Source organism: Tetrao urogallus (assembly GCF_951394365.1).
Source record: "Tetrao urogallus genome assembly, chromosome: 3".
NCBI classification, from domain to species: Eukaryota; Metazoa; Chordata; class Aves; order Galliformes; family Phasianidae; genus Tetrao; species Tetrao urogallus.
In genome coordinates this window covers 78,756,119-78,900,297 of record NC_136815.1, presented here as the reverse complement: position 1 = coordinate 78,900,297, position 144,179 = coordinate 78,756,119, and the positions used below count along the sequence as shown (strand labels likewise).

The window sequence follows — 144,179 nt, the reverse complement described above, 5'->3', positions numbered from 1 at the left end:
GTTATTAAGAGCTGGTTCTGTGAATAAAAGCATCCAGTGCTTGGATTATGCAAAAGACAGTGCTGCTGAAAGCAAGCAAATGGTGTGAGACAGCAGAGATGTAAGAAAAAAATGTCTTTGTGTCCCAAACGTGAGGCACGAGGAAAAAACTGAGATTTATTCAAAACCCTGTAAACGACCACTTAACATGTTACAGAAATGATCACGCAGTCGCAGGGACTGGAAGGGACACCTGGAGAGCATTCAACCCAGCCCACCGCTACTGCAGGCTCTCCACAGCAGGAAAACATCAGACCTCAACGCGGCTCAGCCCTGTCCCCTACGTCACTGCTGGGCCGGACACCACCTCCACACCCTCAGACCCACTGCAGCCCGCCAGCCCACCAACTTCCGCTTCCGGCGCCCCGCCCACATGCGCACACCCCTCGGATAGGGCGGGGCGGGGCGCGGCGTGCTGACGTCAGATGACGCGCGCGGGGCGCTGCCCGGAAGCGGAAGCTGTCCGGCCGGTGCTGAGGTGCGGAAGCGGCTGACGGAGGCCGGCGTTTCGGTTCGGTGGGCGGCGGTGGCGGGAAGGGCAGTTCCGGCCAGCCGCGGTCAGTCTCGTCTCGTGTCCTTCCCCTTCCCGGCGCCCCGCCATGTCGGGCAACCTGCAGGTACAGCGGGTCCTGTTGAACCCGAGAGGGCGGGCTCGGCGGGGTGGGGCGCCGGGCTGGGCCTGGGGGCAGAAGCGCCGACGCCGACGGTGGCGGGGCGTCAAGGAGGCCCGAGAGGGGGCTCGGAAACGCCGGAGGACCCCGGGTAGTCCCCTGCACGGCTGGGGCCAGAAGGTCCGGTGGCCTCTGGGGCAAGACTGCGGCCTGCTATGAGTTGGAGACATACTTTGGACTGGGGTTCTGCTGAGAGCACTGCTCTCAGAAATGCTTGTCTGCTCTCTATTCCTTTTTTTTAATTTATTTTAGCCTTCGGTTGTGGGAGTGTAACTGCTTTGTTGTCGGTTCAAAATAAATCGAGGAATGATCTGTGCAAAAAGTAGTTTTAAACCTGTTTGAACTGTGTTTAAGGCTGTGTAGTGCTTATACTGACCAAGCTGTGAGAGATCTCACTGTGGCCTTCCAGTAGTTGATGGGAATTATAAACAGGAGGGGAACTGACTTCTTGCATGGTCTGATAGAGATAAGGCAAAGGGTTTTAAACCAGAAGAGGGGAAATTTAAGTTAGATGTTAGGAATAACTCCTTACTCAGAGGGTTGCTAGGCTCTGGCACAAGCTGTCCAGAGAAGCTGAGGTGCCCCATCCCTGGAGGTACTCGAGGCCGGGTTGAATGGGGCCCTGGGCAGCCTGAGCTGGTGGGGAGCAGCTCTGCCCATGAAAGGGGGATTGGAACTGGGTGGACTTTATGGTCCCTTCCAACCTGAGCTCTTCTGTGAAATTGCAGGGCTCAGAGTAAGCAGGAGAGCAAAGCCAATGTTCATCCTGAGGGTGGTGTTCATCCAGCTATCAAACTATAGCCCCGTAGGTATAGCTTGTGCCTCATTTATGGTTACAGCTATGCCTTATTTCATACAACTTTTATATAAATTATTTCCTGTTTGATACTCGTGTTTTTCATCGCAGTAGCAGGCTAAGAGCCTTCCTGATGTAATCAAGTACCAGAGCTGAGAGTCTAATACCCAAGTGAGAGTCTAATACCCAAGTGATGGTTTTCTAGGTTTTTGTTTAAAAAAAGAAACACCACAAACAGCCAGTACGTGATGTAGGCCTTTGTTTTTGTATTTCAGAGGAGCAAGACTCTAAGATGCCCTGTTAGGAGACTTACCATTGAACAGAGGCAGTCTTTACCATTTAGAGCACGGAACCATAGCATCATAAAATATCCTGGGTTAGAAGTGTTACACAAGAATTAGCAAGTCCAACTCTTATTTGTTGTTTGGATATAGTGTCGCTTGTATCATAGCTCTGCTTTTGTTGTACTGCATCCAGGAATCATTGGACTGTTCTTGTGGTAATTAAATCACCAAAGTAACAGAAATTATTGTTTGGAATTTATTTTTGTTGTGCTGAATTTGAATGGTTTGTAGAGGGCAGCACGAGGTCAGCAGTGAGGAAAGACTAAGTTCTGTTTCAAAGAAACAGATGTTTGTTCTGTTTTCAACACTTGTCACAAAGGATCCATAGTCTTGCTTGTCAGGTGATTGTTTTGAAATAAATTATTCTTAATTTCAGATGGATCCAGTGAGATGATCTTTACTTCCAAAAAGGCAAGACAAAACAATAGAAGGAGAAGTTTTGCTCCTCTTTCTCTGGTGGCTTCAGTTTATCAGCTTGGTTTTGACTGAGACACATCAGTGTCAGGTTGCTGTTGAGAGCACGTGCACAGCAGTGTCTAGTGAAAACCCTGTGATGAGGTTGAACATCTTCACCTTGCTGCCTGATGTTAGCACAGTCGTCATGAGCATGCTGTCTGTGCCTTGGGAAATGAACTGGCAGAGGTAGAAAAATGCATATGGGGCCGTAGAAGTTCTAGGAAGCATTAGTCAACTCTGGCTTTTCTAAGCATAGGTGCCTTGGTCATTTGAATTGTCAGTTTTAATTGTCCTGCAGAAGTACGGATGTTCCAAGGAATGAAATGTAATAATAAGCACTCAAAAGCAAAGGAATAACAGTAATATCAATAAATCCACAGGCCAGTGTGGTGTCTTAGATTACAACCAGATGTATTTGAAATTAGCTCAGCAAACAAATAAAAATCCACCTCTAAATTGTCCTTAAGTTCTGTGATAATTTAGGTACATTTCCTGTCCATTGGGCTCCCTCCATAAGCACACTGGAGAGATGGTTAGAATTTCTCACTTGGATATCAAGTACCTAAAGCCTTCAAGAGAAGCTTACCAAATAATGAGTCTTTGAAACTAACTCCTGGCGTTGGGTCAGAAGGGAAAGGGTGCTGGTTTCATTGCTTTGTAATCATTTTCTTCCAGTAGCGACTTTGAAGCCAATAGGATTTGATGAAGACAGCTGACAACAAGTCTTCAATAACATCAACTGTTTTGGGTAAACATTAAAGAGCAGAAAAGCTGGCCACCGAAAGGGGGTCAGAGCAGCAGCTTAAAATCTCTTTGATCACACGAAACACTCACACAGCACTCATTTGAATTATTTACCTGTGTTACAGAAAGCGATAGACCTTGCTAGTAAGGCAGCACAAGAAGATAAAGCAGGAAACTATGAGGAAGCCTTCCGTTTGTACCAGCATGCTGTGCAGTATTTTATCCACGTCGTTAAATGTAAGTGTGATGCACTGGGTAATGAAGCCAGGTTTTGTATTGCCTGCAGTAGTCTCCTCTATCGACATCTGTGTTTGACTTCTGACTGTCAGTTGACACTTGCTCTCTGTAGCTTGGCTGAGGTGGTATATTATGCAACTTTTGTCCTCACTATATAGCATGCCTGCTCCCTTCTTGTAAGAACTCTTAGTAGCATCCACAGGTTGTTTTTTGCTCATTAACTCATGCCTTTTGCTTTCATATGCTTTTTCTACTGGTGTTTTTTACTAATTTATGTCACTCACACTAATCTTGGCCAGCACAGTGTATCAGGTGGACTTGTATTCTCTTGTCTTTCTTCAGTTTTCGTTCCCTCGTAATTATTTTATGCCTTTGTTTTCACATTTCTCTGTGCCTTTTGCCTCGTGTCCAGTGTTTGTATGCAAATAATGCATTTCCTTAATGTAGGTAACAGGCCTAATTTGAGTGGGTTAGGGTTGCTAGCCTGACATGAGCACTCACAGAACTCCTATGACTTGGAAAATAAGACAAAAGCCACTTTTTCCTTTACAGTTACTTTGGATTGATAAACACAAGTTATATTGTCCATTTATTTCTTTTGGATTTTGTCAGAGTACAAATTCCTGTGCTTTTAACAGTACTGAGGTACTTTTGGGAACTTAGCACATGAGCTTCATATTTTTGAGCTTGGTTGCTGATTTGAAATACTGCAGTAGTGACTAACAGAACTGTGGCTGTCAAACCACTCCTCATTTTTTCAGATGTTTAAGACACTGTATAGCAATTTGAGAGACTGAGAGAAAAAGCTGCCAGTGCCATTATCCTTACTCCTGTTCAGTCAAGTTTTTAAGGCAAAGCAATGTTCAGGTGTATATTTGATTTGTAAGTGATTATTTACCATTGATTTGTAGGCGTTAACTTCTTTCCTGTCACTTCTTTCTGTGGCATAGAGGAAAAAATAAGTAAATGAAACATTAGGTTATGTGGTAAGCCCTGAGAGAAGTATCTTGATAAGACATAAAGATGTTTTCTGAATGACGCACGTGTATTTTGCTGTTAACAAAACATTGTTTCTCTTCAAACTCTTAGATGAAGCACAGGGTGATAAAGCAAAACAGAGCATTAGAGTGAAGTGTGCAGAGTACTTGGACAGAGCAGAAAAACTGAAAGAATATCTGAAAAAGAAAGAGAAAACTGCACCAAAGCCAGTTAAAGAGTCTGGTCCTTCTGATGGAAAAGGGTATGTTTTGGGAGAAGGTAAAGCAAAATACTTCCTGAACTCAGCTTATTCTAAGATTCAGCTTTTCAGAGATCTCTTCAAATAGTGTTTTTCAAGTGCTTTGCTTCAGGTAACTGCTAATGCTGAAGTACAGTGGGCTTAAAAAGGAAAAATAATGTAAGTTAACATCATAGGCTTTTTTGTGCTTGTTTGGTATGTCTTTGAATGCTCCCATAGGAAAATTCACTGAAGAATGAAAGCTGTTTCACACTAATACTTGCTTTTTGGGTTCAATGGCACTGAGCCTAGTGACACAATTCTTCTGCATGTGAATACTTAATAACCAGAAAATAAATTCAGATTTGGTGATGCTTACTGTGGTCTAAGTTTTATTTGGCTCACATTTGGTAAGAGGTAACAAGGTTCTGTCATAGGCTGATGTTCTGATGGTCTGAATCGCTCCTGCCTATCCACTGCCTTCCTTTTATTAGATCTGTTTTTCATTTTGCACATCTGAGAGCTGAATCAGCCCACCTGAACAAGCAGATCCTCTTTTGTATTTGCTAAGGTAAAAGAAGTGTTTCACAGTGGTGTCTCTGAGTGAGACTGCCCTTTTTGGTAGTCCTGAACAGCTAGAACTGCTCAGTTGTCTCTTGAAACTTCACCCGATTTGCAGTGTCTTTCATTGGCTGCTCATTTCATGAACTGTTTTTTGAGCTGTTCTGCTGGTTTGTAGTAGAAGGAAGCATGAGGCTACGTGTCTCCATTCTATTTCTTCCTTACCTCATATACTTTTTTCTACTCTTAACTTCCTTTACTTTGACAAGACCAGAGAGTTTCATAGTACTAAATGCAATTGGCCAAGTCCAGTTGCAATTCTGGACAAGGAGTAAGTGCCAGCATCCACAGTGAAACCATTTTGCTGCTTCCATCTTGCTTTTGTTTCCTAGAAGCTGTGTCAACACACGTAGAAGTGAGTTGAGAGGAAGGGCTCAGGTCTGCAAGGAAGTTGAAATGGTTGGGGAGGGGGAATTAGTGTAGAAAAACAAGACTACAGTGATGTAAACTTGTAGAGAGCTGAAAGAATCTAAAATGGTAAAGTTTTTCATTCCTTAGAGCAATGTCTTTTCTACTTGCTTTCTGATTTGTAACCTAGGACAGCGTCTCTCTGTGTATTTCAACGTTTTATTTCTTGTTTCCATATCAGGAATGACAGTGATGGGGAAGGAGAGTCAGAGGATCCTGAGAAAAAGAAACTACAGAATCAACTTCAAGGTAACTTCGAAGCCTCTATTTATTTAAATGGAGGTGACTTTGGTCAAGTGAATTTCTAGTTGTTTGGTTTTGTTGTTGGTTTGGGGTTTTTTGCCAGTTAACTTCTTAACTTTAAGTGGTTCAACTAGTATATAATCTTCACATCCAGAAGTACAGTCTTAATGACAATATGGGTTTGCATGCCATGAAATTCCGTGGTGAATATGTTGAAATTGTATTATTTATCAAGAAAACATTTTCCAAAGGGAATAGTGGCAGGATCCCAGATAGCTATTTTGTTAGACTGTGCCAGTTTTACTCTTAGGTGCATTGCCATATTATTGCCCAGAGGCCAGAGTGACAGATGCCATCCAAGTATGCGGAATAGACAGGACCATTTTCACAGAAAGGCTCGAACTCAAGTTGATAAGGTGGGAAGATGGATTCTTGTTTGTTCACAGCAACAGGCAGGGTTTCCTCATGTTGCTGTGATGAGGGGTGTTACTCAGTTGAGTAACATAGTTGTTTCTGTTTTTGAAATAATGTGCTGTACCCATTCAGTGATGCAATATATAGCAGCTAGCAGTAGTTTTTTACCCAGTAAAGAAGTGGCTTAGCTTGGTATTCATTACTCCTTAATGGTAAGGAATTGGTGAAAGCTTCCCTGCCAGGTGATGCGTATTGATATGAAGAAACTTCATTCTCCTTCTTATTTGCAGTATAACAGAGATCAAATGCATTTGTTTGATCTCTCAGTTTCTGTCATTACAGGAGCTGCTGTACACATTTGTAAACTGTGCCATACTTCTGCTTCTCTACACATTTACTCAATTCTGTGTTTGGTCCTATGGGACAATTTCCTATATTGTAAAATCATTAAGCATTGGACTCTTAGCCTGTGCTTCACTATAACCATTTTGTTTCTTCCAAAATTAATCTGACCTTCAGTTCATCAACAGTGTATTGCACCCGGCGCTTCTTGAAGTGTTTCCTATGAACTATAAGGTTCTTGCTTATTCATTCTCTTGCTTTCAGCATCTGAGATGTGAGATCTTTGGTGTTTTTAAACTTAACATAGGAGTCTCCTATTCAGTGTACGTTCTGGGCAGCCTTCACTCAATTTTACTTCCTGGGACAGCTATAGATATGCCCTGTATTCAGTTTTACTGCCTTGTTACTCTTAGCTGACTTGGTCTTAAGGAACCTTCCACACCTATGGTTATTTATCAGCATTTTGATTATAACAGCAACTTGACTCACTGTGGGAGTAGTGGCCACTAAAATTCAAACTGTAACATAGTTGTGGGTTTATTGTCATGCACTCTCAGATCTTTAAAGGCCTTTTGCACTCTGTTGCTTAGTCTTCCAGCTGATGGGAGGTGCTGGTGATGGCGCTGGCTGTAGGGCTGTCCTCCCGTCCTCCAGCAGCGTGGCTGTCCCGGTGGTCCAGCTCGTGGCGGATCGTGGGGCCGTACAGGGCTGCTGCGGTGCCGATGAGCCTTCTTACGAAGGGCACCACATCGCCATTCGTGATTGGCTGCAGCTCCCGCAGCAAGGCCTCCTCGTCCAGTCCATGCTCGCACAGGAAGTTCATGGTGGACCAAATCCCCAGTTCCACTTCCCACCAGTCATCACTGGACTGCTGCTGGATCTCCTCCTGCAGCCATTGGAGCAGGGGTTCGAGGTCTTCCTAATGTTCTCTGAAAAATGCAGCCCAGACCTCGGCTGGAAAGTTGTGCTCAGGTGGGATGAGCACCAGCTCTGCAGGCCCCTGCTCCTCCTGCAGGCCTTGATCTTGACCTGAGTGCGCTGCGGGCTGCGGGACAGCACACTCGAGGAAGTCATCATCCGACCTCACCGAGTATCGGATGGTTGTTACTTCGTGCCCGCATACGGCACAACTCGGCTTCTTGTAGGCCCACCAGATGGCACAGCCGTAGCACAGCTGGTGTTGGCAGGGGGTCACGTAGGTGACATCCTCCCGAATTTGCCCGCAGATGGGGCAGACCCATTCGGATGCCACGTCCATGGCCCCGGGCTGTGCGGTGGGCTGGGGAGAGCTGAGGTCGGGAAGCTGCTCCCCTCGCTGGTGCTGCAGCAAGCAGAAGGTGTTACGAACTGCAAAAGAGAGAGAGAGCCCGCGGTCACTCGCTGCCCCGGTCCCTCAGCAGTAAACCCTCCTGGTCCCTGTTCCCCACCAGCTGCTGCAGGGGCCGTGATGTCCTGCACCACTCACCTCTGCCGCTACAAGCGCACCCTGTGCGGCCCCAGCTGCCCGAGGCAGGCAGGGCTGGGGGAAACGCTGCTGATACTGTGGGACGAGCACCAAGAACTGGTGCCAGCAGCCCCACAGCTCAACACAACCAACTCGCTCAGTGCTCCAAGTCTCGCAGCTATGCTCAACTGGAGTCCAGGCACGAGTGCACGCTGGCCTCTGCCAGAGCCCAAATCTATACAGGGAGGGCTAGCGAGGTCATAGTCATCTCCATTGCTGACACCACCACCCCTTGGTTGGTGACCTCACCAGCCATTGCTGTGTGTGTTGGGGCCCCAGCCAGAGCCTCCATCATTCTGTGTTTTTGTTGTTTTTTTTTGTAATGGCGATAAATTTGGGGAAATAAAAATTGCATGTATTTACTCTCTCTGCAATAATCCATCTTTTGTGAACTGTTCACATTTTCTGCAACTTAGATCCTTCTTTGCCTCTTCTGGTTTTGATGCAAAACAAATTGATGTTGGTCTCTACTCCAGGCTTCCTTTTAATTCTGAGTGATCGCAGCAGGTTTCTTTTGTGCTTTCCTGTGCTATGTACTCTAGGGAGTGTGCTTCGTCATGGTGTACATCTTGTTGATCTCCTTTTAGGAGGTGTGCTCTTCCGTAACTGCTGTTGGTATGTTTGCTGATCAGTTACAGAGTAGCTTTGCACATTGCAAAACTTCTAACAACTCTCTGCTTATTGATGGTTTATTGGAGTAAAAGAAAAAAAAGTGCCGAATCTCTGTAGAAATGCCATCTGTTTGCCTAGCGTTGTTTGATGTTTAAATCTGTGTGGAAATGGCTTGTTTTTATTTTATGCAAACATATGTGTAGGTTTCTTTTTTCAGATGTATGGTCTCAAGCAGTGGAAGAACATGCCTCACTGATTTATACAATCTTTTCTTATAGGTGCCATTGTTATGGAGCGACCAAATGTAAAGTGGAGTGATGTTGCTGGCCTTGAAGGTGCCAAAGAAGCACTTAAAGAGGCAGTGATCTTGCCCATTAAATTTCCACACTTGTTCACAGGTCAGTATTACAGCATTTATTTCCTATTCTAAATACCATGTTGAAGAGAGTAGTGTGAGCAGGGTCTGAGAAGAGCATTATGCTGATACATCAGTGGCTCAAGCTGAGCTGTTAATCATCTGTCTGACAGATGTTTCTCAGGTACACACAGGAAACTTAGTAAAATAGGGAGGCTTCATGAGGAAGATAGACTTACTCTTGATACAGTGTTTTGATGATTGCTGATTCCTTTCTTGCAGGAAAGAGAACACCCTGGAGAGGGATTCTTCTATTTGGACCACCGGGAACAGGGAAGTCTTATCTAGCAAAAGCTGTTGCAACAGAAGCAAACAATTCCACTTTCTTTTCAGTATCCTCTTCTGACCTGGTCTCAAAGTGGTTAGGAGAGAGTGAAAAGTAAGTTGGAGTTTCCAGAATTCCAGGAAAATATCATCAAGAGGAAATTAAATTTTCAGATCTAGATAGGATACTCTAAAGAAATTAAATTTGAAGTAAAGTTATGTGTCTTGTTAAAGTAAACCTTAGATTTTTCTGTGCTTCAGAGCAGTGTTAGATGAAGGTACCATTATGCACTGTACGTTGTGCTGCAGCAGCTGGACTGCTCTTCAGTACTCAAGACTGTTTTTTATAACTAGTTCAGACAAAAGTATCGGGAGCACGATGGTGATCAATGCCCTTCTGAACCCAGCTGTGATTGTACAATGAAGTGGTCTGAAGTGTTGGGATACTTTGATTCTTGTCCCTTTCTGGTTCTGTTGCAGTAGCCCTGTATATAACACATGATGTTTCCTTCTCTGTGTGAAGGGCTTTTTTTTTTTTTCTACTTTCTGTTTTCAGACAAAATCTTGAAGACAGAAAAGATAGGCATATGTGGGTTGGAAATGGTGACCACTCACTCATTCATTCTGCATGTTTGTTACAATGCAACATGTTAATAAGACCAGGAAGCCTAAAGTTACCTTATTCTGTGGTATCTCACTCAGCTCTCAGCATAATGCAGAGTTATTGGAGCTGAAAGGGTGCTGTATCTTTGAGTAGCTTTGTTAATGTCTTATGTGGGATTCATTTTATTTTTTAGTTTTAGTTTTTTCTTAACAAAATCACTGCATCGTAATCCAAAGTTCCGTGTTCTTGCTGGTTTGCACACTAAGATAACTGCAGCTGTTTCCTTTTTTAAGATTAGTGAAAAACCTGTTCCAGCTTGCCAGAGAAAACAAGCCCTCTATTATCTTCATTGATGAGATAGATTCACTGTGTGGGTCAAGAAGTGAAAATGAAAGTGAGGCTGCTAGACGGATTAAAACAGAATTTTTAGTCCAGATGCAAGGTAAGTTGAATAGTTTTCAGAATCAAAGGAGTTCAGCTATGCATGAAATACATAGCTTACATGTGAAAAAATCTGCAGCTTTACTCCATTACATTTTGTAAATGTTCTAAAATATCAGGCAGTCTCTGTTTATTTTCTAAATGGTGAAATTATTTCTTGGTATAGGGGTTGGTGTTGATAATGAGGGAATATTGGTCTTGGGAGCAACAAACATACCCTGGGTTTTGGATTCTGCTATCAGGAGAAGGTATGTTGGCCTATGATTGATGTATTTGTGCTTATGGTCAGAAATTTACAACTGTTGTGAGGGTTCATTGTGAGGCTGTTGGAGCAAGTGATTTACTTGATCCTTGCAGACATGGCTCATGAGGTGGACTGAGTCAAATCTCCCCTTCATTTAAGAAGTGGATTGTTCACTCTTACGTTTGTCCTGTAATTAATGTGATTTCTTAGTCAGCTAATTCCATTTGACTGAGCAAAGAATTTCTGCTTCTTTGCTGACTGGTTTCCTGGTGAGTATGGGGGGCCAGGTACAACATAAGCAGGTCAGAAGGGTAAGAGAGGGCAGAGCCACCATTTTCAACTGTAGCAAACTGTTGAATAGCTTGAGTAATTTCACAGAATTTTATGTAACACAGAAGCATCATTTTTGCTGTACTGGTCACACAATGTGTGATCTTTCAGTGTGTGTTTCAGCTGCATTTCTGTAATGGGATGATGTTTATATCCTTATCTGATGAGCTGGATCTTCCAGCTGCAGAGCAGCAAAGGGCAAATGCAGTCATGTGCCAGATGTGATTACGTTGTGGTGAAAATACAACCTTTAGAATGGTAATTTTTGTAGGTTAAAGAAACCTTGCTTTTTGGTGGCAATGTCATTTTATCTATATACTTAATTCAACTTGACCATGCTTTGACTGGTGAGTTTAAACCATGTGGCCTCCAGAGGTCGCTTCCATCCTGTGCGAATGTAGTTTCATAGAAAGAATAAGAAGTGAACGTGGTACTCATTCTTTGCAGTGTGAATGAGTATCTCTCGTCCATAAAACTTAAAGGAGCTGGTAGAGCATGGCAATAACAGAATTAAGTTGTCATGGTTTTGGCTCACTTTGTTACATATATGAAGTTAGTGGTGTTCTACAGAACTTGGAGTCGGTCTTACTTCCCTGGTGGGAGGTTGTCCTCTCTTTGAGAACAGGTGCTTCAAAGGAAGCACTGCAATTATTAACCATTCCTACCAACAGCTTTATTGAGAGTAAGACTCCAAATCTGTTTCCAACTACAGCGTTCTCTGTAGAAACTGGTTGCATGAACGTGTTATCAGGCAGCTCTTTGAGTGTGAAAACTGTTCAGATATACTTAAACATTAAAAAACTCCTTTTCCTTCAGTTATTTTCTTTTAAAGCACAAACTTTGCTGGAGTGAACCTACAGTCTGAAGAGACTTTTTGTCATAAAAAGGAAGTAGTTGTTCAATTGTAGCTTATGATAGCTATAGTAGTACTAATGAGAACAGGCTGCAGAATATCGGAGATACATTTTTAAAACATTTATAATACAACCTTAGAAAGAAGCAGTTTCATTTAGGACCGAAGTATGTGCTGATTTGCATAAACTTCTTTCCATTGTGCACCTGCGTGAGCCAGTGTCTGTGGAGCGTTCTGCTTTGATCTTTCTGAAACCAGGTTCGAGAAGCGCATTTATATTCCTTTACCTGAAGACCACGCCAGGGCTGCGATGTTCAAACTGCACCTCGGGTCAACTCCAAATGTCCTAACAGAAGCAGATTATCGGGAGCTTGGGAAGAGAACCGATGGCTATTCTGGTGCAGATATAAGCATCATTGTACGCGACGCGCTGATGCAGCCTGTTAGAAAAGTGCAGTCAGCTACTCACTTTAAAAAAGTAAGTAAAAATCAAACGTTTTTCATATTGCTTCGACTCTGAGAATTAACTTGATCTGAAAACTTCTTGTAAGTAAGCCAAGTTTGGTTTGGGGTAATACCATGTGCTTACAGATGTGTGTACGCTGTTCTTCTTACCTACCAAAGGAGTACTTCTAAGTCCTGCCATAAGTTTCTGGGTATTCGTGCTGTGTAATCCAAGCTCTAATGAATCTTCATCTTTGTTAAAAGCATTCGGTTTGAAGTTCAACTTAAATCAGAGTGTTAGAGTTGTGCTCTTCTTCTATACTAAGTTATGCAGTTGTTTTTCGTGTGTGTGTGTGTGTAAATGTATTCCTTATCTACATGGGAACAGATGAATTACAAGTGCACAGCTGCTTGCTTGGGATGTCCTTCACACTGTAAAATTCTGATTCTTGTAAGATTCCAGTAAAAACATCAAGTCCCCTAATGTTACTTGTGACAGTAGTAAAGATGCAAGATGGCTGAGCAAGGTCTGTCATTGCTGGGGCAGCAAGGAGCATCTTATGGATGCTGCTGTGAAGAGAAAACTGCTTTACGCTTAGTTGCTGTCTAAAAAGGGTGTTGAAACTATATTTAAAAAAAAAAAAGACTTTTTTTTTGCTTATCTAGCAGTTACACCTACATTGTATAAATAGCATGATACTATTTTTCTTGTCTAGTCTTTTCTTGCTATTGTTTTGGTTTTTAGAGATGCAAACTAAAATAATCTCTGCTTACATTTTTACTGCAGACTTTGTTTTTTACAGAAATTCATGTATTTCAGGTGAAAGTGGATTCTTGTTATCTGTAGAGACTTTTGACTCTGTAAAGGGAAGCTTCTAAAGCTTTAATTTTGTTGCTCTTTGTGTCATGCATGCAATTTGTATTGGCAGCATTTCTTGCTCATCAATTATGATGGCTGTTTTTCGTGTTTTCTTTTTTTTTTTTTTTTACTAGTAACTCATCCAGGGCCCTAAACTGAACAGCTAGAGTTAGTGTGAACTGAAGGTGGGCACTTTTCTCCACATAGTTGTAAGGAACACATAAGACACCAAGGGAAAAGAATGCTTAAATACAATATGGTTCAGAATGTAAGAGATCTACTGAAATTCCAGTGCTTGCAGTGAGGAAACATTATCAACTTGTTAAAATATGCCAGCAGTCTGTAACTTTGGTGGTGGGGAGGAATATTTGATAGGTTTTTTGAGGAACTTTTTCCAGTTTAAAATCAGAGAATATTTTGAAACAGTATTTTGAAGCCGTGATGCTGTTGTAAACTGCATTTGCTTAAAAAACAAGCAGCTGTTCTGATATATCAGGGAATTTCTGGATTATTCCTTCCCTTAAGCAGTGATGCCTGAAGTATTTATCCATTGTTGTCTTTAAACGATGATGACATTTCTGGCCAATGGGTTGTCACAGTTCAGCCTTTCATGGACATTTGCAGACATCTGAGGCGTGTCTCAGACTACCACAGAACAATGAAATAATCTCAGTTACCACAGTTTGCAGAGTAGCCAAAGGCAATTCTTACCTCTTTTGCCAAACAAGAAAAAAAAAACCAACAAAAACTACAGTGCTTTGAGTGTTCTGATGCAAGTCTATTCCACGTGTTGTTTGTACTTTAATTGGATGCAGACTTTTATTTTTACAAGGAAAATCTTTGCTTTATTAACTATTTCCATAATAGCAATTTGTCCCAGTTAAATGGAATCATGGGATGGTTTGGGTTGGAAGGGACCTCAAGGCCCAACCAGCTCCAACCCCGTGCCATGGGCAGGGCTGCCAGCACCAGCTCAGCTGCACAAGGCCCCGTCCAACCTGGCCTTGAGCACCTGCAGGACTGGGGCACCACAGCTTCTCTGGACAGCTGTGCCACTGCCTTGCTGCCCTCTGAGTAAGAAGTTTCCTCGTAACATCTCACGTAAATATGTTCTCTTTTAGTTTAAAACTATTACTTGTCCTAATCGTTATCTGCCCCTGTAAAAAAAGTCACTCTGCTTCCTTTTCTAGCACTTCGCTCTGTTTTTTGTAACTCATTGTAAACCATTGCTTGTTGCAGCTGATTGATATTGGGTTGTCCAAGTGAGTTTCTAATGTTATAATCCATGCTTTTCCTTGCCGTGCTTTAAAAGCAGACTGGAACAGCAAATCCAATTCTCTGCTGTTAAAAACAGTTGTTTTTGATATTTGTGTATGTTCTGTGTTCATGGAGATGTGTGATACTTCACTGTCTGATGAAGGATGGTAGAACTACAGCTCCTAGATATGCACTGTGAAAGGATAAGAGGCAGCTGGTGCAGCTATTGAGTTTCTGTCCATCTATCTGGAAAAAAAGGATAGTTTCTGTTCTCCACTAGATGGCCCCATTTTCTATTAAGTGCTGTTTGAGATTGTGTCCAAAAAGGATGCCCGCAACTTTGCAGTACAGTAAGTAAAAGCTTAAAAGGGTGTCCATGGCTGCCTAACTTGAGTGACGCTCAGCAATAACTGCTGAGAATTTTTTAGAAATGCTCACCAGTGGTGAATGGACTCCCAAAGTGAGCTGGGACTAAGAAGAGAGTGGTCTTCTCCAAAGGGTAGTCCTGACACGTTAGCTTTCTACTAACATTCCTACCTTAAAGGCTCATTGGTTCTGATGTGATATGAGGTCAAGTATCTGACTACTGCTGTGTGTTTTCGAGTGAATGATGCCAGCACCTTTACACAATTCCACTTCACTGGGTAAGACTTCTGTATGGGTGAGGCATCTACAGGAAATGCAGGGAATGCTTTTGCTCTAAAGATGTTCAGCTTCAGTTTGTTAATTTATTTATGTTTTTATTTATTAGGTAAAAGGACCATCAGTGTCGAATCCAAATACCATGGTAGATTTGTTCACCCCTTGCTCTCCAGGTGATCCCGAAGCTGAAGAAATGACATGGATGGATGTTCCAGGGGATAAATTACTGGAGCCTAAAGTTTCCATGGTAGGTTGGTTTGTTTTTTTGTGTGTGTGGCATTTCTTGCTTTGCAGGATCCTGAAAATACTGAAGATATTTTGGAGCCAGCATGCAAGGCAGTTGGCTCAGCCCTTTGTTTTCAGACACGCTTGGACATACCAGATGATATTTCAATCCCAACACACAGCACGACAATACAATACGTTTATCAGCTAGCCAGCTCTACATTCCTGATAAGCATTTATTATTTTCTAGTGGCGTGCAGTATAGACAGCGCCTGACCCTTCCTCCCTTCTTTAATTTTTCTTTTATTCATTTAAAACCTTCAGAATTCCTGCCCCATGATATGTTACTTTCTATTGCTCTGTAGCATTATTATTGACACTGAGAAGTGGGAAATTACGTTCAGTGTAAATTAAGAATAATGTGCTGTAGGTAAATGTTGCCCACAAAAGAAATGCAAGCGTAACCAATACAATGTAAAATGCTGGTGGATGTAATGGTAGTTTGGATTATACTTCATCACAGATGATGTAGCCAGCTCTCACTAGCTTTCAGCTGGATTTTTTTTTGTGTTAAAATACTTGCTTTTGTTTAAAGAATGAAACATCATATTTGAGACAAATTGAAATTTATTGCTTAAAAAATGACAAATTGCTGAGCACTTGTTCTGTGTTTTATCCCCAAGCAGCAAAAGATTCTGAATATAAGTGCATAGTTTGAAGGAAACACTTGATGTCAAATCTGTGCTGATGTCCGTTCCTGTGAGCAAACGATTCTGTAATGAATGAAAGGAAGGTGCTGCATAAGGATCACAAACCTCTAAATAGAATGCACTGCTTTGTACCTGTAACCGTCATTTGTTTGAGGAGAGAAATATCCGTGCATATTTGCACACAGAAGGAAGCACAAAAAGATGTGAACAAGTGCAGGCCTGCCTTAAAACTTCTGCCTGTGTAAACGAGGTGGATTTTTCATCAGTCTTTCCTGGAATTAAATACAATTCCTTCAATGCTCTTAATGGAATGTGGGCTCTGATGTACTACGTTGCACAGGGGCTTGTTTCAGAGTCCCAACTCAGTCCTTGTTGTTAAAAAGATTGGACTTCAATTCTTTCTAAGCAGGGTATCTGTTGTGTGATGAGATGAGAAAGTCTAGAAAATCACAGTGTTGACTTTTAACTTAACCTGTGCTTTTATGGTAACATGAGATGTTGAGCATCTCCTCATTTAATTTGCCTTTGGCCAGGACTTATCTTATAACTTTTTTTTAACAAGGTTTCTTAACTGCTGACTTTTAGTTCACACCTCTGTGATTTTTTTTTTCTGAACTCCTCCATTTTCTAGTAGTCAAACGTAAACATAAGAAACTGGCTGAGCTGAAGAAACAGAAGTTACCACTCATGAGCAGTAAATCTTTGCTGGAGATAAGTGATGAAATATTCTGTGTCGGAGAACAATGAAGAATATGTGGGAACACGTGATTGTTTTCCACTTTAAACTGATATCCTTAAAAGTGTATTGAAATGTGTATCTGAAAGATGGGAAGCTCAGTTTGTTACAGTAGGCAGTGGTGAATAACACCTGTTGAATGGATGAATTGTTTTAAAGCTAAACCTCGGATTGTGGCTTAATTCCTGAAAAACTCATTGATTGTCTGTCTTCAGGAAGTTAAAAAGTGGCCTGTGTACAGAAATGTTCAGGCTTAATTGAAGTTTTGTTTAAATAAGAGTTCCTATAGTCAACTTGTTTTAAAAGGCTTTTTAAAGCTTACTTTTCTTCACAGCAGTATTGTTAGCAGTGGTATGTTTTCTGAATGCATGTTTTCTTGCTTTCTCTCCCACAGGCCGATATGCTCAGCTCACTAGCTAGTACAAAGCCAACAGTTAATGAGCAGGACCTGGAGAAGCTAAAGAAATTTACAGAAGACTTTGGTCAGGAAGGCTAAGCCAAAGATGTCTGTGGGTCATTAGAACTTTTACTTCCTTAGTATTCTCATCTTTATCGATGGCACTCCAAATAAATGCCAATAAACTCTCCTTTCTTACTTTGCAGAAGGAATAGAAGATCTGTTTGCAAAGACCCTTATGCTTTTTATATTGTTTCTTCAGATGTCTATTAAATGTCTTCTATTGAAAAACAATACCGAAAATACAATTTTAGCAAAGTGATGTGGCAACTCATTAAGTATTTGTAATTTTTAAATGATCAGTTCAGTTTTAGCTATCAGACCTGGGCACAAGTGAGTTTTGAACTTCTGGTAGGCTCAAGAAGAAACCCTTTTTTGAGGGTGCAAGAGTTCTGATTGGTCAGGTGTTTTTTCAGCAGCAGTCAGCCTATGTGTTAATTACTTCTGTCATTTAGAAAAATGCAACAAGATTGGCTAATTGAGCATACTGTGTGTGTTTGCAGTTGAAGTAAGAAAGAAAACACTGTGAGGAGAAGACTGTACGAGCCAGTGCTTTGTTTAAATACTGATGAACCCGGTATTTGGCTTTTTCTGCTGTGCTGCGTTAAAAATTTTGCCTTAAGCAGCAGGCTTTTGTTTTTAACTCCTTACTAGCTGATACACATCCCACTATGCAACTGAACAAAGGTTCGTTAAATGCAAGTATGTGAAAGATCTCCTGATGGCTGGGTTTTTAAATCTGGTTTTATCAGAGGTTTGGCTACAGTTAGAAAAAAGCATTGAGTGGTACTTGCAAGATTCCGTATGTCAAGGCTAGCGAGGTATGGGTAGTCATTGAAGAGCGTAAGGGAGGCATTTTGGGAAGCAGCATAGTGTCAGAGGTGAGGAGCACATAGCATGATATAGCCACAGACTTTGCAGTGATAGGTTAGGTTAATTCAGAATCCCGCTGATCATTATTGATACAGGTTACATCAACTTCATGCTTAATCTTTGGGAAGAGGCTGGCACTTTAGTACCGAAGTAGCACTTCTGCTGATTATTATTCTGAAGAACTACAAATCGAAATGTGCCTGAACTTACAACACTACAGTGTCAGCATTGAGTTTGTGCCTTGTAAGTTTGCACTGGCTGTGGATGCGAAACATCATGAGGATACCCAGAACGCTCTGTTCTGTAATGGCTGTGCAACTCTGTTGTGCATACGCTTTGTTTAACTTGCATTAAAAGAAAATTGCACATTTCACGTGCATATGTCATATGTACATAGGCACGTGGATGATTGTCTTTTTATGGGTTTGGGTTTCCTCTGTGTACATATTTTGTGTACTTGATAAATCATAGGATGGGTGAAATTTGCTGTGCTTAAATGAAGTAAAATGTACAACATCAGTTATGTTCTGTGATTATTCCTTCCATGTTACTTTCAAGGATTTATCACTTTTGTTTAGATTTTTGTTTCTACGTTTGACAGCTAAGCAAAATACTCAGACAGATTCTTTCATCTGCAAGGTGCTGAGCTTTTGTTTACTAACATAATGAAATGTTCTTTCCAAAGGCATTCAGTTTCACACAGCTTTACTTTGGTCTCGCACTGGAAAATGTGAATGTGATTCAGTGGGCTGCAGACCTTTTTGTGGGCAAGCGGGGAAATTCCAGTGTAGATGCAAGCTACTGTGATTTGTAAACTTAATCTTAGTTGCAGCAGGTTTGTTCTCAGTTGCCTCTGCTTGAGAAGTGAGCTACGCGCTGGCAGGGTTCTCACCTGGAGGTTTGAAGCTACTGTCTGAATTACTTGTTAATTGACCTTTATAAATGACAGTCCTAATGGCAATCTTAAAATTCTCAGGAAACGTGTTTCTTTGTTGTTGTCGTAGGTCTGTTTGTCTGATGGGTTTCCCTAGACCTAACTGTGTAATCCCTTATCTTTAACGTAGAAAAGTATACTGTATGTTTTAAACCTGCATCTTGCTGCTTGCTCGGTTGTGGGGCGACATCTGTAATGGAAACATTGTTTGGTGTTTCAAGTTGTTTTTAGAAATATTCCAAATAAACAGTGCTGGTTAGAACTGAAGCTCCAAGGGTAACTTTTTGGTTTGCTGTTTTTGTACAACGAGAATAAGTTGATATATTATCACAGATTCCCAGCTAAGTTATCCCAGAAGATGTAGCTGAACGGCTGCAGGAGGCAGGGGGGAGATGTCATTTACTTCAGTTTTCAGGGTTAATCTAAGCTACGAGTTCTACTCCAAAGGTAATGCCTCCTATTTTAGTATATCAGCCCATGGTGTCAGAGGCAGATGTTGGTGGTATGGCAGTAGTGGTCAACTTCCTACCAGTATTCCATGATGTGCTCTTGCCATGCGACAGATGGCAGCAGAGGGGCAGTCTGACAGAATGGCATTTGGCACAGGAGTGCAAATGAAGCAGAGGTGTGTCATGGAATTCCTCCACACATAAAAAATTATACCTGTTGACATTCATCGATGCTTGCTGAATATTTATGGAGGCCAAGCAATGGATGTGAGCAGTGAGGCAGTGGGTGGTGCGTTTCAGCAGCAGTGGCAGTGGGGCACCTCCACTGGTGCAGATTTCTGTGAGCACAGCATGCGGGCTCTTGTTCATTGCTGGTGAAAATGCAGAGCTAATTGTGATGACTAAGTTGAAAAGTAGTGTTCTGTAGCTGAGAATATGCTCTATCAAACAGTGTCACTGTGCTCTTTGTATCAGTTGTAGTTTCTGTGGAAATAAATAGGAGGCGTTACTTTCAGAGCAACCTCTGTACTCTGAACAGTGCTGCTCGGTTTATAGATGATTAAAGGTTATATTTGCTTTACATAACCAGAACCTCTAAGCAGTGGATAAACGACTTGTATATCTTTCATGCTGTCAGCTGTGACTAGTCTTTGACTACTTGGCCTACATTTTTTTCCTAACTTCTAGTGCAATTGCTACCTCTGACTGTAATATGAAAAAATATTTCCAATGGGTAAAACAGTTTTTAAATCAGTTGTATCTATGCTTGCTTTGTTCTCCACAGATGTTTCTTCCCATTGACTAACACTGGATTTTCTGTCACTCGTTACGTATCTCAACACATATATTCATTGAGTTAGAAAAACTCATTAAATTCTCTGGTTGTATTTTTTCCCATGGCCCATGATTAACCTCTGAATCCAGAGTTCTGCTCCTTCCCTGACTTAAGCGTTGGTTTTGTCTGTCTTAGAAACTGGTAAGGTTTGTTTGGTTTTGATTTTATTATTATTCAACTACTATTCTTCAGAGGTGAGTTGATTGCTTTTGATGCAAGGAGTGGAGCAGAACACGTTGTTTGGGCAGATACCCTTGAATCAGCTTTTGCTTGTGCTCCTATCAGTAAGATATGCCTGATCATAATTTGCTCTTTGGCAGCTGAAGTAAAGAAACTGCTTAAATACTCTGGTTAGCCACTGTTTGATCTACTTTTTGTGTTTATTTAGTCTTCTTCCTAATGAAAATCTGCTCCACTATGTATTTTTTCACATTATTTCTGAAGATTATCATGACAGGAAGCTTTTTAACGGCTCTGAATTGTTGAAATACGCAGGAGCACCTTGATTTTGCTGCATACTCCTTTCTTCCTCCAGAATGATAGCTGTGGTTTCATGGTTGGCTTCCAGACGTGTTTGTCTTAACCAGATTCTTCCTAGTAATCACGGCTGACTTAGAGCCATTCACACAACTTCCATAAACTATTGCAAGCACTTGATGGGCAGTTTGCTTCCAGTTGTGCTGCTTTTCCAACAGATACTTTATTATTATCTGAACATTGCTCCTTTTATTCTTGGGCAGGTAGTCTATGTTCACCTTAATTTTTCTTTAAAAATACCTTTTTATTAATAATATTTCCATTATTATTTCACAAACCCTCTGTTGTCATAATTACCTGTGTAAAAATTCTTAATTGTTCCTGTTCATCCTCTGTCCTGGCATTTGTGTACTGACAGCCCAGGTATCAGATAAGCTTGTGCTGTTATTTTTCTTTGACCTAATTACAGTTTTGCCTGCCTACCTCTACCCACACGCCCTTCTGATAGTCAATTTTTGACTAGGTCACTGTTTTGTACATTTTCTGTTTACTCGTATCACAGAAGCCTTGAGGTTGGAAGGGACCTCTGACGGTCATCTAGTCCAACTGCCCTGCAGTGCACAGGGACACCACAGCTAGATCAGGTTGCCCATGGCCTGATCCAGCTCCGCCTTGAATTCTCAGGATGGGGGCTTCAAACCACAGTACTGGGTTCCAGTGCCTCATCACCCTCACTGTAAAAAAATTTATCCTTATATCTAACCCAAATCTTCCTTCTTTGAGCTTGAAACCATTTCCCTTCTCCTTTCACACCAGACCCTGCGAAAAAGTCTGTCCCCTTCTTTCCTGTAGCTCCTCTTTAGATACTGCAAGGTTGCTATCAGGTCACCTCAGAGCCTTCTCCTCTCCAGGCTGAACAGCCCCAGCTCTCTCAACCTGTCCTCCTAGGAGAGCTGTTCCATTCCATGGATCGTTTCTGTGGCCCTCCTCTGGACACACTCCAGCAGATCCACGTCTCTCCTGCACTGAGGACTCTGCATCTGGATGCAGTACTGCACGTGAGGCCTCACCATCACAGAGCAGAGGGGCAGGAGCACCTCCCTCAACCTGCTGGCCACACTTCTTTTGATGCAGCCCAGGACACGGTTGGCTTTCTGGGCTGTGAGGGCACGTTGCTGGCTCATGTCCAGCTTCCCATCCACCAGTATCTCCGGGTCTTTTTCAGCAAGGGCTGCACTCAGTCCTTCCGTGCCCCAGCTTGTAGTGGTAGTGGGAGCTGCCTCAACCCAGGTGCCAGATCTTGCATTTGGGTCTGCTGGACTTCATGAAGTTCACCTGCTCAGGCCTGCCTAGGTCACTTGAACACTCCCACCTTTGCATTTGTTACCCTGCATAGGTGACTCCAGCTCCATGAATGAATGCTCACAAATGATTCTCCCCTTCATGAGAGCAACTCCACAGCAGCTCAATGTGAGGAAGCCAGCATCCATGTGCTGGTGCTGTCTGTGCAGAGTACCTGCCACGTGCAGAATCTGCTACGTTCTTTTGCAGGGATACTAGACATTTTACAGCTAATTTATTTGGATGTCTCAGGCACTAGTCATGAAAATAAATATCAATATCCTACCTGCATCATAGCAAGCACTAAGCTCTTTCATATTAGTCCAAACAGGTGTTGGTCATGTTTTGAGATTTCTCCAGGAAATAAGTCATGGGCACCTGAGCATAGGCCTGATGTTGATAATGAAGCCGGGGTTGGGTTTTCTTTCCTGCTTGGTGACCTATCACCAGGCACCATGCCATGGATTGGCAAGACCTGCTTTTGCTTGCCCTCCCTCATCCTCTGCTGCCTCAGCTAATTTACATCTCAGCTATTCAAGGCAGGGACTTTGCTTTCAAACATGCTCAATGTCACATGTGGTCTGTAAACTATAAACAGTAATTTCCACTGACTCATACTACCGTAGGCAGATGAGTGTCTACAGGTAATGGGTTACAAAAACCGGTGCTGGAGCAGTTGTCTATTGCTGCTGTTCTGGTAATGAGATTGCAAGAACCCTAGCAATCACGAGTCAACCAAGTAAGGGACTGAGAAAGTTGCTATAAATACCACCATCTCACAGAGGAAATAAAAATGGCAAATGGAAGCTTACAGCAGTGATTTAAGCTCTGGAAGAGACAAGTGAATTATCTGCCTACTTGATAGCTAGGGGAAAAAAATGAAAATTCCAACTAGAAATGATCATTTCCCTCTACCACCTGAAGGCTGGAGCATGGGCTGCAGCCAGGAAGTTCCTGCCTGTCAAAGATTTTTTAAATATTTTTTCATTATTATGTTGTGGTAAGATGTTAGAGAGTCTGACATCTTGAAACAGGTTGCCCAAGGAGGCTGTGAATGCCCCATCCCTGGGGGCATTCAAGGCCTGGCTGGATGAGGCTCTGGGCAGCCTGGTCTGTCTGGCTGGTGACCCTGCACATAGCAGGGGAGTTGAAATCAGATGATTGTTGTGGTTCTTTTCAACCCAGGCCCTTCTATTATTCTATTCTGTAAATCTGGAAACCTACCTGGCTGATTTTCAAGCGTGCTATTCATAATGCCAGTTGCAGTGGCTTGGAGTTCTGATGTGTAATGAATTAATCACAGCCTTGATTTGCTCTGAACATAAACTGCAAAGCTGTGATTTTTTTTTTTCCCCCTCTTTACACGTGTGCATGTTTTGGTATGGTTTTGTTTGTTCATATCCAGCCTTGCTCTGCCTCTGTAATTAAGAAATGTTTTTGTTTGGTTTTTTTAACCCGCCTGGAGGCCTCCTGCCCACGGTGCGTGTGGCCGCTGCTGATACGGAAACAAACAGGTGGCCTGCCAGCCAGGCTCATGTAGTTGCAGAAGTGCAGGAGCTGCCACAGGAACCACAGGGCTGGTGTCACAACCTAGCCAGTGTTCAGGGAGGAGCTGCTGCACAGCTCTCTTCATCCAGCATTAGCAGCACAGAGAAGTGCCTGCTTGTTCCAGGTGTAGCTGGGCTATGTCCAGCAGGCAGCTAACTTCTGAGAGATTCCATGCTCTTTCTAGGCATAGCAGTTTTGTTTTTTTTTCCTGGGCAATCTGAGGGTCTGTGTGATGCAAATCTGTTCATGAAGAAGTGCACAGGTTGGGAGATGCTGGTCTGTGTTGTAGCACTCCTATAGCTGGCGCAGAGGAAGAGTGACTGCTGGAATGACTGCCACGGCGCTGATGTTCTGCACCACTATTCATTTATTTATTTATTTTGCCTGGGGTGTCAGCTGTGGAAACAACAAAAAAAAAGATTTCTGCAGGCTTTACTGGTATTGGGATTATTCTCTTGAGTCTTAGTCTAAGGCACGCTCACTTGATTGCAGTATATAGTAAAAAGGGGTGATGTTTCTTAAAGGAGGAAAAAGGTTTTGATCGGGCTTTTCCTTTGATCGAAGCGCTAATTGGCAATCTGTGCCTCCCTCTTTCCTGCTGCTTTTGGGTATTTTCCACCTCCTTCTTTCTGCCCAACCAGTTCTCTCATGTCAGTTTCTTTTTTTGTCTGATTTATTCTGTCCTTCACACTATTTTTTCCCAAAGGGAAGATAAAAAGCTGATTCCTTTAAAATCCCATTTCAAAGCATGTTCCTATTTCTTCAACTTTTCTACCAAAGCCAGCTTACAAGCAGTAGAACAAAAGCTGGTTGTTTCTCTGATTTTTCCCTTTTTCCATTCAAACCTACAGGGCAAATCTGTACACGCTGGCCTTTTTGCAGGCTGACAACAGGAGGGCAATGGTTCATGCCATTAGAGGATGGTTTCAGACTTAAGAAGTGCAAGCAAATCTGATGTATTTGGTAGTAACACAGTGGGGAGAAAAGTTTGCAGGTGCAGGTTTCCTTGCATTCAGCAGGCTATATTGTACTCATTTCTTGGGTTCGAGGAGAAGTAAGCTAAGCAAAAGAGATCTAAATTTCCATTGCATAACAGCGGCTTCTTTGCAGTAAATGCCCAAGACAATGAATCAGGGACTGATAACAAGGGCACATGCTGTGGAATTGCATCCAAGAAATAAACAGCAGTCTCTTGCCAGTGCTGTATATGATAAATGTGTTACCTGCAACTGGAAACAGATTTAACTCTGGTGAAAAGATTGAGCAAAGTTCTTAGAATTGCTTTGAAAAACAAAGTGGCATGACCTGGAAGTAGTTTCAGTTCCTCTAGTATTTTTACAAGTGCAGGTACAGGGCAATGGGAGAGTACAGATCTCCCTGTGCTGTAGGGTTGGCCAAGCAGGTCGACAACTCTGACAGCCAGAAGCACAAAGAAAATCTCCAGAGCACTGCAGTAGCTTCACAAGCACTGAAACTACCTGAGAATATTGCTTACAAAAAGCAAGTTCAAAGAAACCAGAGGCTTGCCGAAGACTGCAAATCATTAACTTGATCTTTGTGATAAGAATCAGTCATACGCACATAATAGAAATGGCTTGACTGGATGATGTGTGGTGGTTTAACAGGTAGCTTAATCCCAGAGCAGATCAAACTTGTGAACTCTAGAACCTATCAGTCTTCAAAGATTACCTCAAGGTGTACATTTCCTAAAGCAAGAAATTTTGCCTGCTCTGGAGAAACGAAAACTGCAACCACATTGCTGGACAGGAATCAGAAGGAGAAACAGTAATTGGCCTAAGTTGCTGGAAGTGTAATTACAAAAAATGCTCCCTATCTGGCTAAAAAGTGAAAATATTCCTGAAAACGCATATTCAGTAAGGTAGTAATGCTACTTACAGGTGAAGGACTGCCTCTGAATAAAGGCAAAATATAACAGTGCTGGAGCAGTGTGGTGATTCCTGAGCAACCCTTCTCTGCTTTCTCAGAACAGCAGATCTTTGCCTTGTGCACTCAGCAGTTCTGCTCCTCCATAGAGGGCCTGGGAAAGAGGGCAGCTGCCGTGAGGAGGGAGGTGTGGGATAGGGCTGCGGTATCGGGTTTTCTGGCAGAGGAGGAAAGGCTGTACTGCAGTGCTGGGAGGTGGAAGGTTGCAGGAGGAAGGTATGTGGAATGCCAGAGTAAGTTCAGAAAAGTCTTAAAATACTGTCATTTTCAGAATGGCTCTGCATCCCAGTTTCAGGATAAGACCTTCAAAATTCAAGGAGTAAGCTTTCTGGAATAAGGACTGGAGCGTGCCTACTATTAGAAGAAAAAATAGTTTCATTAGAAATCAAAATGTACTCTTAATTATCATTCAAAGTGCAGTAAGTAGCAGAGAAAAAATACATTCATTGCATCGGAGGAGGTTTTGGTGGAACTACATTTTCCAACTCACAAGCACAACATTCTTGTATGAAGCATTTTCCCTTAAGAGTTCCATTCCCTGGCCCTGGAGCAGATCTCCTGGGGCTGGGTGCAATGGTGCAACATGGTTGGACAGGCAGCCAGGCAAAGGATCAGACAAGTGCATGCTTTGTGATTGTAGCTTCACTTCATCAAAGAGGAGGACTTGTTATCCCTAGTATCAAAGGTTATCTTGTAACATGAACTTCCATGGTAAACATCAGCTTCAATACAACTTTTCAGGAGATGAAAATTTAGAATGGGTGTTCTTGCATCACAAGACGAAATGGACATCCCTGTTTGTTTCTAACAGATATTTACAAGTTTTAGCACTGATCGTTCCAGTGCAAAGGAAATGGCAGCCCATTCCCTCATCCTGCCTGCTTTCAGTCATGCTCACTTGAGAGTGTTTTCCATGGCACTTGATGAGAGGGAGGCCTCAGCCTTCCAACCTACAGCACCCTCAAGGCTATTGTAAATCTATAGCAGTTCTGACATCTGAGAGCGAAGAGCAAGCTGCTCCAGAGTGATAGTGTAAGCACATGTACAACATAAAAAGAACTGTGGGTACTAAATGAAATCCAAGATCCTCTTGGTCCCAAGTTTAACTTATATCTATTTAAATTAGACAGCAAAGACTTCCTTTTACCACTTGTTTGAGTAAAATATTTTTATTTCAAAAAATATGTTGTTTGATTTGTGAACAGTTATTTATTCAGGGCAAAATCAGTTGTGACACATAATGGGCCACCAGTTATGAATAGTTCATTTTGGATGTGGTTTTACTTTTTTTTTTTTTTTTTCCAAATAACTACAGCAATTACATTAAACAGTTAAATCAGCTTGACCTGTGTGAAGACAAAAATCTGATTTCAGCAGTGTTTTCAGTGATCTTCTTGTTTCCTGCGTGCTCACTGCAAAACTACTGCAGCAGCCTTGGGACTCTTGGCTGGTAGCTGGGCTACGTATGCATATACTACCTGCTTTTGCACCACAGTCAGCCTTCTCTGCCCCAGCAAGCAGCCTTGGTTTGATCTGAACTGAGCTGCTACAATCACCCCTGCCTGTGTGCTGGCAGCCTCCAGCACCTGGGCCATCAGCCCAGCCTGAGTTCATCGCGATAAGGGCATGCGGCATAGCTGGAAGCTGCAGAGATCGCCAGAACCCGTCCCTGCTGCAGGCGAGTGTTTCTGGAGGATATGCTGAGCTCGGGAGTGCAGGAAATCTCCTTCTAGGAATACCCAGAAGATCACTGCGATAGCACTCCAGCAGACAGAGTACATGTGGTATTTTGACCTGCATAGTGCTCTGGGAGCTGTTTCACCCTGCTATACATGGGGTAGCTGATGATCTCTCCAGCACAAGGGACCAGTAAAGAAGCTATTGTTCAGCTACAGGGGGTTTGCTTGTTTGTTTGGGGAAGAACAGCAAGGCAGGCAGCTGGGTGTGATAAGTATTTCAGTCACGCTGCTTTAGTCACTACCATGTGCAGATCATTATTTCTTTCCCAATTCTCCTCTACTGCCAGCATGTTATGTAAATCCCTTCCTGATTTCAGTTCTTATGTCCCTACTAGCTCTTCTCATCTGGGACACAGGGGATCAAGACAGCTTGTTGACCAGGAACCACTCACCTAGACTGCCATTATCCTAAAGCTTGAAGCTTTGCAGGAATCCAAGAACTGCCAACATGCCTTTCATGTCTTATAATGATTACTGCAACAGACCTCTTAAGAAATGAACATAGAACACCTATGCTTACTACATAAAAGGGGGAAGGTTGGAGAAGAAAATAATTCAGAAAAACAGAAGGAAAAAGTTGTTCTCCTTGGCTATTGAAGTTTTTCCTTCCTGCTGCTTTCTGTAAAAGCAGAAGGACTGACTGAATGGAAATCACACGAAGAAGTCTCCAGATTTTTTTTTAATCACTGCGTAGCCTACGCATCCTCTTCCCTCCTCTCTCCCTAAGGTGAATATGACACAACCAGAAAATCCAGCAGATGAGTACTCAAGCACAATAAGAAAGTCTGTCCAGGCTGCAGCCTCGCTATCTGCTCTGCTAAAGCTTTATGCCTTCTCTTAATGGCTTTATGCCTTCTCCTAAAACAGCCTGCATCTCTTTTGTGCGTACCTTGTATGCTTTGGGAACAATTATCTTTCAAGAAGATCAAAAGGACACCTCTAATGTCAGTCACTTGCATTGCAATATTACCAATTCATACATTTGTTTCCGTGTTTAAATGACTACTTTCACAATTTGGTTCCGCGCTTTGTTCATACTGAGTTATCTCAACCCACAATATTGTTATTGCAAACGTCTGTTGAAAGATTTAAATGAACAATTGAGGAAGCAGAAAACCACAGCTGGTCCTATCTTTTGGACACTTTAATCTACTTGTATTTGATTTTCTTCTCTAAACACATCACTGTTGTGTTGATGCTTCTTCTAAGGATTAATTAGCAAAGCAATTAACATGTTTTAACCTTTCTGTTTTCTTACCCATCCCTAAGGACATACGTACCTTGGTCAGTTTGTGCTTCAAAATTACACTTTTTGATGTTGTTCTGTCAAGGTCAGATTAATTAAATACTGCTGTACATACAACCAAAGTTTGGACTGGAGAGCTTCAACATTTTTTTCAGTGTTCAATTTCCAGTTCCACAGTCACCCAGAAAACAGTTTCATAGCAAACCATTCCCGTGTGTCAGGAATGCACTTCCTTAGTGGATGAGATCACATGAGACAAATACAAACCAAACAGCAGACAGCTCAGGAGGGCAAACTTCAGTGCCTGTCGGCATACTTTAAAGGAATCAAAACCTACTGCTGTGCAATACTTTGCTGAGTTATAATCAGTTCGCAGGGTCTCCACTTTCGAATGTTTTTTCTCAGAGATAAATTCATGACACTTCACTGCCCCAGGAACAAAAGTCGAGCAGACGCTACCTGGATTGTCAATCACAAGGCTGTAAAGTGGCCACTTAGCCGAAAGGAAAAGGCAGTACAGATTTCTCCATACAATTTACCAAGGGGATTCCTCATTAATCGGCAAGGGCTTTTCAAATGTTTAGTAATATGTGATCGTAACCGTGACCAATCAGGAGCATATCAAGCATTTGAGGTTTTTAAAGGCCCCCTACCAACGTGTTTAACCTTCATTTTACTAGACATTAGCCGCAGATGATTGTTTTCATCCATGCCCTCGCCCCATGTTGATTCTGAGAGCGATACCGCATTGTGAAAGACGGATTTATCTCCGTCTGCTTTATCTCCATGCTGCTGACATTTGAGCTTTTCAAGCTTTGCCATATTCTGCAGTAGATATCTATAAATAGGCTCTATTACATTATCAATCTCCTCTTTTGTGTTTAATTAATATTCTACAAAAGATAACACATACACCGCCCTGTATGTAAAGAATGAAGTCGATGTCTCTGCTTGCTGCATTTTTTAGTCCACATCCTGCACCAACTTCTGCTGGTTGGACTTGGTGGCCTCTTCCAACCTTAAGGATGCCTGTGATTCCACACTGCCTTTCCTCGGACACGCCACTTGTCAGCTCTCTCCCCATCCGTGCTGTGGCAGCTGTTAGCTCAGCACGCACACTTTCTTCTCATGTCCTCACACCTTCACCCCGCAGCACCACAGTCAAAGTGTCACCAAAGTCTGATCCTGACTCAATCCCATTCCAGAACTAATTTCTGGATTCTTTTGTTACAGATTCTTTGCTCTCCCTTTGACGGCTGCCTAATCCCTGCCTGCAGCACTGCTCCCATTTCCGCCTACTCCTCGCTCCAATCTCATCTCCTGCATTATCTTCACACCCTTCTGCACGCCCTCTTGCCCAGCGCTTTTGTCTGATCCTAATCTCTCCGAGGCCCTAACGCTGTGCACGCTGCAAACTCCTCTCTACAGGTCAGAGGCTGCACAGCATTTGCAACGCAAATCATTTCAGGGGGTTCCTTTCAGTCATAAACAGCGAAGGAAATATTGAACGTAAGCAGACATACTAAGTCAAAGGCATGGAACCATTTTGTTTGAGCTCCAGGATGTTTTTGTTTTAATTTATCTTTTATTATTATGCTTTGAAACCACGCTTTTACACATATATATATATATATTTTTCCCCATGAAGAGCTGCCCTCAGAGCACGAATGCCCTTTACTTCTTTACCATGAGAGTGGAGAGGTGCTGGAACAGGCTGCCCAGAGAGGTTGTGGATGCCCCATTCCTAGGCCAGTCTTCAAGGCCAGACAGGATGGGGCCCTGGGCAGCCTGGTCTAGTATTAAACGGGGAGGTTGGTGACCCTGCACGTGGCAGGGCGGTTGGAGATTCCTGATCCTTGAGGTCCCTCCCAACCCCGGCCATTCTGCGATTCTGTCACCCTGCGAATGCCACCCGCAACCGCCCGCCCTCTCCGCACGGAGCCACGCCCCCTCCTTTCGGCGGGAAGCCCCACGTGACGAGAAGGGGCGGGGCCTACCTCACGCCTCGCCTCACCCGCCCTAGGCGGGGACCCTAGGGGGCGCCCTCCCGCACCCCATCGTCTCCGTAGGAACTTTCTCTTCTCCGCCGCCCTTTGCCTCCAACGGTGACCCCGCAAACAGCCTGCGGCTCCAATCTCCGAGCACCGTCCCGCCCCTCGGCCAATCCGCGAGCTCCTTCCCCTGGCTCACTGGCCAATCCCCGCGCTCGAGGCCGCGCCCGCCCCGCCCACCGGCCAATCAGGGCGCGGAGTGGCGGCCGCGTTCTCCTCCTCCCTCCTCCTCCTCCCTGGCCCCGTGGCGCCGCGGCGCAGGCGGGTACCGGCTCTGCTCCCGCTGTCCGCGCCGGGCCGCGCCGCGCTCGGCGCCTCCCGCAGCCCCGGGGGCCGCGTCACCGCTCGCCGCCCCCCTCCCCAGCGGCAAGCCCGGCCCGAGCCATGCTGCTCCTGGCGGCCGCCTTCATCGTGGCCGTCGTCCTTCTCCTCTACATGGTGTCGCCGCTCATCAGCCCCAAGCCCCTCAAGCTGCCCGGCGCGCACGTCGTGGTGAGTCGAGCGATGCCTCTCCCCGCCCCGATCCCGGCCGCTGCTGGCCGACCGACCGCGGGGGAGTGGTCCGGCTGGGCGGGACGAGGGAGCGGGGAGGCCGCGGCCGCCGTGTCCCGGCAAAGGCCCGGCTGTGTCTGCCGGGGTGCTGAAGCGCGGCCCTCCGCGGGAGGGGGAAGGCGCGGGCTGAAAGGAGAGCCGGGGCGAAGAAACGGGTAGGCTGACTCGAAGGGAAGCGGGCAGACGGCACGCAGCGCGGGTATCCGTGTCCACGAGCAACGTTTTGCTTGTCTATAATCAGCGTGGTAGGAGCGAGCCTTTGAGGGGGAGGGGGTGTTATCCGGGAAAATGTAGCGTTTGAACAGTTCCCCAGGAGCGTACCGCCGAAAGCTGGACGGCTGCGGGATGGGGAGCGACAGCCGGGGGCCTGCGGGTGCGGCACGTGGGTGCGTGAGAGCGAGTCGGGACAGCGGTGCTCCTTCAGTCGGATGGCGGGACTAGCTGTAGTTCGCCCGGGTGTGCTCTGCGTAGAGTAGCTGTGCTGTTTGCTTGTTGAATCTGCTTGCAGATCGCCCTCCTTACAGCAGGGCTTGGGGTAATGCAGCAGTTAGACCTTTGAGGTGCGGAGGGATTGACAGCTGCTCGGCTTTGGGGATATGTTATATATATGTATATATATACGTTATATATATATATATATATATATATATATATATATATGTTTTACATATATATATATATATGTTTTACATATATATATATATATGTTATATATATATATATATATATATATATATATATATATATATTTGAGCTCCCTGCGGTGCCTTGTTATTTTGTTTGCATTTTTGTCTGCCTATTTGTTTTAGGACTGCTCTTTGCAGGTAGAGCTGTCTCTGCTTCGAGCTGTCCAAGTTACGACAGTGTTCCTGAGTTACTTGGTGCAGTGGGTATTGCTGGGTACTGTAACTGGCTTTACAGCATCATGAGATATTAGACCATGAGTGAAGGCTCTCTCTTTGAGTCTCTTCCCACAGCAGTAATGCTTGCTAAGCAGGAATCCTTCTGTACTGCGTAAAAGCAAAGGTGAAACAGGATAAGGGTCTTCTGCAATGCTCACATGAAAATAGAATAATAAACAATAAAGTGTTTGGTGTATTCCATTCTAGAATATTGTTCACTTGTTTGTTTTTAACCTGATTATCCCAAATGTTGTCTTTTCTTTATGTCATTATGCTTTTTTCAAAGCTACTCTGCTGGTTCTTCTGTTTTCAAAGAACCACTTCAGTTGGCTCACATAGAAAACGACAAAGAATAATCTCGTGGGAGAAACCTTCCCTCACAACAGCTACAGCTAATTATATTAGCCACGTAAGCTGAATTTGACACAAGTGAAGGTCTCAAAATGACTATTCATGGGACTATAGAATGGCCTGGGTTGAAAAGGATGTCAGTGATCCAACGAGTTTCAACCCCCCTGCTACATGCAGGGTCGCCAACCACCAGACCAGGCTGCCCAGAGCCACATCCAGCCTGGCCTTTAATGCCTCCGTAGATGGGGCATCCACAACCTCCTTGGGCAACCTGTTCCAGTGCATCACCACCCTCTGGAGGATTAACTGTATTGATACACCAATAGAAGAAAGACTGTAGGTATTTATCAGCATCACCTTTCTCATGGTTTTGTGCAAACCATTGTCAACCTTACAAATCTGTGGGTGATGAACTTCAGTGGCATTGCTGCTGGGAGAAGCACTTGTTTGACTTTGGCTTCAGTTATACTCTGAAAACATTCATGCAAACAAATGAAATGTGGAGCAGTTGTTTCAGAATTTTAGTTTTTGGATAGAGAGGTGCTGCTAATAACCCTGATGCTGTTAAACTTGCATGTTTGGATTTCAAATGTTTGGGTGAATTGTGTAAGGAAAAATACTGGATGATAGTTCTGTAAATTTGAAACTGTGCTCATGGAGGCTTTACACATCACATGTGCAATGTGAATTCTTGCATCGTATAATGGGAGTGAGTGCTCTCTGCTACTGAGATTATCAGAAGATTTCATGAAAAATATTCAGGACTCCAGCACTGTTCCAAGACTTCCTTGAAGTGTTTTCACAGAAGAGGTCAAAATCCGTTTATGTGATCTGTATATGTAATTCCTCCTTTGCATGTGCAAGAGAATACCTGTAGTATTTCTTAAAGAAAGTCATTGGATGTGTTTGGACACAGCTGTGTATATTGTTTCCTAGCAGTTACTTGTTGAATTCTCAATTTAAATCAGCATTTTTTTCGCAATCATTTTTAGAGGCTGTTTCTCTGTGCTCCTAACAGTTGTAGTGGTTAATATAGCTAGGTGTTTGAGCTATGAGGACAGGAATCTGAGGCAGAAAATGTGTGATTGTTTTTTGTTGTTGTTGTTGGGGTTTTTTCCCCTCTTGTCCTGTCCTGGAGTCACTTGTGTGATGGAAGTGCTTGCTGTGTAACATGAGGTATGCTTTAGAGGGGGATTGTGCCCACAGGAGTCTCTTCTAGTTAGTGAGGAATGGAAATCCATGGAACTCCAAATTACTGATCTCATCTTGTGGGGGTGTTTTTCTGTTCCATATCTGCTGTGTGTTTTGGTAACCTCAGAGGGCACTGTTAAATAGAAAGGACTTTGCAGCTTTCAGGTTGATTCGAGCATCAGGTTTTGCTATGTAGTAAAACGAAATGCTTTTATATGTGTGTTTGCTTTTGTGTGCTAACTATGGCAGGAATGTAAGGGTGTTTGCTGCTTGTGGTTGTCTTCCATTCAGTTTGAGCAGAGCCTTTAACTTGGACTTAGTTGAGCTTCAGCATACCTGAGCTAAAGGTGTAAGGGCATCTCAGGACTGGGAGTAGTTTCAGCAGTTCTGTGCAGAGCCCATCAGATAACGGCAGCAGGCTCTGGGTGTTCAGGAGTTGACCCATCTCTGTATCTCAGCTTTGTAGCTCTTGCACTGGGAGCACTGTGACCTGTGGCTTGGATGCATCAAGAGGTTCAGCAAGAGGTCATTTGGAGTCCAGTCAGGCACACCGGGCAATCGGAGCAGGTTACAGGGATGTTCTGTTTCAGTGGAACTAAATACCTGCTGTTAGAGCACTGTCTAGAAGCACGAAGCCAGCTTGCATCCTGTGCTGCTGCTAAGTGAAAGCTAACAAGCCCTGCTGGAAAGATCATATCAGGTCTTCATTTTGATTGCTTCTGATGATAGTTGTGGTAATTTGGAATTGCACTTATTCATTGATTGTGGAGTTGTTCTGTTTCCTTACTGTTACATTGCGCCTCATGGTGCATGTTAGTAACAACCTCCAACGTATTAGTAACAGCCTTCCACCTAAACACTGAAGTTCCCAGCTAACTGATTCTGCCTTTTGTCACTGACCTATCTGACATGAGCCCTATCCAGCATTCTTGGGTATGACTGTAAATAAAAACTTCCTTTTCTTGCTCGACTTCAGACCTCGTCTTTCCAAAGTGAACATTAGTGTTGTCTGACAAGCCAGAGGCTTTATACCTTCAAAGAATTCCTCAAACACTGGTGTAGTTGACCAGTTCATGACACTTAGCAATTTGTACAGGTGGCAATCAGCTGTGCCTCAGTGCTGTGCCAGAAGTGAGAATTGGAGCAATTTTCCACATGCGTTCATTAGTTTCTGTGCTGATGTATCAGCTGCTGCTGAAAATCTGTAAAAGATCATCTATGGAACTGAGGTTTGCTTGAATACATCAAACTGAATCTCTTAATCCTTCTAGAGATTTATTGGATTCTTGAAATCCAATCTTGAAAAAAAACTTAACTCTTCTCTTGTGAAGAATTAAATGATGCTGGGATTCTGCTGGAGTCCCCAAACATTAACAGTCATCCTTTACTCAGAATGCAGGAGGAAGTTTTTCACCCAGAGGGTGGTGATGCACTGGAACAGGTTGCCCAAGGAGGTTGTGGATGCCCCATCCATGGAGGCATTCAAGGCCAGGCTGGATGTGGCTCTGGGCAGCCTGGTCTGATGATTGGAGACCCTGCACATAGCAGGGGGGGATTGAAACGAGATGATCATTGTGGTCCTTTTCAATCTAGGCCATTCTATGATCTCCAGAACATAACAAGCATCTTGAAGTCACCCACAAAGGTTGGTGTAGTCGATTAGAAGATGATTTTGAATTGACTTTCTCTAATAGAGGAAGTCTGTGAAGCTCTGTTTAAGCTGAAATTAGTCTTTGTAAGTTCTTGACCCATTACAGCAGACAAATTAGACAAAAACTGTAGACTATGTTGAAAATAAGTTTTCTGAAGTTACATGATCACCCTTGGTGTACTGAGCTGTTTTGTTTGAAGGTTTGTGATGAGACACTCATAAGAAAGAAGAGCTCGGTGACTCATGGGAGCGTACTTCTAAATCTTTTGACTTTACTGCCTCCAGGAATATGAAGGAATTTTGGAGGTAGTAAGTCTGAAAACAAAACTGAGGCATGTGCAGATGAGACTGGGAGCCTTTGCTCTTCCACTGATTGGCTCAGCGCGTTCCATTTCTCATAGTTGAAATAGAGGTGATACCTTATTTTCTCTGAAGTCTTGACAAAGAACAGAAGTAACAACTTCCAGAGGAATATGAATCTCTTTTTCAAATATTTAAGCCTGTATTTCAGAACTCACTTCATCAATAAAGCGTTCGGTATTTTCTCAGTGATATGCTCTTAGAAGAAGATTCAACAAATTTTGCCATACAAGGAAAATACAACTCTGTATTTAAGGACCGAAGGCATGTGCAGACACTGGGTTTAAATGAACAAATCACCTGGAAGTCATATCAGGCAGAGGCTTTTATCTTTGTCAAGAAGAGCAGTTGAGTCACCATCTGTGTTTCGTTTTAAATGGAGTTTGCAAATAGATTTTTCAGGAGGGCAGTGAGGGGGTGATAAGGTGACTTTAACCTGTTTATTAGTATGGGGCTGTAGCCATCACCTTGCGTTTTCTGCAGTCAAACTGGTTATTTCCTGCTTGCATGGAAGACCACTGAGAATTATGGTTTAGAGGAAGAAGGAAAGGCTTGTGGAGGCTTAAAACTGGGATCCCCACAGAAAGGCATTGAGGGATGGCACAGGCAGTTCAGTATCCAGATGTGAACTGTGAGACATGCTCTACAGCAGATCAGCTGTCAAATCAAGGATGTTTATTTAATAAAAAAGAAGATAACTTTTTAAATTGTGTTTGTTCACTTGATGTTTTTTGGCAGACTGGGTGTGATCGCTCGCTTTATGAATTTTTGGAGGGGCAGTATATAATTACATTCTTAATAGTGATTTCAAACTTGTAACTATTACTGGACTTTAAAAATAAGTTAATCAAAGGCAAGTGAGAGTGGTCTGAGTGAGCCTGACATAAGAAACATGAAGAAATACCACCAAGGTAAAGCTGATATTTGGGGCAGAAAGAGTTGCCTGACAGGGTGGTGAGATTTTGTTTTTTCATTAATACTCAGTAAGAAAACTAACTCATGTATATCTTGTGTATTCATACTTCACTGGATAATATTTGAATCTCAGTGCACTATTAGAGTTTTGATTTGATTTTTATTGTGGTATAGGAGTAGGGATGACAACAATGGACTAACTGACTTTCAAATAACTTCTAGGTAACTGGAGGCTCCAGTGGAATTGGAAAATGTATTGCTATTGAATGTTATAAGCAAGGTGCTTTCATAACACTGATTGCAAGAGATGAGGTAAGCATATTTGTATTTTTGCTGGCTACACTATATTAATGAAATTGGTATGGCTGAGGAGTAATTTAGGAATTGATAATTACTCATTCTTTTTTTCACTGTATGCTGTAAGGTGGTCCTAATAATTTAAATTAATGTATTTTCAGGGTAGAGATGGCTGCCTTTTTAAGAAGTGTATCCAAACAGAAGATTTGTGATGGGCTTGCATTAAAACTCTTCCGTTGCTATCACATGGAGTTGATGTTTTGATTGTATATTCATAAATCTCTAAGATGAATATAGAAAAGTGTTATCATTAGCTGATGATAATGTTCTTGTTTTTAGAGAAAGTTTCTAGGGCTTCTTGAAATACTGAAGACTAATATGTTCTCATAACTGAGCTGCTTTAGCTGTTCTTGTTATCCATTTCAGAACAAGCTGTTACAGACAAAGAAGGAAATAGAAAAGTACTCTGTTAATGACAAGCAGGTAAGATCACTGTTACCTGTAACTGTTGTTTTTCAAGATAGTCACTTCATCATAACTCTAGTAGTCTGGTTTTTAAAACCAAGCTGTTTGATTACAAATAGGTGAGGCCTCACTTGAATTCAAACAATTCCAATCTGTCTACGTGTGATGTTCCAAACTCTGCTACATTTGATGTTGCCTGGTTAGTACACTAACTTTTTTCTCAGAGAAAAAGATTGGTATTTTCAGCTGTAGGTATAACAGAATTTTTTTGATAGCTGCAGTTTGCTGTCACTTGATAAATGTTTGTATTGTTCAAGATTGAGGAGAATAACCTACTTTTTTCAAGTCTCTCTTCGAGAGATCATAAATGCAGCAATTGTAATGGGGAATATATTTAGGTACTTGTTTTCAGATTTTGTTCCCTATGTTGTGCTGTGTATTGCTGTTTCCCTGGCAAAGTACTGAGGTTTCTAAACACTGAAGGTACTTTAGTAAATAAATAGTGTACTCATGCTTAATGCGCTGTTTTAGTGCATTAATGCTTGCTGGACTACTAGCTGTTAAAGTAGGGGCAGCTTTCTGTGTTCAAAAAGCACAATTTTGAGATGAAATATTACCATGTTTTTTTTTCTTTATACTCATAATTGAAAGGAAAAGGGAAACAGCATTGAGAACATTGCATCTTTGATTTCCTCTTTCTCGTGTTCCAGAAGCTGATTCTTACTTTCATTGTTACCAATGCAAGCAATTTGTTTGTGATAAGGAATTTGGTGTCTATTGGATGTAATAAGTCACTTGTTTAGTCTGGTAAATTAGGAAGTTTGATATTCTCTTGAAAAGAAGCAAAGGAGGAAGATGAACACTGGGGAGCTAGTACTATAATACAATAGTACTGTGGTACAATAATGCTAGTACTAGCTGATATAAATGAAGGTATCAAGCAAACTCTGATTCTGTCTTTGCTCATTCCTGTCAAATGGCTCAAGGTGATCTTTCTGTGCATGTTGCCTTACTCAGATCAAATTTATTTTGAAATATGAAGTCATGTGAGGTGAGGAGGAGCAGCGTTTTGTCCCCTTTTAAAACAAATAAATCCCGGTAACAGTTTTCCTTTAGCTGCTTGGTTGGCAACCCTGCACATAGCGGGGGGCTGAAACGAGATGATCATTGTGGCCCTTTTCAACCCAGGCCGTTGTATGGTTCCATGCTCTGGTCTTTTCCCAGGGTTGTGATGAATTTTGTCAAACACTGTCAAAATGCTCTTGTTAAAAATCTGTCCAAGTTCGACAGATGTGGGCTTACGTTTTTATTTTCTGAAGAAGAATACTAGGTATACCCTCAAGAGTCTCAGTTAAAATTTCACTAAGTTCAAGACTGAACAAGCTTCAGTGTGGGCTAAACAGGATTGTTTTAACACTAGCAAATTTAGACTTGTCCGTACTTCCACTGGCTGTAGTGGGAGTGCCCTCGTGTACCTATTGTTGAGTTGTAGTCATTGTCACAGGGAAGACTGCCTGTTCTAAATTCAACGAATACAAACAGAAAAAGCAGGGTGTCTGGAACAGCAGATAAGAAGCTGACAAATGAGGGCAGCTGAACAGACAGAGGCTGTACAAGAAGATTGCTGAAAGCATGGTGTTGTCTGGGATGGATTGGCAGACCACAGAGGCTGTTACATTTGCAAGATGTCAAGCTAGGGAGCAAAAATCCAGAGGAAATACCAGTTTTTACCTGATTATATGCTGTATGCATTCTGCTCACGCATGTATATGTAATACTAAGTTGCATTGAGAACCAGGATTGTGGTGTTTACATACCTTTAGGTGTTTGATTTGGCGTGTTTTCTCTGAAAGACATTTATATGTGATTTATTTAGAATGCTGACAGTGCAGCCTGTACAAATAAAGGTGTGCAGTGGAATGAAATACTTGCCCATAATTTTTTTTTTTTTGGAAATTTTTAAAAATCCCTTTCCTAGTATGGAATATTCCTAGCTACTTCGCTGGGAGTGGAATTTAGCTTTTATTAAGAAATAAATGCTTCAGGAATGATCAGACAATGCTCTATTAGAACAAAAGACGAGGAACTGGAATGAGGATATTGGACTTCCTGGCAGCATAATCTGTTTATTAGGACCACATTCACAGTGCATGCTCTGGACTGGAGATAATCAACTTAATGTAGCAGAAAGGAAATACAATAATAGAAGCAAAAAGATGAATTGTATAATGTGGTGTTAGCCAATGCAAGCATTGCTAGTTCCCGAGTATATTGTTCACAGTATGATTAACTGATCTGTGGCCCGATGTCCAATTTTCATATGGAACTGTGATAATTTTTTTTTTAACCTTGCTGATCTTGTGAAGGCATCCAGATAGTAAATCAGTGTTATCTTAGCTCAGCTGTTTGTTGTTCTCAAACTTACGGTAAAGATAAATATTTCTAAAATCTACAAATGCCCTGAGGGGAGATGCTTGCTGGCCAACCAATAACTTGCACCACAAGTTTACTCCGACGTCCAGCTATGCACAGTGCTGGAAGGCAGGAATAGCCAACCTGCTGCACAGGAATGGCAAGCAGATTCTGTTTATGTAGCTGGGAAGTGTTGCAGTCTGACCAGAGGCAAAACTGACAAATGACTGGCTGCCAAAGCAGTTAGTTACACTTTGGTAAGCTTTTCTTCATTTTTGTTGGCATGCTTCATGACAAGTGACCCTGATGACACTCGTTAGAAACTGGCGATGACTTTATTTCACCTGAAACCAGCTTTAAATGAATTGAACAAAGTAAAGTAAGGCGTAGAAATCGGGATGAGAATATAGCAGTCTCTACTTTTGTTATGGTATGTGATTGCTTCTCATTTCAAGATACTGAGTTGCCCCTGAATTTTGCTGATTGTTTAGCAGAGAGGATAGTCTCTTTGTAAATCCCTGGCCATGTTGGAGTTGGCAGTGATCTTAGAGTTGGTGATACCCCAAAGTCAGTGCTTCCTTTGGCTGGAAGTTGACTGGACGGTGCCTCCAAAACTTAGATTCTGAGACCGTGTTGCTAAATGTAACCAGCAGTTTTAAAGAAAAGCAATACCTAACTTCCAACTGCAACAAAACTTAAGACATTGCTGTCTCTTTTTTAATTTTTGTTGTTTATTTACATATCCTCCCCTGGGCCGGTGTCTATTTTCTTTTTCTTGTGTCGTTCAAACTAAAATCCGTAATCTCTTGTTCCCAGACAAGGAGTAAATGTTAAATCACGTTTTAGGCATGTGTAGCACTGTGCCACTGATCAGTTCTTCTTAGTCTTGATTTTTTTTCTAATTTTGTCCCTCATATGACCTAATTAAGCAGTGTGCAGTTTCTTTTGTAAGGCTTGGGGCCAACCATTCTTGGACTTCAATTATAAAATTTCTTTCATTTTCCTTTTTTAGGTTGTGCTTTGTATTTCTGTTGATGTATCTAAAGACTATGAACAGGTGGAGAATGTTCTAAAACAGGTGAGGCAACTGTTTTACCTGTGTGTGTGTGTGTGTGTGTGTGTGTGTGTGTATACATGTGTGTATATATATATAAATGTCATTTCTGTGTGATGTGTTCCAAGTGGTAACATAACTTATAATGGCACTGTACTATATGAATGCTTTTTCCTGCTAGGGAGCTTAACTTCTGTCCTCTTGCAGGCTCAGGAAAAGCTGGGGCCAGTTGACCTGCTTGTAAACTGTGCAGGAACATCAGTTACAGGAAAATTTGAGGATATTGAAGTGAATTCTTTTGAAGTGAGTGATCATGCTTTATTTCACTGCAAGTAATTAGTCATTCCCCTGTTCTAAGGAATAGATTATTTTACTGTGTCTTTCCAGACTGTGTAAGTAGCCATATATTTCATTAGTGATGGTTTTTGTATGCATTTCTAGATTTGCAAGGATTGCAACTTATTTTTTTACCTGATTATTGGTCCATGGATAGTTCAGAACAGTGAATTTTCCACCTGGAACAGGGAAGGACCTCAAGATGGCAAGGAAGGTTGATGTGTGCTTTTATTTAACACACTGTGAAAGACACTGAATTTCATATGGTCTCTTTTTTTCCTGGTGAAGATGTGTGGGTCTTTTTTCCCGTATTTTGAATCTGTTTAAGAGGAATCCATCTTGCCAGCATTCAACTCTGGGGTGCACGAATTGTTAGTAACTTTATGCAGCTTGATAGAGGGGGGAAAAAAAAAGAAAAAAAAAAAAAAAGAAAAAAAAAAAAAAAAAAAACAATAAAACCCAAATCAAAATGTATATTTAAAAAAAACAAAAACATCCTCTCTACTTTTTGGTTACTTTGATTCCCACCTCATCACTGAGCCACATGAAAATGCTAATTAGGCTTGATACTAAATAGGCATATTATAGTAAGTGTAACAGTAAGTGTAAATAATCTGTTTTATTGTTTGTAAATGCCACCAGTTGTGTTTTAGGTCACAGAATCACAGAATTGTAGGGGTTGGAAGGGTCTTCCAGAGATCATCAAGTCCAACCTCCCTGCCAAAGCAGGTTCCCTACACCAGATCACACAATCCAGGCAGGTCTTGAACATCTCCAGAGGAGGAGACTCCAGGTCCTCAGGAGAATGAAACAGAAAAATTCATCTTACTTGTCTACAATGAGAGCTTGTGCATATGTACAAGGAATTTTTTTTTCCTGCTTCTTTTTTAGGAAGCCCTTTAAACTTTCATTTCAGTATGTTTTTGTACATTGCGTATAAATGCATTGCTTTCTAGACACTGTTCAAGTCAGTTTTTTTTGTAATTTGCCCTTTTTTTCTTTGTGAAGGCCATAGTAATTCACATTATCAGTATCCTGAATGCCATTAACACTTGCATATGCAGTGCATTTCCTTTTTATCTTACGGTGAGATTCTTAGCTATAGAATGGTTTATGAAACTAATACAGGAGAAAACAATTGTTTACTTTGCTAGCTGATAGAAATAGAAATGTAGTGGAGTTTGATGTTAAAGCAAGCCTCAGTAGGGATTTTGGAGAAATAATGCTAAGCATCTGAAGAATTCTGAATCTGTGACTCAGATACCATTTCAATATCCTTTTTTACAGAGATTAATGGCCGTCAATTATCTGGGTAGTGTTTACCCGAGTCGTGCAGTGATCTCTACCATGAAAGAACGGCGGATGGGAAGGATTGTGTTTGTATCATCTCAGGCTGGGCAACTGGGCCTTTTTGGTTATACAGCCTATTCTCCAACCAAGTTTGCTCTTCGAGGATTGGCCGAAGCCCTGCAAATGGAGGTGTGTGAAATGATTGAAGTATTCTTGCTTGTAAACAAGAACATATATTTTCACTAGCTGCTAAGCACGTTTTTATTTCAGTAGTCTTGTGCAGCTCTGCTGGTACCTGTTGTGTTGATGCTTCTTTGGGAGCAGTACAACCATATTGCTCTGTGCAGGGCTGTGGAAACTAAGCTTTCAGTTGCACAAGAGAGAAGAAACTCAGTTTGTTTCTAGAACTGAAGATGACCGCATACAAACTTATATGTTCTATTTATCTTATGTCTAAATATCTTCTATTTTAATGAAAGGGACTTGAATTTTAAGCAGAATGGTATTGAAGATCCCATGGTTGTGTGAGGGGTTGGTGTGTAGGCCTGTGATTCCCAAGCTGATTGCAAGGCAATGCTAAGTGAATGGTATGTGAGCCATATGAGACAGTAAAACTTGCAAGCTTGAATTAATAACCAAATCCTCTGTTCAAAGTGGTTCACTCTTCTAGACATTGGTATATGTGAGCTTTATATATTGCAATGTTCTAAGCCTACATTTAAGTTGAGACAAAAAGCAAAAACAACACTTTTCATTGTTTGATAAGATGAGACTTGGAAGTATGTCACTGCAGTAAGACAGGTAAAATTGATTGGGAAGTGATTTTCCTTAATCTGTTTGGTTCTAGACCTTGCATGATCACTGTTGTTGTCCTTCAGTGTAGTGGATGGTGTCGGTCAGGATTAGAGAGTTGTGGCCTGCAGAGCAGTGGGACTGCTGAGTCTGTCTTCAAACTGGTGATATATTTTTTTGTTGAATTTTTAAAGGTGTTTACCAAACAAGGCAACACAACCATATCTTTAAAATCTGTGTTTTCTTCCTTATTTGACAAAGCTCCGAGTCTTACAGGTGTTGAGTGCGTGGATGATTTAACACCACAAGCAATCTGAAGAAATAAAGCAAGCATGAATTTAAGAGAAATTAACAAAATTATGAGAGAAATGTAAAGGCTGTCAGTAATAAGATAACACTTCTTTTTTTGTGAACTGCAGGTCAAGCCTTATAATATCTATGTAACAGTGGCCTATCCTCCAGATACTGACACACCAGGCTTTGCAGAAGAAAGTAAAACAAAGGTAAATCATCCTTCAGCAACACTGTAATGGTTATAAAGGTAAATGGTTGAAAAGGTATACTTTATAATAAACAGTGCATTTCAGGTATCATTCACTTCTGTAGTACTTCTCGAAACAGTGCATATTAAAATGTTTAAAATGCTTAAACACATTGGTTTTTATCAACTTCGCTGTCCAGTGTAGTTTACTCTGGCTTTAAATGGAAGAACTGCTTAACTTTAATAGCTGAAACATTAATAAGCTTTTCTGCATGCAATCTGAATGTTGCAAAATAGCAAACTAAAGCCACTGTAAGTTGTTTTGATATAAAAGCTCGATGAGCCACAATAGTGTACCTCTTTTGCACCTTTTGATATTGTGCTGTTAGGATGGTCCTGACAGGTGAAAGGAAAACTCCAGTTCTTCACTGAGATGTGCAAACCAACTGTTCTGTGTGAATACGTGTTATGGCACAATTTTATATGCAAGAACAACCACTATTAATGTAGAAAGGAAGCTTTGTCATTCTGTTTGGCACTACTGCTTTTTCAGAGAGGTGTATCAGTGGTTGTCTTTTTCATTTAGCACAGCTTAAAGCAGGTTTTGAGCTTCAGAAATTTAGTTGCTTCTCGTCACTTGGCAAATTCCTATGCATAAAATGGAATATCAAAAAAGGGTGCTGGCAGTGCTACTTTTGAGCCCCTGTTTGCACTGATGTATCTGCTTACCATACAGTGGTATCTGTAGATTAGCCACATTTAAGATGCTTCATCTAATATAATGTATAATAGGAAATTGAGGTGAAGTTCTGTTTTGTCTTTCACCCTTTCTGTAGGAATCAGTAGGGACTGTGTAACACAATTCTTTGTAACTTCTTGGTAATAGATCTTCTGTATTAAACATACTTCCACACATCCACGTAAAGAATTACACATCTGAAGATACTCGTGTAGTTTGCACATTCTTTGTCTTTTCTTCATAATAGCCTACTGCAGGGAAATATATTCTCCAGCAAAATGTTCTGTTAATCTCAGATTTCTGTTTAAGGGGAATCAGTGATGTGTGTGCATATATATGGCTTCTTTATATCAAAAAGGCATTGTCTTTTAAACATGTTTATGCATGGTTTTAGCACACATGAAGTCTTTTTGTTGTGTGACTACCTTGATACCTTAAATCACTGCAATATTCTGTCATTTAACAGTTCAGAATGTCATTCATTTTGGTTGCATTTATTTAGTACTGCTGAGTTTAGAACATCTGTTTCTGTGGTTTGCATCTCATTAAGGCTAAGCTGTTTTATTCTGTAATCATTGCTCATAGTTAGTTTAAGCAAAAAAAGTCAGCTGCAAGGATGCTTCTTCCTTGTGTTTAATCACTAAGCTCTTTTTCTGAGATAACTGCATGACAAATTGTAACAGTGCTTTGACTGGCTAATCAGATGAAGTATTTGATGGTTGAGCTCTGCCTGCCTTTTTCTCAGCATGTCATTAACTTTAGTGAGACGCCCTCGAATAGCTGCTGATTTTTCCAAAACTTAAAGTACTGTAGTTGATTTTCGACATCTGCATCTCTCATGGATTTTGTCGACACTGGCCAATGAATTAAATTTTGCATGGGTTATGAAATGGAGATCTAGTGACACAGACCATACCACCGTAGGAAAGCAGGTGAAAGGTGTTTGTGTGTGATTTCCTCTGACAAAGACACTGACTTTTTTTCTTAATACACGTTTAAAAAATAAACCAGTGAGCCTGGTCAGCACATTGGGATTCACAATTTCACAGATACTTCAGATTGACATTGAGAGAGAAGCCTGTAATTTTCTTCCCTAGAAGTGTGGGATTTTCAAGAAGTGTGTGTGTTTCAAAGGATTAATCTTAAAATGCTTTATGGATACTAAGTATTTGACTAAGTTTGAATGCTTCCATTCAACTTCATTAAATCTAATTCAATTCTTCTCTATAACAAATCTACTTGTAACCACTCTTCTTTTCCTAATTTAGTGCAGTTTGTTCTTTATCAACAGAACCATTTATCTTCATATATTTATCATTCAAACAGCTTGCCATGCATTTAGCTCCAGCATTATAGAAGCAAATAAATGACAAACAAACAAGCTTCTGAATACTTCTCAAACCTTTTTACTGCTTGCTCTTAAAACAGATCAGACTTATTTTTGTAAAAGAAATTGTGACTGATCAAATTGCTATGGCTGCTTTCTTCTAGTAAGGTAAAATGACATAAATGCTCTAAAACACAAAGTGAAATACAGTGTTGGATTTCGGTGGGTACCCTGTGTGGTGTTTGAGAAACAAACAAAAAAAAATTAAGTAAAATCTCACAAAACAAATTCATAAGGCATTTAATTATTTAATTCATTAAAAGAAAAAATAGAGGCATTGAGGAGACATAGCTTAAGCATTTTTCTGCCTTCTGAAAATCAAATACTTGGAAAGAACACCATCTCCTTTTTTGTTGGTAATAAATTCCAAGGGGGAAAGTGCTGCCTAGAAGCTGGCAGCTCTCTTTGTAAAACTGCTGCTTGTGAAGGTGCTTTTTCTTTTCAGTGGATGTTTTAAGTGACAGAACGGTACCACTTATAAGCAGCACCACCACCTGCACTGAAAGACCCAAAACCAAAATTTGTCCTTTGTGTTTTCTCTCCTGTGTGTTCTGAGTCCAACTTCTAATGACGTTTCTCTATTAAAGCCCTTAGAGACAAAGCTCATTTCTGAAACCTCATCTGTTTGCCAAGCGGAACAAGTTGCCAGAGTTATAGTCAAAGATGCCATAGTAAGTAAATCATTTCTTAAAGTATGACCTTCAAAGGAGAGACCAAGATGGCTTGTAATGCTTGTTTAAGAGAATGATTGAGCTAAAAATAAGATCAATTTACAAGAAGTGGTGGTCTCTCCTTAGTTTGAGCAGGAAGTTTTTTTCTATTCCTCTTTTGTGGCTGTGCCCACAAATGATTTTGTGCCATCTTTTTGAACTAAAATGTATCCGAAGTTGTCCTTTAGAATAAAAGGCTGCCTTGGGATGATACAATGTCTCAAAAGCAGGTTATGGCTGTGTTTCAAAGCACTGAACTATATTGGCTTTTTATGTATCAAATACCATTTGTCTAACCTCAAAAGCTTCTTTGACAGTCTAATTTTTCTTGAATATGAGCTTAGATCAAAATGATTTTAAAATAAATGGAAGATGTCTAGCCTTTTTGGCTATAAATGTCTAAAGTATCTGATTTATGAGTGATTAGAATACAGTAAGATGTTCTTAGTTACAAAGGAGCATTGCATTTTTAGGAATTGTTGTAGAGATTTGTGCTGAAGATTGCTTCTTAACAAAATAAGAAGCAGCAAACACCAAGGACATTCTGAGGTGGAAATAAAACTGGAATTTAATATCCTTAGAGTACAGCAATTGAATCCTGTCTGTTATTATTTTACAATTCTACATTACAATACTTTTAACAAGGTTTTGAGCAACTTTTACAATAGCTTCACAAATGCAGCAGATAAGTGCAAAGCCACGCCTGGATTTGGGGTGGTGAGTTTCAAAATACAGTATGTCCTCACGTGGTATTCTGCATTGATAGTTAAGGACAACCAGTCAGCTTTCTAATCATAAGTATCTGATCTTTTTATTCCATGCCTTCCAGTGGTGGTCTATTAGTTGAGGTGTGGTCTTTATGCCGTCAAACCCTCAGCTGAGAGACTAAAATTGAAACTAAAAGGTCGTTCTTGGACTGTAGGAACTCAGTTCTCTCAGGTGTGTGTTGGGTAGTACTTCACTCACATATCATCTCCTCTACTGCTCTAAATAGACAATTGTGATTCAGGAACACCCCCCCCCCCCCCCCCCTTTCACTTCTGCGCTCCACAGTCATCGTGCAGTGTGTCAGGAAGTCTGTTTTCCAGCAAAACCTGGTAGGAGAAAAAAATAAATGAAGTGGGAGAAGCCCAGGAGTCAGAGTTACAGAGTTGCAGTCTTTTCTGATGAGTAGTCCCCCCCCACCCCCCCCAAAAAAAAAAAAAATCCACACCTTTTTCTCCTGGGGAGCCTCCCCTTCTGCTGTTAGTTGAATCTCTTAGTATGCAGTGTATTTAGCAGTTTTGAGGACAGCCAATCAAAGCCGTTGATATAAGTGAAGGTGAACTTTTTGCACAGTGTTTGAAGGACACCTCCTCCAATAAGTCTCACACAGTAGTAACCTGATTTGGGAAGAAAAAAAAAAAAGGTTTAGCAGTGTTTTATTCTTTGAGTACAGCAGTGATTGGTGATCTGACAGAAATAGGGTGTAATTCTCTCTGAAACGTGTTCACAGGGAGAACATTGTGCATTTTCTCTATCAGTAGGCATACTTCAAGAAGAAACATAGAGCCTTTCTAGCATACAAAGAAATTCTTAGAAATCTATCACACCTCTATTTTTAGGGAGTGTCTTCCAGAATGTTGCTGTATAGTACAAAATACTTCTTAAAACATAGGCTCTTAATTGTGGTCATATTTTTTACATTGAGGTATTCATTCATAGTGACATGAAATTAAGTATGATTATTATAAATAGCTGTAAAATTAAGGCATGTCATGTTTTGCCACAACTGGGTAAATTACATTTTCCTTAATTACTGTTTTCCTTCCATTCAGCAAGGGAACTTTAACAGCTTTGTTGGATCAGATGGTTACATGCTATCAATATTGACAAGTGGAATGTCACCAGTCACTTCTATCACTGAAGGTCTTCAGCAGGTAAGGTTTGCAAAGGCCTCATAGTCACAATTCCTTGCAGTTTAAAATATGTAGAACGTTATGCAAACATTGATTATTTTTTCATCAAGTAGCTGTCAATACCATGGAGGCTTGGATTTAGGAAACTGGAGCAATGTTCTTGAGCTGAAGCAGCAATGTGGCAAGAAAGCAGAGATAACTACACACTGCTCAGTCCCGAACTGGAACATAGTTAAGAATGTCTTCATATGTTTTTTTTCTTGATTACATTACCTGTCTGGAACTTTTACTTCATGAGTAAATAACGCGCTACAATCCAGGATCATAAGTGAATTGAAAGATGTTTCTCTGTTTCCAGGTTGTTTGCATGGGCATTTTTCGCATCATTGGCCTCTTTTACCTAGGAAGCTTTGACAGCATAGTTCGACGCTGCATGATGCAAAGAGAAAAATCTGAAAATACAGATAAGACTGAATAATCTTGAATTGAATTGAAAGAAGAATGTCAAACAGTCCTGGACAGCTTGCTGCTCAAGTGGGACTCAGCTTCTCTGTTGAAGGATGTAGACTGAAGGTACTTGGTTATGTGATAGATGAGTCCTCTCAAAAGCAATGAAAGAAAACAGAAGCTTAACTCCAGAAAATGCCAAGCTATGCAAAAGAGAGATTGAGGATTAGCTTTTTTTTTTTTTCCTTTGGTGATTTGAGCTGGAGAGAATTTGGGAACATGTAAGTCACCTGTAGGGTAGAACTTGAGAATGGACCATGTGTGGTAATTCTGGACAAATGCTTAAGTTTTCTCACTTTGGTGCTTATGTGGAAAAAAAAAATAACTATACCACGACAGACTGGGCTGAAGTAGATTAAAGTCCCCTGAACAAGTCAGTACTCTTGCTAATGTTTTGGGACTGTTTTTAATTTGGAATGTTAACTTTTCCTTTGATGGCCAATCTACAGATATTTCAGTCAAAGACAGCTTTCTTTATTCTGTTCAGCACACACTTGTGGAAACCTCAAGATGACAGATTTTTTTTTTTTTTTTGTTAATCTAAGCTTTCTCAGTCTGGGAGTAATTAAAAAGTATGACTTAATGTATGCATACTTTCTAAAGGGAGATGAAGAACCCATTCCTACAGAGAAATGCTAGGAGGTGTAACTGGCCCTTGAAGTATGCTGTGAACAAAAAAAAAAATCAAACCATTTTCAAGAGTGATTATGTCTTTCAACATTTTAAATCATTGGAAAAGTATTTGTCAAAGTTATACACTCTTCTTATCTGCCAGTTTTTGCTCTGGAAAGGGAAGTAGCTTCATGCTACTGTCATGCACATTAGTTTTCAAAGCCACAAATGATGAGCCACACCAGTAGGTGATGATAGACTCGGACACTGGGCTCTTAGGGTAGCAGCAATGTAGCTTTTGGGACAGGGGGCAGGGAGGAGAATCAGAATGGTATCTGTGCTTAATTTGTTTGTTACACAGAAAAACTTCTAACACAACAAGAACTTATTTAAAATTCTCTCCTCTGTCCCTCTCCTCATTTGCTTGATTTACATTATATATGAACCAAGACTGCTCCATAACTGCTTCAGAATACACAGAACACAATGTTTTTTTTTTCTAATAAATTGCAAGTTTAACACTGGAAAAGCTTGATGCATAACAGTGATGTTTTAAGGGTGCACTATATACACTGTTTATTTAATGGACCACTATAGCAAGTGCCTTGTGAGCTTTTTTTCCCAAAAGCTGTGTATTTTGTATTTATTGGCGCCAGTGTGTTGTAAATGTCAGATCTGCCGTTTTCAGTCAGTACTCTGAACCTAAAACTACTGTTAAGACTTGGCGTTTTCACTTCCTTGAAAGTAGTATTCAAGAGCAAAGCAAGCAAAATTGATTGTTTTTAAGATGTTCTGTATACCTATTTAAGAACAGGTATTCAGTTAAGCTGAGATGAGAAAGAATAGGTGGTTAACAGGGAAAAGTCTTAGAAATGTAACTCGGTTGTTCTCCCTCTGATTTCAGTTGATCACTTCAAAAACTTTTGTTCACGTAGGCTAAACTTGCTTTAATGTCTGTTTTACAAATGTATTTGGAGGAGTCACACTGGTGCTCTCATTCACAGTGGTTAGAATTTCATTGAATCGCAAACGTTAAGGCATTGCAGAATACTTCCTAAAGCCTGTGTTTTAGGTCCTGCCTCTTGATTTTCTTTAGATATGTGAAGTTGTGCATGCCTATATTATACAATTAATTTTGAGAGTACACTATATTCCTGCATTTTTTAACCAGCTGGGCTTTAGTGCAGAGAAATTTAGTCTGCATTTGTGTTTTCTGTGCTGTTTAATGTGAATGACACATAGTGGAGCATTTCTCATACGTTGTCAATATTGCCATGTTTCTTAAAGCAACATAACAATGCTATTTGGACCCAGTTATCTACGTTAGTTGTTATCCTGGTGCAAAAATCAAATGTTCCTTTGATCATTTGCAAAATGATACCAAAGTGGGTGAATTGGTTATGCGGTAGTTTGGAAGATATTTGCTTCTGCAAATGACTTTAGAGCAACACAAGCTTTGAAGGTCAAGTCTTGAAACCAATAAGACTTCAGATACTTGAATTTTATAGGATCTTCAACTTGGGATATTAAAAGGCTTGCATTTAAGAAATAATTCAGAAGATTAGAGTGCACGTACTCTGATAACTGGGCCTCTTTAAGAATATTTCCTGTTGGGCATCTTAAATCACCAGTCACTTTTCTGAAAATCTTGACTGAAGAATGCTCCAAATAATGACTGATTGTAGTTCAGCAGGACTGTTTGTGAAGAGGAATACTGGGTGAAAGTTAGGGCCCTGAGGTAAAGTGTGCTTCAGTTCACACCTGTTTTTGCCCATTGCAAGAAGTTGTATTGGCTGTAAAATTGTAGGTTGCATCCCCTCAGCAATTCTAGAAATGTGAAGCAGGCAAACTTTGAAAAGAAACAAGTAAAGAATAATCTTTCTGAATGTTCCAGCTTCTGTTGTTGCACATTCATACGGTTCATTTTAACTGATAAACTTTCCAGCTGTTTTACTGTCAAAATGGAGTATGTTGTCAAATGCAGCAGCCTTTAATGTAAACTTTTTCTTATCTCCATTCTAAATCTACGATCATACTCATTTTAAGGTCCAATATTAAGTGAAGGAGATGCCTTGTAATCTTGTGGAATAATGTTTGAGTAAAAAATACATATATATATATATATATATAATTTTTTTTTTTTTTTGCTACTTTAAATGTTACAGAACCTCTGCATCGAAGCATTTTAGCAGTGTATTAAATCCACGAGGAACTTCAAATAGATGCAACTACCATTTTGTAAAGCTGTCAGTAATTTAATCACTTGTGCCATATCAGGCAGTGTCTTGTCTCTTGTTTTCCTGGTCAGTCTTTAAGATTCACTTTGGACTTTGATAGTCTTCTCTATTCTGTGTAGTTTCTAATGACCGTCTGCTTTAAACACAGATTTATTATAACTTTACCAAGGTGTTCATGTGCAATTTAAATGGATTTAATATTTTACTAAGACAAAAGATATAGGTAAACTTTATTTGCTGTGAAAAACTTGAGGCACTTTTAAGTGGTAAAAATACATAGTACCATTTGTTTAAAAAAAAAAAAAAAAAAATTGTGCTTATTGCTTCATCTATTTTGTGCCAGAACTGTAAACTAGTTTTCAGATTTTATATTTCTCAAAATAAACGGAGGATCAACAAAACCTGTAGCTCTGAAGTTCTTTGAAGGGATGAAGAGCAGTAGGTACACTCATTTGCAAGGCCTGGTGGTTTTCTTTTTTTAATCTGGGATTAATTCAGCAGGATCCTGTTAATTTTGTAGAAGAGCGGGGGGGCAATACATCTCCCCCTTGCTTTGGCAGCCCAGGCAGAGGTGTGCAGCAAATGGGGGAAGATGTAAGGCGCTCCATTCAGTAGTGTGTCATCAGACATAGGTATGACACTAAATTGATATTGGAAAATGGCATTAAATTGATAAAATCTGCTTTTATTGTAGGATTGCTTCCAGAATTTAACTAGTACTTGTGCTTTCTGGAAGCAACCGTGAATTCTGATGAGCCAAGTGGTGCTCGTTCTTTCTAGTGGGAAACAACAGGAATGAACAAGGTTAGGGTGGCTGTCTTTCTGAGACACTGTTGAACATGATCCTGTATATAAAATTTTTGTACTATCTTTCAGCTTGAGAGAAAGGCTAACTCCAAGGTAATACTAGTCATGGGGAAATACCCTGAAGATGGCTACTGTCAAATCCAGGATCACAGAAATTCAGTCTTTCAGAAAGCCATTCTTGCTGATTTATCCTCCAAAATCAATAATGGGTAAAGGAAGGTATGCTATGTAGAATGTTTTAAAGGTGAGGGGCCTGGTGTTTGTTAGATAATGAGAAGTTTTGTAACAGGAGGCAGCCAATTGCATTGGGAGCTGCTGGTTTCCTTTTCAGTAGAATTAGCAGGCAAAGTAGATTGCTCTTCATTCCTGTAGGCATTTTTTGAAACAAAAATACATAGCATTTTTTAAAAATTAAATAAAACAGCAAACAAAAACTGATTTCAGCTAAGAGGCTAAACTACCTGGGTAGGGTTGTTTTTTGGTTTGCTTTTTACACAGGGATAGTACCAGGCACACTCAAGTAGGTGGGTGTCCTTCCAGAGCTGACAGCAAAACCTTCAGTCGCTTGCTTTCCTCTGTCACTTGGGGGAGACTCTCATGAGACCAGAACCTTTTAAATGAGGTGTCTCCTTTGGAGCCACACCTCCCATCCTCTTTTATTTCCTTGCTTTTCAACCCCAATGCACTAAAGTGGTGAAAGAAGACTTTGGTCATCTGCATGTTGTGGGCTGGGAGGAGGTGAAATAACGCTATTTGCTTCTTGAACAGAAGCTTGCACAGAAATAAAGTGGTGGTGTTTTTTTAATCCAAATATTGCTTGTCAGAGTTAAAAGGGAAAAAGAAGAGCATTTTGCAAAGCTAGCTTGTTTTTGAGGGAATCCTGAATGAGGATTATAGCATCAAACCTGCTTCATGGTGCAGTGCCACCAAGGCAGTCTGAGATTTTATTTTTCAAAGCTGAAAACAAGATTGTTTTCAGCTGAGGGGGAAATCCCCAAGTTAATTTTAAACCTTTTGAGTTAGTTCTATCTAGGAGCGCATTCTGTACTGCTAGAGAAATATAAATAAATGCAAGGGGGTAAAACAAAATGCCTAATACTGTCATGCTACCAAGCACTGAGAAGCGATTTCTTTGGTCAAAGTAAAGAGTTAAATCTGTAAAGATAACAGCTGTAAACAGTGTTTAACAACAAGTCTCAAAAGAAATGGAAATGCTTTAGGCAGCTTGCAGTTTACGTGGTAGGGAAATATGCTTTTTAAAGCTGATTTGAAGAAAGTAACGAAAATGAGGTGAGTTGGTCTTTTTTTTTTTTCCAAGATATTTAATCAAATAATCAATTCTTTGTTTGTTTAAGCTTTGAGAAAATTGTAAAAGTAATTAAAAAGTTAATGAGATGAAAGTTCCCATTTGTCCAGCACGTTCTTCTCATTTCCCAAACCTTTGTGCTGAAACAGAAAAATGCTTCTACTGTTTTGACTGGGCAAATTGCTTTTTGATTCTCTTTCCACAGTGGAAAGAGAAGTGGCAAGAATGTTTTTGGCAGTTTGCACCAGGTGGGGGGATGGCTCTGATATTGTTAAGACAAGACCCTGCTGCTGTGTATGAAGGGCAGGTGTCAAGGAGGAGGTTTTCCACAGGTGCTCATGGTGCCTGTCAGCTTGAGCTGGGCGCAGCCATTCTGTCTCCCTCTTGCCTTTAATCTTGAACAGCAGGAAGGGTGGCTGAGGGATAAGTACAGTAAAAGGAGCTGAAAGTCAGGAGCTGTTTGCTATTTGGATCTGCTGGATGCTATCTAAGCGTCTCGTGCTGCTGCCCTTCCTGGAAAGCACAATTAAGGCCCCATGAAGTAAACCCTAATTGTAGGTTGAGCAGGCTTCAAACTTCTTACAGTAGCATTCTGTGCTTTGCAAGCACTTCAGGCAAGAAGGATCCACTCCACACCTGTAGCATTTGCAAGACCGGGAGGATGAAAGACAATCTCCTGTTTCAGGAATGTGCTCTGAAGAAGTGCTCATTTGTTCCAGTTAACCTGCCCCTGTACTGGTTAAGAATGATGAAAACACATCTAAGTTTTGTCAATTCTTTTTTTTTTTTTTTTTTTTTTTTTAATACTTTTTTCAGAAAGCATTTTATACTGTAAATCCTGGCTGCCTCTGGCTGATGCTGTTAAGGCAACACTTGGAGCCAAATAGATGAGGCATCAGTATAATAAATGGTGTGACACTGAGAGCAGGCAAATGCATGTATGCCAGGCACTAAAAGCATTCTTTTCAAGGCATTTTTTTCAGTTTGGTGAAGGTATCATAGGTCTGTGGATGTCGTGGTCTTGTGGACAGAAACAAATATGTGAGGTCGCGTACATTAGTCAATAGATACTTAGGTCAATAACTACTTTTAGTCAGGGCAGGTTTGTGTGGTGGAACAAGCAGTTCTTGCAAGCACAAGGGCACGCAGGCTGGCATGAGGAGAAGCACTGAATGCCTTGAACAGAGCACAGGTGAGGCTGTGGGTGGCACAGGTACCACTGGTAGCATTTACGGTGCCCCTGACTGTGAGGAGCAGCCCAGTGGTTTTCATAGGTGCAGACTGCTTGTGAATTCCAAGTGGGCTCTGCTGGGAGAAAGACATATTTAAGCTGTGCTAGAACATCATAAAGCAAAGGACCTCTCTGGTTGTCTTCATTGTATTTACCTTTACCACACTGAATTCTACTTTGGGGTTACTCAGATATATATATTTTTTTCTTCCGTAAGTTATCATCTGTCTGTGAATAGAAAGTCTGCAGATTCGCAGTGGGAGATGTTGCAGTGTCCTTATTCATGTTGAGTCCTGTCATAGAGCAATGTATCACCCCATTCATGCCCATGACATGCATCCTGGGCAGTCCTTTCAGCATTTGCTCGCTTCTGTGCAACTTGGTTGCCCACAGGCAAAGGGAATAAGAGGTGGCAGGTTACCAGGAACTGGAGCTGCTGCTCAGGTCCTGCTGATGTTATACGAGCATGACGGGAAAAGGTGTCCTCTTGCAGATGGTCAGGCAATAGCCCTGCCATTAAGAAATTGGCCATTAAGAAATCATGGAATTGAGTTGGAAGAGACCCTTAAAGGCCATCTAGTCCAGCTCCTCTGCAATGAACAGGAACGCCTACAGTGAGTCAGGTTGCTCAGAGCCCCATCCAGCCTGACCTTGAGTGTCTCCAGAGACCATCTACCACCTCTCTGGGCAACCTGTTCTTGTGCTTCACCACTCTTCACAACAAGAGCTTTCTTTTTTACAGTCCTTAGATATATTTCTGGGAGGCTCTCAGGGAGCAGCACAGCTTTGCAGGATCCTGCCCAAGTGCAGGTAAGAAAGGTACCTCACCATTGCTCTGCCCTGGCTGAGGCCTGGTGTGGGTGCTCCTGCCTCTGGGATACCTAAAAACACAGCAGTGATTCCCTGACTGACTTTATGTATTTGTTCCACTTTCCTTGTTAAATCCTGAGCCTCTCATGATGATTTACTCTGTGTACTGTCTTTGGCTGTAGTTGCTGTAGTTTTGCTGTTGCTTTATCCAGCAGACAGACAAGGTAAGAGCCAGCACGATAATGCAAACCTGTGAAACTTTAGTGGATGCTCATGGCCCAGTCTGGTGGCATTGTCAGTGCTTTTAAGGCAGGTCAGATGCAACCCGTTTACCACATGAAGAACAAAAGGACTTGCACTGTACATCATCATGTTTTGCTACTTTTTTTTACAGAGTCCACTTTGTCATTCTTCAAGGCACAGTTTGTTTCCCATGACTCATCCTTAATGCCTGTGCTTCAAGTAAGCAGTTCCTAGGGTTTTCTCTTGAGGCAGTCTCAGCTGTGTTTGGCATTAGCAAACTGTGATGGCTATTTTCTCATTAGCCCTCTCACAAGGCCGGGATCTGTCACTGCCAGAGGGAAGTGCTGAGCCAGTGAGGACAAAGCATCCTTACTCAATCTATTCCAAAGGGAGTATCTGGCTGGTGAAGTTTGCTGTACCCATGCTTGGGTGGGCCGCAGCCTTCGGCCCGGGAAGGAACGGGGGGGGGGGGGGGGGGGGCGAGCGGCGGCCGCTGGGGGGCAACAGCAGCGCACGGGCCCCAGCGGAGCTGCGGAGCACCCGGCACCCGCGGGGGCAGAAGGGAAGCAGGAGGTGCAGGCGCTGCCCCGGTGCGCAGGGCCCGGCCTGGCGCCCGGGGAGCTGCGCCGTGGTTCGGAGAGGGGATCGCTATCCCCGTCGCCTTCAGGCAGGCTTTAAGAGCCAAACGGGTGGCCTTCATCGGACTCCTCCGCCCGACTGCTCTCCCCACGAGAAGCGCAGAGAGGTGCTCAGTACCTCCGTTCCCGTCCCACTCGGTGCCGCCCGCGGCTCCGCCGCCCGGTTTCCCGCTGCGGGAGGGGGCTGCTCGGGGTGCTGCTGGCGGCCGCCCCGCGCCGCGATGGAGGCGGGCCCTGGCCTTTTCTTTTCTTTTCTTTTCTTTTCTTTTCTTTTTTTTTTTTTTTTTTTTTTTTTTTTTTTTGAACACCCTCCCTGCTTCCCCCCTCCCCATTTCCCCCTTTTCTTGAATGAAGCGTGAGGCGGAGCTCTAGGAAACCGCCGCGCCCGGCTGCGCCGCGCGGGGCCGGAGCCTCCCCCTCGGGCTCCGCTCCTCCCCGCCTCTCCCCGCCCCCGCTCCGCTCCCCCCGCAGCCGCCGCCGCCGCCGCCGGGAGCTCCCGCCCGCGCCCGCCGCCGCCGCTCGGAGCCGCCGCCCGGAGCCGCCGCCGGCAGCAGCAGCGCGGAGCGCCCGGAGGAGCCGCCCGGAGGCGGCGGTGCGCGGGGCTTCGCGGGCGGCGGGCGGGCAGCGGCCGCGGTCCCCACCGGCGCAGCGGTGGCAGCGCAGCCGGCCCTGCTCGGCGGTACAAAGCTGCTTGGGAAATGGCACCGCTGCCCGGAGCCGCAGTCGGAAGCGATCTGCCTTTTAATTTTGATTATTTTTTAAGCGGGCTCTTCTCGGTGAAAAACAATTAATTTCTTAAATATATCTCTATTTTTTTGTATTTTTTTTTTTAATGTGTGTGCGTGTGCGTGCGTGCGTGTTGGAAGCGCTGGGCTCCCGCGATCAGGGTCTGAATGAATCTACGTAAATGCAGCTGTCGGTGCGTCGCGCTGGAGGGACGAGCGGAGCGCTTCGGCCGCAGCCTGCCTTCAGATGCGCCCCATCTGCTCTCCAGGATCTGCCGTCGCCGCGGGGCCGCTCGCCCGGCTGGGTTGCGGGCCGGGGATCGCTGAGCTCTGACAGATCGCCGGAGATGCCCGGGGAAAAACACTGGGAAGCGTGCTGACCGCCTCTGGGTCCCGTCCCCATCCCCGCGGTGACCCGAAGCATCAAAGCGTCGCGTTCCTGAAGACTTGGGATGTTTGGGTTTTTGTGTCGCTGTTGGTTTTTTGGTTTTTTTTTTTTTTGCGGAGGAAACTTGACAGAGGAACATATTTATAGCCCCGAGTAAGTACTTTTCAGAGGAAATTTAGTTTGTGTAACTTAACAGAGCGGTGCCGAGGTTCCCGTGTCGGCGTTGAGACGGAGCGCGCCCGCCTGCTCCTTTGTGTCCGCGGGATCTCAGCACAGGGGAACATGCACCTGGTTCCCGGCAGGCGTAACACCCTCTAACATGTATTCAGACAGCCAGGAGGAAGCGTTGCTCAAGTAGATTTATAATAAGTAATAAACGTGCGTCTGGAAGTAAAGCGTTCGCCGTGTTTTAGTCCGTATTTATGCCGTGCATCTCCATCTGAGGAGGCAACGCCGAGAAGACGCGCATCGCTCTGAGAGCCCCCCGCCTCACCATGAATGAAACCGTGCCCCACACCTTAACTGGATTATAATTGTTGCTGTTCTTAATTTTATTACCGTTGGCTGCTTTACTTTTGGGGGTTCGTCCCACTCCTCTCCTTCCTCTCCCCCTCCCACTCGCTGCTTCCCCTCGGAAACCATGGCTCACCCTGGGAGAAGAGGCTACGACAACCGCGAGATAGTGCTGAAGTACATCCACTATAAACTCTCGCAGCGGGGCTACGACTGGGCCGCCGGCGAGGACAGGCCGCCCGTGCCCCCGGCCCTGGCTCCCACTGCTGCTCCTGCTGCGGTGGCTGCTACTGGAGCCTCCTCCCACCACCGCCCCGAGCCCCCCGGCTCGGCTGCTGCTAGTGAGGTGCCCCCGGCTGAAGGGCTGCGCCCCGCACCTCCCGGCGTCCACCTCGCCCTGCGCCAGGCCGGGGACGAGTTCTCACGCCGCTACCAGAGGGACTTTGCCCAGATGTCGGGCCAGCTGCACCTGACGCCCTTCACGGCCCACGGCCGCTTCGTGGCCGTGGTGGAGGAGCTGTTCCGTGACGGGGTCAATTGGGGCCGGATTGTCGCCTTCTTTGAGTTCGGCGGCGTGATGTGCGTCGAGAGTGTGAACCGGGAGATGTCGCCGCTGGTGGACAACATTGCCACCTGGATGACCGAGTACCTGAACAGGCACCTGCACAACTGGATCCAGGACAACGGAGGATGGGTACGTGCCTGCGCTTCGCTCTCCTCCACCGGTGGTTGGTGGGCTCTGGGGTCACGTCAGTGGGGGGACACGAGATCGGAGCTCCCTGCTCTCTCAGCCTGTTAGTGAGCCGGGCAGTGACGAGGTCCCAACGTGGCACAGTTCCAGCATGGCTGGGGATAGCACCAGGGGTGGTGGGGTCCCGGTGTGGCAACCAGGTGCGCAGGCATGTGCTCCTCATCGGCACACTAATGTGCAGCAAGAGTGGGGACCGGTGCTAGACCATGGGTGCTGCGGTGGCAGCTGGAGGTTGTGCCCAGTGTTAAAACTTGTCTTTGTCTCACCACCAAACAAAGGTGCTGGTAGATGTGTCCATGGGATTGTTCTGGAAAAAATGGTGTTTGTTGTGGAGTTTCTAGGGTAGAAATCACCTCTGGCTGGGGCTGGTTTCAGCATCCTCCAGGACACGAGGGTTTCCACTTACGGAAAATGGACAGCTTTTATGCTTGTGGTCGATCAAGTGCTTTTCCTTTTTCTCTCTCTCTTTCCAAAATAAACAACCCCATTGGAAGTGAGAGGGTATTTCTTTCCTTTTTCCTGTATTAATTGATACACTGCAACAAAATGTGGTCCTAGCTGCTCTCCCACAAACTAAGTCTGCTGTGCATGTGAAGGCTGTGCTATCAGTGCCTTTGTAGGGAGATGAGCAACATCTGTACTGAAGGAGAACCTTCGGCGTACAGCTGGAGTGAGTGCCAGTCACCTGGCACTGGACGTGTTTTGTTCTAGGGGTGTTCTCCTGTGGAACGCAGCCAGTTAGGGGAATGGATTGCACAGTACGTGTGAAGGAATACAGTGCGTGTGGCCTGGTTAGCATGGTTATGAGGCCAGTGTTGCAAAGAGTTAACTTTTGAATGCTTGGTTTCTTGCTAGGTTGGTGTTAGGCTTAACTTGCTGCCCACGCTGGCTGTCTGTTAACATCAAATGCATTGCCTTCCCTCTGCTGAGTTCACCTGAGCCAAGGCACAGGAGCCCAGGGACATCAGTGTGCCGAGGGTTTGCTGCTTGCTGTTTTTCTCACGAAGCAGATGCTGGGAGGAAAACAAAAATAAATCTGTGAAGAGTTCAGTCTGCCAGAGAGCTTCGCTGGTTAAGACACGGCACGAGCAGTGAAAGGGTTAGGGATTTCCAGCTTGCATGTCTGGGCTGGGATGCCTTACTCGTGCATAAGTCCCACTCCAGGCTGGAAGCCCGTGCACGGAACTGGGGCCCTCGGCTCGCTACAGAGCCAGTGAAGTCATCCTGCTGACTGCAGTGAGCTCTGGATCCGATCTGTGATCAGGCTGAGATGTTGTCCTGTGGGTGCAGTGTGTGAGGGGAAACGTCAGTGGTGAGCAAAAATGAGACCGTGAAAGGACAGGTGTTAGCAGGAGTCATTGGCCAGAGCAGGCAAATGCTGGAGCTCATTCTGGATGGTTAGAAGTAACTCAGACTGGGAACACTAAATGCCTTTAAAAGGCAGCAATGCTTCCTATCCGTTTCGTTGTTTATTGAGGTTTCTTATAAACAAAAGCTCCTTATTCGGGGTGATGCATGTGATGCCATTTACTGCTGTGTGTTACTTGCAGTGTACGTGTGGAAGATGTACAGATTGCTCCCCTGCTGTGGCTTTTGCCTGAATGGTTGGTACCTCCAAGTCAAGCAATCTGCTAAGCACATGCGGAGCCTTCTAGTTCATTACAAGGGGTTAAAGAGTGAAACAAAGTTCCAAGCACAGCCTTTAGGATCTTGTCCGCAGCCAGAAGAAATCAAGGATGGCACAGCAATGGATCATTTCTTTTTCTAGTTTTCAGGATACGTCAGTGGGAAAGTATGCTTTAGTACAGTTCCACAAAGCTCTCAGTCCTCTGCTTGGCACTTGCACCATGCCCTGCATGCAAACCTCATGACAGAGTATCAGTGGCTGCTCTTGAGCTCACCTAATAGGTGACCGTGTTTTATAGGACCTCAGTGTCCATGAGATCTCTGCGTTGCCCAGGTTCCTGGAGCAAACATTGCTGCCTGCTGTGGTCATGGGGTGGCCCCTTGGCATGTTGAGGAGCAGTGTGTGGTCCTGAGGCTGTGTGGCAGCAGGATGTAACTTTGGGAGAGAGCGTCACAGTTAGTCAGGAGCACGTGTTATGCAGCAAGTTGGATAGCATGTGCTTTTAGGGTATTGTGTGGGCCTGGGGCTTACACCACCTTTGATGCTGGGCTGAAGCCTTAGTCTGCCCAGTCTGAATCTGTTCTGACTGCTTGCTGGACATTGTTTTTAGAAGAATATGAATCCTTTCTATTACAAGGAGCTAGAGAGGGACTTTGAACTATAGTGATCTTTAAGGTTCGTTCCAACACAAGCCATTCTATGATTCTGTGAAAACAGACAATAAAAAAAAGGACATTGGAGTGCAGGTTGGAGAGGATGTAACTGGTGTGGAGAGGGTGTAACTGGACTGCTTACTTCAGCAGTCACGGGACATACACTGCTGGTAGTGCCTGGGAATTGATGGTGCCCACACAGCATCGGGGTTTGTTCAAAACATGGAACATGCAACAGACAGAGAGTGTCTGCTTGAAGGCTGTGTTATGAGCTTGTGGTTCTGGTGGCAAATAAATGCAGCTTTCAAAGATTTTTACATAGGTCAGGATGCCGCAATATTGTACTTTGGCCTAATAACATCTTCCTTGTGTTACAAGAGAAATAAGAGGACCAGCTCATCTCTGCAATTTTGTGGTCCCCAGTATAATGTGTGCTTTCTGACTGACACATTAATGGCTTCGTTTTCTTTTGTACTGCCTGATGTCTTAATTGCAGTACTGCAGGCTTTGCAGTGGACTAGCACATGTTGTAGCTTTCGTGTTGATGGAGGGAATATCAAATGTGGTGCAGCTGGTGTAGTGGGGACTAACTGCAATTCTATTGCAGTTAAAGGTTCCCACTTTGGGCACGTAACTGTTACACTAGCCCTTCTCAGGGTAGTCTAATGCACAGCTTCCTTCAGAGGGCAGTGAGGCCCTGGCACAACTGCCCAGAGAAGCTGTGGTGCCCCATCCCTGGAGGTGCTCGAGGCCAGGTTGGATGGAGCCCTGGGCAGCCTGAACTGGTGGGGGGCAGCCCTGATCATGGCACAGGGCTGGAGCTCGACAATCTTTAATGTCCCTTCCAACCCAACCTATTCTATCATTCCTCCATGAGCTTTCCAACAAAAAGCAGGACTTAGCATAGAATATAGAAACTATGGAAGGAGACATGGGCACCATCATGCATTTAGGCAGATAAATCTTTGATGCTAATGCAAGGAGGCCCAGGTGAGACAAGCAGTGTTGCGTTAAAAATTAAAAAAAATAATAATAAAATCATTTAAAATAAAAATATTGTCATTTGAATCAGAGATGTGATAGCTGTGTGTCTCCATCCAATTCTTTTCTGTGATTGCAGCTCTTTATTCTGTTCCGCAGTTCAGGGCTGATAGAGAAGGATATGGATGCATTAAGTGGACTGTGGGTGGCCAATAAGGGCATGCTTCCACTAGGTGCCTCATGTTCCTTTAAGTATTTACCAGAGCCAGCTGGGAATGGCCCCAGCATCATGCAGGAGAGGGGAACCACTTGGCTCAGCACAGGTTCCCATGACCTACGATGTCCCAAACCCAGCAGGCGTCCTCTGAGCCCAGCCATCACCGCATGCATGCCAACGTCATTCATAAACATGGCTGTGGATAAGCCACTGCTTTGCCTAGAGGCCCCATCACTGGAGCCCTCTCCCAAGATGTTCCTGTTAGTCCTCCTGCAGCCTATGGGATTTAACTCCTGCATTTCCAGCATCTCAAGAGGCTTCGCCCGCCAGATGACCGGTGGTTTTGCCACTATATCTTCCCGTTTGGCAGCAGGGCTCCTTGTTCTGCAGGGGTGAGATTTCACATGGTGGAGGAGGAAGAGGCCAGATGTCTGACTGCCGTGCACACTGCTGATGTGCTTTCTGAGGTGACCATCCGAAGCCCATGCATGAGTACCAACCCCCCATTGGTGTTCAGCACCTTGGCTTTGCTTTTCCTGTGTGTCTCCTCGTCTTGCACGTGGCAGGGCCCTGCAGCCATGCAGATGCCATGGGTTGTGGCAGTGAGAGGCCTCAGCTGAATCCCCACTGGGGCTAACCCCAAGTCACTGTTTGACTGTCGAAAGGAAGCGATCTGAAATCCACTGAGTGAAGTAAATGAATTGGCAGTTTCAAGTGTTGCACCTTCTAGGTCCTTTTGCCAGTTTTTGTGGCTTTGTGGGTTTATAATCGAATTCTCAAAATATTATCAAAATATTTTTCTTTTTGCTGTTGCTGGAGAGAAATCCATTCTGTGGAGAAGCTGTGTGGCAGTAGGGAGGAAAGAACCAGGAGAGAGAGAGAAAATGATGGGTATTTCTTGGTCTCTTGTCGCTGTGACAGCGTTCTGTGTAACCTGAGACAATGTCAGGTTGCGTATTTTTTCAGCAGTCTCATCTTTTTTTTTGTCTTTTCTTTATTTTACATAAATGTATTGACTGTGACCTTTAAAATTTCAGAGCCACTGGTCTCAGTTATGGAGGTGATGTCATTTGCCTTGATCTTGCAAAGAAACCTGAAGTTCAAACAGCAATCCTATTAAAAATTTCTGCTTTACTTTCAGTATTGAGAAAGAAGACAGTTCTCTGTCCGCACTGGGGCAGGCCTCTCTTGAGATTCTGCCTTGGCTCTGCTGAAAAATAAATTCTTTCATTTTGCTCTTGAAATTAGGAGTGTGCAGAGGCCCGAGGCTGGAGCAGCAGTGTGTGAATGTATGTGTGGAGCAGGAGCCTTTTCTCAGGAGCCTTTTCTCAGGAGCCATGCAGCAGGGCCTGGACTCTCTAATGTGATGCAGAGACCGTGTGCTGTGTTAGCAGCAAAATGAAGCCCTGTGGCTTGTCCTTGCACTGGTCTTAGGTCTGTTGGACCTGGGATGGTGGAGCGTGGTGGATGGGGAGATGGAAGCGATGCTTGGGCGTCATTTAGAAACCTCTGCTGTGGCTTGGTCTGGTGTAATGGTTGGTCTGTGGCATGCAGGCAGGCCAGCTTTTCTGCATCCCTGTTCTCCTTTGGCCTTACTGGCCTCAGTGCCGTCTGGCCATGTTGCTGGTGACCTTCCACTGCTGGTGGTGGCATATGCTGCAGCTTCTGGCCTAGGGCAAGGGTGGGTATGATATGTGTTGGCAGTGGAGACTCATGACTAATACATGGCATGATGGATGGGGTTAAATAACAAATCTCCAATGGCAACGTCAGCTTGTCATACAATTGCAGTGTGGTTAAGGTGGGAAGGCACCTGCAGAAGATGTCAGGTCCAACTCCTGCTGATGCAGGGCTACTCAGAGCAAGCTGCCATGTCCAGGTGAACTTTGAAGATCTCCAAGCCTTTTGGCTGTTCTGTTTTCATCCCATTTAGTAATGCAGGTGAAGGTGAAGCATGTGACTGTGCTGATGAAAGCACAGCTGCTTGATCACAAGCTATTAGAACGAGGTCCCTGCTCCCCTTGCACAGGTTCATTCAGCTGATTGCTGATTGTTTGTCAGTTCTGTTGTTCTTGCTCCATCTGCAGCTGGTGGTTCTCAGCTTCCCCCAAACCTTCCACTCCTTTCCTTTCCTGTATGCACTGCTGGTGCCATGATGCAAAGTTGTGGCTGTGCTTGCCATCATCTCCACCAGTGCTGGATCCCCATAAGGTGGTCACCAAAGCATACAGTGGTAGAAAGCAGAGCTTGGACCTGGCTCTGGGTGAAGCTGCCCTGTTGGCCAAGCAGTGCTGTCAGGAGCATTCTGTAGCAGCCTCCAGGAGAGCTGCTAATGAGCTCCTGCTCATTCTCCATCCCACTGAGCTGCATGGGGCCAGAGCCTGCCTGTGGCTGTGTGGGCAGGGTGGAGCACAGCTCTTCTCCTTTGAGTTTTGTCTTAATGTATGTATGAGCGCCTCACGGCAACTCGTACCTGGTGACCTGGCAATGATGATAACACGTGTTCCTCAGCTGCAGCAAAATACTGATTATTTCTGAGGGCAGTGCTGGCCTGCTCCATTTTCCATTTTGTATATAATAATAGGATGGATGAAGGTGTGCAGTGCCATAAATCTTCTCTTCTGCAGATAGATAGCATCCAGGCCTTCTTGGCAAACACGAATGCTGATGACAGGTCTGAGGGATTTTCATTTCACTCTGGCTTTAAGTTTCATTAACAATCAGATGGCTTTTCTCTTTTTTTTTCTCTTTTTTTTTCTTTCTTTTTTCTTTTTGTTTGCTTTTTCTTTTTTTGGCTCATGAAAGACTGTGTAACCAGATAACTTTTCCAAATGCATCTAAAAGTCTGGAATTTATTTTCTGTTATTTTATACTAATGCTGGTTTGCTTTTACAATGATTGCGTACTGGTAGAGTTAGCTAAATTCCCCTCACTGGAAAGTTCTTTGCAGGTTTCTGGATCTTACAGCTTAATGAATAAGAAAACAAACCTGATTTTAGAAAGTGTTGCCATTGACTTCAGTAGGAACAGGAAGAGGCACTTAATTGGACAATTGTAGTTGTGTTTACTTTGTATATGCGGCGAGAAAAATAAGATCAAATGAAAAAGCCACAGGTTTTCAACTAACAGAAAAAAAAAATAGCCTTTACTGCAATGCATGGTTAACCTTTGGTAGCTGTTTCCATGGAAGAGCTTTTGGGGGGAAGTACTAAGCTGGGTTAAAGGAAAGTTTAGGTATTTATAAGGGTAAGAGGAATGTCTGAACTTTAGTTTGAATAATACTGCTTTGAAGGGCAATCGTGCACCTTGATGAAACGAGATAAATTTAACATTATCTGGTGAAATTGGATCACGAAGTGCTGAGGGTAGGCCGTTCTCCAGAGCATGCTATTTCATAGTTATCTATTGGTTAAGCATGCCACACCACTGGATTTACTCCTGCACTGACTTACTGAGGATCTCTTATTTAGAGGAAATAGTCAACGTCTTTTAGTGGCTGCATCATTTAATAGCTATTTTATTTTACCAGAGGAACCAAAAGAATGATTCCATTTTGCTATCTGCAAAGCCAACTTGGAGGGCTTTGGGGTACGTCAGTGAGTCATGTAAGTAGGTGTGCCAGCTACAGTCAAGAAGAAGAGGCCCCAGTTTTCCCCATGCGGTGATTCAGAGGCTGTCACCTGGTTATTAGAGAACGCTGCTGAGAGTCAAAACTCAGCATGGTTCTAGCACTGAGTGAACTGTGTGATTTGGGGCAGATCGTTAAGGGCTCTTTTTTCCAGTCAGCTCAGCTATGAAATGAGCAATCCTGCTGGTATATGTCGTTACAGGTCTGGGAGATATGGCGTTGAACATTACAGTATCATGAGTTAGGCTCATGCTTTTTAATTGGGGCAAAGAAAGTCACGCAAAATACGATGTTGAACAAAATACCTGCCATGATAACTTTGGGTACCAGTATTCAAAATGGATAACATTGAACATCATCATTGCTGGAGCTCTCCAGCCTAGGAGAGACCAAAGTGAGTCCAGTGGTGAAAATTCCTGGTGATCAGGTCGACCAGAGAGGCAAGGAAGAAGAGAGAATTGAAAATGAAATGGAACTTAAACTTCTTCTGATCTGCTGTTTGGATGTGAGGCAAACAGATTAAAAAGATCTGTTTCAGCTGTTGGTCTGTGGCTGTTTCCTGTATTCAGGAGAAGGACAAACAACATGGGGAATGGCATTCTACTTTAGTTTTTGCCTCTACGTATCAGCACCATTCATCAGACACTTAATGGAGGAGATTTTCTTCCCTTTTCCATTCCCACAAAATTTTCATGTAACAGCAGATACAGCACTTCAGAGGAAACGGAGATAAGCTATGTTGCATACAGAGATGCACAGTGTTTCTGTGCACACTTGTTCTTTTGCTTCCATTTGTAAGCATTCAGATATGGTCAGAAAAAAACAATTTTAAACCTTTTTTTTTTAAGTGATCAAACCTTTGGGATTGACCATGGATTGTCCTCAGAACTGTCCTTCTGTATTGAAGCTTATGAGACAGAATTCCTGTTGCATGTGCTGGGGAGAACTCCATGAGTCCTTGGGAAGACAGGTCCTTGGACTAGAGGCTGATGAAATGCCTCCTTCTGTGGTACCAGGAGTCCTGTGTTGTGTCTTCAGGAGGGAGTAGATTTTGTCAACTTCGTCTAAGAAAATTCATCATATAGTCAGAGCACGTAATATAGAATGTAGGAGAGGGCCCTGTTTCTAGGTTAAAAAAAAAAAAAGAATTAAAAATTACTTAAAGGAGAAGGATGCCCCATCCCTAGAGGCATTCAAGGCCAGGCTGGATGAGGCTCTGGGCAGCCTGCTCTGGTGGTTGGTGATCCAGCACATAGCAGGAGGGTTGAAATTAGATGATTGTTATGGTCCTTTTCAACCCAGACCATTCTATGATTCATATACATACTAAATGTGTTAGTATTGTACTTAGCAAAATAAGATGATCAGTGTTGAATATTGGTAACATTTCTTGATCAAGATCATTTGCACAGCTCAAGTAAAACAACATTGAAAAAACTGAAGTAAGAAAACTCCCTGATTAATAACAAAAGTAAATCCTGCATTTGTGCTCCAAGTGTCTGCAAATTTAAGTTCAGCTAGTCACATCCAAAGACTCTTGACTGAAGTCATCTAGCAAATTGCACTAAATTATGCTAAATGCTTAATTCCAATTGCTGACTGATGCGAAAGGTCCCAAGTATAACCCAGAAGGAGACTTAGCACACATATTATTTTCAAATTTTAGCTTGGCCTGTTCCCTTCTTCCTTGCCCAGACCCACTAACGCACAGCAATAAATAGCAGCGCGGCTCTGAAGACTGCAGAGGGAAATGTTTTCCTCATTCCCATCCAGAGTGCAGCAGCAGGACACACCAGGAAGAGGGGAAATGACACCCTCCATTCAAATTGTCAGGTGGCAGTCAGACTGCAAATAAATGACCAAGCCTGGAGTGCACTCAGGCTCTTGCAGTAGCTCAAGGCTATCTGCAAGAAGTCCTGCAGTAAAAGAATCACGTTCTTGACTCTGGAGTGAATGCATGGCATCTTGGCCCCATTGCAGCCAACAGATACATTTTTCCAACGTGGTAAAGTTTCCCTCCAGGACACAGTGGTGTCCAGTGTCATACAGCACGTGGGCAGACCCTCCATTCCATGTGCTACAAGTGGTGGGGGAAACCCGTTGAGGCATCTCTGTTCCTTTCTTCTTATCTTCCAAGGGCGATTGTTTCACTGGGATGTTGTGTATTGATTTTCCAATCAATGGGGAATTTTTTTTGCTTTCTTTTTTCTTTTTTTTTTTTCTTTTTTTTTTTTCCCCATCTTTCCAACCTAGAGAGAAGGATGTTTGGAGTATGGTAACATATCCTGCAGGCTGGGGCTGCTGTGGCAGTTCAATGGGCTGAGTGAAGATACAGCGTTGGCATGCCGTTACGCTGTGTAAATGGGCTTAGGGTTTGTTTTAGAAAGCTTGCTCTCTTTTTCCCCTCTCTGCTGCCTTCTCTGCCCCCTGCAGACACAAATACATCATTCTTACAAATGAAACTCTTTAATTTTAATAACTGGCCTAGAGCTAGAACTGACAGTGAGAGAGGAGCTGCTTGGTTTGCCGTCACTGACAGCTGGAATAAACTACCTGTTCCCTTGGAAGCAATGGACAGCCAGCATTTATTTTTAAGGACATTTTGATCCCTAAAGAAAAACCTTTCAGCAAAAACAGCCGAAACCAGGGCAACTTGGTGCTGTTGGCTGCTGTTAGAAGCAAAGCTTTGAGGGAGCTGGAGGAACATAGTGTGTAGAGGTCTCATTTTTCTCTCCCCATAGCTCAGGCCCTTCTTTTCAGAGTGAATCCTTGTCAGCCCTTGGGAGAGGCTCAGGGTCCTTCTGGAATAAGCTTCTTGTGGTCAAGATCCATGCTAGGCTGGTTGAACAGGAGCTCTTCCATGCAACTGAGTGACCCACGTTCTCAGTGCCCTGTAGTGTGGCGATGGAGGGTGAGCGATGTATTAGATATGAAATAACTTTGCAGCGACTAGTTTTACCTCTGGCTCCGTAGGAAAGTCAGCCTTCTTATTTTGCCAGTTCTCAGAAAAACGTGGCAGCGCTCCCATTTCCTCTTCTCCTCGCTCAAGGCCTACCACCCTTTTTATTTTTATTTTTTGCTCCCGGGGCCATTAGACAACATGCAAATTATAGTTAATAGAGCCAGAACAATGCTGTGCTCCCAACGGGATAGATAAGGGTCAAATCCATCGTGTGCCAGCCCTCGGCATGATACTAATTCTGGCTGTGTCCACCCAGAGGTCAGGCTGGAGGTGGCCACTGGCCCCTCGCTGCTCTCCTGCTCCTGCAGTTTCTTGCAGCTGGACCTTGCAGCCAGGCCCATGGTGGTTTGCGGGAAACATGAGAGGATGCTATGCTCTGTGCACCTCCCTCTTGTGCCCCAGACCCTCCTCTTGGAGGCCTAGGAGCCCCTGCAGTGAGATGGTGGCAGCAGGCATTGCTATCAGCCCCTGGCTTTGGATTTATTCCTGGCTCTGCCTTTGCTTCTAAACCATGGGCTCATGTCAGTGAGGTGGTTAGGGAGGTTCATTTTGTAGATGGCTGTAAGTGTACTTAACAGTGAATAGACTGAGGTAGGATGGAGAAGGGAGAGTGCTGGGTGTCCCTGTGGAGGCTGGGGCCCAGGGCTCTTGACTTCCTGGAGAAGCTGGCATCCCGCTGGTGTTTTGCTTTTGGAAATGCCAGGTGCCTGAAGTCATACCTTTAACCCAGGTTTGCGTGGATGAATTAAGTGAAAAAGGAGGCTTTGTGTTTTATAACTTATTAAAGGAGTAGTTTGGGCCTTTTATTTCCCTACTTTCCCCCTCTTTTTGACCTTGCCAGGAATTCTGCTAGATCCCCGATGTTGCAAACACAGATGTGCTTACCTTTAAAACATAGCAGGAGCCTTGCTGAAGTCATCGACTTCCAGGGGAGCAGGATCAGAGGACTGAAGCAGAAAGTGAAAGTCTTTAAAAACAAAAATGCAACAGAGAAGCCTCCTCTTATTTCCAAATTGAGTATAATGCAAAAAGTAAACAGTTGGCACAAATGACTAATGCAGGTTTGTCAGGGGGTGAGCAAAAACATGCTGAATCCAACTGCGTGTTTTGCTATGAGTTTAATGGGGTTTACATCAGACCTGTAGCAAGACAGGCATGAATTTTTTTTCTACAGAAAAATGTCATTTAAAAAAATGTGGAAAATTCTCCTGTTCTACCTCCTACATGTTTCTATTGTCAAACAGTCACTGATCTTATTTTAGACTTGACCTTAATGTTCTTTCCACAGCACACAGGCTGAATGACATGTTATTCAAGTTCTCAGACAATATTATGATATATCTGCTGTTATATTTAGCTGTAACTTTCATTCTCCTTATAAACAAACCCACCTAAAACAACCACCACCTATCCAGGGAAAGTGTTTCCATTCCCTTCGGTTTAATTTGGACAAATTTGGCATGAAAACATTCAATAGTTCCATAATAACCTTTGCAACAGGATGCCTGCGGTGCTGACATGCAGGTCTAGAGCAACTTGTACCATGTGCCAGGAAATTGCATTCTTAAGAAAAATCTAGGCATAAATTTTGAACAATCAACACAAACTTGGAGAAGTCTGTCATAAGTTGTAATCTGCCTCATGGGTTTTTGCTTTAATAGCTTTTTACTTTCTGAGCTGTGCCTCTTGGCCCTTAGTGCAGGCTTTGCCTCTCTGGGCTGAGCCAGAAGGGAAGGGAAGAGATGAAGTAGAATCATAGAATCATTCAGGTTGGAAAAGACCTCTAAGATCATCTAGTCCAACTGTCAGCCCATCCCCACCGTGCCCTCTAACCGTGTCTCTCAGTGCCACATCTACACAGTTCTCGAACACCTCCATGGATGCTGACGCCACCGACTTCCTGACTGCCTGTTCCAGCATCTCACCACTCTTTTTGAGAAGAAATTTTTCCTAATGTCTAACCTGAACCTCCCCTGATGCAGAACCCTGCAGAACCCACTGTCCTGTATCAGCCAGGGGCACCCTTCACCCATTTGAGTCCATTTGAGTCCATTTGATGAAAAATGGGGGAACCAAAGAGCAGATTACCTCCAAGATGAGAAAGTTTTCCCAGCCTTGATGCCTGCGTTCATCTCACTGTAAGTGGAGCGAGAAAACAGTAAGTGCAACATAGGTGCCTATCAAGGCCCAATGACTCATGCAACTGCTCTAAGACCCTCTTGAAGTTGAATATTAAATCAACAAAACAGAGGTGGTTGTCCAAGGCTGCGTCCATGAGTTTTGCCTCTAGGAGACTATAAGGAAAAGTGACTAAATACATGCAGCTTGTTGGGAAATAAAAAGCCCTCTGTTTTTCCTGATGAGTCCAGAAAGCAAGTGTCCAGTGTCACTGGCAAAACGCTAAACAGGATCCTGGGAGGAGGCGGGGATTGGGAGGGGATGTTCCATCCATGTGGATGGGCTGGGAAACCGTGTGAACCGAACCCCATCAGGAGGAGCTCGCTAAAACTTCAGCCAGGAAAAATTATACAACTCTATAAATAGCTAAATTGAATGCATTTGTGTGTGTGTGCACACACATGTATCTATGAGGTCATGCGCATAAAAGAAATACAGTAGTACTTCATGTGTTGTTTTCTTTTTAAGTAGTGGAAAATGTTTTAATGATTTTTTTTTTTTCCTAGAGACAGTACATTATGTTCTGTCCTTAGGGCCAAAAGCACAAAGTGCCTATTTTCATGAGGAATCCTACAGAATGAGGAAGGGAAAGTATTATGCAGCGCAGCGAGGGTATAGTAGTCATTCCACAGTGATTACACATCCAAGCAAAGGCTGTACTAGAAAACTCAAAAATGTATTAGAAGCGGAAAACAAGATGTGTGAAGTGTTTCCTATTCCCTCCCTCCCCCCCCCCCCCCATCTACAACAACCAAGCATACAGAGAGGCTGTCACGGAGTTTAAATTTAACCCCTTACATTTGATAATAAGGCTGTACTTCTGTGGTAGGCAGCCAACATGCTATGCACGCATGCACAATAGATTGAGGACTTCCTGTGCTTATTAATTTTGCTCCCTTGCAACTTCGAGTTGATTTTCAGTATGTTAAAATAGTCTGGTCAGACACAAAACAGAAGTGGCTGGAAGTGCTAAGCCGTAGGCAGTCAGGAGTGAACGTAGCTAATGTGAATCCCAGCCTGAATTAAAGTATAGAACAGATTTTTGTTTTGTCTTAGTAGATGGTGATCCAAGGTCTGACTCTCCCACGTTACCTTTTAGTACCTTTCATTCATCCTATGATGGCCAAACGATGAATGAAGTCAGTCTTCTGAAACCAAAAGGCTCTTTTCCACACAAAATTTCAATGAATTAAAGGATCAGTAGAGTTGTCCAGTTTAATTCAAGAACAAGATGCAGCCTGGGGTGTAATACCCTCATACCATGAGGGAATCAATTTTGTATCCGAGTCTCCTTTGCTGCCTTGTTTTAGCACTTATGATACCATCAGCGGCTTGGTAAGTGATGTAATGGGCATTAAATCAGGATGACCAACATAAACATCTGTCAGTGCATGTGAACATTTGATGTACGACCCAAGGGCCCGGTGCAGCAGTCAGTGTCTTGGCAAAGAGGCTCTGGATGTCAGCGTCACCAGAGGTTGCGGAGCCACATGCTGGAGGGGCTACGTGCTGTCTCCCCTATGCTGTTAGCACATAACTGAGTGCGTGACCTGGCTGCTTGCTCTCTGGTGTATCGCTTGGGAATGTGTCCCTCCAGTCACTTGTGCTGGGCAGAACTCAGCCCAGCGCTGAGATTTGGTGCACAGCATCAGCAGCAGTTCTGTGGTTCCTCTCTAGGAAGCCTCAGCTGGCCTTCATGTGATGTGTGGGCTTGCGCTTGTCCTCTGAACAGCAGGGGAGGTTTGCAGAGGTAACTGGTGTCATTCTGGGTAGCCACATAGCCTGAGATTTCATGGTTTAGTTGAAAATGTTGAAATGTCAGCTTTGGTTTTCTGTGCCCTTAGTATCAGAGGAGGCATTCCTTAGGCTCAGGCTATCTGGTTCAATTTTCATTCAAAATCATCTTGTTGTCATATTCTTGCTTGAATTTGTAATTTTCTGTTCCTATTTATGAACCTAATTCGGTCCATGTTCCTATATATATATAGTTTTTTTAAATGGGATTCATATGCTAGTAGTATCTAGCGAAGCCAAATGTGCAAATCAGTGAGTACCTCCTCCACAGAAATGGGCAGCAAGGATCTGAAAAGCACACTGCAGGGGAAGAGCAAAGTGACATGAGCACTGCCTGGCTCACGGGCAGCATGCTGGGGTCGCTTGTTCTTTTTGGCAAGGTCTTTGGTGGAAGGGCAGCAGGCGTGCGAAGCGCCCAAGTTGCTGGCGGGGGGGCACAAATGTACATCCTTCCTTCTTGCTTCTCCTCCCATGGGCGTTTCAGCACAGCAGAGCGATGTGGGGGCTCACAGCCCCCTGGCCCCATCCATCCCCAGAAAGGTTTTGCTTCACCATGCTGAGCTACAGGAGAGCTGTTCTCATTTGCACTGCATTCTAACTGTTAGAGGTGTTATCATCTTCACAAAAAATAGGCATATTTGAGTATTTTACTTCTTTTTAATCACTTCAAGGTGCTGCACGCTTATAATTTACTTCAAAAGAAGTCTTTTGTCAGTCGTGAGTAAGTACATGAAGTAGCGAGGTGTAGACATCTTATTTCCATGGCTGTTAGAAAGAGTGCTGGCAGCATCCCTTTTTTTTATGATGAATATAATCTAGAAGAAGTAAGTGAAGTATTCCCAAATCACTTGGATTTTTTAGAGCTGAAACACGAGCCTTTCAAGAATGCAATGTAAGCTCCATTAATTTGAAATAAATTTAAGGAAAAAAATGCAAGCTGAAATATTTACTCTCTTTAAAAGGCCCTACCGACTTAAAAAAGAATAAACCATAATTAGCTCATTGTATTCACAGTAAAAATGCCAGAATGTGATTATTCTAAATGAGAAGCCTGAAGAAAAAAGCCACCCCTTGTCACCCAGGCAGATGTATGCACACACACCGCACGTGCACCATTTGGTTTTTACAGAGTGTGCTGTCAAGTGAATGCTGCCACGGTGCTTGTTTAATCAGTTTCCTCTTTTATTTGTGTGCAGTTCTATATAAAAGGGAGGCTGCTTGTAAAGTTTTTAATAATTCATTTGAAAATGATTAGAGTTCAAGGGGAAAGTTTTCCCTTTAAATAGCTGAGCCAAGTAAGGAAAAAAGCGGGGAGAGCAGAGGGTGAAATTAATTTTTGCCTACAGTATGTACTGTATGTTTAAATGCTACATTCAGACTTAAAAATTAGGCTTAAATGGAACATCAGTAGCTATCGTCTGTATTTCGGTCTTCCTCCTGTTGGCAAATTCATTCTGAATCTTCACAGGTGCTGCTCTGCACAAGAAGATAAGAAAGATGATTTTTGTCCTTGCACATGCAGAGCAGGGTGAAAAATTCCATTTGGGACTCATGACTTTTTTTCTTGCCAGCTGTGATTCAATGCTCTGTGCTCTGCCAAGTTCCCTGGCAGCGCCCTGCCGTTATGTGCAGCTCTGTGCGGGATGCGCTGCTTGGTGCCACCAGGGCTGGCTCCAGGTGCAGCAGGATGTCTGCTCTGCCGCCTGGCGAGTGGCAATGCTGCACAGCTACCATGCAATTACAGCTTAAACAAGCAACACTGACCAGTTTGGTGGTGTTGATGTTGAGGGGCTGGTGGGTGGGCATGGTGGGTGGGCATGGCACAGAACCAGCAGCTCCCGGCGCTCAGCCTCAGCTCTCTGTGGTTGCGCCTGTGCCCTGGGACACTGCCTGCCATGGGCTTCTTTCTTCATGTTTTCCCTCCTTTCTCTTGTGCAACAAAACAGCTACCAAAGGCTTGGATTCGCCAGTGTTTTTGACTCTAGTTTCCCTTTGAAACCCCTGTCAACACTTCCCCAACTTTCAGCTGAAACAGTGAAACCAATAGGGCTTGAGGACTCTGAAGCAGGGATGGGAGCCTGGGCATTGTGTTGCCTCCAGTCTCCAGAATTGTCCACACTACCTCAAAAAAAGCCTCTTTCTATTAATGAGAGCATGTCCTTCAGCTTCTTTGCTTTCCAGAAGCAGTCTAACCAGCTGCGAGCTGCATTGCTAGTAATTGCTGGGTTCTGGTTTTGCAAGTGCTATTCAGAGCTCGCGTGGTGGGAAGCAAACAGCTTACTGCTCCAGAGATGCTCAGCTGGGACTGTCTGTGCTTCCCTTGTGCTAAGCATGCCTATTTGTGTGTGCTTAGCATGCAAACCATCCTTTGGGATGCTGCTTTGTCTTCTGTCTCATTTGAGCCACTCTTGACTGCACAGTGTTGTCAGAGGCACTGCAGAGTGAGGATGCCACTTGGACACAACAGAAGCAGAAGGTGACAGAGGCATGAAAAAGAACAGAGATCAAATAGTACTCCGTGGCCAGCAGATCTAAGGGTATTTATAGGCCAACACTTGCAAGTATAGTCCACAATGCCTTGGTTATGGGAATATGTTGTTTCGTTTCTTGAGCAGAAACAGCCTTAAGGCATGGCCCAGGTACATATGAGCTGGATCAAATCTAAGCTGTGGGCGTATTGGCGTGGGAAGGAGCCTGGTAAGCCCCAGAAGCATAATTGGAGCATTTCCACCATGAGGGAAAGGCTGTTATTAGTGACGGATGGATCCTAGAGCTGATGGGGCTCCTGGTTTTCTCACAGGAGTGGGCAAGGGACAGCTGGCTGTGACCTACAAGCAAATAAATAGTTTGATGCTAGGTACGGTACCAGTAGATGGTGCTGAAGAATGGGTTGCACAGTTCCCGGGATTTGTGAGGACCCATTGAGACTTGTTCTTTGGGGGCTCCTTGCACACCAGTCCTTGTTTGGAGGTCGCATTGCCAGCTGGGCACAACCCGGACCCAAAGGCCTGAGACCAACTTGTTACTGAGTATATCGCATCTTCAGCTTCTCCCCTTGAATGGAGGTGCTTTGTGTTTCAAAATTGTTAGCATTGCTAGTATAACATTCCATGATCGTAAGCATACTCTGAACTGCTTACTCACTGGCAGTAAACAGTATTATTGTAATGGCTCATCATAACACCCAACAGCTGCTCACTTTCAGGAAAAGGTTTATTGGCCTCCTGCAATTTTCTCTGCGCTCTTCTGTCATGTACTTTATTTTGTCCCGGCCTGCCGTTCTTGCAGGCATGAGTCCATTCTCAGAGGACTCTCACTTGACCTTGGGACACTCTGAAGCAGATCTGAAGCCATCCTTTTTCACCTTGTTTTGTGTCCTACTTGCTACGGATCAAAAGTGCTGGAGTTTGTAATGGAGTAGGCCACTCGTGTAGTGTTTGCTGTTTAAGGTAGGGAGCTGTCTGTATAAGACAAAAATAGAGTGTAAAATTGTTTCATGAAAAAATGGAGTCTACATTTTACAAGTTCAACTATGAGTGATTTTCCACCTTTAGCTTTATGTACTTTTAATGTTCAGTCTAAATTAGGCCACAGGAAAAGGATGGTCTATCTTCAAAGAAACTATTAGGCTGATTGTGTTCTTTGGATTCATGGAATACAGCCGTGGGTGTAGTGGTAGGTCTCAGGCTTTCTTCCATGCTAGCATACAAGATTTGGGTGCAAGCTGGATACTTCTATTGTGTGGGCGTCAAAGGAGAGGGCTGGTAAAACTGGTTGGTGAAATTACCAGCAGAGCTCTAGAGCCGTGTTGGTAGTTTCAGAGGTATGCAAACCTGGGGAAGCAGACAGGAAGAAAGGCATCCCACATCCTCCCTATACAACTAAGGGACCTCACTGGATTTTCATGTACAGAGACCTCCTTGCACAGATGAATGAATACATTCTTTTTCACTGCTACATATTCATAAAGAAAGATTTCTTTAGGTCATAATTACAATTCTTTTCACTGAAATGAAGCCCTACCCACACTCGTGCAACTTATGGGAAGCACATCTTGTGCATTTATTACACAAGCCTTTGTCAGATGTTTTGAAGTAAAGTGTATTATCTCCATTGATACGGGAGAAGTCACTAGAAAGACAAAAGTAGGAAAAGAAATTAGTATCCTATGAGAATTGTACTTCGGTATGTCTTCTTGCTATTTCTTGTGCAATGTGCTTTTGTAATTAAATTTAGAAAACATGACACTAATTTTCATGGACTTGTTTGCCTGTCATTTTTTTACATGAAGGCTGAAGTTATTAGCTAAAAAGAAGGCTAAATTTACATGTAAGAATACCACTGTGTCTTAAAAGACATGCTCTTGATGGATTATGTGTATACAAAGTGATAAGCCATAAAATTCGCCAGAGATGTAGTTGTATTCAAGCTGGAATGTGGTGCCACAGGGACAGCTCCACACAAGTCTTTTGGAAAACCCACAGTGGTTCTGCCAGCAGACACTCTTCTTTTTTATTTTTAAGGTTTTATAATGACTGTTCTTCTATTTATAAGCAGCTTTTCATACCGTTGATCTGAGGCAGTTGGCTAGTTTAACATCTGTTAAATTTGGTGCCCAACAACCTGCATGTAGGTGGCTAACGTTGCGTGTATCCATCATTCCATATGTTTGGTGACACAGGTTTCTCAGGATTTGTCTGCCTGTGAGGTGCTTTTCAGAAACAGGTGTGGAGGAGCAGCTGTTCCTGAAGGAGTTTGTGAACCAGTCTTCTTTTTTTTTTTGGAAAGAGGCTCCTGTATTTACAGTATTGCGGAGTTGGTTTCGGCTAAAGAGGAACAAACCACTCACTGTAGAGCAAGAGGGTCAGCTCATGGAGGGATTCAGAAATATCTGCTCCTCAGCCATCCCATGAAAATACAAGCTCTCTTCTTTCACTTAGCTCTGTGGTTGTGCTGCAAGGCTTGGTTTTGGACTAGATGGTATTTGTTTGGATTGACAGTCAGCTGATGCTTTGGTTATTTTTTCTGAAGACCTGTCTTCACAGTTTATGTTACCTAGTGGTTGTCTGAAAGAGGACTTCAGAAACATTTAGTTTGGCCTGCAAACTGAATGAGCTTTGTTTAAATAACCAAAAAGGTACAGAAGGCTATTTGATGTTTGAAATTGTCAATAAATTATGTTGAATATATATTTTTGGCACAGTCTTTGTTAGTTCCCCACTGCTTCAAAGTACAGTTTCAGAGTTGAAGGTTGATCTGAGGATATTAAATGTATAGGTTACATGTGCTCGTCTGTGAGGATAGGTAGTTATTTACAGGTGATTCATGACACCTAGTTGTCGTGATGCCTTCCTCCTGGCCAGGCTGTGATATCTGTGCAGAAGCTGAGGAGGCAGTAGTTTCATTGGACTGCTTGAGCTAAGCAGAGAACAGCAGCTGAGCCTACCCAGTGCCACAACGGTGCAGATCCTGCAGGATGCATTTGTGCCCCAAAGACTGAGAGTGTTTGCGGATCTTTGTGCAGCAAATGTAGGTATTTCAGTACGGTTACTTAACACTGCTCTTTGTCTCCTTTGGTTTGCAAGTTACGGAGGCTTAAGCAGCCTTCTTGTTTATTGTTCCCTCTCTCACTTTCACATGACTTTTTATTGAAGGCCTGAGCACTTAGGCAGAGTGTTAGATTCAACATTCTTTTTAAATTAAATGTGCTGGGGTGACCTAATCATATGTTAGCTGATTGACCGCAGGAATGGGATCCACGATATTCTGTAATCTAGTTTAAAGTTAATTCATTCTTTGACCTTGGGCAAGCTGCTTAAGTTCTGCAGAAAGAGGATAACAATTCCTTTGAAATGTTGACAGTAGAGTGAACAAATAAGCAATTTTTAAATCTCTTTTAGTCAAGCATTCTCATTTTAGAAAGAACTCCAGAGTTTCTATTCAAGTGTGTTAGGAGTCAAGGGATGTAGTAAGGGCTTCTGGCCCATCGAGGACCTTGTACCTCAGCTTGATGTTGCGTGTGTGGCTTTTTTTTTGTTTTTGTGGGGATGGAGTAAGGGATTCATCTCTTGTCTCCAGAGCCACATCGTTTGCTATCTTAGGTCTTGTGGCATGTAGACATTATACGGATGGCAGTCTTACTTCCTCTTTGTGCAGAGATGAGACACTTCATTCCATGTTTTTAGTTTTGAGATAGTATGTCTTTGTACTAAAAAGCGATAATACTGATGAACTCAGCTCCATAGGGTTAACTGTAGCAGTGGCCTCGTTTGCTGCTAGTGAGTTTGCCTCTTATGCCTGAAATTATCCGTGACGTCCAAAGCGATCAGCTTGCTGTTTAACATCACAGCAACAAAACACCTCGTGACAGCAGAGCAACCTTTCACGCTTTTCATTTTTCAGTTGTGTTTTTTAAACTTTGAAGTGCCGTTTATTTTGACACCTGATATTTTTCAAGCCACATTTTTATTTGGTGGGAATGGCATTAACATGTATTAAAGGCAGAAAAGCCTGAGGAAATGGTTACAAGCTATTCCCAGAATGTAAATAATTTCCTAAATTTTGAGCTGTACAAATCTGATGTGTTTTAAATGGCCTTCCAGAGTGCAAAATGAAACTTACCGTGGCATTTAACCAGCAGTTTACAGAGGTGCTAGTAATTCCACTTGGCTATATTTAGGAGTCCAGGAAACAACAAGACCAAAAAAATAGCTAAACAGTCTTGCAAAAAAATTAAAGGAGCAGTTTCAACTGTAAAATGCTGATGTTTACAGCAAAAAATCGCAGCTGCTAAATGTTACCAAATCATAATAACTGTGACAGTTACATCCCAATCTTTCTGTAAGACATCTTCAGCTACGTGAAGGTCCCTTGATTTAAACAGGACACTGCAGCAGCACGGGGGCTGGTATTAAAGGATCCTGGTAAAACTGTATGGCTAGTGTAAATGAAGGCCTGTTGTTGCATCCCAGAGGGTGAAGAAGTCACTTGGAGAAATGTATAGACAGGAGTGAGATATAGGGTGTGTGGAGAAACCATGGTAGAGAGACTTCATGCTGGTAAGGTCTCAGCTGTAGACTGAGTCCAGTTTTGGACAAAATCTGAGAGGGAGTCCAAAGGCCTTCCCCATGGCCCTGGGGAACATAGTTCATGGGGAAAATCAAAGCAAATTCTGCTCACTTGGTCTGTGAAAGTGTAGAATGGCTAAAGGATGATAGGGTTAGTCTTGTGGCAACTCCACAGCCAGAACAATACAAGAGCAGGATTGTCAGAGATGATATAGGCATTCCCTCTAGTGTAATGAAGCTTGCAGAGATATTTAGTAATGAAACAATACAAGCCTTGTAGGTAAATTAACTCAGCTTGTCCCTCCTTTGCAGCAAAAAAAAAGTAGGTGAAGTTGCTGGAGCCAGCCAGTATTTTGCACTCCGCCTTCTGAAGTGATGTAACTTTTACCAACCTTTAAAATACTGATGATGAATGAGTCACTGTTTCTCAAGGGTTTTGGTCAGCTGTTCCAGTTTACTGGTCTGGAATCTCACTTGTACCATCCAGTCTCTCCGAACTTCCACTTGTTTGTTTAAAAGCTGCAGTTACCATCTTTACTGAGAGAAGCTGTCATAGCACCAAGGTTGGAAATCCACTGTAATAGATGCTACTTTACATACATGGGGAGACAGAGCACCTACTTTTGCTCTGTTATTGAATTGTTTTCCTGCTTCCATATAGTTCCTTAGGGCTGTGATTTCTCATCGTGGCAGTTTTATAATTGCAGCCTCCCCAGCATTATGCAGAGGGTGTTTTTGCTGCAAGAAAGTGGTGAGGAGTACATTGCTGGAAGCTTCCTTCCTTCACCCTCACCCTCTCTCAGAATCACCCCAGTCCATCCCATACAAGCTGGCCAGTGCCACCCCCCCTGAGGAGTATGCACTGCTCATTCCACCACTTGAGCGAATGTCCATGCCTGATACCCAGACCACAGTGCAGGGTGATCCCCAGAATCCTGTGGGATGCCCAGGGGAAAGCCTGGGAGCCACTACCTGAAAAGGTGGGCTTGTGCTTGATTCTTGGGCTTCTGCTTAGAGCATGGCCCCTCACTGCGAGCAGTGGTGAGAGGCACCCCTAATGAGGTCCCTCGCTGCTCACTGGACCAATGTGGTTTTAAGTCTTAATAACGTGAGGCTATTTTGTTAGCAGCTTTACTTTCCAAGTCTTTTCCCCTTCCAGCACCCCTAGGTACGGCTCTACTGGATCAGTTACCATCTGCTCCAGTGTTTGCATTTAGCCTGCAGGGCCCGTGATCTCAGAAATATTTCCTGTAAATGGAATCTCTCATGCCAGGCCTGTCACACAATAGATATATAATTGGATAAAACCTAAACTGAAAACAACAAACAAGAAGAAGAAAACTACATGTTGTACCATACGCTGCGTGTGAGGCTGTCCAAAATGGGATACACTCCTTGTTTATGTCTGAAGCTGTTCTAGTACGTCTCTTTTTATTTCCCGTTTCTGTTCAACAAAATCAAATTAATGTAATAACTCAATTCCACGGAGCATTTTTTCCTTCTTAATATCCAACTGGAGCAGATGCATTAGCAGAGCACCATTGTCTCCACAACAAACACAGGTACTGCATTTTCTATCCCAGTCTTGGTCTTGGATACTAGATGGAGCACTCCTGGAGATGACAAATTGTTCTCCTTCTCTGTGGTCTGATGGCCAGGGGCGAGATGGGCCCCAGGGGAGATCAGCAGGTGAGCCATAAGCAACCCATGCCTTGGTCAGCCAGAGCCAGGGTCAGCTTGCAAATGATGTGCTATGAGCCATACAATGGAAAAGCAAATGGAGGCTTGTGTAGGATGCTGCTCTCTGGGACCTGCCTTCAAGAAGATGCAAGTTGTGGAAAACATCCAATCTAAAGAATCTACACCTAAGTCTTAAAAACAATTCTGAGTGAATAAATCAGAAGTTGATGGCTCTGATTTTCCCCTTACTCATACTAGGAATTTTCTTCATCACCTCTGCAAGAACAAACTGCACGAATCGTGTCTGTGCCACTAGTAATGAGCTTACAAATATATTTTCTGTTTTTTGGAGGGACTGCAAATGCTGTACGCTAGTCATAGCTTCCAAAAGATGCTCAGAAGTACACCGCAGAACATCAAAAAAGGAATTGAATTCAGCTTCAGTCAAGACCAGTAATTGGTTTTTATACTTAAAAAAAAAAAAAAATCCCCAACCAAAAGCTGTTCATCTGTCTCTGGTAGATTTAAAAAAAAAAAAAAAAAAGAAAAAAAAGAAAAAGCCCTGAGTTTGGATTTGAGTGCCCTGAAAGTAGTAACGGTAATCCTAATAAAGGGGCTGATTTGTAAATTTTTCCCAACAGACTATGCAACCATGTTGTACTAACTTAGGCTTATTTATGATAAATGCAGTCTAAAGCACTAGATATATAAACCTGGAATCCTTTTTAATTCCAACATAAATGGATTACATTTTATCAATGTAGCTTATCTCCTAGCATTCTGCCTCTTTTCTTACATTGTTTTTTTGAAACATTCAAAACATGCTCTTTCTATTCTTGTCTTTCTACAATGGCCAACAATTTCTAAATCAAAAATAAGATCCTAGTGCCGTTTTTGCCCATGGGGTATTTTGCTGGTTTCCTCAAGGGCAGTGTTTCCACAATAATGGTTATATAATGGTTATAATAGGCCCATAAATTCCTAAAAAATGTGTCCCGATGTTGGCTAGTAGCTTCCATTTGCCTTTTACTTGAGCTGTAGGCTTAGTTGTTTGGAAAAAGATTGGGTTTGATGTGCCTTCATTAAGCAAATAAAGTGAGCCAGAATCAAGCAAAACTACGTGTCAGTTCATGAAGAGTGAGCCTTGGTTTCTTTGTGTGGAAGATTAACGCTTCCTCGGGAGGACTGTAATAGGATTGATCCTCCCAGTAGCACTTCAAAGACACACGGTCCTGAAGATTTTTCCTGCATCATTTACAGTACCTCTGGAAGTTCAGCTTCTGCATTTGGAGCCTTCTTTCTGTGCAGGAAACTAGCTCAGTTTGCTGGTGTAAGGCTGAGTGTAAGCTCCTGCATCTGAAATCTGTTTCTTAGCTTGCATTTCGATGCCTCTATGCAGTGGTATGTTTTTTACACAGATGTACCCATGAACTGAGATGTCTGCTGTCACAAAAATGGCCCGATGCTGAGGATACCCTCGTGTAAATTTAGAGGCCAACTCAATTGTCTGGGACCTGATCCTTGCCACCAGAACCACGTATGCTTTTGTATCTCCAGTTGATCTTGGATTAAAAACCAAAGCGTTGTGATAATGGTGTGGAGACCTGGACACGTTGTCCCGTGTGACTCCCAAACCCGTTCCCAACGTATCTTCTTGTCTTCCTGGTTCCCCTTGTCCTTCCTGCTCACTGGGATGGGCAGTTTCACAGTGAAGGATGGGAGACTGTCCTCCTCCACCAAGGAGGACAGCCCATGTTCATGTAGTTAGTCTGCTTTCTTTGTCAATGGAAACTTTGAAACCCTTCAGAGCAAAGGCTGAGAAAGCCAGTTCCTGGTAAATGCTCACTGCTTGTCTAGAGGAGGCAACCCTGTGCACTCAGAGAAAAGAAAGGAGCGGTATCATGTGTGAGAAACTGGACCTCTGCATGTTCTACTGGTTTGGCTCTATGGGTAATAGGTCCCTACCTGCTTGGGTTGGGCAGCTTTGAAAAAATAAAACTGTGGTGACCTAGCAAGTTCTGCCAGCTCCACAGAGCTGACATGGGCTCTCTGATTCTCACTGTGGGCCCCGCAGAGACCTGCTGTGCCTGTGTTCTACCTAAATGCTGCAGTCTTCAGCCAGTTGGCTGAATCATAGGGTGAAACCCACTCTGCATGTCTCTGACAGACATCGGGGAAAGAGCCAGAAAGTCCCTGAGCACTTTGTTCATTTAGTTCTCGTTCTTCCGATGACAAGTTTTGCTCTCACACTGATTGAAATGAATGGGATTAGACAGGACGTACCAGTTATGATTTAATTTTTCACTTCGAATTTGCTGTCAACCTCTGTAATTCTATTGCCAGGATTTCTCATAAAGCATCTCGGTATGTTAGTTAATACATTTAAATCTACTTAAAAAGACTCTCTCTTGGGAGAAAATGGAGCCCTGCTTAACATTCCTTATTAGCTTGCTTAGGGGGAAAAAACGGTTGTCCTTGCCATATTGGCTTACAAAGAGAGTTGCATTCTTACTCCATGTACTTTAGTAATTTGTAATCTTCCGCTCTAACTAGCTTATTTCCATGTTCTAGCGATTCGGTTGTTTTAGTATCTGCTTTGACTAATAATGCGGTGTGGCAGCGTAATTTCGATGACCACAAAATGAGCAAGCAAAAGTTGCAGACTAATTCTGGTACTTGGATGTACCCAAAACAGAAATTTCCCGCCTGCGCTGCACCGCTCGCCAAGCCCCCGGCTAACCAGCCAAAAGCACTGAGCCTCTGGGCCCCTCTGGCCCCTTCTACATGGCGAGCAATTGCCAGTAAACATTAAACAAGTGATGGAAAGCACCCTTCGCTCCTTCTCACATTATGAAGCAGCACACAAGCCTCCCAGCCTTGGGAGTGAACAAATCCCTGTGTTTCCCAGCATCGATGCGGGGAAGCAGGACTTGGCACTGGGAGCACGTTGAGGGAGGATGGGAGGAGGGTCTCTTTTCTTTGACGAAAGCCCAAAGGGAAGAAGAGCTGGGTTCTTGGAGCGCCCCAAGGTCTGTACCTTAAATGGTGACTGGTGACATTGCCCAGGTGTAGCCGTGTGTGCAGCCATTGTCCTTGTGATGAAAGGGAAGGGATGGCATGTTGTTGACTTCTTCCATATCAGGGTTGTGCTTCTGGCTCATTGCAATCCCATAAATTAAGCCTCTGCTCACTATAAATTAACCACCATATTAAGTGCAAAGTCCAGAAATAAAAGGACATAAATATTTGCATTTGAAAGCTGTATTGTCGTCTGTAGATGTTTAAGTGGGGATTTTATCCTTTAGATTAGGAATACCACTTATCTCATCCTTCTGGTTATTTTCACTGCCCTTCTAACTTGGAGATAAATATTCCTTAATGGTTTTTTTATGTGTTTTATTTCTTTTTCCATGATGATCAGATCAGTTCTGACTAAAAATGAAGCCAATTATCAAGAACAATAAATAAAATAGAAGTGCACATTGCTCCTCCCGCACTGGAAGAAAGATCAGTAAGTTGAGACAAAACAAATTTAGTTGCCAAGTCTAAGTACCAAAGGCAGCAAGGAGAACTCAGGCCCCATCCTAATTAAAGAGATCTAAACACAATGAAAACATACTGTACTGATGTCATACGTTAAAATATTTATAATTGCACAAAAGGAACAGCAGCCTATTGAAACCATTTACAGAGCTCACCATTTCTGTGAGCTGAAGAGAGGAGTGACTGAAAGGGCTGGTTTTGCTCAGACCTAAGTCCCAGGAGAGTATTGCTCTTCCAGTTCCACCTGTGAGGTCTGATGTCACCTTTCCACTTTGCTTTGGATACAGGAGAGTGCTGTGCCGTTACGTCTGAGGACAGAAGATGGTTCTGCCCAGAATGGGCACTGCATTACGTTTGGCTACACTAGAGTCATTTCTGTGGTCAAGATGCTGTCTGCTAACTGAGGGCCCTTTGTGTCAGTCCTGCCAAAGGGAGGTGAGGGCTTCCAAAAAGGCAGGGAATGGCTTCAGATAAGCTTGACAGGCTGAAGGTGTGGTTAGGCAGCAAGAAATACTCTTGCCTGCCTGCTGTGGTAAACTGGTGGGAAAAAACAGGTATGCTGGAAATTGCAGTCTGGGAAAAGCAGAGAGGATGTAGGACAATCCACAGCCATATGTATGGAGGTGTTGAAAATGCTGACAAGTCTGCCTCAATCGCCTTCCCAAAGCTGTGTGTAACAGGGAATGTGGACAGCAGGCAAGGGTGTCTCATAGTGCTCAATTTGGCTCCTTAAATCTGACCTTACCTGCATACATTTTGTGAACAAGAGCCTCAGTATGTGTTCCCACAGAAGCCCGCTGCTGATGTGCTCACTTAAATATTTTTGTAGTATGTAAATAGGTTTCTGGCTGAACATCATGTACTCTTTGGAGTAGGAAACTTTTCAAGTGTGGCTTAATTTAATATCTTCCTTGTTTGTGTTTGTATTTCTTGGTATTGATTTTCACAGAATCATAGATTCATAGATTTGTTAGAGTTGGAAGGAACCCTTAAAGGCTGTGATGTAGCCCAACTCCCCTGCAATGAACAGGGACACCTACAGCTACATCAGGTTGCTCATAGCACTGTCCAGCCTGACCTCGAGCGTCCCCAGAGATGGGGCTTCCACCACCTCTCTGGGCAAACTGTTCCAGTGCTTCACCACCCCAGCTCTCTGTCCTCACAGAGAAGGTGTTCCATTCCTTGGATCATATTTGTGGCCGTCCTCTGGATGTGCTCCAGCAGGTCCACATTTCCCCCCTCCTGTACTAAGAACTCCACATTTGGAGTTTCATGTTTTTCCTTCTCAAATACTAATGAGATCCTTTTGTAGATAAAATAATAAAAGCGACTTTCTAAGTTTCTCCAATACTAAGGAGCTCTGGCAATGTGTGAAAATATTGGTACTTCTTATTGGCATTTATAGAAGAGCATTTACTACTTGCTGTTCTTAGTAGGAATTTTATCACCTGCAAGGTGATTGGAATATTTAATTTAATATCTAATAATAATGAATATATAGCAAAATATCACATGCGCCATTTTAGGGAAATAAAATTGGCTAATGCCATCCTGTAACATGCCTTTCTGTAATATGAAATCACAAACCAAACTGTAAATCATATAGCAGAAGAAATGGGGTTACCTCTCTGAAATTATCAGTGAGCCAAGAAATGCAATCCTGTTTATGCCCAGTTTGTCAAGAACTGGAAAAAAATGAAACTTGTTGTCAGAAAGAGATTGATAGCCCTGCAGGGATTCAGGAAAGAATAAAAAGTGTTAGTTGAGGTATGCTAAAAAGGCATTTATGAGAAAATATGTGTTCTGTTTTTCAAGAGGTTGTGGACTGCAGTGAGGGGATGCAGACAACCCAGTGGTAATCTCACTTCATCCAGCTTGGAGGTTAAGCCAGTTCCTGTTCAAAACCTTTGAAAACATGAGTGTGAGGCTGGCCCCAAGATTGCTGAGAACCTGGAGTTTAGTGCCACCCTCACATGGAAGAAGAAATTTTTCACTCAGAGGGCAGTGCGGCACTGGCACAAGCTGTCTGAAGAAGCTTTGGTGCCCCATTCTTGGAGGTGCTCAAGGCCAGGTTGGATGGGGCCCTGGACAGCCTGAGCTGATGGTGGCAGCCCTGCCTGTAGCAGGGGGTTGGAGCTGGATCTCTAAAGTTGCTCCCAACTCCTCCCATGATTCTAGGATTCTGCATGATTCTTCAACAGAATGGAGGCAGTTCAGCGGATGGGTGGCCTAAGCCACTGAGGTAGGCATGACCTATGTCATGAGACATGATGCTAAGGGCTTGACGGAGCCATTGAAAAAACCAAGGAGGTTTTTCTCTGAAAGGTTAAGAACTTTTAAGGTTTGCAGTTATACCCTGCCAAATGTTTGCAAATGTGAAGCTGGATTGCTCTCTTAACACCCAGCCAAAGCGATACCCAAGTGAAGAACCTTGAGAAGAGGGAGAAAGATGGATGATTGCTTTAAGCTTGTGGGGATACCCACTTCACACCTCAGATCAGAGGTTCCCAGCCTGTGATACCCACATGGCAATGTTACCCAAGCCTGTGCACATGGCCGTCTCATGCTCTGAAGCAGCCACCACAAATGGGTACTGGTTTTTGTCTTTTTCTCTTGATATGCCTAGCAGCAGCGATATTACAGCTAGATCCCCGCAATAGCTCATGTTATTCAGCTGTTTTCAACCCTCCTTTTCTAGCTGTGCTCCTAGCAGGTTCGTGCTGACACTTGCTTTCCAAGAGGACAGCACACAAGCAATGAGCATCCCTGCGCTGAACAGCACTGCAGCTCTCAGCTCCTGCTGAAGCCATTCTGCTTCTAGCATCTCCTGCTCCACTCTGTGTTTACTCCTACAACAACTGAATTAAGGGGATGGAAATAAGATGTCAAAATACCCCAGGCTGCAGTGGGTTGCCCAACTTCACTCAAAAGCCTTTGGCAGAGAACGGCCTCCTGAAACTTGCTTGCCCTCTGGAAATGGTCTGTGTCATCTCTTCACCCTGAGGGAAAGCCAGGGCGAGCGGAAAGTCTCAGGCATTCAAAAGTCAGTTTAAAAAAAACCCTTGTTTATTTAACTTTCTAACAATTTAATCAACATCCTATTATTCTTGGGAAGTTTAGATATGGCTCTTTTTTTTTTTTTTTTTCTTAATTCAGCTTGAGATACGCACTCCTGGGGTCAGTCCTTTTACACAAAACTTCAGCCTTGGCAAGATAAATGGAGTCTAACAGAGGATAAACCTATTTGTATAATTTGTTTCATGCAGTATGGACGTATTCCTACAATTCAGTGTTTAACAATTGAAGTTTACTATGGACATAATTTGACTAGGGAAAAAAGTCCCTCGTTTCTCTTCAAATGCTGTGCATGAGGCCTGCCTCGCTGACAGATTACAGAGCAAGTTTTAAAGTGGACATGGAAAGAATGCCAAATTCAGCTTTCCTGGCAATAATTGCCGTAGAAAGAAGCTGGATTAGAGCAGCTGGAATAAAAAGTTGAGCGCTAAAACAAAAATGCTAATTACCAGTTTCTCTAATCATGCAAAATTAATGTTTTATGACATTTTAATATGATGCTTTTAGCCTTTCCCACTTTCTCAGTGCCAGCATCCTGTGAGCAGCTCAGGGACACTGTAATTATGTGCTCCAGGCCATTGGCAGCTTTGTGCCTTACCTGGCTGCTTCGAGCTGAGCTGCAGTCGTGATATTCCAATCAGAGTCATGCAAACTGCCACCCTCTGGGAGGCAGAAATGAGAATGCCCTAGAGAGAACCCCCAGCACTTACTTTATGTAAGCGTTTGGAAGGGCCTGGGGAGAGCTCGGAGTGTCTGGGGTGCAGCAGCCTGATGAGGTGGCTAAAGGCAGGCTCTCAGGGAAGCATATTCACAATGCATGGGCTGCTTGCAGTGCCCATACACAGATTTAGGACTGTGCAAAATTACGGAGCGTTGAGATCCAAGGGTTGGGTCCATCGGTTGCCCCTTCGGTTGAGATGGAAACCCTTTACATATTTCTTAAATCTGCTTTCTTAAATCTAATTTGCCGGCCATAATTTTCATTTCGTTTTTGAGGATTGGTGGTAGATTTGTATTTGAGAAGGCAGCCATCCACTCTTTACTTTTTTTAGGGCTTAGAATTTTCCTATAGGTCAACATTAATTCTCTGCTGATGCCTAATTTAGATGGCCCAATTGGCTTATTTTCAGATTGAGTGGGGTGCACTGCTATTGAAATTAAATCTGTAGTTTAATTTCCTTTTTAATCTGTTTCTTCATGAGAGAGAATAATTATTTCTTGGTAATGTTCTGTAAGAGGAGAAGCCTGCCATTCCTATTCCAGCATGTTACTTTACAAGTGTACTGCACGATTTGGACTTTATGCTTTTCCAAGAAGTTGCTTATTTCCTATATTTATTTGGGTTCATGGTTATTAAATAGTGTGGGAAAGTAAGGGGAAAACGCTCTCAATTCAGATGGATGGCGCAGCCTGTGCTCAGCCCTGTTTTCCACCCTACCCCCATCAGAGGGGCTGGGACGTGAAACAGCTGGTGTGTCTCTCCGGAGACTAATGTGCTGTCTCTCGCTCCATTTTGTGCTCGTAAGCCTCAGGCATTACTCTGTAAGTGCACTCCAGGAATTAAATTAATTTACAAGCTGGGGAGTGGGCTGTTTCTCCTTGCTCACAGGGCTCAGATTGGACTGCTACTGTACAGCCAGGGCAATGGGATGGCCACGCACACTGTCCCAGAGAGCACCTGCAAGTGGGGCAGCATGCAGCCAGAACCACAACTGCATGGCATGGTGGGTCCCGGTGAGCCTTGCTGGGATTATCATAGAATCATCATAGAATCACAGAACGGCCTGGGTTGAAAAGGACCACAATGCTCATCTAGTTTCAACCCCCCTGCAGTGCAGGGTCACCAATCACCAGAGCAGGCTGCCCAGAACCCCATCCAGCCTGGCCTTGAATGCCTCCAGGGATGGGGCATCCACAACCTCCTTGGGCAACCTGCTGAAGAACTTCCTCCTAATATCTAACCTAAACCTCCCCTGTCTCAGTTTAAAACCATTCCCCCTTGTCCTATCACTATCCACCCTCATAAACAGTTATTAGGAGATGATTTGGATAAGTGATGCCTCCTTTTAGCTTTTATCCCAGCCATGGAGGTGTTTCTCAATTCGCCAGTTTGCTTCTTCTAAGTCATGTCCATCCATAGCTAAAATTGTTTTAAACTACCTCCTGTGTAAGTGACTGCTGCTGGGACCTGGATCGTGCTTTCCTGCCTAGGAAGTATGGCCAGTGCCAGTCTCTAGATCCATTCAATCTGCAGCCCCAAGGACATGCTAGCTGGCCTTAACCAGCTAATGTGAGCACTCAAGAGTAGACTGTGTTTTTCATGTTTTTGTGCCCATGTCAGTAACACCCATGCCTGCTGTCATCACTGCAGTAGCTCAGTGGTTCATCCTTTCACCACCTTTCAGAACTCCCCCCTGCCCCACTCCCTGTCCCAAGGGACACACTTTGCGTGCTGCTGTGGTGCCGCAGCCCCATGGTCCTGGCATCCTCCTTGTCTTTTCCTCCAGTGCCCACTCTTTATACTGCTGACATAAACCAGAGCTTCCCTTGTGCCTTCAGCTGGAGACGGACACAGAAACCTTGTGGAGGGGCTGCATGGGCAATGTTTAAAGGAGGGACGAGTCTCGCATCATACCGTAGCAGCTGGTGATCAAAATATATTAAAATATGATTTTGCCACTATCATCTCCTCATGTTTTTTATGTGCTGAGTACCCGTTATCCCATGGACATCAGACAGCAGACCCAGCACCAGTCGGAGCTGTCCTTGCAGCGCTCTCCATCAGACAGGCTGCTGAGCAATTGTGCAATAATTGGAGCCCCACACTTCCAGGGTGTATTGTGGTGTTTCTGCATTTGTTGCTAGGGAACTGCACTGTACCTTGTGTTACGGCTGTCGGGGTGAAACTGGCTCATTGTGTAACTGACAGCCATGCACTTATGGGGACCGGAAGGGAGAGCTTCCCGTGGCATGGGCCCACTATCCACGTGGGTCTGTGGAGAGCCAGCAGTAATGCCAGCAGTCAGCTAAGAAGGCAGGAGTTAGGGGTGATATTTAAACAGCTTCAAAGCATAATTCACACCGAGTATCACAGTGCAGGAATGCTGAAAGCTGTTTGATCTTCCTCCTCGCCAACCTAAAGGTGAAGGGCTTTTTTTGGAGTTTCTTAAATCCCCTGAGAAAAGGTAACTATAACAATGAGCGAGCAGATGTGTGGGAGTGAGTGCAGCTGTAACTGGATCCAGACGCTCTGCTGTATGTAGGGACATGAAGGGAATGTTCCAATAAAATTCACGTAATAAAAACCCAAGCCCTTTTTTTCCTGGTTAAACTTGGATTCACATGTGCAGCATTCCTGCGGACTTTGATGTGGGTTGATGTTAGCACCACGCAAAAACGGACTGGGAGAAAGATTTTTAACAGGCCAGGGGTACTGGAAGGTAAATCCATGGGGACCTGCAAATTTAAATAGAAAAACACTTGCCCAATTAAGACTCTGAGCAAACAGATATTTCAGTGATGCAATCACCCTCACCGCATGAGCTTGCTGCTCCAGTAAAGACATTCTCAGACTTTCCGAAGCCCGTGTCCATGTGATGTTGCCACTGCCCTCACCTTCCTGTGTGATCCTTGGTTCCTGACCCCCAGGTGAGCTGCTCCCTCCTGGGGGGATGGGAAAAGTGGAGTCATAGAATCATACAATCATTAAGGTTGGGAAAGACCACTGAGGTAATGTTGTCCAACTGCCAACCCATCACCACCATGCCCACTAACCGTGTCTCTCAGCGCCACATCTGCCCTTTTCTAGAAGACTCCCAAGGATGGTGACTCCATCACCTCCCTGAGCAGCCTGTTCCAGTGCCTCACAAAGAGCAGCAGCACAGGCCACTGCTTCTCTTGTTTTCCTGTCGTTCATCAGCTCTGTGCTGAATTAGATTTTTACCAGACAAATTGCACAGTAGTGCGTTTTGTTCCTGCCCCATGCCTGCTTCCGAGCACGGGCTGTACTAAACATTTCAGTGCAGCCAAAAGTGCCTTCCATCTGCCTTGCAGCAGCTGAAACCCTCTTTGTGTACAAAAAACAACTTAACTGAATGTGCACTGACTGTGGCGGTACACAGCAGGAGCACCGCAGGACATCTGTAATATTTCCCTGTGTTGTGTCCAGCTCTGCTCCCCACATGCCATGGGGTACAACAGCCCCCAAACCCCAAAGCCTTGCTGGCTGTTTCTAATCAGCCCCCTCAGTCGTTAATTGTGGAGTGCTAGCAGGATGCGTGCTCGTTAGGGCAATGCTCAGTTCCCATATAAGGCTCTTCTGTGAGTCCAACTCTGACATAAGACTGTTTAATTAGTCCCAATTCCATCAAGCATCGGTCTGCATAACAATTTGCTGTGGAAGCATTTGGTGATTTGTACATGAAAAAGTATTTGAAACAGCTGCCTTGTCTTTCTGTGCGTTTTCTGTGCTGTCCATTCCGTACAGACGTTGATTAATTATTATGGGGGGGATACGAGGAGCTGAGAGAAATCTAGTTGTTCTTGATTGAGGTTTGACTGTTCTGGAGGCTTTGGCTGCTCTCAGCACTCAAGGATGCTCTGAAATTTTTGCCTTCTCTCATCCAGGTCTTTGTCTTATATGTTTTTAGGCTTTTAGGGAACTTGGACTCATCTGTTTTAGTATATGCACAGCCATTGACAACTTGCTCACTGTGTTTGTTTTTTTTCCTGCCATGCAGACTTCATCAGGTGACAATATCAGATCTTATCTGGCTGGGACTGGCACATGGCCACAGATGGACTGCGTTTCCCCTGCATGCGGCACACAGTGGCTCCAATTCAGCACCTTCTGAGGTGCAAACACATTGTGCATGTCGGTAGCGACTGAAAATGGGAATCATAGAAGAATAGAACCAGGATCAGGATGGAAGAGACCTTTAAGCCCATCCAGCCCCAACCCCATGCCCATTGGCAGGGCTGCCCCCCACCAGCTCAGGCTGCCAACCTGGCCTTGAGTGCCGTCAGGAATGGGGCACCCACAGCTTCTCTGGGCAGCCTCACAGCTTTCTGGGTGAAGAATTTCCTCTTAACATCTCCCCTAAATTTCCCTTTTTTTAGTTTAAAGGGGAAAAAATTGGAATAGCTCAAATCTCATGGGTATATGCACAGCTGACAAGGGTTTACGTTGTTTTTACATACTCCTTGCACAAATGAGGTTGGATGTCATACCAGCCTGCCATGGAGGAATCATTAGACCGAGTCTGTTTATGCCTCGTTTCTTCTACCTCACCAATCTTATCGTGGCTACAACTTTGCACAGGTGACACATGGAAAGAAGGAGCTAGGACCTGCTTTTCAAGCCTAGGATAGAGTTTCAAAACCCTTCCCACCACCTGCAGCTCTCTCAAAGGTCTGAGTTATCCATGTTATTTGCTGAAGGGAAGGGAAACATAGCAAGCCTGTCTCCATTCTCATCCCAGGGCAGGGACGTCACCTCTGTTGAGTGTCAGCAGCTTCTTGCTGGCAGCGAAGCTGTGGTTCCTCTTCCTCTTGTGGGTGTAGGAAGGCAGAGGATGCAGGAGGTCTTCTAAAGGAATTCCAGGAAGCAGCTGCCCACCTCGATGGCCAGGGTCCTGCCAGAGGGGACGGTGCCATAGGGGGACTATTATTTAGTAATCATGATATCGTTCATTATGATTTTGTAGTTATAGTGAATAATGAAGGGTGACAGGAAAGCATCACAATTGCATCAGGATTTCCTTGCTAACTGACCTTTCTCTACCTGAGAAAGAAAGAAAATAAATGCTAATGGGCAGAGGAGGAGGGAGAGGAAAAGGAAAAAAACAGAAAGTAAGTGGAAGATTAGGCATGAGATAAAGAAATTGTGAAAGAGACAGTACAATGAGCAGCACAATGGTCTGTACCAACAAAAGTTTAGCAGTGTTTCCGCAACTCTGTGTTTTAGCAGTCTGAAGCCAGACAGTTTAGTTTTTTTGGTTTAGTGTTTGTAGCCACAAAAATGTGTATTATTTCCTCCTTACCCACAGTGTACTCAGAGTCATCCATCCAATACAGAAGTTAATCCCAAATAATCTCATCACCCAGAATAGAGAAAGTGCCTCCAATTTTACAACCCTTTATTTGCTTTTTGCTTCCATACATATCTTAAAAGAATTTGCGCTACAGTATTTTGGGATCTTTGACCCCCTTCTTGCTGTTTTCTCAGATAAATAACTTCTTTAGCAGCAAATTATGTTCTGTATCCCTATCCATTTTTCTAACGGTGACAGTACACTTCAGAAGCCTGGTGCTGGCATGGACACGCTCAGGTGGAATTAGCTCATCATAAGATAGAAAGTTCCTTTCTTACATGACCTCTTCCCTTGATTTCATTTCATAAGTATAAGAAGATCTGAGATCCTCATTATTTTTGTCGGCTGTTTGGGTAGAGGAGTTAATATAAGGTTAGAGGTCAGCTGGAAAAAGTACAACTCTATTCACGCTCACCCATAACCACTTCTCTGCTCTTACACGTGCAAAGGTGATTATTCCATTAATATTATCAGCAATGTAATTTGCTGCTGTTATCATTTAAGTTGTCCAGGAGCAATTCCCAAAACTTTGATCTTTTCTCCACCACTAGGCTGGTAGGCTCAAGAGTAATACTGTTGCATCAGGTCACATTCAGAAGGTTTTCTTTGCAACTGAGACATCTAAGACCTGCCTAATTGCTCAAGGCGGGGAAACTATGCTTTGGAACTACACATGATGTCCTTCTATGATCTCTGCCCATCCGCTCAATACATTTCTGCTCAGAGGTTTAAAAAAAGTTTTAGGGAAACAGGTTGAAGAAAAAAAAGCACCTCAATTCTCTCTGTGAAATCAAAAAATGAATGTTGCAGTAGTGGGAGCGTGCTAAATGCTTACGACTTCATGCAAAGGAGATCATCATTTACCAGCTGTGAACCCTAAGACCCTGAAGTTTTCTATGGCAATTGCACATAGTGCAGAATGCCCATGCTTTCAGTTTTAGTCACTGTGTCTTTCCATCATACAGGGCTTTAAAATACTTAAAGAAAAATCCCCAAGCTGTGCACAACCTCCCTAAAACCCGTTGGTAACAGTTTGGCATTAAACAGGGAGAATTTTTTACCCTGGGGATTACCCACAAGAGTGAAATCAGTTGTGAAATAGACTCACCAGTTTGAATTTGATGCAGTCTGTCTGTTGACTCGCTGTTTTAAGTGCCTTTGGTTTCTCCAAGGCACTTGTTACTGTGGGATCAGAGACTCACTGTGTCTATAATTCTGCTCAGATGGGCCTCTTGGGTTTCAGAGCCTTTTCAGGCTGCCATTTACATTGGCAGTATTGCCACGTCTTAAAGGTCTGAGTCTCGTTCTGACTAATTTTCTTAAGGTCTCTGCTCCTGGAGCTGGTTGCAGAGACGTTCTCTGAAAGCTCAGCCCCTGTACAGCCTTAAAGGGTCAAAAACAGAGGCTACATAAACCCCCAAGAATTACATTTTTTCCAAACCCAACTTGTTATTTTTAAGCTGATGGCTTAAATGGGGTTTAGCTCTCACATGGGAATTCACTGGGGAGTTTTCCAGAGGGGAAACTGTCATCTGTGTCATCCTAAAGCAATTAATTCCTACAGCGAGATCTGTTCTGAGCTCTGCTCTCTTCTTTGGTACTGGACACCAAGAGTAAATGGATGATAGACGCGGGTTTCTGTGGACAACAGAAGTTTGTGTCCAGATGTAGCATCAAGGTGTAGTCAACACAGAAACTCCTCTGTATTGTTTCAGGCAAAACTAGCTCCCAAGGCAACACGTACTTAAGGATGAGCCCATCTAGCAGATGACTACAGAGAAAATACAAATGTAAATTCAGCCCCTCATTAAACATGGATGAAGAAACCTATGTAAAAAAGCTAGAACTAGGGAAGAAGGCAAGCTGCTGTGAAGTCTGGCAATGTGTTTGTTTTCCCTTCCTCACCATCTTGACTGAGATATTTCATTTCAATTGTGTGGTGTGCCTGACAAAGTAGCATTTTCTGAGTATATTATGTTGAAATGTAGTGGCTTTTTGTTTGTTTTCTTTCAGGAGAGATTTTTGAGATTATGAAAATTAAGAGCTCGGTATTTTGTCATTACATTCAAAGAATAAAAGATAAAAGACATTATGTTGTTAGCCCGTTATGTTATTAGCCCTAGGTGGATCCACTATAGCATTTATTAACTGTTTACTAGCTAGAGATGATTGTGCTTCTCTGCACAGAATGGATTTGAGGTATCTAAAAATTAGGCATCCAGCAGGCAGACACTTTTAGAAGGTGATTCATCTTGTCCTAAAATAGGTAGGGTGAAGCTAGACGATTCATCCAGGGGAGAAATCTATGTGATTAGTTTAGTCTAGACTTGTAGTTTTAAGACAACTCAGGTTAGGTAAAATGAATCTTACCCTACGTCTCTTGAATTTTTTCTGAGTGGCCTAATAGAGCAGGGAGCTGGCAATGACAGCTCAGCGATCATGCTTTGCAGCTGACACAGCGGTGTTTATTCCCACCTGCAAAATGGGTCCAGTGCTGTTTACATACCCAGCAGATGATGGGTGAGCGACAGAATTCATGAGCATTAAAAAATGTATCCTTGGGCAAAATAGATGATATATGAAACCAAGAAGGATTACCACGATTGAGAAGACTACCCATCTATCTATAGGCAATAAAAATTATGATGGCTTTTTTTTTTTTTTTTTTTTAATCTCTTTCTTCATTTTGGGAGAAAAGGTCTGTAAGATTTTCCTATTTCTCATTCTGCTGCTAAATTTAAGAATAATTAAAGCCATTCTGGCTAAGGGTGATATAATGCATATATTCAGAAGCAGGCTTTCAGTTTAATTTTTCCAGCTGGTGGGCCTGTTAGCCCATTTATTTGACTAATCTTCACACGTTGACTGAAATAGGTAATTGCTCTGTTCCCCCTGAGACTTTGCTTCCATTTTTTCAGGCATGAAAGATATTAGGCTGTGTATATTTTAAATTCAAATACTTGGTAGGATAGATTTATGTCTTTAAATACTGCGCAGATCTCTCTGTAATTCATTTCATATAGAACTGGAAAATGGATTAATACAAGAGTGCTAGACAAGAAAATCCAGAGTCTTATCTGATGAGACAGGAATCCTTTAATCCTCACTTTGGGAAGTGACAGCAATATCTCCCTTCATTTCATGGTGATTTCGCATTTTTATCTTAATGGGAATTCACAGTTGAAATGCTTGTTTATTCTTAATATGTCGAAGGAGCAGCATTGGAGGGATCCTAACCAGTACAGCGCTGTTGAACGTGGCGGAGCTGTGACAGCACACACACATCCAGAAGTTGACCTTACAGAGTCACTTGTGCAGATTTTCTGGGTCCATTACCTCAAAATGAGGAGGCATGGAATACGCTTAACAGTCAAAGGCTGAGGACTTGCTGTATGCAGAGCTGGACGTGTGCCAGCAAAACATTGCTAGAGGAAAGAAGCAGTGAGAGTTTTAAGGTCCAATAGCTCATAAATCACCCGGGATAGAAACACATGCTGTATCCCACGGGAACGCCAAGATTATACTGTTGCAGCAGTATCCAAACAGTATTCTAGCTATATAACATCTGAGGGTACTAAACTTATACAAATAAAGGTCTTTATCTATGTATGTACAGATAATATTTGTCATCTTAATTCAAATTTTAACATGCTTTTGCTTTCCATTTTGTCAGAAACAATTAGATATCACAGCCTGTTCTTCATACAGTCCAAAATCGTATGTTCAGATGGTACAATGCAACGAGTGCCTAGTCCAGTGAACTAGGCAGTTTTAACTAGGGGGCTACTAAAGTCACTTCGGAATTTTGCAGCAGATAGGAGGTGGGAAGATGATAGGCCTCAAAGTGTTCTTTGGCATCAAATGTGACTGAAGGACGCTGCTATTTGAGATAAAACTCTTGCTTCCAGAACCAGTTAGGTTTCCTGAAATAATGTTAACTGAAGGGAGTGATATGGCAGGAATTTCTTCATCCATATGCAGACCTTTTCCTAGCTTTATTTGGTTTTCACCAGCTGTTCAGAGATAGATATCTACTGTTGTGTTTTTCAGGCCCAAATGGAATAGAATGACATGTTCAGGTAAGAAGAAATCTCTGTGCTCTTCTATCGCTCTGTGTGTGTGTGTGTGTGTGTGGATAGCCATGTGTGTGTAGTTCCCCTAAAGCAAGTTTAATGTTATCTCAGTTTTTTACAAACTGTGAAACCCAGGAATTCTTTCTCAGTTTATTCTGGTGGGGCATAGTTTTCTGAGTAATAAAATAGGGTTGTACTTACGTTATGTCCTTTGTTCAGAATATTTATCTTGAACTTTGGAAATGACTGAACTGAACCCAAGGCTTTGTGGGTACCTTTCTATATGTGGGTGTTGCTCAGAAACCTATTTCTTATTATTGCTGCTTAGGTATTTTGCTTTATTATTACAAAAAAAAAAAAAAAAAATGCAAACCAGAAGGATGGTATGTCATTTTCTTTCAAATGCTCTCTAAAATGTACTTTAAAATTGCTTTTGTATTTTGTAGGTTTTTGAGGCATTTGGTTACAGTTTTCGTACTTATTTGCAGCTGCAGAAACCCCATTTTGTCGTCTTATATGTCAGCATCTGTGAAAAGCATGAAACACTTGGCTGTGGCCTGGAACCCATTGATTTCATAGATATCTTGTCCTCTGAATATTTTTCCCATAAACATTAAGTTGCATCACATGTTCTGGTTTTTATTCCTCTTTCCCCATCCCCCTCCCACTCAAACACTTGCAGCTAAGGAAAGAAAAGCAAAAATTAATTAAACCCCCTTCTCCCACATACACTTTGTTCTGGCTACAGAGTATGATTGGAGTATTTTCTTAAAAGGCCACTATTATCATTGATAATGAGTGGATAGAATTGATCTGAGAAATCATGAACTACATCTTTTTCAATGCATTTAATAGTGTAGTTTGTCTTAATCCTGTACCCCTGCGAGGTAAGACTTTAGAACTTAATACCGAGAGAAATCATAATCCACAATTTAATATGGCTATTATCTGGTTTTATCTGTCTGTGAAGAAGATTAAATTCCAGATGGTAGAAGTTATAATCCAAGCCTGTTACGATCACCAAAATGAACCAAAAAACCAAAAGGAAAATAATCTCACTGGAATTATTTCTTCAGGAGCTTATCTTCTGTGGCTATCACCAGAAATGCAAAATACCACAAGTATATTTGAACCACGATGCACCCAGAAGTCTCCCCAGCAAACTAAAGACAACTGCTGCCAGACAATATACCGCAGTGTAGTCAGAGGATTATAGAATATCCAGAGGAAGGAACCCACAAGGATCACAGTCCAGCTCCCAGCTCCAAACAGAGCCACTCAAAATCAAGCCCTATGTCTGAGATCACTGTCCAAATGCTCCTTGACCTCTGGCACTCGGAGCCATGACCACTGCTCTGGGCAGCCTGTTCCATGCCCACTGCCCTTTGGTGAAGAACCGTTTCTTAACCCCACTCCTAACCCTCCCCTGATGCAGCTCCATGCCATTCCACCTCCACTCCCTTTGTGAGGAGCTGCAGCTGCCATGAGGCCTCCCCTCAGCCTCCTCTGCTCTGGGCTGAACAGGGACCTCAGCTGCTTTTCACACACCTTGCCCTCCAGACCCTTCCCCATCTTTGGACAGTCTCTAACAGGAGAGGAGGAAGGAAGGAGAATGAGGAGACAGTGTTGAAGAATTTCTCCGCTGTGAGACTCGCTGGATGAACACTGAACTCAGTTTGCATGACGAGGCTTTGCAAGAGGTGCCAACAAGAACACCAGAAACACCATGAGCTCTGCAGCAGGGACCTCCGCTCAACTGACCATCACGCTGGCAGGCCTGGTGGGATGCAAGGCTTCTTCACCAGCATCACCTTGAAGGCTCAACAGAGACCACCAGGATTCTATCCAAGCACAAAGGCAGTCCCAGCCTCTGTCTCAAAGACGTCACTAGTGCAGATTCAGCAGATGTGCTTTCGACTTTTGCTAACATTCAGGGCTTAAGGAAAGCTGTCATCTAATCAGTGGTTCATGAACAGCTTCCTGAGAAAATTAGGCTGTGACATCCTTCTGAAATTGTGTAAGTCAATTGTGAAAAGTACGTAATGGAAGCAGTGCGTACTTTAATCAGTACGACCTACAGAATTCATACTGATTTTATTTATTCCTGAGTAGTAACATATGAAATAGACATTGCAACAGGCTGCTTTGGATCCATTCAGGAAGAGACTTCCTGTGCTAGAACTCAGCAGAGCCGTTAAAAAAATGCAGTATGAAAACTCACGTACGTGTCAAATGTGTGATAACTCCTCTTGTTTACAGTGGTTTCCCTGCATAGAAAAAAAGCATCACAAACAAGCATGTAGATTAGCAGTCCTGCTTCCACTTTTATAGAAGAAGAAATCGAGTCACACAGTGGCCGAGTGACTTATCTGTGGTCACATTTGGTTGGAATTGGACGCAGTGTAAGAACAGGTTCCCTGTTCCCAGCTTATCTCCTGCATGTCCCAATCATTCCAAAGCATTGACTCCCAGTCAGCTGCAGAGATTCACCAGTAAACAAGGTTACTTCATGTAGTCACATGCAGGATCCCTGAAGGATTTATTTTTCAAAGAGTATGATTTATAACAGTCCCTTTTTCAAGGACTAGCAGTGCTTAGGTGAGGTTAAACCAGTGATTATTCTGAAGTTCTGTTTTCAGTGCAGTCTCTCTGGATGGTTGCTGATTTTGTTCCATTTAAAGCATTTTGTGGCATGAACTCACTTTGTTTCTGCCCACATCACTGCATTCCTGGGATGTTTTTCACAGGCCTTAGCAAGATCATCTGACAGCAACTAGTGAGGTCAATGAACTTTATACACAATTAAACACTTGAAGCTGGGAGAATTAATTGTTATTTTTTTCCCTGCAAAGTTAGGAAAGGATACACAGTATGTTATAGTCTGTAACAGAGTCAATGTTATGTGTGGTAATCAAGCTAGTTTCACATGATTTAATGCTGAACAGAGTAAGAAAATGATTGCATCCTTTACATGGGCCTCACAGAGCAGTCACCACCCACACTGTTTATTCAGACTCGGAGCTCTGCCATTCACTGTGCAAGCCAGAGAAGGAAAAAAAATCCCTTCATGAAAACTCTTGAAGCCGTGTATTCTCAGTGCAAAGTGGAGAATGATACAACATTTGGGCTTTTGGTTGCCCCAATTCCAGGAGATGCACTTTTTGACAAACAACCAGCAGCATGGAAGGAGTATTCAGAACCAGGAGTGCTGGATGGAATAGAACCGAGCCACTAAGGTTTCTAGCATTGTCTGGGTAGCTCTTCCTCCAGAAACCCCCTCTATTAATACCTGAACAGAGAGGTGAAATCACCTCCTTTGCTCTGTGCAAAATCAGTACCATTCACAGAAAAGGCTTATGGTGTGGTGGCTTTTGTTAAACTTCTAGCGTGAAATAAAACTCCTCTGCTATGTTATGCATTCACTTTTGGTAGTGGGAGCATTTCAGTACCAGTACCTTGCTCCCACATGTCTACTCATCTATTGCAAAGAAAGCTCTTACTAGAAATGATTGCGACCTAGGGTGCAGGACATCTATGACAGTCTAGTGAAAGTGTGTATGCATCTAGTGGTAGTGGTTTTATTCCTATAGCTAACTTGATCTTATCAGGAGGGCTTTCATTACAATTCCATTGGGTATTTTCCGTTTCACATTTCTTCACATATCTTCTGTCTAAGACCCGTTCTGAACCCATCACTTTCCCAGGCACTTGCGTTTGACTCTTTTGCAGATGTAAGCCACTCTTACATTTATATCTGGGAGTTCCCCTAATTTGATGCAGCAATTAAACTTTTTGTCCTAGATGCCAGCTCATCAGAGTGGCAGAGTAATTGGTTACTCCATCATCTGAGGCTGCTGTTGACAGCCAGTCCTGCTCCCATGATCTGCTCTGTGCAACATGCAGTGTAGGAGCCACAAGTGGGAGGTCTTGTTCTGCCTTTCCCCACCTTTTAATTGCTGTTTTCTTTCTGGTGCTTTCTTTCTTTCTTCTAATTTATTTTGAATAAATGAGATGTGCGTGTTCCCTTGTGCAGTATCAAAAAGGCAGATATTTCCTTTTTTGATGATAACTGCCTAGTGTATAGAAATGTAACGTTAAAACAGTGCCTTCATGTTAAGTAATGCTTTGAAGTGTTTCAAGATCCATTGAGTTTATGTAAACCCTTGACTGAACTAGCTTTATTCCAAAATCAAGTATCTTTCACCTGTTTTTCCATTTAAAAACTAATCATGAGATGTACAATAGGTAAATCCACGTGCTTTTGTTCTCCTCGCCAGACTCTTGCTTCATAAATTAGAGCTGAGCCACTGTAAAGCCAGAGATTTGGAGCATCCTCCTAACTGCCTTCTAAAAATACTTAGTGCATTTTTCCAGTCACCAGGTTTGTAAAAAAAATGGATTTGTTTCACACTCGTTGCAGTTAGACGTTATAGGGAAAAATTGTCTTTAAGAAGCATAAGCGGGGCTCTCACTGACTTCAGTGGGAGCTGTATGTGCAAATCGGGGAATAACACTTGTCCAAAATGTCTCATAGTAGGAGGTTATAGGGCACATGAGTTTACAAAGCACAATGACTGTTTCACTCATTGTCTTCTGTGTTATTGAAAGCACTTACATAAGCCAGTGCCTGGGGGGGAAAGTTAGTTAATTAGCCCAAACAGAAATCCCTTTAACTGTAGCAAGGGTTATTGAAGCAGCATTTATATTTCCAGCATAATGATGCATTCCCACTTTCCTTAGATATGTGACAGAAATGTTCCTCTCCTCCCGCCAGTTAATACGTTATTAATACAGAAGTCATCAGTACCAGAGTTATATTTTTTTATTTCCACACTGGGACATTTAAGTACTTTTAGTTCACAACTGCCTCTCTCCTCTGCAGTCTGGAAATTGCAGTATGGAGCATTCTGGCCTGTTCAACCTTGGTCAAACAACCACTTCTGCCTTCAGCCCAGACCCTCGTGTTTGACTTCACTTGATAACAGGTGCCCTAATGAATCAGCTGGGTTAAGAGGAGGAAGATCATTGTTTGCTTTGTGAACTGCATGAATTTGATACAATCTACCTGGATATCCTGAATCACTCTGTACCAGTTCAGGTTCAGGGAGTTGTCACTTTGAGGCAGATAATGCTCAAAATTGCAAATACATTCAGGGAAAATACCAGCAGTGCTTCTGAGGATTTGGTGCAACCTGTGGCCATTTTATTCTGCAAAGAGTATCTTGGCTTTTACTGGTGAAGTACTTAGTTTTCAATTCTTTTGGACTTGCGGCAAAATCCTGATACTCAGTTAATAGTGAAGGCCAGAAACTATCCAGCTATCACCACCTGGATCTTCTTCCCCTAACCAGGGGATCCTGAGACTTTCCTTTGTCAGCTGGGGGATAACAAAGTCTTTGCAGCTTCAGGTTGATAGTGGAGCGTGCTCAATGAAGCACAGTGCCCCTTGCATGCCAAGATGCCCTGCCACTAATAGTTTCATTGAAAGATGCTGTTTGCCTTCAGCTACTTTTCCTAGGTGAAAGCAGGTTTAAACCCAGACTGGCTAAAAGGATTTTAAGGCACCTGAAAAGCTCTGCATTGCTCTTAAAACACTACCATATGCTAGCAGGTCTTCAGCAGTGTCTGAAGGCTGTGCTCACTCAAGGTCCATGTGCCCTTTTCTCCTCCCCGAATACTCCATGTGAAGGGTTCAGAAATACGTGAGTCTGGAGGAGTGTGGGTTGTGCTCCACAAGTCTCTTTCTCTTGATAACCTGTTTCTGTGTGCAGAGCTCGGATATGGTTCACACTGTACAGGTGCAGGGCTGTTAAGTCCCATTTCTTCTTGCCTAACTGACATAGGGAAAACAACCCACAAAGGTAACATTACGGGCAGTTTGTTACATTAGGCACAGAAAAACATCTTCATGGGTTGTTTTACTGTCCCATTTGATGAGCCTTGCCCTTCACCCAGGACAGAAGGTGCTTTGTCAAATGGTTTTTGTACCCGCTTAGCTCACAGGGACCTGTCTTTGGATGCCAGCACACTGTACACACTGTACTTCTCCACTGGAAAAAAACCAAGTAAGCCCATGATGTCCTGGCCAGCCTAGCAGCAGCGCAACACGTGGCCCAGGCAAACTATGGCTTGGGGAGATCGCCAGTCCCCATGGTCTCTGCTCAGGGCCAAATGTGGGGCATTTTAAATGTATTCCTGAACTGTGTTCTGGGATGCTTTCTTGTTTTGGCGAATGATTTATTTTCCCCGTATGTGTTTGGGATCACAACACTTGCTTCCTCTGGCTGACTCCTGGTGTCTCTGTGGTTGCGCTGAGCTGTCGTCCTGCCAGGCAGGGACTCTTACTTTGCTATGACTCTGGCACAGAAGGGCCTCTGGGCTCAACTGTAACCCAAAAGATCAGTAATAATACGTGGTGGAGACATTTCAGATGCCTTAAATTAAACAGGCATATGGAAAAAGGTCTTACATCCCATGTGGCTGTAAGGTGGGTGCTTAATAGGGTGGGTTGAGAGGTTGCGTTGTGTGTCAGAATACTAGATGCAAATCCATGCTTTTGGATGGCAGAAGCTAGGAAACAAAGGTGGAGGTGGGATTTAAGACCCTTAATTCTATATGAATGTAGCTTTGTGGTTTAATGTGCACAGCAGTAGCTCTGTGGTTTATCATTTACTGAGAACTATGCTTTTCTAAGAAAATGCTCTCTTCCTGGTGCATATCTAAGCCAAGGCCTCTGCTGTCATTTCGTTAACTGTAAGGATTACTATTTAAAATAACTGTTTGGTAGTAATAAGGCCAAACAATTGCCCAATTCACGAAGCAGGTAAGTCTAACAGAAATCGTGTTGACTAAAGCAAGGCATCGGTGTTGCATTTGAGCTTTTGCCAAGAAAAACCTGAAAGTTCCTAAAACTGGCTACAAGGCCAAGGGATCTTTCCTTTGCTTTTGAGTCAGTAAATAAGGTCCTTAGACATTTTCCACTTGGGAACACATGTGTAGACTTGTGTTTATGTTTTTGTGTGCATTTTTTTTTAAAGTGAAAAAAAAAATATCCCGTGATTTTTGTGGATTGCTCAGCTATACCAGCATGAGGATCAGTTGATGTTCTTTTCTAATCAGGAATGCATTGTGAAATTGCTGTTCCTTGCAGTGAAAGGTCATCGGATATTTTATTTCTATCACTGTTTGTATTTTTCTAATAAATCACACCCTGTGATAAACTGAAACCACAGAAATGAAACTTCAAAACAACCCACTTTGACCCACATCTGGAACATACACTTTTCCAGAAGGACAGTCATGTTGAATTTCCAAACAAGACACCTTTTTATTGAAGCAGTTGTTTGCTGGGAGGCAGGCTAGATTAAGAAAATAAAGAGTGCACACACTGCATAGTTGCATGAGTTTGGGTTGCCAGAATATTTTGGTTTGTTTGTAAGCACGGATATTTAGTTTCAGAATTAGTATTGGGGCCAAGCAATTGACAACCCAAGCTATTTTGATTGCATTCACAATGCAAAAATATGTGAGTGCAAATTCTAAATAGTATAGCTTGATATTTTTGATGCTAATAAAATGCATCTTTTGCTGCATCAGTTCAGTAAAGACCAAAATATTGCCTTGGTGCTCTATTTTATGTAATGTAGCTCCCATAAAATGCCTCCACACAGTGGGTTATCAGTGAAGAGTACTTCATTTTCTCTTTCCGTTTTCCCTTCCCAAAAAAAAGAAAAAGCAATCTGATGCATAGGGGAAGTGTTTGCCTGCTTTCAAGTAGTGGAGTTGAACTGCTGTAAAACTGATTTAAAATAATACCAAACTGGCTGCTGAGCTTTGGTTTTTTTCCTGCTGGGACTAAGTGGAACTTTGGTACAAGAGAGGCCACGGTCCACTGAATTGGTGCTGCTTGCCTTCACCTCTCCCTACTGGTCCCTTGCTGCTGCAAGAAGTGTTTGGATTTGTTCTTTACTCCATAGCAGTGCCCAGTGGCCAGAGGAGACCCGCAAATCCAGTTCTCCATCGATGAAGTACAGTGTCTGTCCTTCACTGGTATTGCCCATTTCCTCTGGGCTTGAACAGCAGCCTCAGTTCTGGCATATTCTATCTTTGGTGCACTGGCCTTCGCAAATGTAATGTTCTTCTGTTTGGAGAAGGTATTTTTGGATGTCCCGTTGCTGTAACTGACAGATACTTTTTTCCCCTTAAGGAAAAGAGAAGACGTGCACTTTGTTTTGCAACTTCATATGAGACACACAAAGGGCGTGTTGTTCTAGTCCTCCCAGCGCAACCGTCAGCTCCTTGTGTTGGCACAAAGGACCTGGCTGTCCTTGTAGCTTGTGCACTCGCATGGCCACGGAGGCCTCTGGTTCCCTGCTTCCTGGCAGCTCCGTGTGGCCCACTTGCATGTCAGGGGCCGAGCACAACAGCTACCCATGGCTTCCCTACTCCTCAGATGCCATCTCATCTTCCCCTGTCTGCTTTCCCATCTGTCTGACAGCAAGGCTGACAGAAGCAAGCCCACAAATGCATCATTTCAGTTCAGAGGGGGCCTCTTCTATCTGATGGGCAGCAAAGATGGTAACCCTGATTCCCTTGCACAAAGGAAGAACTCGGTCCTTGCTCTGCGGGTTTGTGTCTTTGCTGGGGAGAAGTAGCATTAAGCTGCTGCTGCCTCCTTCACTTATGCTTCAAGGTTTGGGCACGAAGAAGGCCTGTCCCCAGGGAACAAGCCGCAGGGCTCGCTAGCATTTTGTGTTGCGTGTAAACCAGGTGTTGTGAGAGAAGAGCAAAGGATACGCTTCCTCTGACAAGACACGCGGTGTTTTTGTATACAGTGCGCTCATTCTGAGGAATGTGTGCTTTCTACTTTTCCGTGGAAACAGCCCATCTTACCCTGAAGCACTTCCTCCCTCCCACCTGCACTCCCATGTGCTCAGGATTAGCACAGGCAACCAGTGGAGAGGACGTTCAGCTTTGCCCTGAGACCTCTCCTCTCTGCGGCTCGCTGCAGGTTTACATCCCTGCTGTTTCCCTCTGGACAGGCTGACATGGCTCCACTCTCCCACGAGTCGAGAGGGCAGCCGGGCTTCTCCGGCTTCTCCCTGCCCCAGAGATCTGCAGCCCCAGGATGGAGGAGGCTTCTGTGCATCACCCCTCTAGTCTGCTTCAGCCCCATAACACAAGCACGTGGTGCAGGAGGTAACCGTAGATGGCTCTGATTCATTCGGCTTCCTGCCTCTCTCTAAGAAAAAGCTGTAAATAGCCAAAACCAGGGGATTCCAGTGAAAAGAAGGGGCGGGTACCCGCCAACGGAGCCACAGCGCCCAGCCTCGCAGAAGGCCGGTAGTGGTGAGAGCCGGGCTTCTGAGAAGCGGGGGCGGGCGCCGCGTCCCTGTCACATCCGAGAGGCTTCCTGCGGCAGGCAGAGGGAAACATGAGGGGAGAAACCTCTGCTGCCACCGCCACCACTTTGCCTCTGCCGTCGTTCATGCTGCTTGGCACCGGCGTTCTGCCCGTTCTCATCAAAAGGCGAGCTGGGAGCCCGTTGGCTGGCTGAGTACTTGTCAGCAGTGCTGCCTCCAACTGGCCAACTCTTGCTGCTTCCGTGCCCTGGAGGGGGCAGTCCCAGCAAAAGTGACGTGAAATGGACAGTGGAATGGGTCGTGGCAAGGGCAAGGACATGCGGACGATGTGTTGATGTGGGTGATGCATCTGGAGGTAGAGCGTGGAACTGCTCGCATGGGACAGGCTTGTTGGAGGCCAGCACCGTGCCATTGACCTCGAGGTGGCTGTGTGTTCAAGTGGGGCTCAGAGAAAGCCATTGGCCTCAAAATTAACTTTGCTGATGGTGAAGTTACAGGCAGCAGGTGGGAAACATAATGCTTTTTACAAGGAGCAGTAACCTAATACAAAGTTCATTCAAGGCTCAGAAAAAACAGGTGCTGTTGAGGGTTAGCTAGCTCTGTCTTCTAAGTGAGCACTGGCGGGATGCTTGTAGGTTACGGATGAAGCCCTTCATCCATAAAGAAATTCTTGATGCAACAGATACTACAAAAAATAGTTCACATGCAATTTAATATATACCAGCTTAATAGATAGGCATATATTTGGTAGTAGAAGACACAGATGATCTTCTGTGTATCACTCTGGAAGAGGCTAGATTTACTGTTACTGACTTCAGTAGGAAAGTGATCTGCCTTCCCCCACTATGTTCTCCACACTTCTCTACTAATGTATTCTTGACTCTTACAGGCTGCTTAAAATGGTTTCTGCTCTTTTCCTGTTAAGAAATTCAAGCTCCACCTGTGTTTAATTAGATACTGGATAACCTGGGTTGTTGTATTACAAACATCTAGGGCAGCAGTCTAGAAAAACCAATCAGTCCTAGGTCAAAGTGCAATAGCTCTAATTTTAAGCCAAGTGAAGCAATAGGAAGTGGGGAGACCTAACAAATCCAGAACATTCTTTTTTTAAAAAACAACACCAAAAACCTAAGCAAACCCTGCTGCTCAGATCTACTGGTTCATAGCACATTTGTCATGCCACAAAGAAACAGATGCATAAAATGATCTTTCTCAAAGATGCATGAAAAACGTTGATTTTTCAAAAGTTTTCCATATCCCTTAATTCCTTTACCTTCCTCTTCACAGCGTTAGGAATCAGAGCTTGTGTTTGTTTTACATGAAGTTCTAGACACACAAGTTGATTTCTGTTTTCAAAAGTGGAATAAATAAAGGGATTGTTTTCCTTTAAATGTTCATGCTGGCTTTTGAAGAAAGGAAAGAAGACGTATTGTGCATACCTCAAAAGGAACTGGTCCAGTGATAATTTGACATTTCTGTAGCCTGAGGTCCCGTGCAGGGCATGCAGAGATCTGGAGTTTGCTGCTTACCCTGGTGAATGCTCATGTTAGAGGAGGGCAGGATTTGTAAGGAGAGGCAGCACCTTTCTCAAGTTACTGCAATAGTGCTGATTCTTCCTGGATGAGGGCATTTGCTGCTGGATCACAAGGATTGCTCCTCTGTCTCACTAAATTAGCTGTGAGCTGAGGAAACGTCAGCAGGAGGAGCTTGCTACCTCATCATCTCAGGATAACCCATGATGCTGAGTTGTAAGCAAAGTGAAATAGTGGGCTGCTGTCCCTTCAGGCTGAGGAATGATCTCAGGTCTCCCATAAGCTTACAGCATGGGGTGAGCCCAGAGCCTCTTGGTTACTCAGAAAAGTAAGGAAGAGGAGTGTGCAGGCCTCTGGGTTTGTTTCCTAGGAGGAAAGTAATTGCTTCCAAATGCAGGAGTCTCAGCATCCCCAGGAGGAAGGCATCACTCTGCAATCCCAACTTCACACAGCTGTTGCCTTGGAATGAGGGCATGGTTTGTCTCCCGTATTTCATCTGGGCTAGCTCAGCCAGTTGATTTCTCCCACATCTTTTCTTACATGTTTTGGACTCCTACTGCTTTGAGCAGAGGAGTACTGGCACCCCGTGTGGGCTTGGCTAGGCTCTACCCCACTGGAGCAGGGGGTTTGGGCTGTCACTGCAAAACCTTTCAGCCTTCAGACGCTAAAATGTATGACTCTCCTCCTCCCCAAACCAAACTGCCAGGCCAGCCCAGGAGCTATACCCAGTCTCCTACAGCATCTGCTAGGTTCTTCCTCCTCACAGAAATGTCACAACCAAACTGTCTAGCCCTTGACTTTTTTCCTTGTGGATGTAGAGGGGCACAGTTCTTCTGATGTAAACTCTGATGGTGATAAGCATCTTCATCTGCTTTCCAGGAGCTCCTCTGCCCACATATGCTTATCCTCAAGAGCATGTGGTCTCCTTTCCCTGCAGAGACTCTGTGGGGTAGCAGAGCTTGTTATCTCACGTGCGCTTTGAAAATACCAGACTTTGTTTTTGCAACACAGACAAATAAAAGTTATCTGCTTATGACATTATACCTGCAGATGTATTTAAATACCTTTCAGCCTTCATTCCTCAGGGCTTTGCCGAGGCTGACGCAGTTCCTCTGCCATTGAACTTACCACAGTGCGGTTTTGAGGGACTTCTGCTACGAGAAGGAGGTCTTGCCACCTGCACGCTGCCCAGGACAGAGCTGGCTGGAGGGCAGTTACAGGTGTTTCTGATCAGTGGGAAGAATACGCTTCTCTTTAGGTCTGTATTGGCTGGGGATGTAGCAGCTACGCTCATCTACACTACTTGCCTGTGTATCATGCATGTGTGGGGCAGCTGTGCGAGCTCCAGGCTAACTGTGGGTTCAGAAACATGAGCAGATCAGGACAGAGACGTTCACCACTCCTGTCCTGGAGCAAGGCTCCATTATCAGCATGATTCTGTGCTGCCCTCAGCAATCTCACGTGTGGCTTCTGAATGTGAGGCATCCCCTCTGGGTAAGCCTCAATTTGGGCACTGCAGGGCATAAAGAGAAACACTCTCTGTTAGAGAGTGTCCAATGGAGGATTACAAAGGTGGTGAAGAGTCTGAAAGGCAAGGTGTATGAAGAGCAGCTGAGGCTCCTGGTTTGCTCAGCACAGCTGAGGGGAGGCCTGATGGCGGCTGCAGCTCCTTACAGGGAGCGGAGGGCAGCGCTGAGCTCTGCTCTGTGTGACAGTGACAGGGCCCGAGGGAACGGCATGGAGCTGCGTCAGGGGAGGGCAGCTGGGGTCAGGGAAAGGGCCTGCAACACAGGGCGGTGGGCACGGAATGGGCTGCACAGGGCAGCGGGCACAGCCCCGAGTGCCGGAGTTCAGGAAGCATTTGGACAGCATTCTCAGACATGTGGTCCAAATTTTGGGAGCTGGGCGCTGGACTCTGATCCTTGTGGGTTCTTCCAACTCAGAATATTCTGTGATTCTAAATGCATTTGTTGGGCTGGGACTGTGGAAGCAGGCGTTAGACTTTTCACACTAGACTTTGTACTGACTTTTAAATGCTTTTTCTATATGAATTGGCCTTTTCCCCTCACTTAGTATGCTTTATCACTGCCTCTATCTCTCTCTTTTAAGTAGAAATGTCCTTCTGTCTAGACTAATAGCTTTAGGTGTTTGGTTTTGTTTTTGTTTTGAACTTCCCCATGGAATTGTGGATATCTTTTTATAAAAATGTGTTTTGGTAATTCTACTTGTAACGCATGCCACCAATCACTATAATACTTCAAACTTTGAGATACCAACCCATTTAAGCTTCTGTCATACATTTCCTTGGTTGGTGCATCATTCTGTCTGATCCTAATAAGGTCGTCTTTGTGCACAGCCACCTGCTAACTCGAAAGGTTGTAAATTCGTTTTTTTTTTGCCCATCTGAGTGAGATCAGTACTTATCTCAAGCATGCTGAGTGCATGACTATCTAAGGTATTTTTGAATGACCACATAAGATATCCAGTAAATATCTCCAAGGCTGAAGTCACCACTGATGGTAATTCCTCTTTCTATGTGTTACAAACAGATGGTTAAGGAGACGTTCCATTCACTGGTAAAATTTGTTCTGTAACAGATGCCTGCCAGCTGCCATTCCCTGCCCTGCTGCGTGATTTTATAGAGCTAACAAGATTAAGAAACTGTTGAAATCGATTTTTTTGCTTCTAAATACAGCAGATCTGATTCTGAAAGTGCTCAGAGGGCTCCATCTCAAGTGGTGCAAACTGGCACATCTCCAGCAAAAGTCGGTGGAGTTGAACCGCTTCACCTCGGCCATGGCCCTGCCTTGAAGAGCAGCTCTCATGCACGAGAGCATCAACGCAAAGAAATCAGCAGAAGTTTCCAGAATAGAACATCAGTGCAAAAGTGGGAAGAGGGGCGAGTTTGGGACTGTTTAAAAACTACCCTTAAGTGTTACCAGCCATACAAAACTGCTGATGCTTCCCAAAACACACCATACACTGAAAACTCCATTACATCAGCTAGCTTACTGCTTAGCCCCAGTGCCTTGGCAGAAGGTTGTCTTGCAGCCTTCAGACTTGCTCATGGCTGAATCAACACTTCCCACCTGTAGCCACCGAGTGAATGCTGTGAAACCTCCCAGGCTGAAATCCTTCTGATAAAAATCTAGAGTGAACTCAGTGTGAAACTGTGGAAGAACACAGACGTATATTTTGAGAATTCATGGTTAGGCTTTGAACAATCCGATGAGTATTAAGGGAGAAAAAAATGCGGTAGTTTAAAAATAACAAATCTACTGCATGGCAGCCATAAAAGGAAATTTGAAGGAAAGGAACAGAAAATCATGCCAGACTAACGCATTAGGAACAGCAGTTGATACAGCATGTACAAATGACAACATCTATATCTCCTTTCTCTCCCAAATGCATGCAGGAAGCTTACAGAAGCATCCAGAGCATGCTGATGAAACTGTCAGCACAGCGTTAGCCACATCTTTTTGTCATTGTAAGCTTTGGCTGAATGCTACTTCTATTGCTAATGTCTGTGACCAAGTTTTAAACTCAGGTCAGAGCTTTGGCAGTGCTTATTTGAACAAGCCAACATAATGCATCACAGGCTCCTCGAGTGCATCTGCGATCTGACAGATTTGAATAGTGAAAAAGGGGACATTCAGTGTGACCCTTCCTTCCCCATTGCTCTTACAGGTCCTTTCTTCTAAACAGATGTTTGAACCTCTACCGTCCTGCTAGTCTTGGTGCCTACTGTGCTTAGTTCTTTCTATCCATCCCACCAGGGTCACCAAAGATCCCATCAGCACCATTACTTCCCTCTCTTCTGCTTTGTAAAGGAATGAGGTGGCAGAGCTGGGTGTCAGCAGCATCCCCCAGCTAGCTGGGTGCAGTCACAGTTTCTCAAACATCCTCTACCCTGGAGAGCCCCATTCCAAGATCTGTGGTGGATTGAGTTAATCACCAAAGAGTTCAAGCCTGCCACAAATGTCCCCTGCCATTACCACCCTCAGCTCCAGCCCATCTTAAATCACTGCTTGCCTGCTGTTCGTATCAAAAGTCCTTTGTGAAGAGAACACAGTTGCTCTTCTGTAGCTGATCTACCGCCATCAGGTCATCAGCTGCTTACTAATTTTCTTTCTTTGTTTTTCAGTTTTTTTCATTAAAAAAAAAAAAAGTTAAAAAAAAAAAAAAAGGATATGAAGTCATGATATAAATAAGGATCCTCATACATCTAACAATTATACAGAGGAGCGTTGTTATGCTTGATGTGATTTTCAGTGTCAGCTCCTCACCTGGGACTTTGAGAGGTTACACTCTGCAGAGTAGGTATCTCTACAAGTTATGGCAGCTGTATTCAGATACACTCACACACACATAATTTTAAAAACAAAACAAAACAACAACAAAAACACGGAACAAAATGCTTTCTTTTCCTAAGTCCTCAGGACGATCTTTGAATTACACAGCCTTTGAAGGTGACTTTGAAAGCCACCTCCCTCCCTCCAGCTGCCAGGTCCCTGTATGTAGCACACAACCGCGAAAGTCCCTGGGGATCTTTGTCCCAGCCAAGACATGAACAGCCCCATCCAATGGGGTCACCAGCTGCTAATGAAGTTGCATGTTCATCAGCTGCAGCAACAGCCCTCAAGGGAAGCTCCCCCACCACTCCTGCTTTGGGAGGTGTGCTTTACTGTGGCACAGCAGCTCAGAGGACCTACGAGTGCTGCTAGAGGCAATCTGCTGTGGGGGCTTTTTTCTCCCTCCCTCCCCAGTCAGGTTCTTCCTTCATTTCCAAATTGAATTGAGCAGAATTGTAATTTTGGTGCCTATGTCAATTTGTCTGCTGGAGCCAAATGAGAGGGGAGTTATTCCGCTTTCTTCCTCCAGTGGAGGATCAAACAACAAATCTGTATAAGGAATTCCTTATGGAGCAACCTAAGAGGAAGATTATGAATTTTCAAAGCAGTGGCCTTGTAAACCAAGTGTCTCTGCTGAATTTATGGAGCAGGAGCTCGTTAGGAATAATGATCTAAAACCTGACTGAAATCTCTGCAGCTTTTCTGACTTACACCAGATGAAGTACTGATCCATCCACCTAGTTTTACATCCAGACACACACTTTTGCGGTACAGACATAATTTCCTCTGCGTGCTTTGCTCTGTGACAAGCAACATTTATTGGGCTTTGTATGGCTCAGCACGAGCTTATAACAATTTTCTCTGTGGCATTTATTTTGCTCTAAGTAATGTATATTGTGGCGATGTTGCTGGTACTTTATTCAAAGCTCTAGTTCACTCCTTGCTGAAGTGTGAGTGTGACATCTTGGGAGTGGTAACTTCCACTTGCTCAGTACTAATCTATCATGTTTCTGTCAAAGCATACTGAGAGCAAACAATTTCCTACCGCTCTGTGCTTTTCAGCTGAACACCTTTTCCAAGAGACTGGTGAAATGCTTGTGTCATGGAAAAAAAAGCAGAATCCAGCTACGCACAAATTAAAGCAAGAGGTGCAGCGAATCAGGCGTAATTGAGCACTTAACAGGTTCAGACTAGCCTGAGCTTACGTGAACTGAACCGCCGAACCCATCCAAGCAGAACAAATGCAGAGTGTTTGGGATATGCAGGTGAAACACACTTTAGCATGGTGTTCTTTGTCTGCAAGCAGTAACATGACAACTTGGGCAGCCCCACCAACAGAGGAACTTGCTTAAACTCTCTGTTTCTCCAAACAGGATTTGCCCCTTTGGCTCTGCAGATGCAACTAAGGATGCTGCTGGGCTCCTTTCTCCTCAAGTGTTTGTCTTGGGACATGAGAGTCTAGAGATGTTCTTGGGGCTTTAGGTGAGGCAGAGGAACAGCAGGTGACTTGGTCCTCTCCACAGGATCTTTGCTTTTGCATGTCTCTGATATCTGCTAAGCGACGTGCTATTTTTTTCCTATCTAAAGCTCCAGTGCATCAAAATCAGTGTGGGAAGTGCACCAGAAATCCCACATTGCTGGAAACAGTTCTTCTGAAGCTAGGCTTTAGGCTTTGCTAACCAGGTGATATTGCTACCACCCCATCGCAGCTGTTGATCACTCTGCAGGACTTTGTGCTGGAAAATGTTGGGTTTTTTTCTACCTAGGGGAAAAACCTGTACACAGCGTTACATTCTGACAGCTGGCGTGTGCCTGCCCTAGGTGATCACAGGACTATTTGTATCATTATTATGTCTAGAGTTAATTCAGGATTCTTTGAAGCAAATGTTAGAGGGAAAAAAGTACTTGATTTCCATTAAGCTCATGATTATTACAGTATCCTTGGCTCTTGCAGGCAAAGCAGGAACATTATAGCTCATCTTTTCCTGGATTGTAGGGATCTATCTGTTGACTTACACTTTGCTAAAATGTAAGCAGCATTTACAATTGCACTTGGCCATTAGCTTCTTCTTTCTGGTACCAGTCCAAATGTTAGGGTTGCAAAGCACTGGGAGTAATGCCTGCAACCTTCAGGCATTATCACCACATGCATTGGGCTGGTCTTCACAGGGAGCTGGCTGAGGGCAGCCATGACTTCCTTCAAGGCACCTTCCCATGGGTAGTGATTCCCCAGACGCCGTGTTTCTTCTGCATCTGGAAGCCATTTTGTTTGGCTGTGTTGAACACCACTGTAAACTGAGTTGGACTAGATGAGAGATGTGGGATCATCCTCTTCCAGTGCCTAGTTTTAAATGTTTGTTTTGCTTTTTTGCTTTGCTTTTTTTTTAATAGGAAAACTTCAACAGAAGGGAGATCCGTTAATAGAGGGATATTCTCCTAAAGAGTAGCCTTGTAGGTCTGTGGTTCTCATCAGAACGTGAGTGGTAGCACAAGGATAATAAACATCTCTTTTTGTAAGGCCTGATCCTAACAGTGATCTGTGTGGATGCCGGGGTCTTTTAGTGCCTGCACAACTGTTCCAGCTGTTGAAGGGTTCAGTGTTACCTATTGGAGGCAACTGGAAAGCCTTCCCATCAGATGGGTGGGAGGTGTGCCTCAGGCCAAAACACCACTCGAAATCTGGTGGACTCAGCGGATGAAAACCCAAGTGAAAATCACAGCTGAACGTTTGGCCTAAGCTATCAAGAAAGTTTTTGTGAATTGTTTTTAAGGAAACTGGGTAGATTGAGGCACCTGTCATTGTGCTTACACATCAGCCCTTGGATGCAGGCTGACTGGCATTCTGCTGGTGGGTAATAGTGCGGTGTGAGCTGCCAGCAGGAACATAGCGCAGATGCTATGGGATGTTGGTAGTTTCTTTTTCCCCATAAGCATTTTGATAAGATTTTCTGTAAAATTTGATTAGCAACAGCTTTTTTATAATGTGTAATTGGTGAATTTCCAATGCTAAATGCATCGTCTTACAACACACAGTGTTATACCCAAGACAGGTAAGTTTATAGACTGAATTTCATGTTTATCTATGAGAAAAAAATCCCCTCAAAACTAAGTTGGTCTCAAAATACTCCTCTGTAGATTTTGGTTTTGCACTGCATTCTGAATTTGACACAGCAGAAAAATTTTCTGCTAAAGATAGAGGGGATTTTATATAGACTGACTTGCACTTTTTGTCCTCTGTGTGTACATATTTATATATACATAGCTGAGAGAAGACAAGGATGAAACATGTCTGGTTTAGGTTTGTAGTAAACTCAAGCTCAAGTGTAGCCAGAGGAGACTTTGGCCATGTATTCTGTAGATGCAGGTAGAGTCTCATTTCCAGTTTGTTCTGTAAACAGACCCTTTTCTTCCATTATTTAATACTGCTCAGCTGCTTCCCTGTAAAAAAGCAGCAGAGGCAATTGAACACAGCCTTCGTCATGCAAGTGGCTCTTCTCTCAAAAGCTGTTTCATATTCGATGCTGTGCTAGGTTTTTTTTCCTCTTGGCCCCATCAAGAAGTTCCAGTTAATGTGAGCAAAAAAAAAAAAAGAAAAAAAAAAAGTGCAGAATATAGTCTACTGTTACAAAATTACACATAAATATTTACATACCCTTTAATGTCACATTATGTTTAGTTAAGCTGTTGGGTTTTTGTTGTTGGTTTGTTGGTTTTTTTTTTTTTTGCTGCTTTGCTCTAATCTTCATTTGGCCATTTCAAGCATGACTAACACCTTCTGAATTATTTTTAAACTTCCAGCATCTCCTTGGTAAGGACAGTGTATGCAGTGGGGCAGGTGGCTGAGCCGGGCTCAGCGGATTCATTTGCTGGGGAGGCTCAGGACTTTCCGGCTGTATCTGTGTTTGAGTTTCCGAATAATGCCACCGCGTTATCCGCACTGTACGCCGGCTCCATGGTTACAGCGGTGTCGATTAACAGCGGTGCAGAAGAGAAGGACTCAGCCTGAAGCAGCTAACACGGGGATTTCTATTTTCCACTCTTGTAATCTTTACACCGCTGAGAGCTGACAAAGACGCGGGTTGCCACGTATCCTTGTCGCACCTTATCTAAATATATCGACCGGTTCCTCCAAACCCTTATCTGTTTGCTCTGCAGGGACTCTTGCATTCACACTGAGGCTGCAGGGGAGCTGAATGGGCACTGCAGGATGAGGCAGACCCGGGGGCTGTGTAAAGCAGGGCTTTATAAGCCCAGTAAAAGAAGGTTTCCAAAAGCAAAGATCCCAAGCAACAGAAGGATTGTACTCATGCGGTATTACTTTCCAAGCAGAACACATCTGGATCTGCTGGTCTTTATGCTGAGCTACCTTCATTGGAGTGGACCTGTGCTGCATTAGGATCCCTGAGGGCAGGTACACCCAGCCTGGCAGAATCAGGTGCCCACAGGAGGCACTGGTGCTGCACTGGAGCAAGGCAGGAGAAGGGTCTCTTAGCTCACCAGTAGCCTTTCTGCAGTCCCAAATGCCATCCTTTCACCCAACACATATAGCTGTGCCTTGAGCTCAGCTGAGCTTTGCTCCTGACTTCAGCAGCACTGCCCTGGGCAGGGAAGTGGCAGGGCATCAGAGCCAGGACAACCTCTGTTGTGTGCACAGCTTGACAATATTTACTTGTAGATGCAACCCTGGACTAAATGCTGATCAGTGAACACAGCCCTTACGGCTTCTGGAAGCAGCCTTGCTTGGGCCAATTTTAGCAAACTTGGCATCATGAGGAGGTTAACAAATTCTTTTGTACAGAAGAGCTGGATTCAATAAGCGTTTCTGGGGCAAGCTACCATCGCCTGCCATACTGCAGTACATCAAGCAGACCCTTTTTTTTTTTTCTTTTCATTTCTTTTTTCTTCCCCTTTTAATTTTAAATTGAGTCCAGCTGACTGCCTGTAATGCTGTTAACAATGGCACTTCTCTCCCTACGATAATGAAACATTTAAAATAGATAAAGCCAACATGAGACTAATAAAAGTTTGCCCCCATCTCATTCCTGTAGGGCAGATTTCCCCACTCTTAGCATTTGATGTAGCAGGCGCCTATGAATCTGAATGTAATTGACTTTTACACGCTATTACTCATCAGGGTAACTCCAACCTAGTGTCACTGGAGGCATGTGCTGAGTCTCACACATGCGTTGCATGGCCAGGCGGTAGTGGAGTGATGCAGAGCTGCAGTCATTGAATGGGAACAGGGAGACTCGGCCTGCTGGGCAGGACGGCGTTGGAGTAGCCCCAACACAACAAAGCCAGGAAAATGAGAAGGCTCCACGTCTGGCATTCAGCATCTTGCCACAGTAGGAGTCCTGTGCAGTCCTGTTGGCGAGCAGAGAAGGAGCGAACCACCAGGTTCCCTTTCCACATTTCCCTTCCATATTGATTGAGTAGCTTGGGTTAGGGGTCTACATGAAGTTCTCACAGTGCTGGTCTTTCTGTACATATTGAGGCACATGACTAGTGTATGGAGAACAATAATGTAATCCTTGCAAACATCATGATAGACAAGCCTTATGTTTTACAGGAGCAGATGCACTTGAAGGCAATTACTTTCCTGAGCAGTTTTTTCATGACACGTGCTTTTCCACGATACAGGCTAATGTCTTCTTCAAACCATCAGTTTAAGGCAAGGTGTATGGAGGGTAAACTAAGTGCACAGAGCTCGTTGCAGAAATGCAAGTCTCTCTTTAGCTTCAGTGGCCTTTGCATTAGGCTCTGCATTGCTCTGCATGCATTCATCTGCACAAGGCCTTTTATGTTTCTTTTCATTCAGAACTGTTTCACAGCTCGTGTCAGTGTGGTGACACAGAGGAGCACCTCTCCCCCTGCTATCTCCCTTGGGCTGGATGGCTTGGGATCGTGTGCCCTAGCAGTCATGTCCAGCTGTGTGTGCCACTCAGTGTTCCCTGCCTCTCCTACCCAAAACTCCCATCACTAACAGAACTGCAGCCAGCACTGTTTTTATTTACACCTCTAGAAGGCCAGCACTGTTTATTTACAAATGTAGCAATAGGATTTCTCGCCACCAATGTTTACCAACTGTATATTCCGGCCCAAGCACGAATGAGTCATCTTCACGTTGCTCATAGAAAATAAAAAAAGGTTTAAAATACCCACAAAATTTGCTTACTCTTCAGGTGTAGCCCCCGGAAGGGTGAGGACAACTTCCGCCGTATTCTGGTTGGAAACATTGCTCACATGATGGCTGGAAAGTCAGGCAGTCCCTAATTGTGGCAATATGCAAAAATGTGGAGAAAACGGCGTGAGGTCAAATCCTGAGTACATTTTAAGAAAACGGCTGGAATGCATAAAGTGTTTATTGAATTCAAGAGCCTTTTCTCGAAGTACAGCCTGAAGCTACGTGGTGTTTGTAGAATTAAGCAGAAGGTCTTTATCTACACAATTGCGAAGTTGGGTTATTGCGTTGTCACATACTGGTGGCTGCCTGCAGGCTGCCATAGATGGCCATTTTGCTCCGAGCAGTGTGCATGGAAGTATCCCAGCGGTGAATCCCAAAATACCCATCTCGCTTTAGTGTGCCGCTGCCCTTCTTTCCATTTATGCACAATGACTCACGTGCTTTAAATGACAAAAATTTATCAAAAGAACGCTGAGTGATATATAGTGGGCTGGGACAAGATGTTGTTTAAGAAGAGCAACAAACAGTAACAACATTTAGGCTCAGTATTGCCAAGGGAGCCCGAGGCGGTGCTTGCTTGCTAAATTGGGTAAAATACAGGGATTTCACCAAATGCAAATGACAATGAACAATATGTATGACTCAATATATCCGCTATGCTTTCAATGTGCAGTCGGAGGGTGTTAGAGCTGACCTTTTAAAGTGATGCTTTTCAAACCACATTGTTGTGATTATCAAAGTGTTCGTTTTAGACTACAATATTTGGAGCTACTCCCGTTAATATTCTCGTGTAGCGCTTGAAGGCTGTTTCCCCTCCATTTATAATAGAGCTCTTCCAGCCAGCCCCAGGAGTGCCATACTTCTTTTCCTACCTCTAACCAGCAAATGAAATTTGCCATCAGTTCTCAGAGCTTGACACACACCTCTGGAATACTTCAAGTCACGTACGGGCTTAACAAAAATAAATATGATAGTGATTTTGTGAGTCCTTCCTGTGCACCAGAAATAGTCTCCAAGAACAATGCAAGGCAAAAAGTACTTTGCTCTTTAGCCTCAGTTTCCTTCTCTCTAAAAGCCGTTGGTGGCATCAGTGGTTGTCCGGTGCAGATCCCAACACTGCAGCAGGGACTGACTCCAGCTTTGCAACACTCTAAGAAAAGCTACACATTGAATTAGTAAATCCCAGCATACAAAAGGCACAAAAAACAATTAAAAAGAAGACTTGAATGACATAGTACTGCTGAGCCTATGCGGTACTTCTTACCCAGCTAACACAGCAGCTTTCTGTGGTGTCTCCATCGTGGTCAGCCCTGGCCAGCAGGTCTGACAGACAATGGTTTTGCTGGGATGCACTTCCTCCAATAGCAAAGCCAAAAACTTAAGAGGAACAAAGATCGAAAGGAAGGCGTACAGAGCAATCTGGCAGCACAGCAGTTCTCCTTACAGTAAGTAGCCTGGGATGGGCTCCTGCACAGGTCCCAGCATTACCACTCTGTCCCTGAGCTGGGCCCTGCTGGTGTCACCCCCACACAGCCGTGGGTCTGGTAGAGGCTGGGCTGCCCACAGTTCAGGTGCAGCTTTGGTGAAGCACGAGCTGTGCTGGTCACACACTGCGTCGGGGAAGAGTTAAGGGCAACAAATGGCGGCAATGCTTTATCGCACTGAGGATGCCTTATTTTGATCGCGGAGGTCAGGCACAGACGTGGGAATTCCCCAAGCTGGTTTATTTGTAGATTTGTTCAGACAGTTTCTTTCCTTCTTTCTTTCTTTCTTTTTTTTTTTTTTTTCTTTTCTTTCTTTCTTTCTTTCTTTTTTTTTTTTTTTTTGACAAGTCGGCCTTTTTTTAATGATAATCTCATCTTGAAACTTGAGAGGAAGGGAATGTATGGGTGAGCAGCTAATATCAGTGAGTTCTGGAAACTCCCTTTTCACGATCTCTCTCATCTAGCAGCTGTACTTTTTGATGCTTTCATTGCACTAAGAAGTTATTTGACGATACTGCCAATAAAATAACTAAGTCCATTCCAGTAAAATGAGCTTTAGCTCAGAGTGAGTTTGAGAAAAACAGTACTAAATAATATTGATATTTGTGACTTCCTGGTACAGACAACGGGTCTTTGATATAATACATTATGAAGAAAAAAACATCGGAGGTGCTAGGATCAGAGAAGGCAAAGCTGTTTTCTTTTTCTTCGCCGATCACGTTGCTGGCTTAAATTTAATTTTAAGAGTATATCTATAGCATTTAGTGACTGATAGATACAAGCAACTTACTGTAAACACTGGTTTAAAATTACTTTTTAAAACCTCTCTTTCCACAGAGCAATATATTTACTGATTTAAATCATACCCATCTGGACATGTTTATCAAAATCAGTTCTTGTCTCCTCTAAGCCATTTGCTGCCATTGCCACCCACTGGTCGGGGACAAATAACCGTCTTGTTACTGACCCAGATCAACAAATATCCTGATTGAACAGACATATATTGCTATTCTTTGGCTTTCTATTGCAGCATCTTGCCTTTAATGCAAAATCTGACAGAATTTTTGTACTGATTGTATCTTAGAAGCAGAAGTCACTGTCCAGGAGAGGGGTGAGGGGAGAGGATCATGTCCGACAGACCATGAACTCTGACCTGGTAGTTTCATTCTTCTACCATCTTTTTAAATGCACTGTATAAAACAAAAAGGATACCTTCCCTACATGTTTCTGTAATACAGGGCACTGTTTTGGCGATATACAATTAATGAAACTGAATTACAGACTGCAGGAAGCCATTTTTCTCACATAGGGGTCAGCATAGATGGGAATACTTCAGATTTAATATTAAATTACTACAGAGTCATAATAACTAACCTTATTAATCTCTTCTCATTTTCTTAAGAGTATCACAGAAAGAAATACTGAAGCAATTGCAGCTTAACTTTGGAATCCATCTCAGTTTTAATCACAGCCCTTTATGCACAGTGATTCTGTGTGCTATTTTGTAACAACCGTATTAACATTTGATTTTATTAATCGCATCTGTTGTTTTTGCCAGTTTACCACTTTCCTTCACAAAAGAAAAAATCGGTATAAAACTGGTATAAAATTCTTCTTAAGGGAGTTGCTCTTCACTTAGACACTCTTGAACAAAAGGTAAAGGCAGGACCTTGCATTTCTCTTTTCTGTGTCTTTTGGTGCCACCAGGTGCATACCCTCAATGCTGAGATGACAGCCTTCTCTACAAATGGTTAATCAGAGCCAAATAAAGGCAATAACATTTTGTTCTCTGCATCATTAGTAAGGGGGAAGGAGGAGGAGGACGTAGGAGAACAAATGCATCTTTTGTTTTTAAGTTCCTTGGAACAATTCTGCCAGGCAGCTCTTTTTCCCTCTGTTTCGTTTCTCTTTGTTATTTTCCTATCTAATTAAAATTCTACAATGCTGTCATGAAATTGTTGTCCGTTTAAGGTCACAAACAGCTTCTGTCCTAATGAAATATGAATTGCATTAGTTAATTGAATTGCGCACTTATTGTGTGTTGTGAATGGACTGAGCTCCCTTTTAATATATACTGAGCGTTCTATCAGTCTGGAGAATGTGTGAACATATAAAATGCTGCTATCATTCTTTGCCTCACTCTGGGAAATTTAATTGACAGTAGTTTTAAGAAGTGTTTGTGAAGGACAAGGACTGTAAGGTCTCACGCAGGCAATTGCTAGCTGGGATGAGATCGATTCTTCAGTGGTCTGGGGTCAGGTCACAGTCCCAGGCGGAATAATAAACCAGTATTATGTGTGATGGCTCTGTGATATTTGCAAATATAGGAAGAATCAAGTAAGATTAAGAAAACATCTTTTCTTTTTTGGTCAAGTGAACCTCATAATGGAAAGCCTCCATGAGCTTTCCAAGACAGACCTCTCCCAGAATTTGCCTGCTGTCTTTGCTGATACTACTTAGACCCCTGCTAACACAACAAGCATAGTTCTGGGGTCTTCTTCATAGATGAGAGAGTTTTCTTTGAACTCTGGATAAGTTCAATTTAGGTTGTTGAAGATCTGACCAAATCCAAGTGAAAACAGGGGAGCTCTTTCTGTTGACATCAAATCTGTGGAGGAAACAAATGCATAAGGAAAGTGTAGGCTCTAAAACTCAGCTCTCAGCCTTTAAAATGTCTAAGATGGATATATTGCATCTATAAGCACTCCGTGTTCAGCTCTACTATAACCAACCTACCATTTCAGAGCATGGTCATTAGCTGGGAAAACAGTAACACAATAATTTCTTTACAGTGATCTTGATTTTTCACTTACTTGTTCAATCTATTCAGCAGTAAACATATATAGACACAGTTTTACAAAAATAAGTATATATAAATACATATTTATGTACATATATCTCTAGTACTTAGTCTAAATATTTATTTACATGGAAAAGTACATATGGATTCTGCGTAACACATAATAAATGGATCAGAATGTAGTAACTTCCAGTTACTCTTTAACTTGACAGGTGTTGAGTGATATCTATTGTTTTTTCAAATAACGCCTTCCTCAACTTGAAATGATATTTCATTTAACGGCAAGCTAAAAGAAAAGATAAGCAGTGTTCAGATTGACGAGTAGTAGAGAAATTTCGTTATTATTTTACATGCAAAAATCATGAGAGATGCAAATGCAAATGGAAGTCTTTATTTTCCTGGAGCAAACTAATACAGGAATATAAAACCACCAAATACATTTGCTGTGATATATAACTTGCAAAAGAAAATATGATGACCATTTTTTGCCATACTAACAGAGAAGTTCATATGTATCATTAGTCTAAGCAGGCATGGACAGCATCTTTGCATGGGACTTCCCAGCTCTGTGCACATGCAGAGAAACCTGTAATTTCCCACTGTGCTGATCTACAGCTGCAGTAACACTCACCTTCCAGGAACACTCCTCCACATGCCTCAGTCAAGCATTTTATGACCACCATCCCCAGATGATGAACGGAGATACAGAAATTACGTGGGGCATTCACACTCGGGTATGTAGGCGAGGACTTTCCCTGTACAGTCAACAGAGGGAGAGGTTTCTCCAGAAGGCAGCTGGGGATACCCATGTTAGGCTCCCTCTTCTCTGGAACAGCCTCACTTTCTGGAAGAGTACCTCATTCTCTGTCATTATATTCACTGAACCTGAGGGAATCTTCCTGTGGGTTTAGTCGTTGCATTGCAGAAGTGCTTGAAGCAGCTGAACCCCTGCAGTTCCTCTAACACAGCCATACCTTCCAAAGCTTCTGGATAAGGAATTTCCCACTTAGAATCATAGGTTGGAAAAGACCTCTGAGATTATCGAGTCCCTCCTCACCATGCCCATTATGCCACGTCCCCAGGTGCCGCCGTCACTCAGTTCTCCTTTTGTGCTTTGAATTTTGTCTGTATCTACCACAGTGCCAGCAGCTCTCTCTGAACCTCTGGTTAAATATCACTGCCTGCATGAAAAGCTTCAAGAGGTGAGCAAGAAAGAGTGGGCGTCTGCTAGGCTTGGGTGAGGTGCACCATGGCAGAGAGACAGTAGTGGGCAAGTGACTGAGAGTGAAAGTGGTGGGCTGGGGCTTGAGAGGTGATCAACAGTTGTTGGTTAGTGGTCTGAAAGGAAAGGAGTGAAAGTGCTTGCACAGGGAGGAAGGGAGCTGGGGAGGCAGTGCCGACGGTGAGAAAGACACCAGCGTGCTGCCCCTGGCACACTGCAGACACGGGTTCTGCGCACCCGTTTTCTATTCTCTGGAAATAGTTCATCTCATTAAAAATACACACATGCATCTCTCCAAAAATACGTAACGGAGTACTGTGGAGCTGAGAAGGAGAGGAAGTGAAGGAGATTCAAGGAAGTCTGAAAAATGAAAATAAACAGAGGAGTCCTTGGGAGAGTAGAGAGCAAGCATAAGACTGATGCAGCCTTGTAGACTTCAACATGGCTTTGTTATTTTCTGCAATATCATCACATGCAGGCAGTCTAGGGTCCTGATCCTATGGATGATCTCCATGAGGGCACCAGCACCTGGCAGAGATTCACACTCAGGCCTCCCCTCTAGCTTTGGGTCCACAGGGTCTGGCTGCCCCTCCAAGGGCTGGTGGAGCCTTATGTACTCCAGTGTCCTTAACTGATGCCACTGGCCAGGCTGCCCAGGGGACAACTGGTGGCACTGGGGCTTTCCACCCACACGTTATCTCTGACCCCACACTGTGCAGGGAGGCCTCTCTAGGTGGCCTCCAGCTGTAGATGGCCAAAAAAGTGAGGGCAGCCACATGTGAACAGTAGCTTTTATGCCCTGGCACAGGCTGAAGATCCATTACCAGGTTGTTGAGCTTTGTTTTCAAATAAATCAAGAGCATAATTATCTTTTTTTCTTAATGCAGTCTCTTTTTTCTTTTTTTTTTTTTTTGTTACTTTCATTATATGTTTAATTATTATTTCTTCCATTTGGATAAAAACAAATAATTATTGTTAACTGTTTAGTTTTCATTACGGATTTTAATAAAGTGTTCCCTTTAAGATTAAAAAACTTTTCCATTTAAAAAAATCTCTCTTGACCCTGTTATGATGACTTGCATTTAACTTCCAGCAGTCTTTTTTTTTTTTTTTTTTTTCAATACTAAATAGTAATACTTGCTTTCTGGATAAACATATATATACATTTTTCTTAAGAGTACAGTGTTGCTTGGTTTTTTTAAATTTCTGTATGAATCTTAACTGAGGGATCCCATGGGTTTAGTCTCAGCCAGAGCCATTTTTAGTCAGATGGATACTAAAAAGTTTGGAAAATACTCTTTAAACACTGAGGAACACAAACTTCCCCTGCCCAGCCAATACACAAGTATTAATGAATACGTTCTTCAACAAAATCGTGATCCATCCAGCACAGGCTGTACCCACAGTGTACTCACAAGAGGCAGATGTAGAGTAATCTCTTTCCCAGCCCCTCCTCTGCCCTGCATAGTCCTCATGAAGAACTCATCCCAGGAATTCAGAGATTGATGAAATCCTTCAAGCAGAAGACTCCCAATTTTTATGATTTTAGACTAATGGTTACAAGGTTTTGTTCACTCTAGAAGAAATGTAGTATTTTTTGAAGCTTGCTAAACTCACTGTCTCAGCATCCCGTAACAATGAATCTGATGGTCTAATTGTGATTCTGTGCAAAAAATACTTTGTCTTACAAGTCTTGAACTCCTGTCATTCCTTTATGTAACTGAAATACCTAGGACTGGGAGTGTGGAGACTCCATAGCTATGTTCACTCTCCCTGTCACTCATTATTCAATGGATTCCTTGTTCAGTTATTTGGTTACTTTCTAATAGGACTAGCTCCAGTTCCCTCTCTCTTCCCACTGAAAAGTTTTTTCTGTTCTCACCATCTCATTTCTCCATTCTTGTACCTGCTAAATAGTGCAGGAAATGCAAGAATGATTTTCAGAAAAGATTTTTAATGCCTCAACAATATTTAATTACATGATTATCAATGCAATGTTTATTAATGCGGAATATTTTAGAATTGGAACTATGAGTTTGGCTTCTGTTGTCTCCATTCAAACTGTAGCTTTGATATGTATTCCTTCGTCCAAAACTTTCAAAGGCTGGCACCTAACTGTCCTCAGGCAACCAAAAGAGGAAAACCAGTCTGTTCATTTAAGTGCCTACTTACGCGTTTAGGAATCTAACTTGAAAGCTTATTTTTTGAAGGTTGAAGGAAATGAGATACATCACAGTGAGAATGAGAAGGAACACCCTTGGGAAATGCTGCTACTGACCTTTTTTTTTTTTGCACAACCAAAAGCTCGCTTTTTAGTTATTTTTAATTATTTTATTTGAAGGGGGACAGTTAAAAAGATAGCAATTCTTATTTTGACTAGGGAACTGCTTAAAACATGTTATCTTCTGTTAAGGACCTTACATCTCATAACACTTCTGCTTCTTCGCTTTCAAATATTCTGAAATCCCAGAAATGTCTGTGAGAAATTGAGGAAGCTCAGAGGATTAACATCATGTGGGAGGGGAGGGTGGCCCTTAGATAGAGCCTGGCCAAGACTTTGTTTTAAGAAGCCAGAGCCAAGGGTTAGATCACCTTCCTGAAGATGCTATCACAGAAGATGGTTTCCCATCGGTCAAAATGAGACCAGCAAAGCAAACACCCGCAGTCATCCCAGGGAACGCAGTCAAAAGAACAGGAATTTGGCTTAGAACAGGAGACTGTCTGGGAACTAATTTAATTTGACTAGATAGATGGGCAAACTCTAGGTCCAAGACAGCGCTTTGACTAAGTCGTTCCTGATTTCATCTGCAAGCCTGGCACAGCAGTGGGATCTCTGCACTTCTGAGCGTGGCCAAAAAGATTTTGTGAGGTGGCATTTAACTCTGAGAGATAATGAGGGAACCTGGGGAAGGGAGAGCTTAGAAAATGGAGAGAATCAGAACAGAAGTAGACGTGGCAAATAAGCAAGAAGTTATGAGGATCTGGGGAACGTATTAGTCAGATACGTCTATTAAAGACATCTGTGTATATGGCAGCACCTTGTGAATTCAGAGAACATGATGCCAGTTACGATCATCAGAGAGTCGTAATTTTGGTAAAAGCATAAAAGGGAATTCAGTAAAACTGGGAAGGTATTGGATGTAAGAGTTGAGTAAGTGTAAGTATTTAAACAAATTTAACAAGCTTAAAAGCAAAAGAACAATCGAAGCGTTTGCCATGGAGGATGATTTCAATTATAGTGGGCGGTAGGGAAATATAGTGCTACAACATTATATTGACCTTATATTGACCTACAAAGTGTTGAGGAAGGAAAGGCTGGTCTGTAGAAGCAGAGGAGATACTTCTGTATGGAAGCATAGCATAGCATACGCACTATTTAGATGAACTTTAAGTGGCAAGCTCTACACAACTGAATCTCCAAAGACAAAGAAATTCGAGACTAGAAATTCAGAAGCATTTTAACAACTTTAGGAAAGTAAAGACATTAGCTGGTCTTTGTTGATAATCTCCAACTTAAGAAGAGGAAACAGTGAACGGTGTAGAACTCCAACTGCTAACAAAACTGTAGTAACTTGAACTTCAGTTACTCCCCTAGGCTTGATCAGATCAAGAGGAACACGTATTAGAAGAGATTTCTTGACACCTTGTGCAACATCTTCTTGGAAAAGTGAAACCCAAAAGGAAGAAAGTAGTCTTAACTCTGATATTACTCACAGTCTGATATTAGCTGGCTCAGTAAGTCTGACTGTCCGGATGGATCACAAGGCTGATGCAGTTGAGCAGCTCTTATGTACATGGATCAAAACTTTCATCTCTTCAAGGTAGTATTGCTTCAGTTTTTTTTAAAACTGTTACATAAGAACATACTTTACTACCTAGGAAATCAAACAAGGAGCAACTTCATCTTTCTCCTTCTGAGTCTACTCTTAAAAAATGACCAGAAAAGAAGGACTTGAGAAGCTGTTCCCTTACCCAGGAGACTGAAAACCTTCGGACAGATCATATAGTTCAGTGGCTACCAGCTTAACGATAAAGCTTACCACTTGTGTTTCACCTGCTGTATGCTGGGTATTCACTGAGTGGGCTGGACTACAGCTATTCAGTGCCCAGATGTTCCTGCTTTCCAGCAGGGTATTTTGCCGGTTTCGCAGCAAACCAACTACAACTGGTTTCAAACACTTGTGCCCAACTCTGCCTCCTTTTATAGGATCGTTATTGCGGTTTAGCTTTATCCTAGATGCAAAATGTATGTTGCAGCCTCACAGAGAACTAAGCAGGGCTGTTCTTCCCGTTAAATTCCTGTCTGTGTCAGAACACAACTTTGAAGAGTCCCACTAGAACTATGCAGCCTCACGGTGCATGTGACTTAGCAATTACGCTCACCTAAGTTGCACTCAGCACTGTGGCATCCAGCTGCAGTTAAAGCCTGATGGGATCACAGCTTAAGCACGATTAGCTAGCACAATGGCAACCTTGTGTTTGTACTAAGTTCGACTCTGTAGAGCAATATATCAGCATGAAAAGGTGTAACTTCTGTATGCATGCATACTTTGCAGAAACCGTGCAAGGCAATACTGCATGCGTGGAAATGAATAAGAAAAACTGGCAATGAAGGAAGGAAGGTCACAGAGGCATAGAAGGAAGGAATCATAGAATCATAGAATTGTTTGTGTTGGAAGGGACCCTTAAAGGCCACCTAGTCCAACTCCCCTGCAGGGAGCACCTACAGTGAGATCAGGTTGCTCAGAGCTCCATGCATCCTGACCTTGAGTGTCTCCTGGGATGGGGCATCCATCACATCTCTGGACAGCCTGTTCCAGTACTTCACCACCCCTCCTGTAAAAATCTTCCTCCTTATGTCCAATCTAAATCTTTGAAACCATTTCCCCTTCTACTGTCACAACAAAGCCTGCTAATGAGACTGTCCCCTTCCTTCTTATAGTCCCCCTTTAGATTCTAAAATGCCACTATCAAGTCACCCTGGAGCCTTCTTTTCTCCAGCCTGAACAGCCTCAGCTCTCAATCTGTCCTCATAGGGAACAGGGAATCACACGTGGCATAGCTGAAGAAACACACTGAAAGTGAGTACCTGGACAGAGAATGCAAAAAAAAAAAAAAAAAAGAAACCGAAAAAAAGAAACACCCAAACCAACCCAAGATACAAAAAGAGTGAAGTTTTAGAGGTACAATTTAGGAGTGGATATCAGTGGCAAAGATGATACAACCAGTAAACCAGGTGAAACAGGGATGACAAGAGCCCATTTAACATCCCATGGTTATTACAGACATATAGGATTTCCGCTTGGGTGGAATAGAAGTTCCCATTGGTTCCCATCAGAAGAAGGGTGGCCAGCAGGGACAGGAAGGTGATTGGTGTCCCTCTACTCTGCTCTTGTGAGGCCCCATCTCGAGTATTGTGTCCAGGTCTGGAGCCCGCAGTACAAGAAAGAGAAGGAGCTGTTGGAGAGGGTCCAGAGGAGAGCACGAAGATGTTTAGAGGGCTGGCACCTTCCCTACAAAGACAGGCTGAGGGAGCTGAACTTGTTCAGCCTGGAGAAGAAAAGGCTGCGAGGTGACCTCATTGCAGCCTTCCAATACCTAAAGAGAGCCTGCAAACAGGAGGAGGGGAATCAACTCTTTACAAGGGTTGATAATGGCAGGACAAGAAGAAATGGTTTAAAGCTGACAAAGGGAAGATTTAGGTTGGATGTCAGGGGGAAGTTCTTTTCTATGAGAGAGGTGAGGTGCTAGAACAGGCTGCCCAGAGAGGTTGTGGATGCTCCATCCCTGGAGGTGTTCAAGGCCAGATTGGATGGGGCCCTGGGCAGCCTGGTCTAGTATTGAATGGGGAGGTTGGTGGCCCTGCATGTGGCAGGGGGGTTGGAGATTCATGATCCTTGAGGTCCCTTCCAACCCTGGCCATTCTGTGATTCTGCGATTCTGAGAAGTTGATTAAAAAGTGTGCAATGGAACAGTACTTCTTTTTGAAGCAAATGCTACCTGTAGCCTATGCTTTAAATGCCTTTTTTTTTCGGCATTTCAAGCACATTAACAGTTTAATGTATGATAATATTATTGGTGACACTGGGAACACAGGGCTTTGTTGAATCAGTAGATTTGTTTCATCTTTAACTAATTTGAACCTTTAATCCTCTTGCTTGTACAAAATCTTCTTCCTTCAGGTCAAAGTATTAAATAGTCTCGAGAAGTAAATAAGGAAAAAAAAAATACCAGAAACCCCGTGGGGAACATTTAAATTAAAGTTATCTAATAGTCAAATCAACTTAATACTATGATCATAGGCTCATCTCAGCTTCTTTTGCTGACTCCCACCACCTCTGCAAATAAAGCTGTGGGAATAAATAGACAAAACAAAGAAGGGATTTTAGATTACTTTTAGTTTCTTGTTGCTCTAAGTGATTGCTTTTTATTTTAAGTACTGTCTTTATACACATACAGGAACTTTTAAAACACAAATTGTAAAGACAAATGCACAGCCTAAAACGTTGGCCTGCAAAATTTTCCCCATTTTTCAGGCCTTGTTTGCACTGTATGTTATGCTGGTATTGGTTCATCATTTGACTTCTTTTAGGGATATAAACTATGCTGGTGCAAATCCTTATGTAGGCAAAATCTTGCTGATATAACTGTCTTCTACCAGCACAACATATTTCAGTTAATGACTCAGAATACTCTTTGATATATAAACAGTATAAGCTGTTCATCCTGGGGGGAGGATTGCTTCTTTGCAGTTAAAATGTAGATAAGTTCTGAACTTTTCTCTTCCTTTACTGGGGCTTAAATCAGTCAAACCTATGTCTAGTATTTCTCATCCAGAAATAACACAGCTTCTTTTCATCACCTTTCTGACTGTTGGTCCCTTTCTGCGTTGCTGCTTTGATTATATGCTCACCAGAAAGGCGTGTATTTGAAACCCCCCTGAAAGCAGTTGTTCTGTTTCAAGCAACAGTAACCACAGGATCAGATGCCTCCAATCTTAAAAGAAAGAAAACTGATTCAAAAGCTTGAAGCTAACAAATGACTTGCAGTTGTCCAAGTCGCTAGTATTTAATATTGAGGAAGCAATGCTTTTCTGGCCTCCAGTGAAGCATCTCCTAGACAGGCAGGCACACAACAAAATGAAGTCTTAATGCCGTCAGCTCCTTGAGACTGCTGCAATAACATTCTGGCAGACTGGGCTCCCTTGGCTCTTATACTTGCAGCAATTTGAATGTCTCTTTCGGTTTAGTGTGATGCTTGGCAAGGTTCCCAATCTTACATTATCTGGGAAAGGAAGACAAGAGAAGCTGGTACGTTGGGGGAGTCTTTGAAGATGCTTCTTTGCCGTTTGTTCATAGCAAAACGGTTGGCTGCAGGTAGGAGTAGTGTTTGGCCAGAAGCTTAGCTTGAAAAGGGTTCGACTGAGTTGCATCCAGGCACCAAGATGCTCAGATACCACAGCAATGTGTGTGGTACAAGAACCTAGATAGAAGAAGATTAGATAGAAAATCAGACAGCATTTTGCATGTGATTTCCTGGATTTGTCTAAACTTATAGCAGCAACAGTTAATTAGAGGAGATTCTGAAGGCATCTCCCGAGGGGGGTTATGTCACTTATACTCTGGATTCCAGTCATTCATTGCCAGCAACTGAGGGTTGCTGCTGTGGCAGGAAGCTCCTCCTATTGCAAAGCCACTGGAAACAGACCTGGTGGCTTCCCGCTCTGGGACGGAAGCAGCAGACATCTGCGATGGAAGGCTTGATGAAGAAAAAGCAAGGTGACCGTAATAGCTGAACTGTGATGCAAAGAGGGTCTAGATGGACACAAGTCATCATCTGAAGAGAGACAGGCACAGGAGGTGTGGCAAACAAGAGTTATTTGTGGTTAATCCTCTAGATAACTGCAAAACCTACTTCCAGATCTGGCCCTTTTCCCTCCACCACACATGAATCCCTCAGCTCCTGCAACCACTTCCTCTGGCATTTCATTGAGGGCAGGTGAATGCTTTAATGAAATTCTTGAGGCTACTTGGAAGTGCCTGGGCAAGAGAACCTGGCCTTGCAGCAGCAGCTGCTTGGGCAGGAGTCACTGTGCACATTGCTACACAGAGAAGGCAGTGCTGTAGTTCTTTGTGCACAAATGAAGCCAGTAATTCTTTCTGGTAGATGAACTGTGCCTATGCAGCAGTTGCACAAGTTTCACAGCAGGAGTAGTTAGCCTGCTCGCTGTACTGTTCTTATGCACCTACAGTACTTGCATCCATACACCTGCCCCTGGGCCAGCTTGTTTGGCATGAGGTCAGCTCCCTCTTTTCTCCTTAGAACTGCATTCTGCCATATAGGCCCACCTGCATGTGGAAGTTTTCAGAAAAGCAAATGGCTTGATTTTGGCCTGTATAGCCATTTTGATCTGCAGCTTCCAATCTGTGAAGTCGTATTTGTCTTAAAAAGTGGGAAAGCTTTCAAGAACTGATTTGATAGGTAATGCATTTTTCTTTTCTTTTTTTTATTTGGCTGATATTCGTGATTTTGTTTCTCAGTCTTTCCTTTGAGTATCTGAACTTTAGCATGACATTTCTGCTCCCTTGGAAACACCGACGCACCAAGTAATTACCAGTCTTTCCTGCCTAAGTGAAGGGCTTTCTGCTTCCTAGCAGTGTTAGTTCAAGGTCACAACGACAGATTTAAATACTTCATGAATTTGCATCTGACTTGCTGTCCACAGAACTTGTTCATTAAGAGATCCAATTTCCATTGGCATTCTCCCTTTCAAAGTTCGTCAACAGGAAATATAAATGCTCAGCTCTTTGTGAATGATCTGCAAGGACATGCAGGCATTTAAAAAAAAAAAAAAAGGAAAGAAAAAAAAGCAGTTAACCAAATCCTTTAGTTTCTGTTTTGAATGACTGGTCATAGGAATGCAGGCTGAGCTGTATTTCAGCTGTTCCCAAGGATGTGTATGTGTAACTTGTTGATAGCGGTGCTTCGGGCTCTGGTGACAGCAGTGTGACCGCCCTTGTGTCCATCATCCTGCAGCAGCACAGCCTCTGTCTCCTCTCAGAAGCACCGGGCTCCAAAGAAAACCACGAGGGACCTGTTGTTTCAGAGGGCTGGCATTCTAGATTGCCTCAGCCCTCACCCTGAGCAGCCAGTGCTGCCAGGTTGTAAGGAGCAGCATGTGACTTGCTCCAGCGATTAATGCGAGCATCTGGTGCACAGGAGAGCTGAGACTTCTGCCCTGCAAAACCTGCAGGAGATCCGATTGATAGCAGCAAAGCTCAGGAACACCTGCTTACTTCATTGGGAACTACGCATAAACACTAAAAGAAAAGAAGAACCCGCTACAGCCTTAGATTTCAGCATTAAGTTTTTAAAACCTCACTGGTTGCCCAAGGTATATCTCTTTCACAGTAAAAATGAGGTTGAGTGCACAGCGAGTGCACAGACACAGATCAGTGCTGAACATCTGGTTAAAATAAATTACAATCTTATTTTGCAAATAATGGTTCCTTAGGTCTACCTGATGAAGTCTGGCCAGCATAACTATCTCACGGGGAAAAAATCACTATGATAGTCTGCAGAGATAACTTTTTGGCACGGTTCCCCTTCCCACTAGGTAGACTTATGTGGACTTGACACAGGGTAGCAGAGTCTGTCAGTGCAGCTCATGTTGTCTGGGAGGTATTTCAAGCACGCTGGAGCTTCCTTTGATGGTGTAAGCCTTGTCTCCATCAAGGGATTTGGCCAGAGCAGTGACACTGGCACAGCTTCTGTTGTAGAAAATGACCCTTCTTCTCCTTCTACCAATGTCTGACATTTTTCAGAGCTTTCCACTGGGAGGAAACACACAGACTTCGCGCCCTTTCATGTATCAGCTATACATCATTACCTTTTACAGAGGAATTAAAGCATGCATAAGGGTCAGAGGTGTGTCTCTGTCAAACATCCCTATGGTACTTGCTTCTGGGTGGGAGGAAGGATTAGAAAGGAGGAAAGAGCAGGTGGGTCCTGGGAAAGGGAATTATTAGCACTTCTCCTGTGGGATGCTTGCTGATGGTTTTGGAGATGGAGGGACAGAGATTATTTGCATTTCATTAAGCCTTCTTACTTTGTTTTTGCATGGTGGCATTTAAATAAACCTGATGGTTGTAGTTAATGTGTTACAACTGTGTATGCAAATTAATTTAAGAGCTGTTTTGAATAGCAAAACAAAGCCTTTCAATCAGTTTGTGAACCATATCCTCACACTCTGATTTTCCTTGTTCTTTTCATACAGTCCCTATTAGCTCTTACCTGACAGTACTTGCCAAACAGCTTTCTGGATGAACAGAATACTTGAGGTTTTCCCAGCCCGCCCTTATGAGTGCCTGTCAGGCAACTCATAAAGCTGCCTTGACAACAGGTGACAGGCAGTTGACTTTGCCTAAATTCCCACTTTCCTCAGTCTGCACAGCCTCTAGCTTCCTTCCCTGCTTGGTCACCCATCACTAGTCTCCCAGGTCTTGTGGTTTTGTGGTGAACAGAATAGACAGGAGGAGTGGAATGGAGGCACTCGGACCAAAAAAAATCTCTTCTGAGCCAATGCAGGCCAGGAACTTCCCATTGTGTTAATTCCCCATTACCACTTGGCTGTGACATGATGAAAACATAGAACAAGCCACTGAGAGGCCTTCAGGAACAGCACAGAGTAGAGCAGCCCCACAAGGTGATCCAGCAATGCACTGTGTGCTGATGCCAGAGGTCTTCCCCCCCTTGTGTGCTGGGCGATGGCAGGGGGCTTACAGCTTGCTCCTAAAGCACCAGCTGGGGCACAGCACACGAGGGTAGGTGTAGGAAATGGCATGGGAAATCCATTACCAAAAATCTCTGCCTGTCCCTTCCTCAAATAAGGCTTTCACAGGTGAGCAAAAATGGACTGGGCTGCTAATGAGGTGCTGCTCGCCAAAGAAAACACACGCACATTCGTATTTTCCACATGGTCCCTGGTAGAAGCTACCTGCCCATTTAAGCCTACAGCATTTTTTATATTGCTCAAGGTTTTTTTCGTTCTTTTTCTTTTTTCTTTCTTTCTTTTTTTTTTTTTTTTTTTTTTTTGGTGCTTACTTGCTAAATTGCAGATATATCATAAGATTACTTTATCATAAGATAACCTTCGCCGTTTCTTTCCCTTCGTAAATCAACTGATTGTCACAAGATCTTAAAAAAAAAGAAAACAACAGCAAAAGCCTACTTTGAGCCATGTGAGGAAAGCGTGGCATTTCTGAAGACAGTGCCAGTGGCTTTGCCTGAACTTTTACCAGAGGTTCTGCAGCAGTGCAGTGTTGGCCGGTGTGGGACCGGAGCGCTACGGCCACAGCAATGCTTCTGTGTGCTGCACTCAAGGCGGAGTGCAAGGCAGGCAAGCCAAGGGGCCTGGGGATCAGAACTCTGTGTTTAGACAGCAAACAGCGGATGGAGTATTTCCCTAAGAGATGTTAAAACAAGCAGCAGGGAAAATGTGTGACTGGTCCCTCGTGGCTCAGCTGATGGCACAACCTGCTCAGACTAGTTCGATTCCACCCTCCACATTCACATGCGCTGCCTGTCCCGGCAGAGACCACTCTGAGTGAGCCCTGCCTTGGCAAACCCTTGCTCCTTCTGTCTTTCTTTTTTACCTGTTTACCTCAGCTAATACCTGTGCCTTGAGCCCTTTCACGGCACAGCAGGATAAATTTATTAAACAAAGCCCTCCATTGCCCAAGCGGTGGGCTGATGACAAAAGCTGTGCCAAACACTTTGAGCATTTCTACAAGCAGCTACTTTCAGTTCCCATTTCTCAGACTGTTACATGATTTAACTCTTATGCTGCATCCTGAGAGTGACAGATGCTGGCAGCTGGAGCATGTGGGGAACATAATGGTGTGCACATATACGTATTTCCCTTTATTACTAGCAAAATACCTGCCAGAACCAAATGTTCAAATGTGGGGTTTTAAATTAGGTAGACTATTTCCAGTGTAAAGTCACTCACATTAAATTACTGAGAGTTTAGACAAGACTTTGAGAGAATCAGGCCTGTCATCTTTCAGACCCATTTTGTCATTATTTTTACTTTAGAATCATTCTAAAGTTGTGTCAATGGTCCCAGTGCACGGTGTTTCTTTGCAAAGTGTGCACAGAATCATAGAATGGTTTGGGTTGGAAGGAACCCCAAGGATCATCAAGTTTGTGATGTTAGAGCATGAGCTCCTTTACCAATTCTGTGATGCCTGTTCTGTTCTCCACAGTGGTCCACAAATCTCTGTGGCGTTTCCTAAGTTTACCTCTGTATGTGAATGTAAACTTCTTAAAAATGGTTTGATAAATTTGACTGGAAGAAGAAGGTGGCCTAAAATTGAATGGTTCTTGGTGCAACTGAGATGGGTGAAAATGCATTGCGATTTCTTTCTGTGTATGAATTATATACAGCTTCTACCATTCAGCCCAAGTAGTGTAACTTCGGAAGTTAAAACTAAGGCTGCTATATATCAATATAAAGAAATAGAAAATTGGTTGAATGGGCTCACCAATTTGCAGAAAAAAGAACTTGTCAAGGACGGAGCAGAGCAGTTTGAACATGGAGGATTTTCTCCAGACTGCCTCCTCGCCTTCTTTCTTTCCTTAATGCTAATATTGCTTCTCCATAAGTGGCACCCATTAAATACCACCAATGAACTGCTGCAGTGACGTTGCACAGCTGATGCCAGAAATACTTCAGTTTAGTGTGGGCCTTTCCAGGAATAAGAAAACCAGGCAACCTCCCCTAGGTCTGGGCTTTTGCATATTGCAGGGCCACGTCTAACTGAATTAAGCAGAGACGCCAAGACAAAATTGCTGAAACATTTCTCATGCTGACTTGGTTTAGCAAGAATGCAGCCTTGTCTGAACACTGCATGGCTTTCCATGCAAGCTGAATGATCCGCACCTTACTAAACCCATATTTAAAGAGAAATAGCTTGACCATTCCCCATAGTGTAGGTTTATCCTTCATCTCTGTCAGCTCTGGAGGAAATCTATCTGCCAACAGGTTCACTTTCCAGCAGCATGAACTGGAACAGTCAGCCCCATTGCTATACCCAGTCAGATTTATTTATGCATTTCTAAGCACATGCATCAGTTCCTATGAAGAAATCTAACCGCGACTATTCCTTACCCCATAAATGTCTGCATCTGAGTGCTGTGTTTAGTCAGCCCTATGCAAATAGTATTTCCATTGATTTGAATTTACATATACTTCAGTGAGAGCCTGGCATCAATAAGAGCTGCAAGACGTGCCCCAGAACATAGGGTCACCATGTAAGTATTTAAACAAAAGACAAAAACATGGAACAAAGAAGATATGTGAGACCGCTGTGACGAGAACCAGTTTTGTCCAGTCACAAACTTCAGATATCACTGGATAGAAAAAAGGGTATGCAGACACAAACTAATTGAAGCTGCAGCTCTAGGACTATGTATTGTATTGTGAAAACAGAGAATCCAGAACGGATCCATTTCTACCACAGGAAAAGGTGAGGGGTTAAAAAGCCCCACCTGGATGGGGATTTGATCAGGTGTAGCTGTGCCGAAGCCAGTCCCTGGGTGCGATCTCTGCCAGTGGTCAGTGGTGACAGTTCCTTTCCTGCACATTATGATTTGATGAAGTAGACCAGGTTGGAGTGCCAGCATGTCAGCACTCCCGGGCGTACAAAGACACCAGCCCGTCTAAAGACACCAGCCGTATGAAACTCCGCACCTTGGCACAACACCATCAGGGGCTCAGCTGCCCTGATTTGCATCTCCTCAGTACTTGGGTTTCCATAGAGGACTCGTGAGCTCTTCAAGAGAAGAACAGCGATAGATTTGTCTGCTTTTTTTTATGTTCCAAGAACTTTTCTCATTAGCTTCAAGATGACATTTTAATGAGGTTTCACTGCATAAAAAATACAAGACGATTTAAGCAGCTCTGTTCGCTCCCTCCCTCCTCAAATCACCTCTGGAATGAGTAACCGTGCAGGAACGAAGGCTTTAATGAGAATTTTTGTCACTCATATTGAGGCAGGGGTGAGTGAAAAGTCATTCAGCCGCTAAATCTTGGCACTGGAGTGGATGTCATTCCCTCTCCCGCCATGACAGATGGCAGCACGGTGTCATTCAGACCTGGGCAGGTTTCTTCAAAAGTCTGGAGCTGGTATTTGTTTGTTTGTTTTGGAGTCAAAGAGAGGGCAGCAGAGAATAGCTGCGAGCCAATTCCCGCTCAGTAAAATGGAAGGCTCACCAGCTCTTCATTCAGTACAATGTGGCTCAAGAGGATATCCTGTCAAACCAATGATAACGAGGGAAATAAAGTCACTTCCTCAACAGCTGTTTGATTCAGGTAGAAAAAGGAAGTCTTTACTTCCTCATGTTTGCTCTCCCTACCACCCCCTCAGCCATAAATGCATAATGCCACGCTGAGGTTGGCTTTTCCCTTGGCCTTGACGGGGGGAGCACTCGTGCCAGTAATGCAGTGCTGGGCTCAGCATATGGGAAGTATTGACTCCTCTGCAGCCTCGAGGCTAGGCCTTGCCTCTCAGGCAGGGATGGAGGCCGAGCTGCAAAAGGACTTCAACTAATTAAAACCCAAATGCAAGTAACAAACGTTTGTGTAGTTACGGATGATATTTGTTTCTTGGATCAGCACTGCCAAATTTGAGCCAGCAGGCGAGAGGGGCAGTGCAATCGAGAGCCTCTGGTCTGAACTAGGACACCACTCAGGACACCATCATCACCATCACACCTCCTTATCCTCCGTGGGTGCCAAACTCCACCAGGGTCTGATCGGGACCTGCCCTCCCCATGGGCAGCTCGGTGGGCAGCGGGGCTCTTGGCCCTGGCCCACCATGTACGCCCAGATGGGTGAGGCGTGCACCTCGCTGCACGGGGACCACGAGGAGCTGAGCAGAGCGTTCTTCCCTTTACCACTTCCATCTTTCTTGCTGTGTTGAAACGGTCAGCGTGAATGCAGGCCATAAAGGAATGACAGGCTGATTTGACTTCATAAAAGCTTCTAAAGAAATTACTTTCGAGCAACTTACAGGTCCGAATGAAGAGCTCTTTTCCATATAATTTTTAACTGCCCTGATATAATTTTACATCCAGGATATAACATTCCATTAAATTTTAAATAGTCAGGTCTTAAAATAAAGGCCTACAACCCTTTTGTTTCCAACCGTGTGAGATTTCCAGAAGGACTGACCAAGCCAAAACTTGTCTCGGTCCATTTGCCGAGGGGACCCTTGCTTTCATTACAAAGAGTGCTTTTCAGACGACATCAAGTGTTACAAGCAATTTTGTTAAGCTTATTTGTTTTAGTGCAGAGTCTCCTATTTTAAACAGGCTGGTTTAGGTGACAAAAATCCAGTGACCAATACGTAGGTTTATAGAAGGCAAACGTTATGAAACAGTCAGGATTCTGTTTAGGGTTCTCCTTGTGCTAAAAATTTTCAGTAATGAGTCCCTCCCCCTCTCCTTGTTTTAGTACATAAAATGGACATGTGTTTATTTAAAACAGGTTTGAAACTTAAACAAATAGTGACAGGCTGTTCAAACAAGCTTCGGAAATAGGCCTAATCAGGATGTTTGAGAAGGGGAGGGAGAATGATCATAAAGAGCTACTTGTAATATATAGTGCAGACACCATTAGGCTGGGTTCATGTTATTGTTGTATAATCTCAGAAAAAAAAGTACTGCATGCTGCACATTTTTTGTTAGCATTCCTCTTTTGAACCACACGTTATAGCATACGTTTGCCTTGTCTTCAAGTTCCACTGTAACCCTCTATCCATCCTCACAGTGAATTCCAAGGGTTCTACTGACCTGTTAGAAATGGCCTCTCAGGCAAACTGGGCTGAACATTGCTAAACATGGGTAGAAAGAAGGCACAAAATGTGCTCATTTTGCAGTTGGTACTGGGTGTGCGTCGGCTGTCATAACTATACAGAAGTGAGACTCAGCCCACAGAAAGAAACCATGGAAATGTAACATTTAAATATTTTCACATGACTTGCATTTCCATGGTATTTTTTTTTTCATTTCCTCTGTTTTCCACCCATTATGATATCACCAAGTTTTGAACTTTACCCTTCTTGTATTTTTATAAGGCACGATCTTGAACTCTCTATCCAGACAAAGCTCCCATGGAAGTCAGTGAGTCTGCACTGGCGGCAACAGGATTTAGCCCAGTCTGTAACATTTTAGGATATTGTGTTACTTCATAGCCTTAAGGAGAAATAAAGGAAGCCGTCCAAAGAACTGCGCAGCAAACTCTGTACTTCTCGGCTCTTCATCAGCACAGCAGAATATTGAGGCCAGGGTTTGGCAATGTCTATTTCAAACACAACACAGTTATGCAAAAGTTGCTGAATTTTTGCAGAGAAGAACAGTTTGCATTAAGACATTGACCCCAAAGGTTAAACTGCCTTCACTTAACAATATTGTCTTGGATACTCAGGTTTGAAAATGATTACCTGGAGGAAGAAGCATTGAGAAATATCAGGAGGAAGACGATTTGGGTCAAACTGTTGGGCAAACCCCGTAGCTATTCTGTTACTGACACACTCACTCTTACCTACAGCATGCACCAATATTACTTAATATAAAAGCACATTTTGAGATTACAAACATTTTATTTATTTGCATCTCGCTCTAGTGGACAGGAGTCAAAATGGCACGATATAAAAAACCCTTACACGCCCTCTCGTGGTATAACCATTAATGCACTTATTTTAACAATATCTAGAAAAGGCTAATGATGAAGGCTATTTAATGTATGTAATTTATGGGAAATGCATCTAGTTGAAAGGTTTCTGAGAATGGCAGAGAGCTGTTACTCTTCATTCTTGCTGTAATCCGTGACATGGATGCATTTGCAGAAGGCAGGTTACCGCCTAGCATAGTAACATGACAAAATGTCTAAAGGCAACATAACAGAAATAGAGAATGTTTTGCTTTTACAAAAATTCGGAAGCCTAGGATAATAGAGAATGATGTAAACCCTACAATGGATAGCTGTCTGATGGGTTTATCTCAGTGGTTTGGGTGCAGACCTTAATTGGTTGCACAAGGAAAGAGTTGTCCTAAACTCTGCTATTTTTTCTCCCCTTTTTTTTTTTTTTTTTAAAGTCATTCAGCTTCATTATTCATTGCTTTCATGCAATGCAGTGTGGTTTACCTCTCTGAGTGTTCTCAGGTTTCATGTTTGAAAGAAACACATTAAGCACAGAGTGTTACCGATCTGATCACTAACCCAGTCAAAATCCCATTGTATTTATGGAGCACAAAAACAGACCACTGTTACATCAAAGGAATGACTATGAGGAACACAGGAGTGAGGTGTCACCCCTTTCGGTGAGAGTCATGAAAGGCCAGCAGTGACGTAACACAGAACTGTACCCTAACAGCTTCAACTCACACAGAAGAAACATCTCAGTGACTACTACATGGAATCTCCTGAACCCATCCCTAAGGAACTACTAAATACTGATGAGCAAAATAGATGCCCAGTTTCCAGTGGAAGTGGAAGTTTCGGAGAATGAAGTTTCAATCTCTTCCGTTCCTTCCTTTGTCTGTTTTTGTGTATACACATTCAGGAGCCAAAGGGGAGTTACTCATGCTTAAAAATGCTTTTACTATATTTGCTATTGGACAGGGCATGCTTAAAACAGATGTAAGAGTGTAAGTAATTACAGCAATATTTGTTAAGAAATAGGCAGGAGGTCTTTGTGCTAAGCACCACGTAAAAACATAGCTCCCGAATCACTATTTTCATACGTTGATGTGTTGTGAGTTTTTTTCTACTGGAGGGATTGCTGGAGGACTGCTGCATGTGGAAGCTCTCCTCCCTCTCTTCGAGAGTTACTGTGATTCTGATGTTCCTTTATTTCCCTCTCTAGGATGCCTTTGTGGAATTGTACGGCAACAGTATGAGGCCTTTGTTTGATTTCTCCTGGATCTCTCTGAAGACCATCCTGAGCCTGGTTCTGGTGGGAGCTTGCATCACTCTTGGCGCTTATCTTGGACATAAGTAGAGTCGCCCAGTTTATCGTGGATTACAAAAGTCTTTCAAAACAGCAAAATAATATTTTTTTTCTGTAGCACAATGGTATTTTATGAGCAAAACAACTTCCTGGCTAAAGATTAAATCAGCTATTACTGCCAAAGGAAATATCACTTATTTTTACATTGCAGGAAAATTATTTATTAAAATATATTTACATTTTAACCTGCTATTTTCAGAAACTCTGCAAGTTGTATCTGTCGTCACATCATGTTGTTATTCTTAACTTTAATGAGCCCCAAAGTATTTTAGATTCTTTTTTTAATTAATGCAGTTGTCTGGATTATTTTATCTGCGAAGAGCAAGTATACTGACAAAGACCTACCTGCTTACACTTAGGAAGGCAGTTACTTGAGCTGCTAAAGGCTGTGTAATTGTGTAGATTTCTTTGCAATTTTTGGATGGCCAGGAGTGCTCTGACAGATGAGGTCAACGTGAACAAAGTTCTAATCCTGTCCTGCCA

General features: G+C 43.3%; 3 protein-coding genes across 4 annotated transcripts; all 3 read left to right on the top strand.

The window, feature by feature from the left end:
• Positions 1 to 638: 638 nt before the first annotated feature.
• On the top strand, positions 639 to 17,167 carry VPS4B (vacuolar protein sorting 4 homolog B; the record flags this gene model as incomplete). Its single annotated transcript, XM_079533098.1, has 11 exons — positions 639 to 656; positions 3,176 to 3,287; positions 4,377 to 4,527; positions 5,714 to 5,781; positions 8,926 to 9,045; positions 9,285 to 9,441; positions 10,224 to 10,372; positions 10,538 to 10,619; positions 12,057 to 12,276; positions 15,110 to 15,247; positions 17,066 to 17,167. 11 exons carry the CDS (start codon positions 639 to 641, stop codon positions 17,165 to 17,167), a joined length of 1,317 nt encoding a protein of 438 aa, XP_079389224.1.
• Positions 17,168 to 30,949: 13,782 nt separating this feature from the next.
• On the top strand, positions 30,950 to 48,826 carry KDSR (3-ketodihydrosphingosine reductase; the record flags this gene model as incomplete). Its single annotated transcript, XM_079533589.1, has 10 exons — positions 30,950 to 31,057; positions 36,710 to 36,799; positions 37,211 to 37,267; positions 40,674 to 40,739; positions 40,923 to 41,018; positions 42,339 to 42,530; positions 43,553 to 43,636; positions 46,328 to 46,411; positions 48,268 to 48,369; positions 48,707 to 48,826. 10 exons carry the CDS (start codon positions 30,950 to 30,952, stop codon positions 48,824 to 48,826), a joined length of 999 nt encoding a protein of 332 aa, XP_079389715.1.
• Positions 48,827 to 58,492: 9,666 nt separating this feature from the next.
• On the top strand, positions 58,493 to 143,687 carry BCL2 (BCL2 apoptosis regulator; the record flags this gene model as incomplete). Of its 2 annotated transcripts, none has more annotated exons than XM_079533513.1 (2): positions 58,493 to 59,059; positions 143,553 to 143,687. In XM_079533513.1, the coding sequence occupies 2 exons, from the start codon at positions 58,493 to 58,495 to the stop codon at positions 143,685 to 143,687; spliced, it is 702 nt and encodes a 233-aa protein (XP_079389639.1). The 2 variants fall into 2 exon arrangements, with proteins under 2 accessions (XP_079389639.1, XP_079389640.1); XM_079533514.1 differs by having other exon boundaries at positions 58,493 to 59,090; positions 143,553 to 143,599.
• Between the last annotated feature and the right edge of the window lie 492 nt (positions 143,688 to 144,179).